We start from the raw sequence: 144,179 nt of genomic DNA, 5'->3' as shown, positions 1-144,179 counted from the left end.
TCTCTCTGTCTCTCTCTGTCTCTGTCTCTCTGTCTCTCTCTGTCTCTCTCTCTCTCTCTCTCTCTCTCTCTCTCTCTCTCTCTCTCTCTCTCTCTCTCTCTCTCTCTCTCTCTCTCTCTCTCTCTCTGTCTCTCTCTCTCCCTGTCTCCCTGTCTGTACCATAGGGTTCTGCAATAAGGCATGTGCCTCTCTCCTCATTACAAAATTTTTCTTTACTTTAATGATGTCACATGTGGCAATCACATCTTTCCAACTGCATTATAAGCTACTTGAGGACAGGTTTCATACCTCATTAGATTTTCTGATAGGAATTTTTTGACTGTCAAAGTTTGCATCCAAATTAGAGGAATATAGCATATGTAAATAACCCTGGCACTGCTGGCTCAGACCTGTAATCCTAGCTACTAAGGAAGCTGAGATCTGAGAATCGTGGTTGAAAGCCAGCCCAGGCAAAAAAGTTTGTGAGATACTTATATCCAATGAACTACCAGAAAACTCAAAGCAGTGCTGTGCTCTTTCCTTGAACAAATCCTAGGCAGTCTGGCCTCTTCTTTACCTTTCTGTGCACCATATTGGTTCTATCACTGATGTCTTTGCTGTTTTCTTCATCCATAGTAATCAAAATACCTCAATCCACAGCACCCCTGTGTCTAAATCCTGCCCCTTAGCCTTTAAATCACGATACATGGAGAATGTAGTTTGTGCTCTCTCTCTGTCTCTCTCTGTCTCTCTCTCTCTCTCTCTCTGTCTCTCTCTCTCTCTCTCTCTCTCTCTCTCTCTCTCTCTCACACACACACACACACACACACACACACACACATTGACCATCAGAATTTTTTTTACCAAGTCTCTCTTCATATTTATTTCCATACCAATGCTCCTATGTACTTATTCTAGCTGTCTCTAGCTTTTCCCGCAGGCCAAATTTTTGTCACTTGGCCAAACATGTGGATGACTTATTGGCAGTGGTTTTGTTTAATCTAACTCTTGCATAGACTTTAGCAGGCAAAGATAGGAAAAGAGACCTACCTCATTGGAGAAGCTGCCAAACTTCTCCCTGAGACATTTGCAAATTGGATCCTGAATTTATTGCAAAATTCATTCTGATAAGCAAACCTGGATAGTCAGTTCAGTTCCAAATCACGAAGTTTGTAAGGTTCTAACTAGAGGGCTTGAGGGACTCAAATACCCAAATCTTGCTTTGATTCTAAGCAGAAAACTATTACTGGAAGTGTTGACAGTTGATAAGTTTGAGACATATGGTCCTATTCTGTTTCTTCAAAATGAGAATAGTAGTTTTTGAAGTAAATTGATAGTGTAAGTAAATCTAGCACTTGAAAGAATTTAATTAAATTTCCCCATCTTCAGTGTAAACACCAGACAGAATCTATTCTTCTGGTAAGGAGAGGTAATAGAATTCCCCTGTGGCAAATGGCTATTGCACTAGACCAGCTCCTGTTGCAAGGACAGGAATGATGTTCATGCAAGATAGCCTGTAGTCAAAAGCAGATAAAGACTCCAATTTTGAGAGGGAAATATATCACAAATGAACACTAACGTGTCAACCTCTTAGGAGCACAGAGCATTCATTCCTATGAGCTTACACATAAAAACCCACAGATTCCAAGGCAAAGGCAAAGAGAAAGGTGTCTTCTCACTAGACTATATTACACACAAAATCATAGAGTTGGCGTGGAGGTTGGAATGGGAATGGCAACATGCAACTTGCATACTTAAGCTGAAAACTGTTCCAGACCAATCCATTTACTGAGTTGGTAATAGCAGCAAAACTACAATTCCTAAATGGCTAACAGTATATTTTGAGTGTTGTTATTTTTTTTTGCCAGTCCTAGGCCATAAACTCAGGGCCTGAGCACTGTCCTTGGACTTTCTCAAGGCTAGAGCTCTATCACTTGAGCCTCACCACCACTTCTGGCTTTTTTCTATGTATGTGGTACTAAGGAATTGAACCCGGGTCCTCGTGCATGGTAGGCAAGCACTCTACCACTAGGCTAAACTCCAGGCCCGAGTGTTGTTATTTTTAATAAGAGACTTTCCCACAGAAAATCTTTAACTATTATACAATAGAATGCAATACACCAACACTAATTCACTTGTGCCCTTCACCACTAGTGTGTGTGTGTGTGTGTGTGTGTGTGTGTGTGTGTGTGTGTGTGTGTGTGTGTGTGTGTGTGAATAGCATTGGATTTGATTTCAGGCCCTTATGCTTGCTAGGCAGGTTCAGTAACACATGAGTCACACCTCTAACCCTTTCTGCTCCAAATCATTTTTTAGATAGGAGCTGTAGTGCTTGCCAGGGCTATCATGGATCATGAATCCTACACCTAATGCCTTTCACGAAGCTGGGTCCATGGTTATACCTCCACTATACTCAGCTCTCACCATAATTTTTACATAGAAAATAATTGTGGGGTTTTTTTTGCCAGTCCTTGGGCTTGAACTCAGGGCCTGAGCACTGTCCTTGGACTTTCTCAAGGCTAGAGCTCTACCACTTGAGCCTCAGCACCATTTCTGGCTTTTTTTCTATGTATGTGGTACCAAGGAATCGAACCGGAGTCTTTGTGCATGCTAGGCAAGCACTCTACCCCTAGACCATCTCTCAGCCCCAGAAAATTATTGTTTTTAAAAATGGAAATACCTAAGTGTTGATGGCTCATGCCTCTAATCCTTGCCACTCAAGAGACTGAGATCTGAGGATTGTTGTTTGAAGCCAGCCATCGCAGTAAAGTCTGTGGGACTCTTATTTCCAGATGTGGTGCAGTGGCTCCAAGAAGTAAAACATTAACCATGAGGATAAGAGCTCAGGGACAGTGCTCAGGCCCTTCGAGTTCAAGCATTTAGGTGTGAGTGCATTAGCACGCGTGAACATGGGCTTGCATGAGGGTTTGGGTGAGTGCATACACCCACACCCACACCCACATCCACACACAATGTAATGTTTACTTCCATTTTGACACTCACAATTTTTTTTCATTTTTGTATTGTAATGTATCAAGGGGTTACAGTTATATTCCCCAGATAGTAGATGCATTACTTCTTATGTTTTTGCCCCCATTTCCCTCCTCCCATCCCACCACTCCCAATCATCTTGTTTTCCCCCCTTCCCTTTCCTATTTCAAATAATCAAATAAATATACATACAATATACCAGGTAGCAAACTCAGATACAGTAACAATATGAGATTAACCAAAGGGCAACAAAAGAGAAGAGAAATAGCATAGTACATTAAGAACAATCACACAAGATAAAGCTCTTGTTTCCATATCCTAGAGATCCTTTCATCTGACACTCCAAATTTTCACCCTCACAATTTCTTAGTTTTGTACATTGTATTGACTAGCAGTTTGTTGTGTGGACGAGAATTTTTATTTTTTGTGCTTTATACCGACTAGACACTGTATAAGCATGTGTTCCCTTAGTTTCTCAGTTGTATACAGCTGCTCACAGTTGACCAAGCTCCTCACAGTCTCTCAGCAGGGTAAGCAAACCAAGTATTATTCGTTCTGTCCCTCCTCTTGTTTTAGTTAAAGAAAGGAAATAATCAGAACGTGGGAGCTCAGCCTATCTGCAAACAATGAGCAAGAATCAGCAATGAATGCTCTGAGGGGCCTGCCTCTCACACTGGGGGTGTTTACTCTTTCACTTTGTTCTCCTTCTTTAGTTTCTTCCTGCAGGGGGTGGGGGTGCCTTTTAGGGAAAAAAAGTCTCCATTCCATCTATTGATATAAACTACCTTATGGAATATTTTAGACAGCTGCCCTGCTTGTCAGAAGAAAATCTTTCAGAGCTTGGACTTCGATAATGGATAACTCCATTCTTTTTTCTGAAGTTAACACACAAAAAAGTAATCTTTCTCTGGAGCCAGCTTGGAGTCGAGATCAAATTACATCCAAATCCACATTGCCTTAGTGGTTAGTCAATCACCTAATCCCTGTGTAAAAAAAAAATATATATATATATATATATATATATATATACTGTGCATTTTGTGTCATATATTATGTTTCTTCAGTGTCTATTCATATGCATTACAGCATTCCCGGCCATCTGTCAATTATCAGAAGGAAAGGAAGATAGATACTTTTATCCCCAGGTGAAAGTCAAGAAAACAGGTTCTGAGTGATTAAACCAATTACCTATTTTCTTGGTCGTTAAGAAAACTTTAGAGGCCTGGAGACTATTTGCCCATAGCCAAGGTGAATATGTACTTTGAAACAAAAAGACTTAAAACTCAATAAAACACGAAATACAACCAGAGAGAAAATCTATAGAGTACTAAAACTATTTTTTTTTCTTGCTCGTCCTGAGGCTTCATCTCAAGGCCTGGGTGCCGTCCCTCAGCTTCTCTGTGCTCAAGCCTAGCACTCTTTTGAGAAGTTCATTGGAATCTCATAGTAACTTTTCTGTCTGGCCTGGCTTCTAACTGCTCTCCTCAGATCTCAGCCTGAGTAGCTAGAATTACAGGTGTGAGCCACCAGTGCTGGGCTAAAATATTTATTTGTAAAATAAATGAAAACTCCCCAGGCACCCATGGATTGCACCTGTATTCATAAGTATTCTGGATGCATCTTGCTCCTGCAAACATGTCCTAGAAATTCTCTTAATTAGCCATCAAAAAAACATGAAGTGGAGGTATGGCTCAAGTGATAGAGTACCAGCTTGTGGGAGAAGCTAAATGACTTGAGAAAGCTCAATACTAACACACAAATTTTTAATAGAAATAAGTGAAAAGTCATTTATCATTAAGAGTGGAAGGAAGGATATACTCTGGTCAATTAACATCATATTGCACCATAAAGAAGGGACTCAATTGGACTAATTCTGTATTATTCACTACGGAATAAGAAATTGGTTTGTTTTATTATGCTTGAAGGAAAATGCCGATTTTTACTGACCCATCATTCATTGTTTCTGGGCCTCTATTTTGCCATCTGTTTTTTTTGTTGTTGTTGTTTCTTTTTTTTTGTCAGTTTCGGGGTTGAACTCAGTGGCTGGGCACTGTCCCTGAGCCTCTTTGTGTTTCTGGCTTTATTGAGAAGTTTATTGGAGATAAGAGTCTCACAAAGATTTTTCTAGCTGGGCTGGCTTCAAACCATGACCCTCAAATCCATGCCTTCTAAGTAGCCTGTATTCTAGGCTTGAGCCACTGACGCCTGACTTATTTTGCCATATGTTAAAAGAGGGGACTTGTTGCTACTTGAAAGAATTACTGTTAACAGCTAATCTTATTGTGCCCATAGTACATAATGGATGGTAAGAAATTGGAACATTCAGTGTTGCTTTCAATACTTTTCATCTAAAATAAAAGTTGCTTCTGTGACCAGAGTGTGCTTGCCTAGCATAAATGAAGCCCTGGGTTCGAATCCTTGGTACCACATACATAGAAAAAAACTGACAGTGGTGCGGTAGCTCAAGTGGTAGAATGCTAGCCTTGAGCAAGCTCAAGGATGGTGCCCAAGCCGTGAATTCAAGCCCCAGAACTGGCAACAAAAAGTTACCCCTGGATATACTATGGAACTCTCTATAAGTGTTATTTCAAACTCACCAAACTGAAATCACAGGAACATCAAAACAGTGCTTTTTTCCTCTAAAAAAATTTGTTTTCGGCCTGGAGTTTGGCCTAGTGGTAGAGTGCTTGCCTAGCATGCACGAAGACCCAGGTTCGATTCCTTGGTACCACATACTTAGACAAAGCCAGAGGTGGTGCTGAGCCTCAAGTGGTAGAGCTCTAGCCTTGAGAAAAATCCAAGGACAGTCCTCTGGCCCTGAGCTTAAGCCCAGGACTGGCAAAAAAAAAATTGTTTTCTGGGCGAGAGAAAGTTTACTTATTCTTGTGATGCTGACAATCTCTAGAAATAAGGGTCACCTTCCAAGACGGCCCTCAAGTAAAATAACAATGTTATTTTTTGTCATGCTCCAGTTTTAATTTAAAATGTATAGACCACCTTTATAAGTCATCTTATTCACTTGACTTTGCTGTAAATGCTGCTTCCAAACATTTATAGTGCTCCAGAAACTATATATATATACACAAGGGGCTTGAACTAGGCCTGGACCTGGACGATGTCCCTGAGCTCTTAAGCTCAAGGCTACTGCCCTACCCTTGAGCCAAGTACCACTTCCTGTTTTCTAGAAGTTAATTGGAGATAATAGTTTCAGGTCCTTTTTGTGCCCAAACTGGCTTTGAACCTTGTGAGCCACGATGCCTGGCCCTCCAATGAATATTTCAATTACTTCAAAAGTACTACAATGTGCCTAAGTGCTTGCATGTTTATTTTATAAATCAGTATGCTATGGTTTGGATATTTGTGTCCCCTCCAAAATATTTACAACAGTGTTAGGAGGTGGTGGCCAGTGGGGGAGGTATGTAGGTACTGAGGGCTCAACCCTCATTCTAGACAGTGCAGTAATATTCGTGAACAAGCAAATGCTTATGAGTAGATTTCTAAAACTGGAATTGCTGTGTCAAATGTATGTAGACTTATAATAATACTAGAAATTGTCAAATTTCTCTAACTAGATTTTCAGCCTACAGTTGTACTATCTGGAAGTGGCAATTTCCCTACATCCTTGCCCCTCTCCCCCAAAAAATGCATATCATGAACTTATTTTATCTCTGGCCAATCTGGTATGTGAAGAATGGTTCCTGGATGTGCTTTTAGTTTATACTTTTCTCACTATGGAGTTATGCTGAATGTCTGTAGGGTTCCTTATATTTTCTGTAGACAGATTTTATGAATAATCTATAAGAGTTGAATGTGGAAAACTAATATAAACTTCCCAAGGAAGTTATTGACAACTCTTGGATGAGGAACAAGGACTACTATATCAGATGACTTCATATTTAACTAGCTAAAGTATATCTTGAGTAGCTCATGCCTGTAATCCCAGCTACTCAGGAGGCTGAGATATGAGGGAGATCTGAGATCGAAGCCAGCCCCAGCACTAAAGACTGTGAGACTCTTACCTCCAATTAACCCGTAAAAAAGCAGGAAATGGAGATGTGCCTCAAGTGGTAGAGCACAAACTTTGAGTGGAAACCCTAAGGCCTATATAGGTCTTGACTTCCAGCCTGAATACAAGCACACACACACACACACACACATACACACACACACACGTACAACAGATGTTGTATTCTTTTGTTCTAAAACCTTTGAAAAATATAGAAAAGTAGGAATTTAGTATTTTTAATTTAATCTTCTGCTGACACCTAGTGCTAGAATTCTGCATTTTCTGCTAGCTCTCCCCATACAAAAATTATAATAAATGAACAAGATTTAAAAGTTAACATACATTTGAAACAGAAATGATGATCTATTTTCTAAAAAATGTCTATCTTCTTATATGAATGTTTGTATATAATTTCTTACACTAAAATATCAGTCTTTTAAATGTCTAGGAATCCAGTCTTGAGGCAATTTCTTTCAATTCTTCGTTTGGGTTACCTGCTAGGAGATATCGCAAAAGGAGAAAGAGGCCCAAGTAAGTAATAATTTCACTTTGATAAGTCTTAAAGCACTGAGCATGAATTCCCACTAGAAGATGCATCAAATGGAATTAGAGTCCATAATGTTTTCATAACTATGTTTTTCAACCACGGAAGGACCCTCAATTTCATAATAATAATTTACTCTAAGCCAGGCACCTGTTATCTTAGCTACTTAGGAGGCTGAGATCTGAGGAATAAGTTTTGAAGCCAGCCTGAGAATGAAAGTCCTGACAGTCTTATCACCAATAAACCACCAAAAAGCAAGAAGTGGATCTATGGCTGAAGTGGAAGAATGTCAGACTTGAATGAAAAACCTGAAAGACAGCACCCACGCCCTGAGTTCAAGCTCTAGAACCAGCACAAAAATAAAGGAATTTACACCAAGCAGGAAAAATGTCTGGCCAAGACTCAAAGGAACATAGGCTCAATGGTTTCCCTCATTTGTCATAATCAGTAGAAACCTTGGCCTCTCCTAGCAGAGATTTTAAAAACCTAGATACATAAGGCTATATAATATGACACTAAATGAAAGGACCTCCAGGATATAGAAACAAAAGCCATATAATGAGTAATTGTCCTTAATGTACTATGTTATCTCTCATCTCTTTTGCTGTTCCTTGATTTTCTCATATTGTTAGAGTTATTTGAAATCGCATAGGGAAGAGGGAAAACAAGATGGGGGCGGGGGTGGGGGAGGGAAAAGGGGACCAAGACATGAGAAAGTGTATCAATTTTGTGAAATAATGCACCTTCTATCTGGTGAATATAATGTAACCCTTCTATTAATTACAATAAAAATATATGAAAAAATGTCTGGCAATTCATACAGTTATTATAAATGATAAAGGATGTACTACAGGAAGTTATTTTTTCTCTTTTATTATTTTTCTTCCACCCTTATGGATTATCCTCTGTTGTTACTGTATCTAACTTTGGTACCTGGTATATTATATATGCATTTATTTGTTTTTTGAATTGGGGAAGGAAAGGGAGAAAACCATGATAATGAGACAAAGATCAATTTAACAACAATATTTATGAGACAATATGTTGGAAATTAACTTTACAACTTGGAGAAGAGGAAAAGTGGAGAAAAATATGGAAAGGAGTAATAATGTTCAAGAAATAATGTACTCACTACCTTATGAATGTAACTGCAATACCACCTGACAATGTTTTTTAAAAATGCAAAAAAAAGTTTCTAGGAAAACCAATAATACCAAATACCAAAATAAATATATGCTATGAAAAATATATCTATTTGTTTTATTTCTCCAAAACACGGGAAAAGAATGGATTTATAAATGGAGGTTTTTTCAGAAGGTCTTGTGGACAACCAGGCATGATTTCCATATAGAACATAGAAAAAAAGGGTTTAAATATTTATGGTAATTTAATCATGTAGACATTAGCAGCTTTCAAGAAGATCACCTTTGTGTTTGGTGGTAAAGAAAAGAACAAAATATATAAGGTTTGCAAAAATGAATAAACCAGTTCTCTACTTGAACCTACATGTGCTCTCTTTTCTTTTCTTTTTGCCAGTCCTGGGCTTGAGCTCTGGGCCTATGCGCTGACCTTGGATTTTCTCAAGGCTAGTGCTCTAACAATAGTAGAGTCACAGCACCACTTCCATCTTTTTTCTATGTATGTGGTACCGAGAAATTGAACCCGGGTTTTCGTGAATTCTAGGCAAGCACTCTACCACTAGGCCAAACCCCCAGCACCCCTACATGTGCTTTCTAAGCAAACCAGCACTTGAAACAAACATGGACCTCAGTTTCGTCATGCCTAATGTAGAGATGACAACAGTGTTTGCATTATGCAGTTGTTGTAAGGATTGAAATGTTCTTCAAAATTCCCAACAGTAGCCCAGTGTCCAATAAACAATAACTGCAAACTGTCATGACAGTGAAGTATAGAGAACCTCTTTTTGCCACTGGGACCACATTTGACTGGGAGTCAAATGTGGTCCCAGTGGCAAAAAGAAGCTATCACAAAATCTCCAGAACACATAGGAAAGTAATAATAGTTGCCTAAGCAACAGATGCCATAGACCCAAGGTCAAGTGGGCTAGGTAGCTAGTGCAGATATGGATTTTCCCTGAAGGGATATAAAACCACTGGCAACAACCCGCCTGCCCAAGGTTAGAGAAACAGGAGAATATGGTTCAAGGTCTTACAATTTGTTGCATTCAGTGTTCACTGGCCTGTGTGTGCTCCAGAGACACTAAATTCTGCCTGTTTGAAACAAGTTGGTTAATGTAGTATAAGCTCTGGAGTCAGAGTGATTTGACTTTGAATTCAAGCTTTACCCATGACAAGCTCTTTGGCTTTGTGCAAGTTACTTATCTGAGCCTTTATTCTTTTATAAAACTGGGAATAGTTATAGTAAAAGTGGGGAGCTGTTAAAGTTACAGCAATGAGTAAATAAAATGATGTGGTTAAATCTTTTGCTTGGTATCTACTCTGAAATGGATAAATTGTTATCATCACCTTTAAATATCCAACTTGTCCACATCAAATATGGCCTTAGTACTTTAAGCAACCTGGCAGTGTCAATGGAATTCTAACAATCCGAAAAGCATTGCTTTACTTTTGTGAAGTTCAAACCTAATCATGATCACTATCCCTTAAATATCTAATATATTCTAGACACACATTCAGTTATTTTTCTTACCTTTCACTATACTTAAGTATAGTAAATGGCATTTTACCATTACAGTACTATTGAAGCTCAGGCAAGTTTTGCAATATCTCAAGCAACGTAGCCAAGATTTAGTTGAATGTGGCTCTGAATGCCACACCCAGGCTCTTTCTCAGCATACTATAAAATACTTCTTCATTGAAATCTACAAAAAAAAGAAAGAAAAAGAAAAAAAAAACTTTTGTGGCCATCAATAGCATCGAGGAAAAAGGCCAAACACCTCAGGCTTAAAAAAAAAAAAAACCAACCAAGGGGTCGGGAGTTTGGCCTAGTGGTTAATGTGCTTGCCTAGCATGCATGAAGACCCAGGTTCGATTCCTCGGTACCATATACATAGGAAAAAGCTGGAAGTGGTGCTGAGGCTCAACTGGTAGAGCTCTAGCCTTGAGAAAGTCCAAGGACAGTGCTCACACCCTGAGCTCAAGCCCAGGACTGGCAAAAAAAACTGTACCTCTCACTATCAGTCCTTCTGGCTACCTCTAGTACAGCTAAATCACCTTTTTCACCTGTATAGCATCCTGGCCATCTTGCTATCATAGTACTAGCCTCTCTGTACTGTAAAATGTTGACTTTCTAGGCTGCATTCCCCCCCCCACACACACCAAAACAACAACAACAACAAAAAACCCAGCAGCCTAACAAATGCTTGGCACAGAGTAGGAATTCAATGAATGTGCAATGAGTAAATGAATAAATGAATTACTGAAGGACCACATCTAAAATCCTGCCACATTCTAGAATAGTAAAGGTTTGTTGTTGCTGTTTGGTTTGGTATTTTAGTTGCTTTCATTTGGGTACAGAATCTAGGGCCATGCATGCTAGGCACCTAGCTACACACCAATCTAAAACATGGTATTTAAAGGACGGTCCTTGGGTCTGTAGCAAAAACATGTCCTGGGAACTTAAAAATGCAAATTATGAGATCCATCGAAGACCTAGTCAACAGAAACTCTGGGGGAGGCACTTGGACATCGGTATTTTCACATGACCTTCAGATGATTCTGTTGAACATAAATTGGTGGTATAGATATGACTAATACTAGTTCTTTCCTGATTCCAAAATGATTAAGGAGTTCAGCCTGCATGAAGGAAACCCCCTATTTAGGAGGCCCCTGAGCTAGGAGGAACTCACTTCCTCAGCCATAACACCTGGAAAGTAAGGTTTATGTCTCCATTAGGAATGTTTGCCTGGCTAGACTAGAGTGGGGATTGGAAACTGTGACTAAGTAGGAGCTCCCATACAATTCCAGTGGTTGCCTGAAGGATTCCAGGTAGGTAAATTTAAATGTGATTAAATCTCAATTAACCTTGGTGCAGATGGCTCAAACCTGTAATCCTAGCTACTCAGGAGGCTGAGAGCTGAGGATTATGGTTCAAAGCCAGCCCAAGCAGGAAAGTCTGTAAGACACTTATTTCCAATTAAGGGTCAGAAAAGTGGAAGCAGAGCTATGACTCAATGTGGCAGAGCACTAGCCTTGAGCAAAAGAGCTTAGGGGACAACACCCAGGCCCGGAGTTCAAATTCCAGGATCAACCAAAAATATCTCAAAGCTGTAGGAAATCTAAGCTATAGGAAAGAAGGGTTACTCAGATAATGAGAGTTACCTAGATTTTTTTTGCCAATCCTGGGCTTGGACTCAGGACCTGAGCACTGTCCTTGGGTTCTTTTTCTCAAGGCTAGAGCTCTACCACTTGAGCCTCAGCACCATTTCTGGTTTTTCCTATGTATATGGTACGGATGAATCAAACACGGGTCTTCATGCATGCTAGGCAGGCACTCTACAACTAGGCCAAACTCCCAGCCCGAGATGTTTTTAGTCCTTTGTACAAACATGATATATTTCAGTTAGTGAAACCTAAAAATTATATGAATTTATTCTTAGTTTAAAAAATTTTAACACAGAAAAAGGTAAATAATGATTAAATGTTATTGATGATTTTCTGTGGGTACTTAGATACATTTTTATGGTTTAAAAAATCAAACAATATTAATTCTTATTATGAGAAACAGACAATAAAATTTTTAAAAATGACTATGAGTGCCTGAGATGAAGAACCAGTATAGCTTGCAGCCGAATTTGAAAGCTAGGTTGAAAATGTAATAGCCCTATGGACCTAAAAAGCACCCAGGCAGTCTAAGGGTTAGCATTAGGGGCTCTTAAACCAGTGAAATTAGAAAAGGAACAACCTTCAGAAGATGATTGTAAACAAAGACTGAAGAGACTCAAGTGTAATGCACTCAAGAGCAATTTAGGGCAAGAAAAATAAGAGAAGGACTTGGGGCCTGGATTGAACAAGGCTTGGCTTTTTTGCTGGGACCTAAAAGGCAATAGTGGAAGTAAGAGCCAATTACTCAGGCTGGTTAATGGCTCTAAGGAGCGCAACTGAAGAAAATACACACTGGAAAGGAGAGAGAAGCTTGCAAAGACAGCAACTGTTGCCTAAAGAAAAATGTCTAGGGTGTGTGTGTGTGTGTGCACGCTGGGACAGCAGCTTGACCTCAGGGCCTGCACATGGTCCTTGAGCTTTTATGCTCAATCAGGTGGTGTAGCCCTTGAACTCCATTTCTCACTTTTTTCTTAGTTAATTGGTGATAAGAGCCTCCTAGACTTTCCTGTCTTGGCTGGCTTTGAAGCACAATCATCATATCTCAGCCTCCTGCGTAGCTAGGACTAAAGGCTGAGATGCCAGTACCCAGCCTGTACGGGACTTTAAAAGTTGTAGCAATCTCAATATTTCATATGTGGTTTATATCCTAAAATTTCTTCATATTGTGGTTAAGATTGATTTTCTTCTTGAAAATGAAGCCGGAACAATCATTATTTGGAGAGATCATTAGTACAGAATGAAAGTAGAAACTCTGAATCTCAACAGCATGGTTTCAGGCCCTCTCCCCTCCATGTTTGAGCCTTGGGAATGAAAACTATGATTGGAGAAATTTCCATACACTGAGCAGTTAGTGTTTCACAGATTAAATTCTGTGAATGAGTTGTCTCACTTATTCTTCTATGAGTTAGACACTATTTTTTTTTTTTGCCAGTCCTGGGCTTGAGCTCAGGGCCTGAGCACTGTCCTTGGTTTTTTTTTTCTCAAGGCTAGAGCTCTACCACTTGCGCCTCAGCACCACTTCTGGCTTTTTTCTATGTATGTGGTACCGAGGAATTGAACCCGGGTCTTCATGCATGCTAAGCAAGCACTTTAACCACTAGGCCAAACTCCCGGCCGAGTTAGACACTATTATTTTGCTTAACTTAATTACTTTATTTATTTATGTACTTTTTTTGGTCCATCATGGGACTTGAACTCTGGACCTGGGTGCTGACCCTGAGTTCTTCAGCTCAAGGCTACCAGGCTGCCCTTTGAGCCACAGTACCACTTCCTGTTTTCTGGTGGTTAATTGGAGATAAAAAGTCTCACAGATTTTAGTGCGTGCCCGGGCTGGCTTTGAACTGAAGTCCTCAGATCTCAGCCTCCTGAGTAACTAGGATTATAGGTGTGAGCCCCCAACTCCTGGCTATTTATTTATTTGCCAGTCCAGGGCCTGGGCACTGTCCTTGAACTTTGTTTTTGCTCAAGGTTAGTGTTCTACCACTTGAGCCACAGCACCACTTTCGTCTTTTTCTGTATATGTGGTATGTAGGCATCAAACCCACTGTTTGCGCATGCTAAGGCAAGCTCTCTACCACTAGGCCACACTCCCGGCCCTGTGCCTAACTTTAGATATGAAGGATAGGAGGTGTCACTGGAAAAGGGTAGTCTGACACTGAGGCCAAAATTCCTTCTAGAACACTACCCTGCATTTTTCAGTTCTACAATTACTCTAAAGCAAGTAAGAATAGCAATAAAATGCTAAAATTAGTAATACCAAGGGTGAGGTTATAAAGAAAGTGATATGGTCATACAGCCATGGTAGGAATGCACATTGGTGTGACTGTGCTGAATGGCAATTTGGCAATGCTTTCTAGAAGAATTTTAAATGCAGTACCATTTGTTTTGGTTATTGAAGAAAAATCCACAGCTAAAGGCTGACAATAATTGAAGAAGAAGAACTATCAAGATATAGTAAGAAAGAAAACAAGTTGTAGAAGAGTGTGGATAGCCTGTTTACTTTGTAATAATTTAAAAATGTATAAATGGATGGCATCTTGATACATTTGTATATAATAATAGTATTTTGAAAGGAAATACCAAAATATCTTATGACAATAGATGATGCATTTTGAAAAGAGTAACTGAATTATTTTTGTGCCATATGGAAATGGTGGGACTTAAAAAAATCTGTCCCCATCCCCATGTTCTCTATTTAAAAAAAACATATAGAATTTCGGGAATTTTAAAAGAGAAACTAAAAAACAGCTAGCATGTGTTGAGAATGCATAATGGGCAAGAGGACTTTGCTATGCACCGTACCTCTAATACCTTATGACATTATCAAGTTAAATTCTTCTTTCCCTTTCAGACATGAGTATTTAGAGGCTTAAACCAGGGACATCAGTTAATTGAGGTTACATATCTACAAGGCTGGCATGCTGCAATGTATCTATCTTGTGCTCCATTTCAGAATTTTACCATTCTCCACTGCCAGACCATCCTCTTCCAATTCATCTTTAGATCTCCTCACAAATACTAGCAAACAACTGGGACCCAATGAGACAATGTATGAGAAATACGTTACTAAGTATAGGGATGGTTGGGAAAGCAGACAGACAGAAGGAGGGACATGTTAAAATTAGGCAGGCCTGTCCCCAGATAGTAGGGAGATTGTTATTTGATGAAATGATGTTCAACAACTTTATTTTGTTCCTGCTTACAAAACATTGGTTGCACATGTCTTATTTGAGAGGGTGGGAGTAAAAGGAAGAGAGAGGATGAGTGGAGAGAGAAATGGGTGAATGCATTCATAATTTTCAAGGTACATATGTGAAAATGGAGGTAAGTAAAAAATGGATTAGATTAGATTGGAATTTAAGTTACTTCGAAGTCTTTGTTTTCTTAAATAATAGCTGTAACAAACATCTGTGTGTGTGTGTGTGTGTGTGTGTGTGTGTGTGTGTGTGTGTGTGTGTGTGTGTACCCTTCTCAGGGCTCTGAGTCACAGTCTTGGTACTGTCCCCCAGCTTTTTGGCTCAAGGCTGGAGCTCTACTACATGGGCCACTGCTCTAGTTTTGGTTGTTTGATGGATAATCGGAAACCCTCATGGATTTACTTGCACAGGCTGGCTTTGAACCTTGATTCTCAGAGCCCCAAAACAGTATTACAGGTATGAACCACTGGCACCCAAGTGTAAATACACTTCTTAAGAAAATTTAGAGAGGACCTTTAGCCTGAGTATGACATTTGTCCACCATGTAGTTAGTGAGATTAAGTGGATAGGACTCTGTACTAAGGGAAGGAGTAATCACTGTGTAGAAAAACAAAGAACTCACTCCAAGAAATGGAGAGATAGTAGCACTGCCTACAAGCACTTAAAAAAAAAAAGAACTCTTTTGACAGCTTAGTAAAAGACCAGAGACTTGTTAGATTGCTCAACCAATGCTAGCTGGATCAGAGAGGAATGTGCAGGCTCGGTTTCAAGCATGGCTGGTGGAGGATTATGGGTTCAACCAGACAGTCTGGAGACAGCCCGATAGGGAGATGAGCAGCAGAGCTCCAAATCAGGCGACAGCAAATGTGGAAAGAGGAATGACCTATGGGGAAAGTCTGCCTTCCAGCAGAGGGCAGTACCTCAGATACCAGGCAGGATTCAGGCTAGCTGGAGCCAAAGGTGGGGACTCCACTGGAGAGATTGCTCCAGCTTGAGGCTAAGCAGAAAGTGAACTAAAGTGGGTTTTGTATACTGCAAGAGGCATTGGGGGAATGTTGAGAAGGGCCATTGGTGTGCACACTCCAGTGATTCACCTTGTTTTTTCAAGTGAGAGAACTTGGATTAGGTAATGAGTTAATTTGCTCATAGTTTGGCTGTTAAAAGTTTGCAAGCAAGGACCCTTGGGAGGCAGTTTAGGCTGGTCACTGAATCAAGTTTCTAGATGTGATTAAGAAAAAAATAGGAGTGAATTGTTTAAAATAGTCAAGGTTTTTTTGGCCTTGGGGCCGTGTGGCTGTGACAACAAATTTACAAATAGAAAGTTACCAGAACTAAAGCTATGTAAGGAATAACAATTTTATCTAGAAATAGAAACTTCAGAGGTTGACTACTAGAGTTAATATTTGCTTTTGGATTTCAATGGCTATGAAAGGTGGGCTTTAAAAGTAAACTTGAAGGTGAGAGAGCCAGCACTGCAAGCAGTTATCCATGAAGATAATGAAAGATTACATGAAATTCCTTCACATGACTGGGAATGAGGCTGAGAGGTTAGAACAGAGTAGCGTCTCTGAATGCAGCCCCCACCCTGCCACCAAAAAAGAGGAAAAGCATTTGCAATGTACTATTCACTGACTATTGGTTATGTTTTCTGGTCTGTAGTAGCTGGAATGAAATTCGGAAACACTGAATAAACTCCAATACCATAAAGCCTCGTTTTGGAGATTTCAGACTTTTTTTTTTAAGGAAATACTTTGGGGTAAGGTGAAGCAGATGTGCTTGGTGATGAAATAGAATGTTTAATTGTGAAGGCATGGTTAAGTAAAATACCTGAGGTCCAAAATCAGAGCCAGAGCCAAATCGAAGTTGTGGAGTTTGAATGCATTCCTTCCCCTTGTGAAAGAAATATGAAGGAAGAGATTAAACGTCTTAAGCTGTGTCATTTTTCCTGCAATTTCTTATCCTGGATGGTTAATATATTTCCGGTTTTTTGATTCTTAGCGGGACAAGATCAAGTGCTGAGACTCGGCTTGCGGACATGGAGAGGAGGAGGGGTTTCAGCGGGTTTAGGGCTGGGACTGTGAGGCACAGCTGCACTGGCGGGAAAGTGGAGATGGTGGAGTGTCCCTCGGAAGGGCTCTTCCCCAAGGCCCCATTGCTGATCCAAATGTAGCTGCGCCGCCAAGCTTGCTCAGCAGGGCGCGGCCCCTAGCGCCACCCGGCTCGCCCCAAAGAGGTGGGACTTTCCCCACCGGAAGTGATCGCGTCCAGTCTCAGGGAACTGGGGCACCTCAGCCAGTGTGTCAGGGAAACCCTTCCGGGTGTATGCTAGGGTGGGGGGGTAGGGGGGTGAGAAAAAAAAAAGAAGTGGCTTAGTGTGGAGTCCCTGCGGCCGCCGCCGCCGGACGCCCCCCCCCACCTCCGCCCCTTTCCTGTAGGCCAACAATCGGATTGGGGCAGCCCTAAAAGACACAGGAACCATCGGGTGGCCATGGCCTTGGCGTGACTGATCCTCCTGGGCAGCCGGGCGGGTGCAGACAGCAGGGTAAGCAGTGGTGGCGATGGTAGCCCAGCTTGAGTGGCAGTTGAGGTTGGCAGGCAAAGGCGCCTGATCGTGGTGGTGGTGGTGGTGGTGGTGGTGGTAATGGTGGGGTCAGGCAACTAATATGCGCCTCTCTCCTCCACAGCCCGCCTTCTCTATCCCTATACAGGCCGATCGACACCCCTCAGGAACCGGGGATCACACAGACCCACCCGGGAGACTGACTGCAGCTGAGCCTGCAGGCCTGGGCAGGCTGGGCGGCGCTCTTGCTCGCTTTCACGAAGCGGGGTCCCTGGGCCCCTTTGTGTGAAAGGGCGGGGGACGGTGCCGAACAGCCAGTGGCCTTGGGATCAGTACACCCTGGGCCCCCTGGCCCCAAGTTCCAGCCACCTCCTTAAACCTCCCTCCCCCATCCCGTCCCTCCTGGGGGCACGCTGCGTGTCTGGTGTCCCCACCCCTCCCTCAATCGTCTTCAGGGCTCGCCCTCCTCCCCACGCCCCCTGCCTGGGCTTCAGTTCCTATAGGAAGGGCATTACCATCCCATCCCCACCCACCCGACACTTGGCTTTCTCCCCTCCCCCTCCCGCAACTTCCTCTTCTCCGCTGCTCGGGGCTGGCTCGCTGCTCGCTGCTGGCTGGCTGGCTGGCTGGGCCTCGCGGCTCTGCACTCCTCCCCAGTTCGCAGATTTCCGCCCACCTTCCGCCTCGCCTAGTCGCACCGCAGCTAGCGGGGTGCTCCTTTTTTTCCCCCCCGATCTGCTAGCAGTTGGTGAACGTGAGACTCATGAGGGAGTACAAGGTAGTGGTGTTAGGAAGCGGAGGGGTTGGCAAATCTGCCCTTACGGTGCAGTTTGTCACTGGGACTTTCATTGAGAAATATGACCCGACCATTGAAGATTTCTACCGCAAAGAGATCGAAGTGGACTCTTCCCCGTCCGTGCTGGAAATTCTGGACACCGCAGGAACCGAGCAGTTTGCCTCTATGAGAGATCTCTACATCAAAAACGGCCAAGGCTTCATCCTGGTTTATAGTCTGGTGAATCAACAGTCTTTTCAGGTAACCAACTCTTGTTAATTTCTTACAAGGGGTGTGTGTGTGTGTGTGTCTGTGTCTGTGTCTGTGTGCGCGCGCTAATATTCCATGTACTTCTCATTTGTCCGCTGCGTGTGTTCAAGATTGTGTTTTGCTTTTTCAAAGTTACACAGAGCACATTTTTGAGGTTAGTCCTGCCATGGAAAACTATTGGGTTGTTTCTATAGAGAGTACTGAAGTAACAAGCGTCAACAAATATCTTAAAGGTTATGGTTTTTTTTTTTCTTTTAAGGAGAAGTGAAAAATGAAGTAAGTCAGTCTGACTGTATTTTAGTCGGGAATATAACCTTCTGAAGTTGTCTGTTCAATTCAAAAAGTATTGATTAACTTGCGGGACAAAACAACATTTAACCCATAATCTCGGGGTAAATAGACCACTTTCAAAGGAAAATTATTTGGAGCCCATTATCTGTTGGATAGATAAGACCACTCTGGGTCTGTTTTCCTTCCCCATCTCTCTGCTCACTTCGAAGTTTCTCAGCTAGAATCATAAATCTTAGTGGAAGATGAAGAACTCAAGACCAGCCTTCTAGGCATTTTTTTCCCCAAGTACGGGAACTTTACTCACTGGCTACTACCTAAGATGAATAACTAACAAAAATAAAGACACCTTTTCTGCCGTTCGATCCGATTAGTATATGGTACTATAAGAGTATCGTGGCTTATATTTATAGAAAATATGTGAATCTGAACAAGTGCAGGTTTCCTACCCCTGCAGGGTAGCCAAACTGGACTTAGTCCAGTTTCTTAGGAAACTCGGTTCTGTCCTTCACTGAGAAATATAAGATTTAATGTTATTTTAAGAGATGCAATAAATGTTGCTATTTATTCCTTGAAAATAAATAACCTCATATTGACCCATTATATTGGCCTCCATTGATTTAGGAAATGGACATTTTTTTCCTACATTTAAAGGTATGCACTTAGTGTTGCTTACTTTCAAAACCTAAGTGCTTTATACTCTGTATAAGATGCTAATTTCATTTTCTTTAGTATTTTGTGTTAAAGTACAATTGTAAATTTTTCCAGGAATCTGGTATGTCCACTTCAAAAATTTCTCAAGTTCAGAATGAATTAAAACTATTGAGACCAAACTATAGCTTTTTTTATATAGCTTTAAATTTCAGACAAAAACATATCTTGGAAATGTTTCTAACGGTGATTTTTTGACTGGTGTTTTCTTTCTAAAGGATCCTCGGAGGATTGTTATTCTACTAGCACATTATTAAGGGTGGGAGTCTTCTGAACGTTGCTTCCATTTATCCACTTCTCATGGACACGTAAATAGGAAGTATAAAACTGTGCCCCTAATTCAGTCAAGATTTCAATTCAAATGCTCAAAGTTTAGATTCTCAGCAGAAGTTCTGTTTCTAGAAGGACAACAGAAAAAAAACAGCTTAACTGAGAAAACTAAATTGATAAGGGCCAAAACAAATGGTTGCAAATATCAAGTTACTGTGTATTTTTTATGAATTTTTATGATTGCTTATTTTTCCTTTGGCATGTTTCCGAATATGCTGTTAACTTTAACAAGTCAAATTCAACGCATATTTTTAATTATACAATCTTTTTAATCATAAAAATCATTAAAAATATTATAAAGCTACTATTAGATCTATAATGTTGTCATGTACTGATACTTTTCCCATCCCCGAATTGATGCTACTGAAGAGTTAAGTTTCTTAACTTCTGTAATTAATTTTAATTATTTTCCTGAATACCTGGTGGGGGGAATTGGTTGGAAAAAGCAAACTTAGTCAAATAAATATGTGACTTCACACCAAGATCTCCCCTCCCCCCTCGCATTGCTCTTCCTTGAAGGTGAGTTCTGTTAAGAGTTTCTAATTTATTTGTGTTTGATTTTACTAGACTAAGGACATAATATTCTATTCAAAATGAAATGTTTGCATGCATTTATTTTTAAAGCAGGCCGTATTGCAAATTATTTTCTCTTCCTACATAAAACACTTTCTCTCAAGCCCTCTTGCTAACTGACTAGGAATGTATAGATGCTGCAATCGTGCTCACTAACAGGTGTCACAGGAGATGATGACAGATACAGGCAGGTTTAAGGAAAGGACCAAACATCCTTATATACAAATGGTAATGATATTTTGGAACTCGATTTTTTAAAATCAGTTCAGACTCCGTTTCAGAAATTTGAAGGTTAGTGTTCAATATGCATTTTGTATTTCTGACATAAAGTTAGAAGACAGAAGCTTTGAACTTTTCTCTTAATTCCTACTTAAGGGAAAGAAAAATGTTTTTTAAAAAATATTTTTGGTGAGTAGTGTTATTTTGGATTTAGCTTTGTATAATCAGTGAGGTATGCCTTTTGGCCTTTTGATGATATTTCAAAACTGCTATAGTTATGCAAACATAATTTTTTTTCTTTTTCTTTGTGATTGTTTGAATAGGATATCAAGCCAATGAGAGATCAGATTGTCAGAGTGAAGAGATATGAAAAAGTCCCACTAATCCTAGTAGGAAACAAAGTGGATCTGGAACCAGAGAGAGAGGTTATGTCTTCAGAAGGCAGAGCTCTGGCTCAAGAATGGGGCTGTCCTTTCATGGAAACATCGGCAAAAAGTAAATCAATGGTGGATGAACTTTTTGCTGAGATCGTCAGACAAATGAACTATTCCTCCCTGCCTGAGAAGCAAGATCAGTGTTGTACAACTTGTGTTGTCCAGTAAAACAAGAAAACATAACCTCAATCATGGCCATACCGAGCAGGTTAGTTGTTTGTGGAAATGCATGAGCCAGAGGTGATGGTCAGTTTTTAACATAACAAAAATCTGGTTAATCCTAATACATAAAATGCTATCTTAAATGTCTTTATATTTAAAATAACATTTTCTTTAGCATGCATCATTAACATTCAGTGCAAATGAAAAAAAAAAGAACAGTGCAGATAAGCCAAAAAGAGGTAAGAGATTGTATACTCATTACCATGATTTAGGTATTTTCAAAAGGACTTATTCTTCCTTCTCTTCTTTATTGAAAACATGTTTTGGGGATACTGAAAGCATAATATGCCTTTCTTGTGTTTTTCTAAATCATAGTATGGAAAATGTGCCCAGTAGGGCAGTTGAAAGTAAATTCAGAAGGTATCGAACTTTATGATACTTTGTATCCTTCTCTGATTTGATATCCTGAGCAAGGGTGTTGCTACAATTGAAAAGAGCAATTGACTAATCACCCAAGTGCTTGATTTAACAGGATGATTATTTAATCAACTTCATCTGGACATTGTGCTTGAGAGACTGAAGTAATCCCTGGTAATAACAAATTATAAAGCCATTAGTGTACCTTGACTTCATTATGAATTTATGGCCCAAATAAGAATCTGCTTAAATCATCTGTGAAATACTAGAAGGAACCAGCCCAGGCACACGAAAGTTTTTTTTTCTTTTCTGCCTGCCTTGGGGCTTGAACTCAGCGCCTGGGGCACTGATGTTTTGCTTGGGGCTACTGCTCTACCACGTGAGCCACAACTCTCCTTAGGGCTTTTTGGTGATTAACTACAGATAAGGATCTTATTCACTTTCTTCCTGCTGCTGCCTTTGAACTGTGATCCTCAGATTTTTCAAACCTTTCATTGAATTCAGTGGTAACTTCAATTTTTCAATGGAAGATGTCTATGAAAAAGCAAGGTGATGTAAAACTTGCTGAGTATTTAAAATGAGATACATTTATTCATATTATAATCTTTTGGGCTTGATTGTAATTGAGTAAATACTCTCACTGAGGCAGTTACACTCAGATCATAAGATAAAACAACCAATATCATGGAAGACTGAGAAACCACAGCATATGCCACACTAATGTGACAATATCGGGGCTGAAATTGATCTTTCTAAGCCAAGGCTGACCTCCAGTCTAGGAAGCTGTTGTTGCAAATGGCAACAGGAATTTCAGATTGCTGAGATAATCCCTAATCAAAGGTCTGGCTTCATATGTGCTCCCTGGAGAAAGGACAAACAGTCCCTAATTTATCTTTTCAGACAAGGTCTCCTGTCAGGTAGTGTCATCTTTGAAAATGAAGGATGACAACACTGCTCTATTCAAAATGCTTTCACTCATCAGCCTTTAGCATAGCAGCATATGATGAAAACTCATCTTGTTTTCTTACAGCTGCATCTGGTACCTTATAAAGTCACTGTTGAGAATGTAGCCAAGCTTATGTAGTTCCTCCTCCTCCTCTTCCTCCTCCTCTTCCTCCTCCTTCTTCTTCTTTTTTGTAGCTTATGTTTCATTGGTAGTGTTTCCCTTACAGTATGTTTGTCTGAAGAAGGGACAGACATATATATAGGTGACTTAAACATGCCACCTCCATAATCTCTTACGAAATTGTCAGCTACAAGCTTAAACAAGTTTGTGTAGTAATTGCATCTTTACCATTGTGCTTTATTTCTCTGCCATGAATCTGTATATTTTTAGTTTTATCACCTTAAAAAAATTAAATTAAGCAAATAATCCAAAATACTCTAAGTCTTCTCCACCAAATGTAGATAACTATAGGAGATAATGCATGGTTAGTCTCATACATACAGAGGAGCAACTTTTAGCCCAAATGACAATACTATGAGTTTATTTCATTTCACAACTTTTTATGATTTGATTTTTTAAGTTCTGTTTACTTATAAGGATGCCTACATAGAATTCAAAGAAAAATCTCCAGGCAGGCACAGTGTCTCATGCCTGTAAGCCTAGCTGCTCAGGAGGCTGAGATCCGAGGCTCAAGGTTCAAAGCCAGCCCAGGCATAAAAGGACCTTATCTTCAATTAACCTCTAGAAAATGGAAGTGGAGCTTGGCTCAAGGGTAGGGTGGTAGCCTTGGGCTGAAGAGTCTGGGACAATGCCTAGCCCTAGGGTAGGGTGGTAGCCTTGAGCTGAAGAACTCAGGAACAGCACTCGGGCTGAGTTCAAGCCTCATGACCCACATACATACATGCATGCATACATACATGCATATTCCTATAAGCAGAATATGAAGTAAAAGATATATAATCATCTGAATTTCTGAAGATATTAAAGGGATCGCCATGAAAATGAGGCTTTTTAGAACAATATAGCTGTTATTGCAGCGTTTTTCTTTTCCTTCTGACATCAAGTGGGATTGAACTGCTATGCATTAAGATCTAATTTGAGGATGGGAAACTGGGTTTGCCCTTGTTTACACTTAATCTAAAAAATAGGTGACGGATATTGAATCCTGTAGATTGTGAGTCATGAAGCTGTGAAGTCTGTCAATCTCTGGTCTAGATTAAGGTCATACTTTCCCAAGTAACCTTATTTTGAGAAATGTTCATCCCTCATGTTTGGAAAAAGACCTTGTGTTGGTTACAAACAACAGTATAGAAGACAGAATGATGGTGATTGTTGACCTTTGTAAGTAGTGATTTGAAAGGGAAAATTTACTAATTCTATAAGAGGCTCTCCTGATACTTCACTTTTTTTCTTAACATCCTTTAATAGGGGTCACCAGCTTGTTGCCTAATATCTGCTTAGCTGTATGGCTCCCAGGAATGTTTCCTCCCCTTTTACCCTTCAGTTGGGAGTCATTTTAGTGGAAATTGGGAAGCATGGTTAGATTCTTTATACACAGGCTTCATTTTGATTTCTTTTTTCTTTTTTTCCTTTTTTCTGTGTGCTGGTTCTGGGGCTTAAACTCAGACCAGGGTTCTTGCTCTCCATTATAGGGTTTTGGTTTTTTGCCTATTTCTGAATTTCATATAATAAAAGAAGTCAATTCCCTTTCTGTAGGGATTCAGAAGAAAAAGACAGCAGAGTTCCTCGGTATTCTGTGTTCTTGGTTGTTTGGTGCTCTCCTGTACCTTGTCAGGTGTTGACCAGTATCTTTGGCTTGTATCTGTTTGATATAGATAGTATTCTCCTTGCTCCCACTCAAGTTGTGACAAGCAAGATTATCTCTAGAAACTGCTCATTGTTCTCTGGGGTCGGGGTAGGGGTGGAATCACCCTTGTTAGGAACCACTAAGGATCTGAGAAGCAGAATGGCTAGGGTTTGAGGAGATGCAAGATCAGACTTATTTGTGAACAGAATAAATTCAGAAAAGAGTCATAACAATGTCCAAAAATATACCATTGATTTACTGAAAGGAAAGGGAAAAAGCAATAAAATTATCCCATAAATGTGATATGATAAGTGTTGTATATACTGTTAGCACGTATAATTTGTGTGTGTGTGTGCGTGTGTGCTTGTATGTGCTTGTGTGTGCTGGCCCTGGGCTTGGACTCAGGACCTGGGCACTGTACCTTAGCTATTTTGCTCAAGGCTACCACCCTACTACTTGACCCACAGCTCCACTTCTGTGGAAAGTCTCACAGAGTTTCCTGCCCTGGCTGACTTTGAACCACAATCTAGAGATCTCTGCCTCTTGAGTAGCTAGGATTATAGCTAGTACCCAGCTGGCAAATAGAATTTTTAAAAGGTAATTTAAAATTTCTATTTATTAGTACAGTATTGGTGAAAGCAGTAAAGGAAAGTAGGGGAGGGGAGAATGTATTCTTCAGGGCATTTTGAAGGTTGCTTGCAAACTTTTAATCCATGTATTCCAGAGTGGGTTCTTCCAACTAAAGAGTAAAGAGTAAGAGTACCAAGCACCAGGAAGCAAACTGAAAAGAACAAAGATCATTATTTATGTCAGCTTCAGTTCATTATATATGTCAGCTTGAAGAAAAGGAGAGATTCTTGATTCTAGATTAACACATAATTTCACATGGCAGTAGAATGCCCAGGATGTTAACAAAGGCTACTGAAAAGCTGAACTATTATGAATGTCATTTTAATATAGCTGGACTTACTGTTTCTAAACACAGTGGAATTGACTAACATTTTAAAGTTTTTTGGTTTTTTTTTGTTTGTTTGTTTGTTTTTTTGCCAGTCCTGGGCTTGAGCTCAGGGCCTGAGCACTGTCCTTGGACTTTCTCAAGGCTAAACCTCTACCACTTGAGGTTCAGCACCACTTCCGGCTTTTTTTCTATGTATGTGGTACTGAGGAATTGAACCTGGGTCTTCGTGCATGCTAGGCAAGCACTCAACCACTAGGCCAAACTCCCAGCCCCATTTTAAAGTTTTTAAGAAAATAAAATATATACTCAGAAGTTACTGGTATTTTTTCCAGTTTTTTAAATTGAATATGACATTCTGGAAGGTCCACAAATGGGAAGGAAAAACCCTAAAGGTGAAATCACAATGTGTACTTTGTTTTGGTATCTGAGTTAAATATTAATCATATCAGTAGAGCACTAGGGCAGAATTCTTTTTTACAGAAGTTACAGTTTTGTTAGATGTTGCCTTTTTTCCTCCTGCCCTATTTATGTGACACTTTTTGGTACTTGAACTTAAGGCTTGAGAACTACCTTTAGATTTTTCAATGAAGGCTAACATTCTGACAGTCAAGCCATAGCTCCATTTCTGGCTTATTGCTGGTTAATTGGGGATAAGAATCTCATAGATTTTTTTCTGATTGGGCTGGCTTTGAACCTTCATCCTCAGAGCTCAGCTTCTTGAGCAGCTAGGATTACAGATGGAAGCCCCTGGCACCCGGCTGTGCACATAGATTTTGAGTGGGGAAAATGCTTATTTAAAATGTTCATCTGTCAGCGAATTCATGAGAGTAAAAGTAAAGCAAATAGTTGAATGGGGAGGGGAGCATGTGTACCATGAAAAGGGACTGTGGACCTGAGCATAGGGATGAGCAGAGCAGATTTTGTCCTCTGTCAACCCTAATTCTCCCAGATCTTCACTGACAGCCACCCACACCCCCCAGCTTTCCAGTTTGAGACTATTGGTAATGCATGAGTGACTAGTTAGACCTGCTCTGAGTATGGAGTTATCCAGTGATTGAATGACTATCTGTTCCCTCTTTAATTACTTCCTTCTAACCTCAAGATTAGGCTTTTATTGCAGATTGAAATGCATATGAGCTATTTAGTTTTACTTCATTACCTCTGGATTAAAGTGAACCATCAGTAAAATTAGCAAAAAATCACATCAAGTATTTGGAGAATTGCTACTGAGGAAGCACTCTAACTATGCTACAAGGAACAATTCTCCTAGTAGGAGAATTGAATTCTCAGTGGAATTCCACAATTAAGTAGATATGTAACTAAAAAAGTTGAAGTCCTGTCAGTTGTTGGAAAAACGTAGCTAACTAAGACTGGACTTCCAAATTCCTTTGATTAGTCACAGTATTGTAAATATTACACTGGAAAAGTGCAGTTTAGAGTTAAGGAGAACAAAGCCCTACCTAGCCTGATTCAAAGTTGGCCACTTGAATTGGATTGTTGAATTCACACCGCTGTTTATCATTACAGAAATCTGTCACACAGTTTGAGATACCAGAATTGAATTCATTGAGTTTATTTTCAACTTTTGGAGATTTTAGGCCCTAGGACTTAAGAAAAATAGCTAATCCCTACCCTTCGATTATGGGTTTACCATGTACAAATAATATATGTGTTTCCCTTCAAGTGTAGTTCCACTTTCATGCAAGGCATTTGTAATGCAGGGTTAGCTTTTGCTTTCTGTTTTTGCTTTCTGATAAGAGTGAGCACTTTAAATGACATAGTCTTTCTCTCCCACCCCCACAAAGCTTCTTGATTGTCATGCAAGTCAAGAAAAAGAAATGAAGTAAAGTATTTAAAAAATACACATAATTCTATCATATAACAACATGCCTGTGTTTTACTAATACAGCTAATAGTTAGCTTGAATATGACAACACTATATAAAAACGCATGGGGAAATTAATTTGTTAAAATTTCTTTAGTTAAATTCTCCAATATATGTGTAAAACCAAAAGGGTGACTGAGTGCACATATAAATACACTATCAAGAAAAATAATACTAATCAACACCATTGTGTTTCGAAATGATAAATCCAGTTAAGCTAAAAAGACATTCACCAACTGCTAAGCATTTCAGGAGTGTTTGTTAATATCTCATATATTCTTCTGCCTCGTGAAATGATGTGTTAGTCTTGAATCAAGAATCTTTTTTGTTAGTCTACATAAATAATGATCTTTGTTATTTCACTTCTGTACCAATTTATTCCACTCTAGGGACTCTGTTCCATGATTTACTGAGAGGAGGTTTGGACTATTATTTGTTTGATTTAATTTTGTACTCATAATTTTCTATTAAAACTATAAAAAAGTGAGAAGCATCCACAGTTAAGATTTGTAGGGTGTCATACACAGAAAAGGCCAGAAATGGTGCTGAGGCTCAAGTGGAAGAGCACTAGCCTTGAGAAAGCCCAAAGACAGTGCCTAGTCCCTAAGTTCAAGCCTCAGGACTGGAAAAAAAAGATTTATAGGGTGTCTTTAAAAGACAAAGACAGAGATAACTATTCTATCTTCCAAGTAGCAAGATAGACCTTTAAAGAGTGTTTGAATGTGATATCTGTGAGTTAAAAAGTACTAATTTGAGTAGCTGCCTTTAAAGCTTCTGGGATTTTTTTAATGAATGAGAATGTTAATACATTGAAAATTGTACTGTCACTGTAGAGCAAGAACATTTAAGTTCTCCATCCTGTGAAACTCTAATCTTAAGAGACATTGTCCTTTTGACTTAACACAAGAATTTGCTTCAGGATTTAGTGCTGCCGAGAATTATTATTTATTACTCTTGAAAGGTGACCACTATTAACATTTTGTTTAAAAAGTATGATTGTTATTATTGTGTGACTCAGGATTTGTCTGTATGTTTTGATTTCAGTGGATAGAATGTTTCTGTGATAGTTTCTAAAGAGGAAGTTTTACCAAAAAATCCTAATGCGTTTAGGTGACAGAATTTAAGGTTGGGGGTGGGACAGCATTTTTTACAAAAGTAGTTGTGGGCCAAGAGTTTGGCCTAGTGGTAGAGTGCTTGCCTACCATGCACGAAGACTAGGGTTTGAATCCTTGGTACCACATACATAGAAAAAGCCAGAAGTGGAGCTATGGCTCAAGTAGTAGAGCTCTAGCCTTGAGAAAGCCCAAGACACCGCTCAGGCCTTGAGGTCAAGGCCTGGGACTGGCCCAAAAAAAAGGATTTTAGGCCAGGAGTTTGGCCTAGTAGTATAGTGCTTGCCTAGCATGCATGAAGACCTGGGTTCAATTCCTTGAGAAAGCCCAACGACAGTGCTCAGGCCCTGAGTTCAAGCCCTGCGACTGGCAAAAAAAAAGTAGTTGTGCTTGTGATATGGCTATTAATAATGTATTCTCTGGCTCTTTGATCACTAATAGAAGGGTAGCTGTCAAATGAAATTAAAATCATTCATTTATAAACATTACTAGGACCTTTAGTGATCTTATATTGGTTTCACTTGGCATTCTTTCATGATGGGGTTTTATGTGTGTTTCTGGCTTTACAATAACTTTTAATTTTATATCTTCCAGGTTCAAAAAACAAATGTAATTCCATTCTTCTAGTAGTTAGGTGGTGATGATTCAGCACGGCCATAGAACATGGTGCTTGAATGTTAGATTCCCCTGCCTGTGTAAATGGGCGGGCACAAATTTTATGATCAGAGACTGAGAAATAGCTATGACAGGAAACGTTCCTATGATTGGGACAATGTGAACTCCTGCTCTCTCCTAGCATCTAGCCCAAACAAGGGCATCTAATACCAATTCACCTTTAGACTGATTGAATCATATAGAATTTCCACAGAATTAACTTCGGGGGAAAAAATGATCTACTTTCAAGTTCGCTCATAAAATTTAGGAACATATCATTCTAATGTCATTTCCAGTTAAAATACCAAGAGATAAAGTTCAAAGTACAAGTATCACTTGACACTTTTATATTGTAAGATTATTGAAACCAAATCATAAAGCAAGCCAGAATGCTTTAAATATTGCATGTGTATAAGTATATAGTGTGATAAGCTTATACAAATTAACTGGGTACTGACACATTCAGACAGTGCATTGCTACTTTGCTGCTTCTTTTTTGGTGCATATTAATTTTACAAAGGTGTTATCTCTGTGTTACCCTTGATAATGTCTAGGCCCTAAGTTCAAGCCCCAGGACCACCACAAGAAAAAGAAAAGAAAAGAAAAGAAAAATGTGAAGACTTTGGGGCCTCAGAATGTTACTTTATTCCTTGTATTGACTGAGAGCAAAGTGAAATTCCACCTGACAAGCCACAATTTTTGTAATCGATTAGGTTTATCGAGATTTGTTATTAGTGTTCCTTCGTAAGGTTATAATGTGCATTCCTATATTTTGATGACATTTCATTTTCATTGCAGATAAAACTCAGTGGAAATTTGCACAGATGCTGCTTTGGAGAACTTTACAACCTGGGTTGCAGAACTGAGCCTTGGTAAACCTGTCTCTATTACAGCATGTTGCCATACATCTAATTAAGTGCATAAGGTCTTTGGCCTTCAAGATCCAATGACCTTCAACAGTAATGCTTATTCGCACGTTTACCATACGTTTAAAATCTGTTCTTTATCAAATCAGTCCTTTTATAGCTTTTTAAGTTCTTCTTAATGGCTAATATGCAAGGGTTAATTTTTAATATTTTAATTGATTTCTTTAATCAATTTCTCAACTTGTATTTATTAAATACTCAAACTCAGTATTACCTACTCAATGCCTTTTAAAAGAAAGTTGTAATGGAGAAAAAAAATGAGCCTTAAACAAATGGTTACTTCTGTATATTACCTCGTACCAGAGCTTCATCCTATTTGTAAAATCTTTCTCCTTTCAATGGTTGGTTAATACTTTGAGACTTTGTTTACGTGTGGCAGTGTTGTAAAAAGAAACTAAAGATCATATTTTACCTGTTTGGATGGAATATCCCTTTTCTTCAAGTGCAGTTTGTGATGTATTTTTATAATTAACATTTTCTGAAGGTGACACCTGCTTATCAGAAATTGACTGTAGCACATCTAGTTGAAGAAGTTAAGCATTTGGTTCCATTAGGTTTTCACATGTGTTAATCTCATTTACAGCATTGAATCGCAGCAGTAACATTTTCCTTTCTGTGAAGTTCTAATTTTAGTTATGACCTACTTAGCAAGGCCTTTGAAAAGGGATATTGTATCCATGGTAAATTAATTGTATACCTAAACAGAGATAGCTCAGCTTTGCCTGTCAGGCTTGTCATTGACATCTAGTAGACTTCTGCACATGTAAAATTGAATTCAAATAAAATCATATACACTTTCTAGTCCTTAAGATTTGTCTTTTTGAATAATAGTTTAAAGCAATATCTGTTCATGTTTTCTTGCACTATCACAATTGCTTTTTAGTTATTTCTCAAGAAGCATGTTCGTAGTTAGAGACAAAAATCTGTGTAACGGGAAGGAGAATAGCACCAATTCTCTGGGCTATTTTTTTTTTATTTTTTATTTGCAAATGTGCTTTCTACTAGCCATTGCCTTCCATGTTGTTTACCTAATCAGCACATTTTGTCTGAATACTTGAACATTTTACCAGTAACACACAGAGAAAAACAGAAAGAAAACTTACAAAGAGTAATCTTTTGGTTGAATTTTCATATGACAACGAGCGCTTTTTCTAGCAGTGATTTTTCACATGTGTAAGTTTGACAGTATTTCGTTGTCGAGTTTTGATTTGGTTTTTTATTTGTGTGCTTTTAATTTGCAGAAGTTCGTAACTGCAGCTCACCTACTGCACCAAAGTTCTCGATTTTTAGGAGCCCAGCTTTAGTCATTTGAACATGCTTCTAAATAAAGCAAAATAAGAAAACCAAAACTCTACTTTTGATCTATAATAATAGCTCAGTAACTTTGTCAAGGAAAGCTCTAATATATGCAGTGATGGTTTATGGAAGGGTGTGGCAATTTAAAATTTATATTGTGTGTGATGTTCAAATAAAGTGATATCTACATTCATGTGATTTATTGGTCTATATGGCCATTAATTATTGAGTAGAATTGAATTGAACTTTGATTTCCTTTTTTTAAATCGTGTTGCATTTGATTCCTGATCAAATTCCCTCAAAAGAAACTCTTGTTCTTAATTTGAAATTTTATGGTGAGCTTGTAAGGATACAGACAATTGAAATATTGTTCCTTTTTTATAAGCTGTTTGAAGTGAATCCTGAATTTAAGTTTGCACTTAAATACCAGACTTTAAAAAAAACACTCATTTCAAAATAGATTAGTTAAGTGGTCATGCTTCATTTTTACTAGCTTTGTAACATTCTAAAGGAATCAGATAACTCATGATGACTTAAATTTTCTGCAAAGTATTGCTTTTTACAGTGTTTCTTTCCTATAGATATTGTTCCTCCTCTCCCTTCCCTCCCCTCCCCTTCCCTTCCTTTTCCTCCCCTCCCCTCCCCTCCCCTCTCTTTTCCTTCCTTCTTTTTTATTATAGTGTTCATCATCATTGACTTCAGCAGCAAATTTATCTTGGATTCATTTAGGATTACAGGAATCAGGGGAAAGTGATTTTAAAGGTGGTTTCTCCAGCACATTTTAAGAAAAGGGACCAAAAGTTATTTTAGCTTCCTCGATAGATTGCATGTTACTTATTAGGATAATAAATTAATATTAAATGCAATATATGTCTTGTCTTTACTCTGGCATCTGTTTAGGAGTTGTTCAAATCACTGCAGTAGGGCTCTGCATATAAAATCATGGATCTAATGTACTGTAACCTTATTCGTGAAAGGTAAAAATCTCAAATAACAAGTACAAATATTGAACAATTACCTATAAAGATTTGTAAAAGTTAAATTTTTCCAATAGATTTCATTCTTGTCATTTTGTAAGACGACCCTGCAGTCCACCTGTTTGTAACTTTTTTAATAAAATAGACATCTGTATTACTGAGGCTTGTTTCTTTAATTATTGGTATATTGCTTCTTGTTCTGGAGTTACTACTGTATTTCTTCTAACTGATAGTCATTTCTTTTTATCAAAATAATAGTGCATACTGCAGCACATATTTAAACAGAAATTAGACATTTATATTCATTCACTTTTTCCTTAGTTACTATTTTGGTACATGCAGGGAAAAACTGAACTATGTTGAAAATGTAATATTCAACTAAACTGAGTAACTCATAAATAAAGCAAAGCATATATATAAATTATGAGTAAAGAAAATAATGTATGTGACTTTGGTCCATATGCAGAAACTGGCTAAAATAAAATTTTCACTACAACTTTCCATGTATAGATAATTATGGACAATATTAAACAGTTAAGTTTTGAAATCCTGAATTAAGAAACTCGACACACTATACCTTGCCTTTTGGATTGTTGTATCTTTGTTTTTTCAGTGCTGGGAATTGACCTCGAGGCCTTGTGCATGCTGAGCAAGCATTGTGCCACTGAGCTACATTGCAGCTCGATTTTCACTATGTTATCTATTATCCATTGAAAGGTCAGGAACCTAGTGGCTTGCATCTGTAATCCTAGCTACTCAGGAGTCTGAGAATTGAGGATTATAGTCTAATTCTGGTCTGAGTAGAGAGAGTCTGTGAGACTCATCTCCAATTAACCACCAAAACACTGCAAGTTGAGCTTTAGTTCAAGTGGTAGAGTGCCAGCCTTGAGCAAAACAAGGTAAACCACAGTGCCCAGCCCCTGAGTTCAAGCCCCAGTATCGGAATGCATACTACAAAACACATTTTGGCCAATTACTTAATTTACTGCCTAATTCAATGTGCAATCTTTAAAATGATTGAAGTGAGTGCATTTTATTAACCTCAAGGGCTTTAAAATTGGACAGATCTATTCAGATGCATGTGGATTACATCTTTTGTACACAATTTAAGGATTTGGCAGCTTCATATACCTTTGTCACCATACATAGCAAATAGCTTGCTTCTTACTGTCAGTTATCTGTCTTCTGTGCTCTTCAGATTACTCTTGCTGCTGCAGGAGGTTTATCTAGTTTCTATACTTCTCCAGCGTAAGCAGCATGGGGTCAAAGCTGTAAGTTTAAAACAGGAATAGTTTTACAAATATAACTTTTACCTGTATTTCTGTGGTTTGAAACATCCTGCTTTCTGGTATTTGGGATTTTATTATCTTTATTATGGAGTTGACAAAACCAAGGCTTAGGAAATTTGAAACTTAAGTTCATAAAGGCAAAGCCAATTGACTAAAATGTTGAGAAAGGATTTTTTTAATTTTAAGTAAATTCATCATTGCATAGAGTCCAATGAGTACCATTAAAATTACAAAGCTCATAGAAACAAGTTTAAAAAAAAAACACACAGCAAAAAGATGCTGTTTAAAGTCAGTGGACAGTCCCTATGTAACTGAATACTAGCGGTCCTATTTAAAGGTAATGTGTGTGTTATATTGCTAACAGTTTGTGGGAGACATAAGCTATTTTCATTATAGCTATTTTTCATTGGAAAAGCAATGTCTTAAATCAGAGATTTGGCAGCTTCTGGCCACTAGGCCGAATCCAGCTTAGCTAGTGCCAAAGAACTGTAGTTAGAGTTAGCAGCTGTATCCTGAATCCATTGCAGAAATCAGCGCACTTTTTTTTTTTTGGTTGTTCGTGAGAATTGAACTCTGGGCCTGAGCCCTATCCCTGAGCTCTTCAGCTCAAGGCTATCTTCCCACCCTTGAGCCACAGCGCCACTTCTGGGTTTCTGGTGATTAATTGGGGATAAGAGTCTCAGGGACTTTAGTGCCCATACTGGCCTTGCTGGCCTTTAACCACGATTCTCAGATCTCAGCCTCCTGAGTAGCTAGGATTACAGGTGTCAGCCACAGATGCATGGCAACTGCACTTATCCCCCCCCCCCCACACCAAACCGACCATTTGAACAGAGGATTAGAAATACAGGTAATTTCACACTCATCTTTTGTCAACAAAGTGCCATGCTCCTGTACTTGTTTGATCTCAGTAGCCCAGGTTACCTAATAGCCAAATGCATACCATGGTATGCTAATTAACTTATCTCTAGTGTATTATCAGTGTTTAATAAACACTACATGAAATGATTCACAGCAACAAGAGTGTCTCCCATTCCTTTTGAACTTTAAAAAAATATATAGCATTCCGGGAGCATGGGAAATGCGATGTGTCCCCTCATCTTGAACCTCTGTAGTGCTGACTTCTTTTTTTTTTTTGCTTTTATTTTTTTCTTGACAGTAGTTGTTGCTAAACTCATTTTCAGGTAAATCTATACCATAGATAGAGAATGACATATACAGTTACCTGGGGATGATTGGATGGGAGAGGTTTGAGTTTCAAATTAAGATTCCAAGAACAAAAATGCAATAAATAAATGGTATTTGCTGCCCATGCCTGGGTTTCCTATCTAGTAAATTCTGGATCTTCCCTAGACTTGACCCCATGCCATTGTTTAGACAAAGCATAGACATATTCATATTGAGAACCCCCAAAACCTGTCACATAGTTCTCTAATGAAGTGACAAATCCCATTTCCCTCTTGAAAGAGGTAGTTTACAGCCCTGTGATCAATCCCCCTGCCTTTCCTTTGTTTCTGTCCCATTCTCTCAACTAGTACTCCATTTGACTGAACTCCTAGCTTGCCCCTCCCTTTTTTTCTGTATGAATCATAGTTTTATGAGTAATGAAGCTACTGGAGTTAAGATTTGTTTTACTCTGCCTTCCCTAACTCCCAACATTGTCTCCAGTGCCACAGAAAGCAATAGTTGGAGGCATTTTCAGGTTACACTTACCTCACTCTAAGGTTATCCCAGCAATTCCAACACTGTGGATGTGCTTCAGTATCAACGATCTGTGCAACTCTCCATGTAACCAGAGACTCTCTGATGCCCCAGAAATCCCTCCAAGAATTGGCTTCTAAGACTGGGTGCTTTCTTACTCATGCTATAATCCCCAGGGAATGAATATCCTGAATATAGAACTAAGAAGCTTCTACTAGCTGCTGTAAAGGTTAACAATTGGGGCTGAGAGTATGTAAATCCATTCTTGAACATTTTTTTTGTCAGTCTTGGGGCTTCCACTCTAGCCCTAGGCTACATCCCTGAGCTCTTCAGCTCAAGGCTACTGCCCTACCCCTTAAAGCCACGGCACCACTTCCAGTTTTCTAGAGGTTTAATTAGAGGTGAGTGTTTTAGTCTTTAGTGCCCAGGCTGGCTTTGAACTGTGATCCTCAGATCTCAGCCTCCTGAGTATCTAGGATTATAGGAGTCAGCCACCGCTCCCTACTTGAACTTTCTTAAAGGTGAACCAGAGAGTCAGGTGCCGATGGCTCAAGCTTGTAATCCCAGGTACTCAGGAGGCTGACATCTGAAGAGTGTGTTTAAAGATGTGGCTTAAAGTGGTAGAGTTAGCCTTGTGCAAAAGAGCTCGAGGACAGCTCCCAGGCCCCAAGTTCAAACCCCAGGACCAAAGCAAAAAAAGAAGGCCAGGCATTAGATGTACAATTGGAGATTACAAAGATCCCTGAGAGTTCTGACAATTCAAAAAGGGGAAGTTCAATGTTCCTCCATTTAAGAAGCTCAGGAAGCCCTGTTACCAGTGCATGGCTTCTCTGGTTCCCTGCAGTCTTTTGAGGGAGCATCTCTCTCTCTCTCTCTCTCTCTCTCTCTCTCTCTCTCTCTCTCTCTCTCTCTCTCTCTCTCTCTCTCTCTCTCTCTCTCTCTCTCTCTTTCTCTATTTTTACCGGTCATGGGGCTTGAACTTGGCCTGGTCACTGTCCCTGAGCTCTTCAGCTCAAGGCTAGTGCTCTACCACTTGAGCCACAGCACCATTTCTGGTTTTCTGGTGGTTCATTGGAGATAACAGTCTCACAGACTTTGGTGGCTGGGCTGGCATCGAACTGTGTCTACACTAGGATTACAGGTGTGAGCCAATGGTGCCCAGTGTATATTTCTGTCCTTAGAAAGCTATCCCAACCAAAAAGTTGTACACTGTTCTAAATTTTAAAAAATACTTTTCACAGGCCCCCCAAATGTACAGAAGTACATTGAAGGGGAGGGAAGGGCATACAAAGGTTCTACCATGCTGCCTATACACAGAGCAGAGTCCAGGCTTGAGTGGCTGAGTCCTTTTGGCAGCTCTGAATGAAGAAGTCTAAGCTTGAACTCTGCCGCTGGCTAAAGAAAATAGTTACAGTGACCTGGGAATGGAAAACTGGCCCATAAGAGTCATTTCCTTTTCACAGATGCTTAGTGAGGAGGATAACTATTCTAGGCCAAAACAGGCCAAGAAACCAATTATACCTATAATCCTAACTACCCAGGAGACTGAGATTTGAGGATCCAAGTTTGAAGCCAGTCCAGGCAGAAAAGCCCATGAGACTTTTATCTCTAATTAACCAGCAAAATGTCAGAAGTGGAGGTAGGTCTCAATGGGTAAAGCAATAGCCTTGAGCAAAAACAAGCCAGCAATGGACCAAGGCTGTTAGTACAAGCCCAATACTAGCATACAAAAACAATGGGCCAACAAGACGAATTCCTTCATTGATCATTCACGGAAGCTTCTACATATGTGTTATCATTCACTGAAGTTTCTCCATATGTGTTATCATTCACTGAAGTTTCTCCATATGTGTTATCATTCACTGAAGCTTCTACATATGTGTTATCATTCACTATAGCTTCTACATATGTGTCAGGCAGGAGCTATGAGCAGACTATGTGATACAGCCTCAGCTTCATCCATCCTCTATGAGAACTTGAATTCTAGCTTGGGAGCCAGACTTGTAAGGCCCAATGATGAGGCAATGTATAGTGTGCTTCCCAATTTCTGGGAGTGTGTTCTCATCTGTAGTTTCAGCCACTTTGGAGGCTTAGGCAGGAAGATTACTTGAGCTCAGGAGATTGAGGCCAGCCATATCTAAAGCAACAGAAACACTCCCCATATCCATACTCAACGAGGGAAATTTGGCCAAGCCATATTTGGCCACTCGCTCCCTGCCTAAAGAGGACAGTGATGAGGGCTGTTTCCACCATTAAGTAGAGATGTAACATCAAATGAACCTAGTATCTGTCTTCCTTATTCCTGAAACCATTACAATGCATATAGATAATTCCTGTCAGTCTTCTCTCACAGAAAATCCGAATGTACATGAATCAGTTACTGAGAAAAGGAGTGCTTTCCCTTTTCTTCTCTACCAGTGTGCATGTGATAGAAGAGTTAAAGGCTTTGCCTTTGAAGGTTTCCATGGAGCATTAGAAACAAACAGATCCATTGCCTTTGGCAGATAATTCAAGGTCTGATACGTTTGTTTATTTATCATTAGAAAAACAATACCTTCCTAACTATGATGAAATCAAAATACAAAATACATTCTACATTCACACTGGAGATGCATTCTATAGGATGTATCTGTATTGGCTAGCTCAAGATTTCACCCAGTTATACATTGTTCTCTAAATGTATCTCATTAGGACATCCAGTGGTATACTTTCTTGAAATATGCCATAATCAAGATAATGGAGCTACAGAATTCTCTTAATAAGTTCCTGTCCAGACCCAGAGCAGCTAATATTTTTGTTTGTTTAATGCATTTTATTTACAAACTTTCTATTATAATGAAACATTTTTGAGTGTTTTTTGTTGCTTTTTTACATTTTTGCTTCCAATAGTACATTTACATGTTTATTATTATTATTATTATTATTATTAGTAGTAGTAGTAGTAGTAGTAGTAGTAGTATTTATTTTGTCAGTCATGGAGTTTGAATTATGGGCCTGGGTGCTGTCCCGGAGCTCTTTAGTTCAAGGCTAGCACTCTACCACCTTAAGGCACAGTGTCACTTCCAGTTTTCTGGTGGTCAATTGGAGATAAGACTCTCATAAACTTTCATGCCCAGGCTGGCATTGAACCATGATCCTCAGAGCTTAGCCCCCTGAATAGTTAGGACTATAGGCGTGAACCACCAGCACCCACCCATCTTGATTATTTTTAATAAATAATTTAAAATTTCTCTTTAAATAGTTGCACAAAAGGATTTCAGTTCAACATGTCAATTACTGGACGGAAGGTATCATGATCAATGCCAACCTTTCCATCATTCTCACCCAATCTATACCAACCTCAGCCAATCTCTCGAGTTTCATTCCATTTTCACAATCGTCTTCCCCTCAGAGAAGACATATTTCATCTTTCCTAGTATTCATTTTGTTCAACTGTCTCTTAATTAGTCATAGAAGTTACACCATCAGAATCCACTCCTATGTATATAACATGTATTAGTTTGGTCATGTATATGTATATATGCTCTTGTATATATTTTCATATGTTTATATTTCAAATCTGACTTCCATATATGATAGAAAATGTGCATCCATCCTTCATATCTTTGAGCCTGGCGTAATTTTTCAGATCCTTCCATTTCTCTGTGAATGCCAATATTATTCCTCCTGATAGTAAGATTCCACTGTATGAATGAATGTATGTGTATCTATATACGCTTGTTCGTGTATTTATACACATGTATATCACAGTGTCTTGATCTATTCATTGTTTGTAGGGTATCTGGGGGCAGCTAGTCTTAAAAGAGCTTTCATTGCAAGAATAAGACTGTTAAATTTCCAGTAGTTAGATACCTTGCGGCCTTCTTCTACACTGAAGGTCAGGATCCTGTTTAGTCTTCATAGTTTGTTTCTGTTATAGATTATTCTGATCCTAAAAGAAAACATGAGGAAGGAAAGGCATTTCTCTCTACCCCAAATCACACTACCTTCTGGCTATTTACAAGCAGATAAATTAGACATTCTTGTATTATTCGGATTTTTTCATATTTCATGAAGATACACAAACTGCTTTGTGTCTTACTTCCTTTATCTAGCACAATTAAGTCAGATAGTCTCAATGTCAACCAGTGTACAGTACTTTTGGAAGCTAATTTATTGTTCATCTTTACTTGCATGTTATTTGGAGAATGAAGAGTAATAAGAAGCATATATGAAAGCATTTATGAAAGGAGACTAAAAAGATACAGTAATGAAGCCAGTGTGGTGCAATGCAAGAATACCAAAATAAAAAAAGATCATCCCCTAAAAAGTCCCTTTTGTTTAACTTCTTATAAGAATAAATTAAAACATGCTGTGAAATTAACAATTGTACAACACTTGGTGCTGCAATAATTAATTGTTTTGGAAGCTCATCCTATAATATGAATCAATATAGAATTCAAAAGGAACTAAAAAAGAAATGTGAGGGCTGAGCCAAAACCTATAGAAAAATAAAAATGAAAGAACTACTCATCACTTTTAAACGTGATGGAAAGGCAAACACCAGTGGCTCACTCTTGTAAATCTTAGCTACTGAAGAATCTGACATAACGAGGATCTTGATTGAGGTCAATTTGGAAAGAAAGAAAGAAAGAAAGAAAGAAAGAAAGAAGAGAGAGAGAGAGAGAGAGAGAGAGAGAGAGAGAGAGAGAGAGAGAGAGAGAGAGAGAGAGAGGGAAAGGAACTGAGAAAGAAAGAAAGAGGAATAAAAGAAGAGAGGAAGAAAAGAAAAGAAAAAAAAAGGAAGAAAGAAGTAGCAATAGATCGAAATTGGGCCTGTTGCCCTGTGGTGAATTATGTCCATGTCATGGAGGAGGCCCCTGGCTTACAACTCCTTCCTTAACCCATCCCAAAAACACAGTGAATGGGACAGACCAATGATTTATAGCGTGTGTGTGTGTGTGTGTGTGTGTGTGTGTGTGTGTGTGTGTGTGTGTATCCTGGAGCTTGAACTCAGGGCCTGGGCTCTATCCCTAAGCTTTGTTGCTCAAGTCTAGTGCTCTACCACTTGAGTCACAGCTCTACTTCTAGCTATTTTTTCTCCTTAATGGGAGATATGAGGCTCTTTGATTTCAACTTTTTGTTGGATAACAAGGGACTGATAAAGACTTGCTACCCAGGCCGGATTTGAGTCACAACTCTCCAAGTGTCACTATCCTAATAGCTAAGAATTATATGAGCCTTTAAGGCTATTTCAAGGGGTGTATAATTTAGGATGGCAGTTTTCTCTCATTGTAGGTAGGGTATTGCCTTCCAGGGAACACTGATTCCATTGCTCCTAAGAAAAGTCAGCTGTCAATCACTCTCTTCTTCAAACCTGTTTTTTGTTTTGTTTTGTTTTGTTTTACTGTCCTTGGACACTTCTTGTTCAAGGCTAGCACTCTACCACTTGAGTCACAGCACCAGTACCGGATTTTTCTGTGTATGTGATACTGAAGGATCGAACCTAGGGCACCATGCTAGGTGAGCACTCTAGTACTAGGCTATGCTCCCAGCCCCAAACATGTTCTTATTTTCTTTTTTGTTGGTCATGGAACTTGAACTCTGGACCTGGGTGTTGTCCTTGAGCTCTTCAGCACAAGGCTACTGCCCTACCCTTGAGCCACAGCACCATTTCTGATTTTTCTGGTGATTAATTGGAATTAAGAGTCTCATGGACTTCTTAGTGCCCCAGCTGGCTTTGACCCGTGATCCTCATTTCTCAGCCTCCTGAGTAGCTAGAATTACAGGCATGAGCCACCATGCCCAGCTCCCAAACATGTTTTTAACTTGTTAAACGTATCTAGTGATTTTTGAAATGCTAGTTGCTAATCTTTTATTTATAAAAATGTGACTTGCTTCTTTTTCATACATGTTTCTGTGGCTCAAGTAGTAGAGCACTAGCCTTGAGAAAAGCCCAAAGACAGTGCTCAGGCCCCGAGTTCACTCCCCAAGACTGGCAAAACAACAACCACAACAAGAATACACACACACACACACACACACACACACACACACACACACACACACGAGCCTTTTATTTCTCTAAACATATTGAACAGGATTATTTTTAATATGTCTGATAACCTGACTACCTGAGAGTTTGTGGGTCTGTTCCTTATGTGTTCTGTCTCATTCATATGTTGGATCTTTGAGTTTGATGATATCGTTTGCTCCTTGTTTTTTGTGTGTGAAATGATTTGTGGTTTTGAATAAAGATGGAGCTCTAAGAAGGAGTTTAAATGGGGGCAGTACTTGCCAGGGACAATGCATGACAATGTGAATTTAGGGCAAGTGCAAGAGGTTAGAACTTTTTGGTAATAATCACACACATAGTCACACACTCTCCACTTAGCTGCAAAAAACAAGGAAATGTTTATTTCACTTACTTAGATGCCTGTTTCTGGCTCATCTTCACATTAAAGATGTAGACCTTTAGAATAGTAGATTATGTGGGTAGGGGAACCTAATTAGTCTATCCATCTTGGTAGAGCCCTGAGCTTTAGGTTCTGTCTCTATGTCTAGTGAAATTATATACACAAAAGAGGAAAATCAAGTCAAACTGGTTTAGCAAATATCCTTAGGGATAAATTAACTTTAGTGTTTAGATTAAGTCTTTGGGTTACTGCCTTCATTTTGGGCTTGGTAATTCCTTACTATACTATGAGCCTTTTCATAAATTTAAAAAGATTCTCTCTCTCTGTTTTTGTCCCCTTTCTTTCCACATGTACACATGCATGCATGTAGATAGATAAATATGTATAGTATACATATATAACATTATATGTGCATGTATATTTTATATAATAGTTTAAATTGTGGTTTGACTGGTGAAACTGAATATTAGAGAGTTATATCATGAAAGCATACCTTTATAGCTAATGAGACTAACAAATATAAAAACATAATACATTAGTAGGTGTATAGTGAAAACAATACTCCTGATAGGAATATACATTGAGTATAAATTAGCTCACCCTGTAATAAAGGACTGTTTTGCAATATAAATCCAAAGTCTTTTGAATGTTAATAAATTAGAATGAATAATTCTACTTCCAGAAATATGTACCCATTGAGCAAAGAAGCTCAAAAACATGTATGTTCCTGGATGTTTATTGAAGTGTTATATCTGTAAAATGACATATAACCATGGGCCAGGAATTTGGCCTAGTGGTAGAGTGCTTGTCTAGAATGCATGAAGCGATCGGTTTGATTCCCTGGCACCACATACATAGAAAAAAACCGGAAGTGGTGCTGAGGCTCGAGTGGTAGAGCTCTACCCTTGAGAAAGTCCAAAGACAGTGCTCAGGGCCTGGGCTCAAGCCCAGGACTGGCGAAAAATGACATATACAATCACTTATTGGTACATGTATTTATAGAATGCATATTTATGTTGGGAAAAGATTATACTGTAAGGTTAAGTGAAGATCACACAATATTATATTTATTAGCACAATCCTGTTGCATATATGTGTATATACACATGGAAATATATCAGAATGTTAATAGATATGGTATTATGGCTAATGCTCCTTTTTGAACTGAAACATATTCTTCAGGCTAGCTAAGCATGTATCTTTTACAGTCTAAGAAAAACGTGTCGATAAGAAAGAAATACATTAGGAACATTTGTGAGTACTGATAGCAATTATTTAAATGATATTCTTATTATAGTTAGTTCTTGAGGATATAAAACAGTAGAATATAAAACTGTAAAGATACCTTTATGTTGATGTCAATAACACTTTATGTCCTATGGTCCTAAATTCAATGATCTAACTAATATTCAGAAAACCATTTCTACCTAGTTGAATAAAAATGAGTTTCCTTTTACTTATGGGGCAAAACTTCTCTTGCTCTTAAGGAAAGTAGGGATTATGGCTACACTTCTCGGGCTCTATCCTTCTATCAAACATGCTGTGCGTTTGTGTGGTAACCTTCCTCACATCATCCTTTTCTATCTATTGCTTTCTCTTTCAGTCACCTAACAGGATTCTATGATCATAATTTTTTTTCTGTATGTTTGTTGAGGGAACCTCATATGTGCTCATGATTAAATATTGCCGGTTTGCGCATGGCATATTTTCCCCCTATTTTATTCCCCTGTTTATATCGTGAGTGCTCTTGTTGTGATGTAAGCATTGTTGTATTCTCTGGATAATACTTGACAATTGGGATGGGTGTGTTGCATCTGGAAAGTTCTGTACGGCATCCACAGTGGTAGAAGTAGTTTCTGCTGGCTTCTGCAATTCACACTAGAGACCATGGCTATTTCTATGGTGGTAGTTTGTCCTCCATACCACCCAAATAAGAGCTGGGCAGCACTCGGTTGTTTGCATACTGAGCAACAGTTGATTCCTTGGAGCCTTGGAGTTGAGGCTGCCATGAACAGTTGTGCAGGATGCACAATGTACTGAGAGATGGCTAGCTGAAAGAACAAGGAAGAATTGGAAACCCAATCTGGGTTGTCCTGCCATGGCAAGTACAGTCCAGAGCTGAATCCAGAAGAGCAAGTGGGTACTTGCCTGTGATCGACCTGCCTAGCAAGGGCATTGCCCTTTCACCAAGCTTTAGAGAGACCTAGAGCAGGTGTCCTTCCCTAATCTGTATAAACATGGAATGTAGACTAACTGTGACTCTGCCTCCGGAGTCAGTGTGTATCAATGTTGAAGAAATTGCCAGTCTCCCTTTCGTCTTACATACCAAGGAAATCTCTGCTCCTTTACTCACTGCAACATCCTGCAAATGCAGTACAGCATCATTTAGAGAAGTGTTTGTTGACTGAAAAGTGTGAAGGAATTACTGTAGTCCCAAAGGGATCCTACATGTGACCTAAGATCACTTATTTTCCTGAAACTGCTCTTTTCTCTTTAATTGGTGACAGTATCTTCCATATCCAAAAGGCTCACACATTGCATGCGTGAAGCTAGGTCTGGAGACAAATTCAAGTGACAACTACTATTCAATTACTCAGAAATGCCTCCCCTCTAGAGGCAACTCGTGCTTTCTTCCTGAGCCAAATTTGTGTAGGTAACTTTCTTCCACAGGACAGCTGATCTCCCAGGAGGCTTCTTAAGTCCTTTAACAGACACGCATTTCTGCTAGGCCTGCTCCACCAGTTTCCTAGCCATGTCCAGACATGCACAAAGCTAGCATTCACTTGGTTTAGGCTCCAGTGAAGACCTGACCTACCCCTAACTATCCATACACACAGAGCCACACTGAATATACATTCTTAGTCATAGTCAAGTTCATACACATCATCGTCTCATGCAGAGCTGCACACTCTCCCCCTTGACCTCACACTTGTATGTCATCACTGTTGTCTGTAAAAATAAGCATACATGTGTACATTTACATATGCATGCACAGAGGGCCATTCATACCTTCGTAATATACTTGTAGTTTTAGTACTTTGTCAAAGAACTTGATTTAAAAAAAATAATAATTCTTGGAACTCCTATTCTTTTGGCTTAAATTCACACAAAGTATGCCCTTAGTAGGGCCATCTCCAACCCATTTCTGATACCTGAAAAACTCATATTTCTGATCTACTCTGATCAGTAACTACACACACACACACACACACACACACACACACACACACACACACACATAGTTATACACACACACACACATGTATAGTCTAGGTCCTCTGCTTTCTTGTTTGAACTTCAATTTGAAATTTGTGGTTAAATTTCAACAATCTCACAGTTGATACGGACATATGTCCCCTAGATGGGATAACAGATTAGATTAGAAGAAGCGGTGATCCCAGGATACTATGTCATGTTATTTCTAAAAGCCACAAAGCATTATTTTTCAGGCATGCTGAAGAGAAACATCACATGAAGTATTACTTAAAGTAGGTCTTAAAGGACATGGGGACTTCGCCATGCAAAGACAGAGCCAAGAAACTGGAGAAGAGAGATTGTTCATTGTTATGTCTAGGCATAAGAAGTAGTTCAGAAGTCTTTAGTGAATATGCATGAAGGGGAAAAGTTATCTGGGTAGAGTCTTGGAAAGATTTGTAGAATTGTTTTCAAGTTTGACCTTAGTGTTTGGAAAACAAGGGCTTTTACCCTGGAGTATCTCCAGCTGCTATGTGGAAGTTGAATTGTAACAGGGTGTGACTAAAGCGGGAGAGACCTGCTAGGAGATTGTGCAAGAACCCAGACAGAAGGTGAGGGTAAATGGGACTAAGTGGGTGGAGCCAAAGAGAAAAGGACAATTTCCAAAGTTGTAGGGGGGGGGCAGGGAGAAGGGAGTGATAAGGGTTAGACAGAGGTTGGACTTGACAAGCTCTCGGAAACCACAGCAAGATCTTTGCACAAGCGGGATGTGGTGGGATTGGCATTTTCCCCAAATGGCTGCAGGGTGGAGAAGGATAGAGAGGGGAAGAGGAGGGGCAGAGGAGCAGGGTGTTGCAATCGTTATGCAAGACTTGCTAGAGGTCTAGCCACAGCCGAGGGCTGTGCCAGTGGAAGTGGATATGAGTGAGTGGGTTTGAGAGAGAAACCATAACGCAACGGTGGAACTTGATGGCAAACATTTGTAAAAAGCAAGGGTACACCAGGGGATCCCGTTGAGGGCTGGTGTATGATTTTCTCTAGGTTTTAATGGAACAAAAGATTCCTATCTCCTTAGTGCACAAGACTGATGAAGACTTACTCATGGGAAGAACGTGGGCTTAGTAATGAGGCCAAAAGTTTGTTGTGAGCACATAGGACATTTATTGAACCTCTCTACTCAGCTAATGCATTTGGCCTGCTCTCCTCTACAACTCACATCCTTTTCTTCCCAGCCAACTCAAGGACAACTGGTGTTCTGAATACTGTGATGACTTCCTTTCATAAGACAGCCTGTTCAGTGTCAGACTCTCCATACACTTTCATCGCTTTCCTACTCTCCATTCTCTTGCCAAGCTAGGGAGACAAAATGATGATCTATATTCTCCACTGGAGGAAAATGTGGTTCACAAATCCTTAGTAGGGTCACTAAATACAAGAACACACATGCTTGATTTCGATCTGTGTAACTTCAAATGTACATGCTCCATCAGCGGTCAGGGCTTCCTGAACCTCAGCTGTATGATAAAAATCGTCTGGGTAATATTTATCCATTTATTTATAGTAATTAATTAATTAATGAATATCTTTGTTTACAGTGGCAGTATCGTGGCTTGAATGCAGGGCCTGGTGTTATCCTTGAGCTTTTTTTGTTCAATGTTAATGATTTATTACTTGAACAACAACTGTACTTCTGGCTATTTGGTGATTAATTGTAGATAAAAGTCTCATGGCTTTTTTCCTGCCCAGGCAGACTTCCAATCATTATGCTCACATCTTAGCCTCCTGAATAACTCAACCTACAAATGTGTAATTGCCTGGATCTCCCTTTCTTTTCAAAACACCTTTATTGAGATAGAATTCATATCACACATTTCTTTCATGTAAAGCATATAAATCAATGGCTTTTGTATATCTACAAATAATTGTGATTATCACCATACTCAATCAGAACATTTCATTTCTTCAAAAAAAAAAAACCAACAACTGCACAACCATTATCTCTCAGTAACTATCCCCACTATTCATATTACCCAAGAACACCTATTAGTTTTCTGTCTATAGGTTTTCTAATCTGGAATTTCCTAGGAATGGAAAAATCACATCTGAACTTTTCTGACTTTTTCCAAACTACATTCAAGTTTTAATATATCTCAGTGCCTCTTTTTTCTTTTATCCAGGCAGAAAAGAGTTTATTTGGGGAGAGCAAACTGCAGGCCCACACACGATGGAGGCGTGCGGAGATAGAGGGGAAGGAGAAAGAGACAAAGAGAAAGAGGATTTCTTTCTTTTTTAATGTGCAAATAACAGTACATTGTAGGTTTATAAACCTTTTTCATCTCTTCAGCAATGGATATCTTTGGGATCGTTTCCATCTTTTGGCTATTATGAATAATGGTATCATGTTGCTAGAAACCCCTCATATACAAGGTTTTGTATAAACATTTATTTTTTTATTCTCTTGGACATATACCTAGGAATAGAATTCCTTGATCATGTGGTCACTCTGTATTTACTTCAGGAACTGTTAGACTATTTAACAAATTCCTTCTGGTTGTATGTATTTAATGAATTGCCCATTGGGGGATGATTTCCAGTTGATATAAGTAGTCCCCCATGTAGGTTCCAGTGTGTACTATGCATTGAGCTCCACTGCATTACACAGTTCACAGTGACATGTGGTACACAAAAGTACTTAATATTATCTCTTGCAGGGGAATCATTAACTCCAGGTACATAACAAGAAGCCAGTGGTGCTTTAGTATTCATTCATTAGCTAAGCCAACTAACCTAATACCATAAGATTTTACTAGAACTTTCAAGATATTTCCCTTTCTTTTCTTTCACCAAGGTTGCTCTTCAGAGTAGAAAGACAATGCAACAGATATCAGGCAGGATTTTCAATGTTTTGAAAAGATAGTGCTTCCACAGGCTTCTCGTCCTACTCCCTACAATGATACCCTGAGAAACTGTGATATTTCCAGAGTTCCTTAAGAAAGGCTGAGCTCCCTGGTAGAAAGGAAGTGGACGTAGGAGAGCCAGGTGAAGGCATGATTGTTTTGGCAAGCAATAAAGGGAGAAAACTGGCAATAGGTTGGTTGCCTTTTCTCATCCCCTTTCTGCCTGCAGGCAGTTCCATATTCTCACATTTCTAGAGTGTGAGATATGTTCGACTCAGCTAGTAGAGGACACTGGGTGTGGGAGATGGAGTATGGGGGTGGAGAGAGGGGGGGTTCAAAAAGACACATCCTGGATTTCATCATTCCACCCAAAGAGAGCCCCTCCCTGTTTGGCACAGTTCAGTGCCTAGAGATTTGCAGCTGAGGATTCTCAAAACATTTCCAAGAGTATGTTTACAGCAGAACACACTGAATCGATTGCTAATTATCCACTTCATATTGCTTCCAGGCCTTTGCCCTTTTGCCCCGTCCTCTTGACTCATTTTTAAAAGAAGAAATGCCACACTGTTGAAATTCCAGCCATTTCTCATTACCAACACACAGTATGTAGTTTATACATGCACAGAATGATTTCAGACATATTAGGTACAATTTTGACCCTTACAAAAGTTTTAAGATATTATCAGCCAAGGGATGGAAACCCAGATGCCCTACTACAGATAAATGGATACAAAAAATGTGGTACATATATACAATGAAATTCTACATAGCCACCAGACAAGATAAAATAAAGGCATTTGCTGGGAACTGAATGAAACTAGAGCAAATCATGTTGAGTGAGATAAGACCAAAAGAACAAAAGGCACATGGTCTCCTTATTATGTGGATATTAGATCCAAACAGCACAAGAGCGATGACTCAATACTCAGGTACTCAAGGTCATTGACATGATCTTGGAGATATAAATATAACTACATACACATAAAAATCTATGATGGGATATATACTCAATAGGCATAATGCTATATTATATATACCGATATGTATCTATGATATGCAAAAATCTCAGTTTAATTTAAATTTTGTTCTTAAATTTAGGTGCCAGTGATTTCATATAGCGATCCCATTCTTGAATACTTATTTGTTAAACTTGACATTTGAAATATTTAAAAAAAATTAATGTTAATAAAATCTTTTTTAAAACAGTAAATTTAAGAAGATATTATCTGGCGCCAGGAGTTTGGCCTAGTGGTAGAGTGCTTGCCTAGTATGCACGAAGACCCGGGTTTGATTCCTCAGTACCACATACTTAGAAAAAGCCGGAAGTGGTGCTAAGGCTCAAGTGGTAGAGCTCTAGCTTTGAGAAAAATCCAAGGACAGTGCTTAGGCCCTGAGCCCAAGCTCAGGACTGGCAAAAAAAAGATATTATCTGTACTTATGTATGAATAAACTGATACTTTGGAATGATCAGATGACTTTTCTGTATATACACTACTAGTTTGAGGCAGTGATGGGACTTGAAGTATGGTGTTTTCTCTCTCTTTTTCTGTGTGTGTGTGTGTGTGTGTGTGTGTGTGTGTGTTGTGTTCAATTGTGTGCCAATTCTGGTGATTGAGCACTGTCCCATAGCTTTTTAAACTCAAGAATGGCACTCTACCATTTGAGCCACACCTCTACTTTTGCTTTTTTTTTGCTAATCTATTGGAAATAGATTGGCTTCAAACTCTTACCTTCAGATCTCAACCTCCTGAGTAGGTAGGATTACAGATATGAGACACTGGCACCTACAAAAATTTAATCTTTTGATGATACCCGATCTGCTCTGCCTTGCTGAGTTTAATATTCCAAATACTTTGGGAAGCATCTGTAAGTTAGAGGTAATTTTGTGGTTATCTTTATTGTCAAATTTCCCTGACTCTTGAACTACTAACATCAGTAAAGAATAATAATTTTTTTTGCCAGTCCTGGGCTTGAGCTCAGGGCCTAAACACTGTCCTTGGATTTTCTCAAGGCTAGAGCTCTACCACTTGAGCCTCAACACCACTTTTGGCTTTTTTCTATGTATGTCGTACCGAGGAATCGAACCCAAGTCTTTGTGCATGCTAGACAAGCACTTTGCCACTAGGCCAAACTCCTGGCCTCAAGAATAGTAATTTTTAAAAGTATCATTAAATAAGATTAATGAACCAGTTGAGCTTGAATAATATAAATTTATAATGGGACTAATTAATATTGTTTCTATTTAATATTTGCTGTTATCATTGAATATAATATTTGTTAAGATTTTTTTGAAGTCTAGAATCCTTTAGGAGATGTGGTAAATGAATAGACTATCTTTTAAATGGTGAATTTATAAATGTTTGAAAGGTCAAGTACCTATCTTTGAACCTCAGGTTAGAAACCAATACAAGGTAAAGAAAAAAAGATGATTGGTGCCTATCTAGGACTAAGGATTAGCAAGACAGTTTGTCAGACTCTTTTTCTTGGAACTAGGGTTTGAATATATTGCTTCATGCTTGCTCAACTTGCTTGCTTAGGTGGCCCTCTAACACTTGAGCAATGTTTCTAGCCTGGATTTTTGCTGATTATGGTGGAGATAGGGTCTTTTTCTACAGTGTTTTCAGTAGCTTGGATTACAGGCATGATCCACTGGCACGCAGTTCAGAAATTTTTTTTAAATATAGAAAATCTCAAATAGTGATCAACCTAATTACAAGTCAAAATTTAGAGTTGTCCATTTCCTTCTGCCACTGAAATCAGTATTTCTCCGATTTTCCCTGTCTCAGTTATTGGTATGACCCAAGTGTTGAAGCCACAACCCGAGACACTCTTGATTCTTGTCTTTGCCTGATCCAGCTCATGAACAGCTCTTACTAAGTTTCCCCCCATCATGTATGATAAAGCCATCAGCTACTCTTCATCTCCCTTCTCACCAGTCTGTCCAAGGGCATGTAGATTTATTGAGAAAATGCTTCCTAAAGTGATGGCATTTAAATTTCTCATAAAAAAATAATGGGTCATTTTGAAGTGAGAGGTAGGGGTGGCTTCAGGCTCTGAAGATAGCAAAATGGGTAGACCTATTCAAACAGGCAGAGTCCTACTTCTTCCTCTTCCTACTGTTTTATTTTCTTTCTAAACAATTTGGTGGTCAAGCTATTAAGTGGCCAGGAGTAAATTATATGAAAAGGCAAGTTGAGACCAAGAGTCAGATTCTGAGCCTAGAGAAGAAGGTCCACATAATGTAGGCAAACTCAGAAGCACGTCCAGCCAAAGTCTGAGCAGCATGGGATATACTGACAAATGGGGTTCCAGAGCTCAAAGGGAATGCCCAGATTTCCTACTCTTGAGTGAGGAAGGCATCCATGGAAGGTCAAGCAGGTGTGGGTACTGAAGTTCAAGTATAGTGAAGAGTCTATGAAAATGAAGACAAATGGCAAAAGATTAAGTTCACATTGGGGAAGGCCTGATGACTTCATGTTGCCCAAAGAATGGAAGAGATCAACCGTAGTAATAGAATGCATTGAAACCATGTGCCCTTCTGGTACAAGGAATACAGAAAAGTATAACTTTTGTGATAATTCTGAACTGGAAATGTGGCTTAGTAGTAGAGTGCTTTCCTAATATGCCTGAAATCCTGGGTTCAATTCCTTAGCATCACATACATAGAAAAAGATGGAAGTGGTACTGTGGCTCAAGTGGTAGAGTCCTAAACTTGAGAAAAAGAAGCTCAGGGACAGTGTTTAAGCCCAGAGTTTAAGCAAAAAAAAAAAAAAAAAAAAAAGCACATGACTTGAACTCCATCCAAAGAAAACAGTACATTCAGATAGTGGGCATTGGTATAATACCTGGCCTACCACCTTCAAATTGTATTTAACTTGTTTCTGAGAAATTGGGAAGCAATTGTAACAAATATAAAAATATAATGAAGAGTTTAATAGTGTTAGTGTATGACGCCTCATAGGGCAAATGAATACTTTTAACTTATGACTTGAGTAGCGGCAGGAGGATCATAACTTTAAGGCTAGCCAGGGTTACATCCCAACCCCTTGTCTCAAAAAAAAATAACAAAGCAAACTCATACAAATAGGGAGGAAACTTCATATTTCAAAAAAGACCGATTGCTTTGTATTCATTTAAGATACTTCATTTGTCCCACAAATCAGGTTCTTCAAGGCCTGTTTCTTCTTAGATTCCTGTCCTTTCCTTTATTACACTTTGTCCTTCATAACTGTCACTAATTAAATATTTGTATGTGTTTCTAGTTAATGTCTGTGTGCTGACAAAAGGGCAGTATTGTTCTTTATCTTTTTGGTCCATTTTTTACATTGCTGTATCCTCAGTGTTTAATAGAGTGCCTGACATACAGTTCTCAGTCAATAAATATCTGCTGATTACATAAATGGAGGGAAGTGGAGAGTTGAGGGGCAAGCAGGGGCCATTCTGTAAGGTACGGGTGGGGGCAGTATTAGGAGCCAATCCGGTTGAGAACAGTGTGGTTCATCCCGCCCCCCTACAACCCCATGCTTTGGAATCCAGTTCTTATGGAGAGAAATGTATAGCTGCTGCGCAACTGCAAGGCTTGAACCCCCATCTCCAACCTTCACAGTGCTGGTGTCTCAGGTATGGAGAAACTGTGAGCCTGCCAGTGGGAGATGGAACCTGAGTAGCTGGAAATCTTGTGGCCTCACTGGGAACAGACACACACTCAACCACTGGGGGAGCCCACCAAACACAGAAGTTGCCTTTGCCCTGAAGTGCCTGGCAGAGAGCCAGGATCTCTGTGCCACATCAGAGCCCAGGTGTGAAGTGGGCAGTGTACTGGGACTAGAAACTTCTCCAGGGGTGAACTCTCATCTAGTCTCATCTCATCTTCAGACAGGAAGTCTGGTCTTTCTTTCTCAGTATTTGGAGGCGGATATGGGGGAACATTCCACATACAGAGGAAGGTTTCAGTGAATGTACACCCATAATGCATGTCGTAGGACTGTAAATGGTTTGCTATGACTAGAAGATTAGGAAGGGGTTGGAACACTCCTGATAATGAGAGACAAGATACAAAAGGTCACATGTTAGTTGTTCCAGTAAGGTACTAAGATAATGAATTCTCCCCAGAGGCAGTGGAAAGCCTTTGGAAAAGCAGCTTCATGTGACCTCTTCATGTTGAATGCCTATAGGAAATGGTTTGGAACAAGTGGCAAACCACACATGATGCTAATAAAAAATCAAGTCTCAGTCTTGGTGAAGGTACAAATAAAAATAAGAGGCTTTACCTTAGAGTAGATGTGAGGTGTGGAAGAGAAAGTATATTTTTCCCTGCCATAAGCAATAAAGCAGTACAGTACATAGGGTTTCTTTGAAATGTTTCAGTTCCACCAGCTCACACACTATACTCATAAAGACGTCTGTCCAATCAGTAATTTGATGCACAGCTCTGGTGCTCAGAAAAATGTCTCCAGGGCTGGAGATATTCTTGGAAATGATATAACAGGAGCCATGATAAGGAATGGGATCACTCCCATGATGTGTAGTATAGAACTAAAGGTCAAAGGGAGAGCCTGGGAAATCTCTATTCCTGAAAGGATAAAAGGATGATGGCCTGAGGAAGGATGCTGGAGAAGGTAACTGAGGTCACTCTCCTAACTCATAGGTTTAATAGTCCTCAATAGTGCTGAATACAATGGCCCTGTGAAGTGCTCAAAGAATCCATTGAATGCACTGATTAGGAGGTTGTTGGAACACCACTAGGATTCAAAAAGAGCATTCTAATACTATGGGTGCATAATCCCTTATTTAAAACATGCTATTCTAAGTGTCATTTATACGAAGGCCATGCTTCAGACTGAAGGCCTAAACTACCATTACTTCACCTCATTATCTCCAGTGTCCCACAGTAAGATACATTGAAGTCCTAATCCTCAAGTACTTGAGAATGTGACCTTCCTTGGAAATAGAGCTGTTGCAGATGAAATCAAGTCTGGATAGGGTCATACCAGAGTAGAGCAAACCCTTAATCCAATATTACTGCTGACCTTAGAAGAAAAGAGGCATGGAAATGCAGAAGCTAAGCTTGAGGTCAGTGCTGTAGCTTTAAGGTAAGAAAGCCAAAGGTTGGCAGCAACCACCAGAAGCTAGGGAGAGTTAAGTTTTCGTCACAAAGATTTTATGTTCTTGTTTAAAGATATTCATGCTGTAGAAGAGTCATCCCTCTGTTTCTAATGCACCACTAAGTGAAAAGCTGAAAAAAAAAACCAACTAATAAACAAGTAGCATCTATAATAAACTCATTCAGAATCCCGCTCCTGCCATCATTGCCTAAACAATATAACATAAAATTATTTCCATGGCATTAACATTGTAATGTATCTTATGAATTATCTAAAGATGATTTGATGTATGTGAATAAACGTAGGTTAGATACAAACTAAATATTATACCATTTTAAATAAAGGATTCAGGCATTCACAGATTTTGGTATTCCACCAGGATCCTTGAACAAATTTCTTTTTTTTTTTTTGCCAGTCCTGGGCTTGGGCTCGGGGTCTGAGCACTGTCCTTGGACTTTCTCAAGGCTAGAGCTCTACCACTTGAGCCTCAGCACTATTTCCGGCTTTTTTCTATGTATGTGGTACTGAGGAATCAAACCCGGGTCTTCATGCATGCTAGGCAAGCACTTTAACCACTAGGCCAAACAAATTTCCCATGAATACTTAAAGACAACTATACTTTCTCATGACAACTCTAATAAATCCCTTTACAGGAAATATAAAACAGTGTCATTGCTCCGGGGACAAGCTCTGGTCATTAAATGAACCCTCACCAAGAGGGCTAAAGGTGTCATGTAAGTAGAAACACCCACCTACTTAACAGAGAGATTTAAACTACTTGAGTTCATACTGAATAAACTTTGAACTGGGAGTCAAAATGTACATCTTTGTTTTGAGTATCGTTTACAACTCAAATCCAGATTTTTTAATCTGCTATGTTTGTATGGATAATAAATAGAAAAAACCCCCACAAAATAGAGAAAATAAAATGTGAAGCATATGGTCATTTTATTGCTTCACTTTTTAAACTTTTTTATTAACAGACTTAATTTTACAGTTTAATTTTAAGTTTACAGGAAAACTGAGTAGAAAGTACAAAGAAATCTCATGTCACCATTGTCCCCACTTCTCTGTCTCACACTGGGAAGTTTCCCCGATTATCACCATCTTGCTTTTGTGTGGTAACTTTGTTGTAAGTACTGAAATGATATTGATATTTCATGACTTACCAGAGTTCTCACACTAGGGTTCACTGTGCTATAGAGCTCTATGGGGTCTGGTAAATACATAATGTTCTATATCCTCAATTATAAATATTATATAAAACAGTTTTATTGCTCCCTCCCAATCCCTTGTACTTTACCTATTTAGCTTCTCCATCCTACCCCCAGAATCCATGGCAACCAGTAGTCCTTTTACTGTCTTCATTGTATTTCCTTTGAAGAATTCTGTATAGCTAGATGCTCCTTTCAATATCATTTTTAGATTGATACCACCCCCCATTTTTTTTTACTGCTTAATAGAATTCCATTGCACGAACAAACTATGGTTCATCTATTTAACTGTTGTAGCGCATTTTGGTTGTTCATGAGTGAGGGAAAATATTGATAAAGTTGCTGTAAACATTTGTGTATGGCTATTTTTTGTGTGACATTACTGAGACTTTGAACTCGGCCTGAACACTGTTTCTTAGCTATTTTTTGCTAAAGGCTAGTTCTTTACTATGTGAGCTATAACTCTACTTCTGCCTTTTTGGTAGTTAACTGGAGATAAGAGTCTCATGGGTTTTCCTAATGACTCTGGTTTCAAATTGCAGTTTCAAATGGATATGTTTCAAATGGCAATGTATAGTTTTTTATGTGAGCATAAATTTTTAACTTATTGAACTAAATACTGGAATGTGACTGCCAGACTGAGGCTGTTTAGCTAAGATTATGGAGATTAATACAAACTAACACATTCCTTCTTAAATATAAAAAGTCATCAGAATACCACAGGTAAATTAAATATTTATTGAAAGTAACTTTCAGCTTGAAAATAAACATACAAATATGTTCACAGTGGAGAAATGATACAGAGCTACTGAGCAATTTCAAAGGTTAAGTGATTACTCTGATGCAATGTCTAGAACTAGTTTTTCCCCATATCTTTAACTGCTTTATCCATAGACCTCCCTCCACCCTCCTGAAGCTACAATATGCAATCCCCTCCCATCTTCTCCTTCCCCATCTCTGTCCATATCTTGTTGCTCTTTACACCTCTCTCCCTCTTTCTTTCCTTCCTTCCTTCTTTCTTTTCCTTCTTTCTTTTCTTTCTTTCTTTTCTTTCCTTCCTTCCTTCCTTCCTTCCTTCCTTCCTTCCTTCCTTCCTTCCTTCCTTCCTTCCTTCCTTCTTCTCTTCTCTTCTCTTCTCTTCTCTTCTCTTCTCTTCTCTTCTCTTCTCTTCTCTTCTCTTCTCTTCTCTTTTCTCTTCTCTTCTCTTTCTTTTTTTTGCCAGTCCCATGGGCTGAACTCAGTGCCTGAGCACTGTCCTTAGGCTTTCTCAAGGTTAGAGCTTTTCCACTTGACCCACAGCACCACTTCCAGCTTTTTCTATGTATGTGGTACCAAGGAATCAAACCCTGGTCTTCGTGCATGCTAGGCAAGCACTCTACCACTAGGCCAAACTCCCGGGGCCCAAACTTTTTTTTTTGTTTTGGCCAGTCATGGGGCTTGAACTCTGGGCCTGGTTACTGTCCCTGAGCTCTTCAGTTCTAGGCTAGTACTCTACCACTTTGAGCCACAGTACCACTCTTTCTCCTTTTCTGAACCTCGAGAATAAGCTAAATGAAAGAAGCCACACATGAAAGACCAGAAATTACATGATGTCATTTTTATGACATATCTACTATAGGCAAATTCCTAGAATCAGAAATTAGATTAGAGGTTAGCAAAGGCTGAGCTGAAGGGAAATGAAGACTTAGTGCTTACTGGTTAGTTTCTCTTTGAGATTATCTGGACTTTGGTTTGGTTGTTGTTCAAAACATTGAGGAGCTGTTTTATTATTCCATTTCTAAAATTAAAGAAATTCAGGAGACAGGAAGAATTTTCAGTGTTTTAAAAATGAGATTACTGGGCGGAAATATTTCTTTTTATTCCATTTCCTTCTTTTATACTACTATACTAAAGCAAGTGAGAGGAATGGGAAAAAATGAAATTCTTGGTGTCTGAGTGGTTGGAGTCATCCATAATGGATCCATACTTTAGCTTGGCTGCTGTCTTTTGTGAAAGGCAAAGTCACCTATGTAATTTCAAAAGGATAAATGTAACCTCAGAAGAGTTGCTTCCTGGGATTACCTGGCTGCTTTTGCCTTACTCACTAAAGAAGATAGAAAGCACAGTTTGGATGATGTCTTTGGATTTTGTTCTTAGGTCCTAGTGAGAATAGAGAAATCCCAAACATTTCCAAAAATGGTTCTCAGAAAAATGTAAAGAAAAAATTACTCACCTGCTTTGGACAGCTCATGATATTGTCCTATTTTCTTCTTCTTCTTCTTCTTTTTTTTTTTTTGGTCTGACGTCTCATTTCTCCAAGGACCTCAACTATGCTTTCCATAATGAAGATTCTTGAATATATATCTGTAGTCCAGCCCTCTTTCCTGGGCTCTGCTCACTTGCATTACTTTTGGATAAAAACTCAGTACACTTCAAACTAAATTTGTCATGTATCCTCTGTGCTACTCCTTTCTTTCATTGTATTTCTTGTTTAGATTATTTCTTCTTACTTATCAAATTTTAAATCTTCAAATCATCTCACCCATTCAAGGTCTTCTCTATAACCAATAGCTCCCTTCAGTGGATTCCATCTTTCCCCTTGTATCTTGTTTTTATCTCCTTCTCCATGCCCCCACTCCACTAGCTGCATTCAGTCCTATGTTTCCATTTTACTTTTACAGTAGCCTGGCTGTGTCCAGGCTTTCTAAATTCACACATTTTGTTAGAAAAAAGTCTCGTTTCATGCCTTTCTTGCTCAAAAGTTGTAACATTGCTGTAGCAATAGTTATAATATGGTACTGTTCTGCACCAAAATCCTTAGGTATTTTTCTTTGACCAGCAAATTAAATAGACTCTTTACTGTGACACCATGCATTATGAGTTCGCATTCTACTATACCCCAACATGTACCTGAAGCTCCAGTCAAATAAGACAGTACATGGTGCTCATTTCAATCTCTATGCACTTCCTCTTGCTTTTCCCTCTAAAAATGATCTTTTTACAATGTACCTGCCTCAGTGAAATTATTCCCATGCTTCAAAGTCCATTTTGAACATCCATTCCCGTGTGGAATTTTTTCTTTATTTCTTTAAGGTCTTTGGGGTGGTCCTTTTAAATCTACTATACTTATGGCTGAGATCATGGGTTGTTATGCAGTATTGTAGCTCACTTAATTCCTTAGTTGAAAACGTAACATTTTAGGCTAGGCATATACATATTTAATTTAATTTCTATTTTTTGGTTGTTTGTGGGATTTGAAATCTGGGATTGGGCATTGCCCTTGAGCTCTTCAGCTCAAGGCTACCACCATATCCCTTGAGCCACAGCACCACTTCCAGTTTTCTGGTGTTTAATTGGAGATAAGACTCTCATGGTCTTTAGTGCCCAGGCTGGCTTTAAACCATGATCCGCAGATCTCAGCTTCCTGAGTAGCTAGGATTACAGGCATGAGCCACAGCACCTGGCTTATACACATGTTTTAAGTAAAGACAATTCTCAGCATTCTTTGTTGGTAGATTTGGCTCTGTAATTAAGTTTTGACCAATGAGCTATGAGTAAAATGGCACATTATAATTTATAGAAAGTGAAGGTAAAAGGACATGCCATTTTTCCTCATTCCTGATGTCCAGAATAAGAAAAAAAATGTCTACAGTTTTAAATGCTATCTCAGACTAAAAGCTGCACGTGACAAAACAGCCATAAGAGAAAGAACTTGGTCTCTAATGCCCAAGGATTTGGTGATCACTATAATGTCTTCCTACTATGTATTTCACTCTAGACCTCTGCTATGAGCTTCTTTTTCTTCCCTACTGATTTCCCTTTGCATACAGAGCCCCTGTCACTATAAATCACCATACCCCAGTCCTGGCCTGAAGGTCTTCAGAATTATTGAACATGAAAGAGAAAAAGCTTCTACTATCCAGAGATTTTCTGTTGTGGTGAGCCTAATCCCAAATAATCCAGTATAGCTCAGCCTTTGCTACCTTGTCTTAAAGATGAGGTCATGCCTTAATCCTTGTTTGACTTTTGTTAAGGTTAATGTGTTATACAAAGGAAGGTGAGCAAAGGTCTTCTCTCATGAGGCTGGCAGAGGGCAATACTATTTCTTATACCCCTTTAAATTAAGACTGCTTAACTCTACACTGATACCAGTTTTTGAACATAAAGACCTTTTCTTTTTTGCTGGTCATAGGGTGGGGTTGAACTCAGGGCCTAATTCTTTAGTTCAAATCTCATTTCTGTCACATTCTAGTTATTTGATTTTAGGCAATCTACCTACTATAGTAGGTACTATAGTACTATAGTATAATACTATAGTATTATAGTATTCTTGTTTTTCAAGGGATTAACAATTCCAGCCTCATAGGGCTTTGCAAAGATGACATGAATTAATATACAACAACACAGAAACAGTGCCTAACATGTATAAGTTCTCTGTATTACTGCAGCCTATAATTATTTACTCAGTTACTTCCTGTGATTTCGGTGGAGAGCAAAGAGGACACCCCCACTGTTCTGGTGGATCTTACAGTCTAGGACTAAGAACAGACATTAAGCTATATTTAAACACCTTTCCATTTAGACTTGTGATTCGTGCTACAAAACGGCTCATGAGCATGCGTAAGAAAGAAATCTAACCTAGTCCAGAGGAGCAGGTTAGATATCTACGCAGCAGTGATATTTAAGCAGTGGCATGGAGAATGAGTCAATTCGCCTGGGGAGGAGGAGTAGACAGAAAAGGAACGTGACATAACCCAGGAGCTTCAGTGATCTCTGGAGAGACAGAAGAGTCAGTCGGCTTGATGGACAACATTCCAAGCAGACACTGACCCTGCTTACAGTGAAGGACTTTATGTGCTTCACCATGAATAAAGAAGGGCCTGGAGGGCCAGGGAAAAGAGAATCCCAGAGGCTTAGCCTTTGGAAACAAATCCTCTAATCCCCTGGGAAATTGCAGGGCAGAATTGTCCAGGCCAGGAACAAGGTGAAAGCTGGGGGCTACATTCGTCAAGGCATGTTAAGTACCCATGAGGCTATTTTGGCAAGACAAGTCAAGGCAGGGAGGACCCAAAGCAGGCCAAAGTTGTCTTTGTGGTTATGTTTGAGCAGAAAGTCCTTGAAGACTCTAAGAATTTGTATTTGCTGGATGTATGTAAAGGGTTGAGTCAAAGAACCTCAACTGCTCCAATGTATTCCTGGCATATCCAACCCTAAATTAGAGGGGCTAAATAAAGCTGTGGCCTGCCCTTACTGAAAGTTTGCCAACCACTGATACAGATCGTGTAGAGCACGGGGCCTCATCCATGCTGGTCCCAGGACAGATGCTGGAACTGGTCTTCTGGCTCATATCTCTGACATCAGCCCTAATTTTTAGACATGTATCTTGTTTTCGAAGACATAAAATACTGAAGGGGGAGGCCCTGAGGGACTGTGTACTTAAGTCTTCATCAGGCCAAAGGGTTCCTTTGTCTAGAAAATGAATGATTGATGCCTGACTCCAAGCTGTCTGCCCCAAACTGTTGTTTCCCTCTGTGTAGACCCATCTTTTTCTGGCATTCAGAGGTGCCCTTTGACTTGGGAGCAACATCTCAAACATTCTTTTACTTTAGCATCAGCAAACAGCTCTGACCGCCCAGGCAGCTCCAAAGTCATGCTCCACATCACCTTGTTTGGAAACATCACCATCTGGTGGGTTTCACAGCGTGTACTCTCAAACACGTGGCTATATTCTGCCAATGGAGGGTATCCACGAGTTGCTAACTCTTTCAACTATACACTGATTTTGAGATTGGACTTGGAGAAAAACCAAAGTGGCTAGGGCGTGGGGGCTGGCTACAAATAAGACCCAATACACTATATTTCAGGCTTCTAAGCTGAAATCATGACCCGTAGTCAGCTGGATACTTTTACTCTTTGGTTAACTGAACTCAGCAGTACACAATGTATTCCACATTGAATCCTTTCACCTAAAAAGTCTCATTGTATTTCTAAGGAGCCCAACTGCCTTTCCAAGGACTACAGGAAATTTTCAAAAGATGGAAAGGAATTCATAAATTGCTGTCCTTTTCCTTCATAGGTGATTGAAATACAATCTCTGGAATCTGACTGGAGCCTGAAGGGCCTTCTCTAAATGTAGGCCCTTTCTGCTATGCTGTGACCCAGAGCCTCAGGTCCAGTGATCTCCCTCAAAACCCTAGGCAAGACACATGTTATGGATCCATACTGAACTTGTTCCTTCCTTAGCTAAAGTGGTTTTATTTGGTTCACTCCTGGGGCTGAACTCAAGGCCTGAGCACTGTCCTTGGGCTTTTTTTCCCTCAAGACTAGAGCTCTGCCACTTGAGCCACAGCACCACTTCTGGCTTTTCTACGTATGGGGTACCAAGGAATTGAACCCAGGTCTTTGTGCATGCTAGGCCAGCACTCTACCACTAGGCCAAACTCCAGGCCCAAAAGTGATTTTTTTTAAAAAAAATCTTCTAAATACTATCTTTTATTAGTAGCAGAAACATAGGAGCAGAGATATAGGCATATTTAGACTAGAAAGAAAGTGTCTGCTCATGAGGAAAAAAATATACCTGGGCCCTAGAATTAAGCTGGCTGAAGTTGAAATCTCTTTTCCCCTCTTTTCATTTCTGACTTTCCATGTCCTAGGAACAGAGTAAGATGGTTATAACACCCACTTTCTGCCCTTGCAATGAAAGTTAAGTGAGAAAGCAATTTTGCTGCAATTAATACTTACTTGATAATTTAAAAATACAATAGTTTAATTTATTTAGGGATTTGTTCTAGTTTTCATAATAAAACAAGTTCCAGTGTTCAGCAAAAATCCTTATTCAAAATTGATTCAAACTTAGAATGATGCTCTCATAGCAGGTTGGAACATTTATTTTGTGTTCAACAAAATGAGATATTTAAGAATCTAAATGAGGGCCGGGAGTTTAGCCTAGTGGTAGAGTGCTTGCCTAGCATGCACGAAGACACAGGTTCAATTCCTTGGTACCACAGACGTAGACAAAAAGCCAGAAGTAGTGCTGAGGCTCAAGTGGTAGAGCTCTAGCCTTGAGAAAGTCCAAGGACAGTGCTCAGGCCCTGAATTCAAGCCCAGGACTGGCAAAAAATTCTAAATGAGTATTTCAAATTATTGATGTGTTTTAGATCTAATAGTCTCATTTATTTACTGTCGTCTTTCTCAAACGTCATTATCTTGTAGGTGGCAGTGTCTTTTCTCATATGTGTATACTCTCTTGGAAACCCAGTATCTTCTAGGAAGAAAACCAAAGATACAAAAGTAAGAGTTAAGCTGGAGCTGTGGAAAGAAAAGCAGAATTCCATGAGGTTCTCACTAGACTATGAGCTCCACAGCATCATGTACTCTGCTTTTCTATTCAAGGCAACACCTCTAGCATCCACACCAGTGCAACAGATCAATAGGCCTGAAAGATACTTTGAAACAAATGCTGTATGCATAGTACAGAAGGAAGGCTGGTGCATAACACACACCTGAGAAAACCTTCAGTACTAAGACTAAGAATTCCATGACCTTCTGTTTCTTCATACTTGTCATCCTTCTGGCGCCCTAGAATCCTTCCAAAGAGGATCACAAATATAGTGGGGGTTGATTATAGAGCAGACACAAAAGGAAGAGTGACTGATTTCACAGTTGTTTTCTCAACTTCTCAAACATCTCTGGTGAAATAAGTTTGAAAACTCAGAATGAGAACCTGATGCCAAACAAATATGAAAGCACATTCTTCAGTGACAGTGAGTCAGAAATGACAAAGATCACACATTTGCTCTGTTGCCAACAAGTCATATCAGAGATTTATTTATTTGTATATATAATTTTGTACATATCAGAGATTTAGAGAATTGAAATGAACAAGCAACTTGCTGGAGAAGAATACAGACAAATTTGGGGTTTCTGGGGCCCAGGTTCTAGGCTTGCTGGTTGGATGACCCTTGGGGGTAAGACTTCCTTGAACTTCAATTTTTACATCTGCAAAGCTGCCCTTATTCCTTATCAGATTACAGATAAATTACCCTTACAGTACTCGTATCATAGGTTTATGTCAAAATGAAGTAAATGGATTAATTAGCTGGTCAGCAAAATACCTAGTGCGCAGGGAATGCTCAGCAAAATTTTATCTTCTCTTTTTGCTCCTAACTCACAGAAGAACCATGAAAAGATAAATTCTTCTCAAAAAACTAAAAAAGGAACTACTATATGATCTTGCTATTCCACTCTTGGACTTATAGAGCTGAAGGAATATAAACTACCCTATATTACAAATACTTCTCCATCCATGTTTATAGCAGCACTGTTTACAATAACCTAGGTGACCAACAATGGAATAAAATGTAGTATATACATATACATGTATATATAATTTTGATATTAAGAAAGATATAGTCATGCAAGAAAATGGATAGAATTGGATAACATGTTAAGTGAAATAAGCAAAATTTAATAAGACAAGTACGACATGTATTCTCCCATATTTGGAATCTTAAAAAGGAAAAAAAAAATGTGGGCTGCGAGTTTGGCCTAGTGGTAGAGTGCTTGCCTAGCATGCATGAAGACCTGAGTTTGAGTTCTTGGTAACACATACATAGAAAAAAAAGCCAGAAGTGGTGCTGAGGCTCAATTGGTAGAACTCTAGCCTTGAGAAAGTCCAAGGACAGTGCTTAGGCCCTGAGCTCAAGCCCAGGTCCGGCAAAAAAATTTGAAAGTAGGGGAGAACTTGTGAGAAATAGGAAGGAGACCAGTGGGAGGGGGAAGGAAGCTAAGGGAGGGTAATACAATCATAGTATCTATGTACATGTATGAAAATGTTATAATGAAACACATTCTGTACACTTAACATATGCTATTTTAAAAGAGACCATCTTCTATATAGAAATCCCAAAGTAAAGACCTAGGATGATCTTTTATTTTTAATAAAAAACTATTTATTGACCACTGTTCCCCATTATTTACAATAAAGTAAACAATATACAGTTGGGTAACATTCTGATTACTGCAAAGTTGGTTTTCTGGCTTTTGTGGAACCAGTAACTCAATACTGAAAAAAATTGAGCCTACATGTTAGGAGTGAGTTAGGGTTAAGAAAAAGCAAGCAGGTCAACAATTATAAAATTTTGTCCACTCATTTAGGCCAGCAGGTCCTAAATAGTCGAAATCTCTAACCAGTTGATTTTACATTTCCATGAGCAGAGTCTTAGATAACTCATGATCTATGAACTTTTAGTATACAGATTCTAATATTCTGTAAAGGAACCCTCATTACAGAAACTTTTAATGAAAGGAAATCAAAATTTATCTTAGTTGTCTCATCTGGGTGAGGGAAGCTGTTGATAGAGATACTGTTCCTTTCAAGACATTTTGCAAACATATTGCATTTGCTGTCTATGGCAGAGGCAGGAGGACCTGAAGTTGAGGCTAGCCTGGCTACCTGGTAAGTTCAAGGCCAGCCTGAGCTGCCTAGCGACCCTGTCTTAAACAACAAGAAAATAAAACAAGCACGAGGGATGTAACACAGTGATACATCATTTGCCCACATATGCAAGGCTCTGGGTCTGATGCTCAACACCTCTAAACAAGCAAAATCTCCGAAACAAAAAACTACCCATGTAAGTACTTTGTTTACACACACACAAACACACAAAAAAATTCAGGATGGTCCTTCAACTTAGCAGTTAAAGACAAGTTGTTCTGATTAAGTAATGACCAAAAAAGTTGCCTTATAAAAAAAACAATCTGTTCCTGAATACAGGAACCTAATACCATGATATTATATTCTTTTCTGATAAAGGAAGCAACTACAGAAAGCCTAATTATATTTGTTCAAAATAGCCAGTGCTATTGAGGGGAAAAAAACCCAAACAACTCAACAACTCCCAATACTACTTTCAAAGCCAACATATCAAACTTGATTTTCACTAGAATGTAGATGTTTCACACCATTAATTCAAAAACCAAGACTCAGATTTATATATTTATATATATATATGTATAAATATATATAAAAACAATGCAAACAATAATTGAGCTTAATCTTCTGGACAAGAATGCCAAGTTAGTCTCTCTTCATAAAAAGCAATTACATTCTGAGGACACTTCATATTTGCCTCTTTTGCTAGCACCAAGTCAGCTTCCTCTGAATCTTTCCATTTCATGAGAAACATCAACTCTCCACTGCTGTCTGTGGCACCAATGATTCATTCAGGATCTAGACTTGCAGCAAAGCCCCTTGGTTTGTCAGCAGTATCTCTTTTTTTCTTTGATTTGCTGTCATCAGATTCACTGTCTGATAAAGATTTTCTTTTTGTACCATCCTTTTCTTTACCAGCTTTTTGAGAATTAAGAAATGCTTCAATTAATTCTGGACAATCTAAATTTTCTTCAGGTTCCCAGGTATCATCAGCATCTGTAAACCCCTTCCACGTCAGGAGATATTCCACCTTCCCATTGACTACACGTCAGTCCACAACCAATTCTTCAGGCTCTGCTTCTTCAACTTTTTTACTCTTTCCATTCTGTTTCTTTCTCATTTTTTGCAATGTAGTTTTGTTAGAGGCCATTTTTAATTGTAGACTTGATGAGCTATTATTTACCACCTCAGATGCTCCCAGTTGCGATCGTACAGCAGCAGCATCTAGGATGATCTTTGAGTGTCTGAAGATACTCAGAGGCGTTAGGATCTAATAAAAACACATTTTTTATTGATGAACTTCTGATTCACACCTGATCGGAAAGAGAAGAAAACCAAGACTGCTGAATTCTGAGAGATGCAGATAAAAAATAGAGGTAAGAAACTGTAGCAGTCAGGGAACACATGCTCAGTGGTTTCCCTCATTTGTAATAGTTAGTACACATCTAGGACTCTCCTAGTAGAGGATCACAATAGCTCAAAACCTAGGTACATAAGGTCATATAGGATGAGACTAAATGAAATGACCTATATGATATGGAAACAAGAACTTTATCTTGTGTGATTATTGTTCTTAATATACTATTTATTTCTCTTCTCTTTTTTGTCCTTTGGTTAATCTCATATTGTTACTGTATCTGACTTTGTTACCCGGTATATTGTATATATGTTTATTTGTTTATTTGAAATAGGAAAGGGAAAGGGGGAAAACAAAATGATTGGAAAGGGGTAGGGGGAAAATGGGGACAAAAACATGAGGAGTATCAATGTATGAGAAGTAATACACCTACTACCTGGAGAACGTAACTGTAACCCCTCTATACATTACCTCAGCAATAAAAAAAAATTTAAAATAAAAAAACTGTGGCAGTCAAGCTGGGCATACTGCTTCATGCCTATAATCCTAGCTACTCAGGAGGCTGAGATCTGAGAATCAAGTTTCAAAGCCAGCCCAAGCACAAAAGGACCCTAGACTCTTATCTCCAATTAACCTCTAGAAAATGGGAAGTGGGGCTTGGCTCAAGGATAGGGCAATAGTCTTGAGCTGAAGAGCTCAGGGACAACTCCCAAGCCCAGGGTTAGGGCAATAGACGAGCTGAAGAGCTCAGGGACAGTACCCAGGCTGAGTTCAAGCCCCATGACTCACACAAAAAAAGTGTAGCAGTAAAAGCTGAACATTGAAGTGTGTGTGTGTGTGTGTGTGTGTGTGTGTGTGTGTGTGTGAACAGATTTAAAATTCTAGTCCTGCCATTTATTGATACTTACTTTCACTGGGCCTGTATGTCCTTACCTATACAATAATAACGATTCCCGCATTAGAAGATTATTGCAAAGATTAAGTGTAATAGCACATTCAAAACTCTTGAAGATGGTAAGAGTTCAATAGATGGTAATAGTTATACTTCTTAGTATTCCTGGTATGAAAGAGGGGCAGTGTTTTTCAATTCTAAATAGGAATAGACATTCACTTCTAGCTAAGTGGTTCCACATGTGTCCTGAAGGTCAAGTGCTCTTTAAGAGGGAAACAGGAGAGATCAATAGAGGAGGGCCTGAGATTTAGTAAGGGATACAACTTCACTTGTTTTGAGTTATAGTGATAATAGCTTGGGAAGCGAGTGACCAACATATCTGAGGTAGAGTTCCCACAGCAAGCAGACCTGAACCCAAGATTTCTGTGCATGTGATTTACTTAGCAATTGCTTCTGGAAAAACTAGGTAAAGCAGCACACAGAAGGCAAGGAAGCCAAAACAAGGGTGGAATCTCAGCCTCTCCCTTATCCTTCAGGGAAGCTGTGGTATGAAAATTACACATCAGAACTGGACTTTGATATTTCGGCACCACTCAGTCATTGGCCAAGGCCTGCCCTGAAGGAAAGTAAACTCTCAGGCTCTTCTGGTTTCCTGTGCTTTTAAGAAAACGCATTCTAATCACTCAAGGGGAGATTTCCTAAAAGGATGGTGAGTACTGGCCATTAAAAACAAACCACATTGAGACGGACAGTTTTTCAGTTTCTTATAAAACTAAACATACTCCTACCATAGGATCCAGAAGTCACACTCCTGGGAATTTGTTGATAAGAATTGAAAATGTATGTATACAGGAAGCAGAGGCGTAGCTTCAGTGATAGATTGCCAGCTTTGTGAATGGGTGGGGAATCTAAGAAAGAGCACAAAGCCCTGAGTTCAAAGACTAATACCAACACACACACACACAGAAAATGTATGCACACAGATAAACCTACACACCCATGTTAGCAGTAGTTTCCTTCTTTAATTTTTTTTCTGCCAGTCCTGGGGCTTGAATTCAGGGCCTGGGCACTATCCTCGAGCTTTCTCTACCACTTGAGCCACGGCACCACTTCTGGGTTTTTCTGTGTATGTGGTACTGAGGAATAAAACCTAGGCCTTCATGTATGCTACGCAAGCATTCTTCTAGTACACCACACTCCCAACCCAGCAGTTTCATTCTTTTTTTCATATATTTTTATTGTAATTAATAGAAGGGTTACATGATATTTGCCAGATAGAAGGTGCATTACTTCACCAACATTGATACCCTTTCTCATGTCTTGATCCCCATTTCCCTCCCCCCCACCAGCAGTTTCATTCTTAATGGCCAGAAGTTGGAAGCAAATAGTCCTCAGTAGATAAATGGATGCTAACTTCATCCAGATAATACAATATTGTTCAGGGCTCAAAAGAAATGCTCCATCAAACCATGATGACATGGAGAAAACTTAAGTAGGTTTTATTATGTGCAGAAAGTCAATATGGCATGGAGAAAATAAGAACATCAGTTGGTTGCCAGGGGTTAAAACAGATGAGTATAGCACAGTAGCTATTAAAGGCAATGAAAATACTAGGTGATGTTATAGCAATGGATATGTGTCATTATACATCTGTGCAAATCCATAGAATTGTACCAAGAGTCACCAAGAGGAAACTGTATCATAATCTAAGGATTGGGGGAGGGTAATTATGATGTGTCAGTGCAGGTTAACTTTGGCAAATATTGAAAATAGGATACATAATGCATGTGGGAGAGGACTAGAGAGCATATGAAAAATCACTATGCCTTCCTTTCAGTTTTTCTATAAATTTGAAAGTTCTGTAAAAATCTCCCAAATATCCACAGCAATTAGCCAGAGGTTTGTGGTTCATGCCTGTAATCAGTAGGCTGAGATCTCAGTTCAAAGCCAGCCTGAGAAGAAAAGTCCATGAGACTCTTATTTCCAATTAACTACCTCCAAAATTCAAGAACTGACATTATGCCTCAATGGTAGAATACTAGCCTTGAGCACAAGATCTCAAGGACCATACCTAGGCCTTGAGTTCAAGCCCCAGCACTGGTACACACAAGCAGACAGACAGACAGACAGACAGACACACACACACACACACACACACACATACACACACACACACACACGAATGGTGATGTACACCTGCAATTCCAGCATTCAAGTGGCCATAGCAAGAAAACCACAAGTTGAAGGCCAGATTCCAGCATAGGAAGACCCTGCTACACACACACACACACACACACACACACACACACACACACACACACGCACGCATGTGCATGCATGTATACACACATTCACACATTAAAATACACAGAAAGCTGGGAATGTAGACACAACCTCATCTGGAACTGTATCTTCCTTGATATGAAATACCTTGTTAGGTTGCAGGAATTAGAATATGGATATTTAGAGAGAGTATTACATTGCTAACTACAGCATGACCTTCGGCTGTAAAGACCTTTTGTATCTTACATAAAATGCATTCATGCCATTCCAACTTCTCTAATGTTTTACCTGAATAATACCAGCAATTCGAATATATCATCTCAATATTATCAGCCAAAACCTCAACTCTCCTCATCATTTACATGTAATATGGTTGAGACTCTGAGGATAGTCCACCAGAGAGAACACTCTCCAATCTAGGAAGCTCTGACAGTCAACAGATATGTAACTGGCTCCTAAATGTGACAATGATATGATCTGATGGTTATACACACTTATATTCACAGCAAGAGAAAATGGAGGTTCATGAAGGAATCACTTCTCCCAAGCACCTCTAAAAGCCAGGAAGGCAAATGCAGTTTGTTTCCATGACAGGGGAATGGTGAACGTTGTGACTCACTCTCTGGATTAACAAATTCCTCTGGTTCATGCTCTTAGCACTGAGCAATCCTTTCTTTCTGTGAAAGAATGCACCTGTTTTCAGGTTATTATTTAATAAAGCTGCTTTTTATGCATACAGACATTAGGAGTCCAGGAGTCTTCATTCATACAATACTTGCTGTCTACTTAGTCTAATATGACACTGTTTCTGCTTGTATAAAATTCTCAGGAACAAAAAAAAAATTCTCAGGAACATTATGGACCTCCCATATTTTTACAGAGATTCCTTCCTAATGCTTAATAGCAGTAGCATCATGAAGCCTCAAAATTTTAAAATTAGGAGGAGGTGTGATGAGGGTTAAAAAGAGTAAGAGTGGGGCCGGGAGTTTGGCCTAGTGGTAGAGTGCTTGCCTAGCATGCACGAAGACCTGGGTTCGATTCCTCGGTACCACATACATAGGAAAAAGCCAGAAATGGTGCTGAGGCTCAAGTGGTAGAGCTCTAGCCTTGAGAAAGTCCAAGGACAGTGCTCAGGCCCTGAGCTCAAGCCCACGACTGGCAAAAAAAAAAAGAGTAAGAGTAATTAAAAGGGTAATTTTAATTGAAATATAATATGGAAATACTACCATAAATCCCTTTGGATAATGAAATGTATTAATTTTTTTAAAACAAAAAGCTCATTGAAAGATCTTTCCAAGATAATCCTATTGCCATTTTGACACCTGCAGAAAGGAATGATAAGATCAGAGTCATACCTAAAATCTCTTCAAAATGGTGAATAAGGGTTACCTGTCAGGGCTCCCAAGGGCTCCCTGAAACAGTGAATGGTAGCAAGGCCTCTGCATATAGGTTCAATGTGTCTTACCTGAAAGGCTTGAGACCACACATGGTACAGACGTTGAAATGTGGAGTTTGGAACATCTGCATATACACAATGAGATATCTGGGGATGGAGATACAAGTCTAAGCAAGAGATTCACTTATGCTTCATATACACTTTATTATTATATATGTATATATGTATATATATAGCCTAAAATTATTTAAACATTTTTATTGTTATTATAAATGACAGGTTACCATTATATAAATCAGGTAAAGAGTACATTTCTTTTTGGGCAATGTCACCTCTTGCCTCAATCTATCCCATGGAGGCAATTTTATACAATATTTTAAATGATGGTGTACATGGAATACAGCTTTGTGGCTTGCTAATTTTGTTGGTCAATATTGGACAATTTAGCATTTCTGGATTTTAACACTTTCCAGAGTATTACATACACTATTTTTTTGGTTAGTTAGCCTGTTCCTTGGCCAGTAACTTGATTAGAGTCCTTTAAACTAAATCTATCATTCTATTTTTCTCTTTTCTTTTAAGAGCTATGTTGTTCAGACTTACTTCAATCTTCTGGGTCAAAATCATCCTCCTGTTCCATCACCAGAGTAGATGGGACCATAGATTCGTGCCACTGTAATCAGCTTTTGACGAAATGTTTATATTTGATCACCTCCACGGGGTGAGGCCATGATATCTTAGTTCTTTTGCTTCTTGCTTTGATTTTAAAACCCTGCTTCCTGAAACATCATTACTGGGTCTTTATAGCTTATTGAAGAGCCAAATATTGGTCAGATGTTATGCTTAAACATGTTACACCAGGAAGCCTTCTTCTCTCTGATGATGGATCTGTGTGTGGGTAGAGGAAAACATTCAAAACTTCAGTCTGTTTTCAAGACTTTTCTGGTTTTGCTTTTGCCAGGCTTCCTTATGACTCCTCTGTGTGTGCATGTGTTGTCTCTGTCAGCCAAGAGTCTGTGGGCGGCTTAAGCCTATTCTCATCTCTGCTGCACATGTGCACATCCTCCCATTAAATCACAATATGTGGGAAGCATATCAGCACCCTACAGTCTGTCACCTCTCCAAACACCTTACTACATTCTTGCCTAGTCTGAAACAAGCACAAGACCTCACACTGATGGATCCACTAACTATTCTTGTTTGGTTGCTACTGAATTTGCTTCTTCCACTGCGAATATTGTCATCCATTGAAGCAGCAAAATTTCTAATTTGAACCGCCTTCTCCACCTTGATCTAGTATCCCAACAATTGAACTCATGTATGCAAGTTCAAGTATAGCCAGGCAAACCAACAGACATAGGCTGTTCTTTAAATAGTTCTGTTCTTTTTGTTGTTGTTGTTGCCAGTCCTATGGCTGGAACTCAAGGCCTGAGCACTGTCCTTGGGTTTTCTCAAGGCTATAGCTCTACTAATTCAGCCATAGCACCACTTCTGGCTTTTTTTATGTGTATGTGGTACCAAGGAATCGAACTCAGGGCTTCATGCATGCTAGGCAAGCACTCTATCACTAGGCCAAGCTCCTGGCCTCAACATTTAATGGTTCTTATAAGTAAATACTTCTGTATGTATCATGCTCTTGTTTGAATTCCAAAATGTTAAAATGGTGGGTTTAAAAGATATCTTGCACAGCTTGCTTTATTTATTTATTTATTTATTTATTTATTTATTTATTTATTTATTTATTTATTGAGTTAATTAGTTCATCCCAGTACTAGGGCTTGAGGTAAGTTGAGCCATGGTGCTATTTCTGCCTTTTTTTGGAGTAATTTATTAGAGATAAGAGTCTCATGGACTCTCTTGTCCAGGATGACTTCAAACCACAATCCTTAGATGTTATCCTCCTGAGTAGCTAGGATTACAGGTGTGAGCCACCAGCACCCAACTCTTTTTGGCCCTTTTTGCTTAAGGTTGGTGGCCTATCACTTGAGATACACCTCTGCTTCTGGCTTTTTGCTGTTTAATTGGATATAAGAATATCACAATTTTCTGCCTGGCTTCAAACTGTGATCCTCAGATCTCAGTCTCCTCGGTAGCTAGGATCACAGGCTTGAGCCACCAGAGCCTGGGAGTATAGCTATATAGATTTTTTTGTCAGTCATGGGACTTGAGTTCTGGGCCTTGAGTGCTGTCCCTGAGCTCTTCAGCTCAAGGATAAAGCCCTACCCATTGAGCCACAGCTCCACTTCTTGTTTTCTGGTGCTTCATTGGCGATAAGTGTCTCAGACTTCTTAAGTGCCTGGGCTGACTTTGAACTGCCATCCTCAGATCTCAGCCTCCTGAGATTACAGGTGTGAGCCACAACGCCCTGCTATAGATGGTTTTTGAGGAGATTTTTCAACTTTCTACCATACTAGAAATTCCATCCTTTCATATTTTTATAACTAATTTTATTCTTTGTTGAATTCATTTATTATTTCTCTTAGATTGTTGTATTTTCTTTGGTATGTTATACACACAATTCTGTTACCTGCAGTGCACATAATTTTACTTCTTTCTTTTCAATTGTTATGCTTTTCCCTTCAACTTGCCTTATTGTGCAAATCAAATTCTGTGTAAATTTGAATAGGGAAGGTAAGATGAGATAACTCTTAATTATTTTTCTGCAGCGAGGTAAAGGACTGCTGTGTTATGTATTACGTTCTCTATTTTTTTTCATAGCCAAACAGCATTAAAAAAAACCACACACACACAATTTATAGCCAATTTATAGCTATGTAGGAGATTGTATTAGAAGATTATAGACAGTTCTGGTAAAAAGTTAAATGATTGCCCTTTTAAAAATAGCTCTCCTGCTAATGAGCAAAATGACCTTGAAGAAGTCCATTCCCTTAGGCTCTTTATCTCTAAAATGAGGAATGTTGGACTGACAACATATAATTGGTAGTTCTCAAAATATGGAAATCATGTATTTTCTTTTTTTTTTGCCAGTCCTGTGGCTTGAGCTCAGGGCCTGAGCGCTGTCCTTGGGCTTTCTCAAGGCTAGGACTCTACCACTTGAGCCACAGTACCACTTCTGGCTTTTTCTATGTATGTGGAGTGCTGAGGAATTGAACCCTGGTCTTCGTGCATGCTAGGCAAGTACTCTACCACTAGGCCAAACTCCCAGCCCCGGAAATCATCTATTTTCTTAAAATGTTTTGCAAAATACAAAAATAAAAATCGAAAATATAAATGAGATTATATCACACAAGAAAGGAAAAAATAAAGAGATACACTGAGAGAGAATATTTGCCAACTATTCATTTGGCAAAAGGTCAACATCTCTAATGTATAAACAGTTCGGGAACTTCAACAACAAAAAATCCAAATGATCCATTTCTCTTTTTAAATTGTATTTTATTGTTGGGATGACATATAGAGGGGTTACAGTTACATTTATCAGGTAATGGGAATATTATTTCTCTAACCTTGATACCCCTTCTCATGTTTTTATTTCCTTTTCCCTTCCCCCCCAAACGATCCATTTCTTAAGTGGGCAAATGATGCAATTAGATATTTTTCTAAAGAAGAAATAGAAATTGCCAGCCAAGTGCAGTGACTCACGCCTGTAATCCTAGCTACTCAGGAGGCTGGGATTTGAGGATCGTGGTTCAAAGCCAGCCAGGGCACAAAAGAACCTGAGACTCTTATCTCCAATTAATCTATAGAAAACAAGAAGTGGTGCTGTGGCTCAAGGGGTAGGGCAGTAGCCTTGAGCTGAAGAGCTCAGGGACAATGTCCAGGCCCAGAGTTCAAGTGTCATGATAAAAAAAATACAAATTGCCAATGAGTATTTGCTATAAATCTCTTTTTTGGGGGGGGATTGAACTCTGGGCCTGGGCACTGTCCCTGAAGTCTTCAGCTCAAGGATACCATCCACTCCTTGCCACCTCCCCACTTCCAGTTTTCTAGTGGTTGATTAGAGATGAGTCTCACATTCTTTAGTGTCCAGTCTAGCTTTGAACCTCAATCCTCAGATCTCAGCCTTCTGCGTAGCTAAGGTTACAGGCGTAAGCCACTGTGACTGGCTATGTACTATAAATCTCATCAGTAACTATTAAAGAAAAATATACCAAAATCACACTGAGATGTCATTTTTACCCCGATTTGAAAAGGTCTTATGAGAAAAATAGCAAAGTATAGTGATATGGAAATATAGTGAAAGGAGCAGTCATGCACTTTTGTGGTGGTCGTATAAATTAGTGTAGACATTATGGGAAACAGTGTAAAGGTTCTTCAGAAAATCAAAATTAGATTTACCTTATGATTTATCTATCTAATTTCTAGGTATACTATACAGGGGAAATGAAGTCAGCATATCAAGTGAGGCCTGTGTACCTACATCTATTGTGACACTATCCACAAGATCTAGGATTGTGGTGTCCATCCAAAAAGTATGGATAAAGATGATGTCATAAACATATACAATGGAATATTGTTCAGCCCTAAAAATTCTGTCATTTGTGACAAAATATTGTCAATAAAATAAGTAAACAGAGAAAGATGAATGCACCCTGATCCCTTTCCTTTTTGGAAGACATAAAAGGTTGATATGTAGAAGAAAAGAGAAGAATTGTAATAGGGAGAGCTACAGAGGGTGGGAAGAAGGAGGACAGTTGGTAATTGGATAACAAGTAGCAGAGAACAGTTAGGTAGGAAGCCTATGTTGGATTGATTTGTAAAGTGTAGTCACTTTGGCACATGTATACATGTATGTATGTATTTACATACATCACTAAGATACTAATAGTGGTTATACCAAGGCTGACTGATTTAATTTCAGATAGCCTTAATTTTTTTTTGTTGGTGTCAATGCTGGGACTTGAACTTGGGGCTTGGGCCCTGTCCCTAAGCTTCTTTTGCTCAAGACTAGTGCTTTACCACTTGAGCCACAGTTTCATTTCTGCCTTTTTGTCATTAATTAAATACAAGAGTGTCATGGGCTTTCCTGCCTGGGCTGCTTTTGAACCATAATCCTCAGATCCCTACCTCTTCAGTAGCCAGGGCTACGGGTATGAACCACTGGTACAGATCTAGAATTTTGAAGACAAGCTTTTACTAGAATTTTTTTATGTAGCCTAGGCTGGCCTTAAACTCACAATTCTTTTCCCCTAACCTCCCCCACTTCTTTTACAGATCTAGAATTATAGGAATGTACCAATATTCCTGGCTCAAACTGGACACTTTATATAATCAGAAGGAAAAAAAACAAAGTTGTTTGGATGAAGTACATGTAGTGGGAAAAAATACATGTAAGAAAGTTCTTTTAAACCTGGATATTCTATTAATCCATTGTTAAATAATAAGATTGACAAAATCCAAGTATATTGACATCTAAACAGGGGATCCTGAAGTTAATAGACTTTAATCCCAAAGAAGTAAGACACTCATGACAAGTTGCCAAGAAGTGAGGCCAGAACTTTGTACAGAATTTTTAATGTTGATCGTTAAACTTACACCGCAAATTACTCTTGGGATCTTAGGTTAAAAGCAGTTGCATGGCTCTTTTTAGTCATTGTTGAAGTTTATTTTATTTATTTTAAAATAATAATAGTAAAATCCATGAGGACAAACTCTTCCAGTTCTCCCCAGCTCATCAAGTCTGGAATCCATCGCCTCTCTCCTGCTCTTCTTTGGGCTGTCTTCCCAGCTCTCTCTACTTCCCTGTGTGCAGAGACTAAGTGAGGACAGACTGGCTGGGCTCATATTTCCAAGAGTGAGTTCAACTTTGGATTTCCACTCTAAAGTAGAATATGAAAGATTCCTTCAGAACCATTTCCTGTTTTGAATCACAGTGTTTGTAGAAATTTGCCAGTAAAAACTAAAGGAATAAAGTCTAAGTGGAAAAAAAGGCAGATGAAAAGGGATCATTCATTCTTTATGTACCATTTTTTTTTACTTCAGCAAAAAGGGATATGTACATAATTTCTTGAATAATTAGCCAAATGGATTCAATATTCATCTATTGAGTGCCTACTATGTACTCTGGACCCTTGAATTTCTGATTTTACCAATGTGGATCTTTTTCATTTTCTCCACAATGCTAGGGTCTGGGATTGCCATCTTACTTTAGAGCTCAGGAACTGAGGCATAGAAAGCTAAAAAGGCCTTCCCCAGGTCATATTGCTGGGGAGATTGAAAATAGACTCTTGGGTCACTAGAGCTAATACTTTCTCTCCCAGCCTTGCAGCTGCCTCTCCAGTTGAAGTTGTGGAGACTGCAGTGAGCTGCTAAAATATGAGCAAAGGCATGCACTCTCGTCCATCATATGACAGCGTTGCATTAGTCTAATTTTACCAGACTATTTATTCAGAGACATGGTATAAGTTGGTTCAATATAGACAAAGGGTGGTTGCTTTGGCTTCTTGCCTAATCTGGTTTAAATGTACTTTTAAAGAAGTCTCCTTCACAAGCCATTGTTTTACTTAATGAGGAAACACTGGACGCTATCCCAGTTAAGCAGGGAGAAGAAAGCATACCTTTTTTTTGTGCCATTCCTGGACTTGAACTTATGTTCTGGGTACTGTCTCTGAGCTTTTGTGCTCATAGCTAATGCTCTACCCCTTGAGTCACAGCTTCACTTCTAGCCTTTTGTTGATTAATTGGAGATAAGAGTTTTATGGACTTTTCCATCAGGGCTGGCTTTGAATCATGATTCTCAGATCTCAATTTCCTGAGTACATACTGAATTACAGGCATGAGCCACCAGTGTCTGGGGGGAAAAATGCCATCTTATTGTTGCTCTTAGTTGTCATTTCATCAAGTGTGTTGGCTGATTCAATAAAATCCAAGAAAGAAATTAGTGTTGTGGGAATTGGAAAGGAAAAGCTAAAACTATTTCTATCTTGAAATTGTGAAATTATATTATACCTGAAATTCCCAAGAACCTAATGAGGTACTACAAATATTCATGAAAATTCAGTATACAGGATAAACTTAGTATATAAAAATAAAGTGCTGCTGGGTTTAGCAGCTCACACCTGCTAATCATAGCTATTCAGGAAGTTGAGATCTGAAGATTGAGGTTCAAAGCCAGCTCCAACAGGAAAGTTGGTGAGACTCTTTATATTCCAACTAATCATTCAAAACCAGAAGTGGTGCTGTGGCTCAAAGTGGTAGAGCACTAGCTTTGACCTGAAGGGACAGCACCCAGGCCCACAGTTCAAGCCCTATAACAACAACAACAAAAAGCTTGCTTTCACATAAGCCACAGCTATCCATTGAAAATATGATGAAGAACTTTATCTTACTAAAAATATTATATGCCCAGCAGTGCATATGTATGAAATGTCTAACACTTAAACACTTTTTACTATTATTATTTTTATTGTTGGGATAATGTATAGAGAGGTTACAGTTACATTGATGAGGTAGTAGGTGCAGGACTTCTCACACATTGATACCCTTTCTCATGATTAAACACTTTTTTATATCACGTAACATCATTGATAATCCTAGCATCACTAAAAATAAAATAAGCAGTTATAGTCCTAAAGTAATATGATATGAAATATACATCATCAATTATGGAAAAGAATAACATGATTCTTATCAGGCATTTGTAAGAAAATGGAGAGTAGAAGAGTAAATTCCACCAGAGAAATCCAGAACATGTGGCATTGCACAGGACAGTTGATTTTTTCTTCAATAAATTAAAGGTATAAAAGAGGGCAAGAATGCTTCTATAAATTAAATGAATACATTTGACAACCAAATGTGGCTTTGATCTTTGTTTTGATCTTGATTTGCATCATTCAATTGTACAACAGGCTTTTAAGCAATTGGGAGACTTTGACTATGAGCTTCATATTATGTGAGAACAAGAGTGAAAGTTTTGGCAGGTGTGATTATAGTATTTGAGTGACACAATTTTTTTTTTGCCAGTCCTGGGCTTGAGCTCAGCGCCTGAGCACTGTCCTTGGACTTTCTCAAGGATAGAGCTCTACCACTTGAGCCTCAGCACCACTTCTGGCTTTTTTCTATGTATGTGGTACCGAGGAATCGAACCCGGGTCTTCATGCATGCTAGGCAAGCACTTTAACCACTAGGCCAAACTCCCGGCCCCGAGTGACACAATTTTTTTTGTCGGTCATGGGGCTTGAACTCAGCCTGGGTGTTGTCCCTAAGTTCTTTAGCTCAAGGCTACAGCCCTACTCCTGGGCCTGGGCGTTGACCCTGAGGTCTTCAGCTAAAAGCTACGGCCCTACCCCTTGAGCCACAGCACCACTTCCAGTTTTCTAGTGGTTAATTGTAGATAAGAGACTCATGGACTTTAGTGCCCAGACTGGCTTTGAACTGTGATCCTCAGATCTCAGCCTCTTTGAGTATCTAGGATTCCAGGCAAGAGCCACCATGCCCAGCTGACACATACATTTTAAAGAAAGGCATACTAAATAAATTTAGAGGTCAAAATGCCATTTAGGTTTTCTTTATAGTAATTCATAAGAGGGAAAGAGAAAAAGAAGCGGGAGTTATGGCAAAAAATCTTATTATTTTATGTATTAGTTTGTTAAGGCTGCTATAACAAAATATCATATACTCCATGGCTTAAAAAAATTCTCATTGATTAGAGGCTATGCGCTTAAGATTAAGGTGTCAGCAGGGCAGACTTCTTAGGGCCCTCTCTTTGGTGTGTAGAAGGTTGCTTCCTCAGTGTGTCCCCCATGGTCTTGCTCTATGTATACACATCACTCATACTTCTTTCTCACAATTACTTCCTAAGAACACCAGTCAGAAGAAGGCATGATGGTCAAGACCGGTAGGCCTAGCACTTAGGAAGCTGAAAAAGGAAGTCCTCAAGTTTGAAGCCACCTTGGGCTATTTAGTGGGACCTAGTTTCAAAAATAAAAGCAAAATACAACAAAAAATACCAGTCATCTTCCATTAGGGCCAAACGGCTTCATATTAATTTCTGTATTTCCAGTGCTTCTTCCATAGTCACATTCTAAGGCACTGAGGGTGAAACTTTCATTTATGAATTTTTGCATATGACTATATGAAGGGTGTATTATATACAGCATTCTAGAAGAATGCATTCTAGTAGAAAAGAACAGATTGAAAAAATTGGCCTTGTGCCAGGAGTTTGGCCTAGTGGCAGAGTGCTTGCCTAGCAAGCACAAAGATCTGGGTTCGATTCCTTGGTACCATATACATAGAGAAAAAAAAAACGAAAGTGGTTCTGAGGCTCAAGTGGTAGAGCTCTAGCCTTGAGAAATTCCAAGGACAGTGCTCAGGCTCTGAGCTCAAGCCCAGGCCTGGCAAAACAAAGCAAAAACAAAAACAAAACTGGTCTGTGTATTGGATAAGAAAATGATACAACAGAAAGATATCAATTACCCCTAAGAAAATTTATATAATTTTTGGAAGTGGCACTGTGGCTCAAGTGGTAGAGTGCTAGCCTTGAGCTGAACAGCTCAGGAACAGTATCCAGGCCCAGAATTCAAGCACCATGACGCAGGAAAATATATAATTTTTGACTTATCTCTATAAATACACTGACATTCATTCCCTGGAAATAAACAAGGTTATAGTATATAGAAACATAAGCAAATAAGAATAACTAAGCTGGGTACTAGAGCCCATGTCTCTAATTCTATAACTCAGGATATTGAGATGAGGATCATGGTTTGAAGCCAACCTGTGCAGAAAAGTCCATGAGACTCTCATTTCCAATTAACCATCAGAAAATCAGAATTGATGCCGTGGCTCAAAGTGGTAGTGTTAACCTTGAGAGAAAAAGCTCAGGGATCGTTCCCTGGCCTTGAGTTCAAGCCCCACATTGGACAAAAATGAAAATAGAAAATAAAGAATAAGGCCAGGAATTCGGCCTAGTGTTAGAGTGTTTGCCTAGCATGCACGAAGATCCAGGTTCGATTCCTCAGTACCACATACATAGAAAAAAGCCGGAAGTGGTGCTGAGGCTCAAGTGGTAGAGCTCTAGCCTTGAGAAAGCCCAAGGACAGTGCTCAGGCCTGAGCTCAAACCCAGGACTGGGAAAAAAATAAATAAAAAATAAGGAATAAACAGGTAACTGTATAAAAGAAAAGCAATGGGGGTGTGAAGTAGCCTAACTAGATATTAAGACAGATTTTAAAGAGTTGAATTAAAATAATGTTATATTTATATATGTGCATTGATGGAAGAGAAGAAAAATCCTAAAATAGACTTCAGCGTATCTTCATTTGAATATGTGATAAAGTCAGTTTCTTTAATGACTAGGAGTAGAAATGAATTTTCTCATCAATGATGTGTGGATAATTGAGAAGTCATTTGGGAAGAGCTTAAATTGAATTTCTACTTCATACCATACATCAGGAAAAATTAAACTAGATCAAAGATTGAAGTTGTTTTTGAAGAAATAAAACCATTTAATCAGTAAATGAAAACCTTGAAGTAAAGAAAACTTTTCTATCACTCAAAATTCAAAGACCAGTTTTTCTTTGAGCCTCTGTGTAGTCCAAGCTGGCCTTGAACTCATTATTCTCCTGCCAAAGCCTCTGCTGGGATGACACACATGCACCATCAACCTGCCCACGGGCTATTTTAAAAAAAGATTAGCAATTTTTACTACACACAAAATTTTTTAAAAAACTTCTTAACATACACACACATACACACACATACACACACACACACATGAACACATACACATACCATAAGCATGATCAAAAGACAAATGAGCAAAAGTATGTGTAAGTCATGTCATGAGGGACTCCTTTCTTCTTCTTTCTTGTTTTCTTTCTTCCTTCTTCCTTTGATATTAATTTGTGATGCTAGGAATCAAACCAAGAACTTTAAATTTGCTAGGCAGAAACTCTGTACATGAGTTCTACTCCAATACTTTCCTCATTTTTAGGAACCAAAACCTTAAAAGGCAAATATGGAAGTACAGGAATAGTTTGTTCACAGTGAAAGAAATCTACATGATACTTAAACATAAAAAAAGATTCGACTTCTCTCATAATATAAAAGTTTTATCTTCTGGTGCTGGTGGCTCACACTTGTAATCCTAGTGACTAAGGAGGCAGATATTTGAGGATCAAGGTTTGAAGCCAGCCAGAGAAGAAAAGTCTATGAGACTCTTGTCTCCAATAAATCATACAGAAAAAGCCCACAGTGGCACTGTGGCTCAAGCCCCATGACTGACAAAAAATTTCATAAGTTAGCTGAGTAGTGCTGATGCATGACTATAGTTGATGTTACTTGGGAATCAGATTAGGAGTTTCATGATTCTAGGGAAACCCAGGCAAAAAGTCCGAGTGATCCCATCTCAACCAATAGCTGAACATGATGGGCATGTGCCTATTAAATCAGCTATGTGGGACAATGGGAGGATCACAGTTCCCCACCAAACCAGACCAAAAACAATGTTTTTCAAGAAAACCTGGGAGTGGTGGCACATGCATCATCTCACCTGCAGCAGAAAGCATTTATGAAGATCAATATCCAAGTCAGTACAGACCAAAAGCCAAACCTGGTTTCAAAAATAATCAGAGAAAAGAAGATATAGACCAAGTGGTAGTGTGCTTGCCACCAAAGAATATTGGGATTTTGGCCTAGTGGTAGAGTGCTTGCCTAGCATGCACGAAGACCTGGGTTCAATTCCTTGGTACCACATACATAGAAAAAGCCAGGAGTGGGTGCTGTGCCTCAAGTGGTAGAGCCCTAGCCTTGAGAAAGCCCAAGGACAGTGTGCAGGCCCTGAGTTTAATCCAAGGACTGGCCAACAAAAAAGATTACTAAATTTAAATAATGCTGCACTTAGATGACTTTTTTCTCATCAATTAGTTTGTTCAAAACTATCCACTTTCTTGTTAAGACTGTGGAGAAAATAGATACTTTCATATATTAGTGTCTATTAGTTTGCTTGGGCTTCCATAAAAATACTACGCAATAGGTGGCATAAAACACAAAATTATTTGCTTCAGATTTCTAGAGGTTAGATATCTAAATTAAAGTTGCTGACAAGAACTGGTTTCTGAGGGTTTCTTTAATGGATCATATATGGCCATTTTCTCCCAGCCCCTTCGCATGGGTGTTATTTTTATGTGACTCTATACAAGTTTCCTTTTTTTCCAGTAGTCAGTTTTTATTTTAATCTCTTATAAGAAGTCATCTATAGCAAAGGCCAAAAGTCACAAGTTAAACAATAGTCACAAGTACTACAAAAGATATTGATTTTGTGCATGTCACTATGACAAAGTCATGTATTTTCAGATGTACAGGTAAAAGCTTATCAATTAGTTTCATGAAATATGAGAGAAAAAACGGTATTTCAACTAATTTCCTTTTCATAGAAGGACATCACTCAGCTTGGACTAGAACTCACCCTATAAGCTCATTTCAGTTTGATTGATTCCCAATTATCTCTTTCAAGACTGAATTGTTCTCCAAATGCATTCATATAGCCAGTGAGGGCTAGGGTTTCAACCTGAATGTTATGGGATATAATTCAATCCACAACAACCCTTATGAAGGGAAATCTAGAAATGGCAATGATACATACAAATACATCACCCTTGGCCAGCAATTCCATTTGTGGAAATCTGTGCTGCATGTCACTATACCTACACACATGTGAAATGGCATAATCACATGTCTAAAGGTATTCATTCAATTCAGATTGAATGAGTCTGAAATTAATTTCCTAATGGTTGACTAAACTAGTTCATATATGCAATGCAAAAAATGTCACTATAAAAAGAAACAAAAAGTTCTTTGTGGGCTGTGAGGAAAGATAAATGCATTCATATTTGCACTGTATTTGCATAAAGAAACAACTATAACACAAAAATGAACCCAATTGGTTACTAACAGAGCTGTAATGGAACGAATAGGAGAGGAAACAAGGCCTTCTGTGTATTCCTTGTAATACAGTTTTTATTCAAATAAATTGAATTTCAGTTCAAAATAAATGTATATGTATGCTCAAAGGATATACAAAGATAAAAGATAGTTTCATTCCTAAATGATGTCAATTCAAAATAGAATTATATGTATATGTATATATATATATATGTAGCGTGTATGTGTGTCGATAGGTGTGTGTGTGTGTGTGTGTGTGTGTGTGTGTGTGTGTGTGTATGTGTCAGTTCCATGAAACCATCAGTACACGAAGACTCATTTTTTGCACTTTCCAGAATGGCTATTCTCAATTTTTCTGAGTTGCAATGTAGGATTTCCACATTGTGCTCTCCTGAAATAAAAAAGCCCTCAGGAGTCATAAATGTTTTCTCTGTTTTTCTTCACAGAAAGGCACTGAGTTTGAAGTTCAGTTGCATTTGATATTGACCAAAGTAGACGCTGCCCAAAAGCTATGGAGTCTTAGTACTGACTGGGCAGTGCAAATGCCTTTGCGTGTGCTTGGTTTCAAGTAAATACAGGGGCCCTGCTGAAAGTAGGGATGCCTGGCTGGGGGTGGGTGCTCCCTCTGCATCGAGCTGTGAGTGAGATTCCTGAAGAAAGCCCCTTCGTGTCATAGCACCCACAGCACTCTAAGCCGGCTTGCAGCCCTACGGCCTCTCCGAAGATGCTTCATTTAAAAGTGCAGTTTTTGGATGATTCCCAGAAGATTTTTGTGGTTGATGTAAGTGGAAATCACATTGCTATTATTCCTTTATTATTCATTCAGTAAGGGTCATTTGTGGACAGCTCATTAGCTGGTAATATTCTGTGTTCTTTACGACCAAATGAAGGAGGATGGTGTTTTGGGGTTTGGGGGTTGTTTTAAATTGGAAAAGAAATCTGTAGTTAATATCACATTGTAGTTTATTTTTTTCCTATTAACCTTTCTTGCAGAACATGTTCTCTGTTCTCAAGGGACAAGGAAAGAGGATTTTTAAGATACGCTAAATATTTGTCAAAAAACCCCCCAACAAAGTAGCAATAACTTTGTTTCTTACCAATAAGGTATTATTGTTCATTGAAATGATTTGTCTGAGAGTTTCACCCCTTGAGGTTCTGAGGGAAAAGAGAGAAAAAAACCTGTCCTTTTTATAAGAAAACCTATGGGCTTCAGGGTGGAGAATTATGCATTTCTAACAAGACCTTCATGAAGTAATGACAAGTATGAAAGAGAAAAATAGGATAAGAGACGATTTAGTTTGATTTAGTACTTATAGTTCAGAGTTCTTAATATAATTCCAAGCTCAGAGATGATTGCATACAATTATATCTCATCTCTTCAAGAAAGAACAAATATATTAAGTACATCATTTGGTGTTCATGTTCCAGCATCTTAAGATACGTAAAATTTGATGTCAGAATTTATGTATGAGCATTTTGAAATGTTCCACATTTTTTAAAATCAGAACCCAAACTGCTTTTTATCCCCCTCTGATACTTATATTAGCTACTAACAAGGAACAAACAGTTCGTTTTCCTGGAAATCTGTACAAAATGTTGGTTGTTTTCATTTCTACATAAACTGACAAGTATCGTAGCTCAGCCATGATATTAGGTTCTGTGGGTAGCCAATTTTTTTCAAATGAGTATTGCATTATTATTTGAATCATGGGCTTTGGAAGGGATGACTTGCTGGCTTCAGATGCTGTTTGCTGTCTTTTCCTCTCAGTTTTATGTGCAAAAGGCATTTCTAGTCCATGGAACTGAATGATTTGTTTTTGTAGCAAATAGCTTCCATTAGATGTAGGAGGCATTTCCTATTCTGTCTTGGAACTATAGTTACGGGATGGCAAATGTCTTTTGAATAGTTTATCCATTTGCAGGCGTATGGGGGACGCTCTCGGGGCTCCAATACCTGAATTAGTGAGCTGGAGCATTCAAAAGACACTGCTTTAGGCGAGGTTTTGAATAGAGATTTCAACCCACTCAAAGACAAATCTTTGACGAAAGGTGACAGGAGACTTTTCTGAATATGCAGTCCTAATTCAGCTCAGTTAGGTGGGGAGTGGGCAGTCCACACAGCCCCATAGCTGCACAAAATTCACCTAATGAAGGGACTATTTCAGCGACATGAATCAAGCATAACTTGGCTGCAAATCAGATGGTCTCTTGCCAGCTGCAAGGCATTGTGTTCCTTGGGAAGATAATGGGAGGGATTTGATACCTAGCAATTCTGGTGTCAAAGTATCAGATCCCGTTTGCCGTGTAGAAGGCTGCTCCCTAAGTAACAATCATGGCGTTACCAAGAGTAGCAAGAGTGCTAGCTGCAGTGCTCCGAATCTTCCATCTTAAACACTCGTGGATGTGCTGGTGAGGACAATGATGATATGGGTGGTGAGCGACTACTGTAGAACATTTATAAGATTTACAAAGCAATCCTGATATTGGCTCATTGGATCCTCTATTCCGTGCTGTGAGTGAAGATGGGAAAAAAAGTCTTTTTCCACCTTGGTTTGTTTTGTGCTGGCACTGGGGCTTGAACTCAGTGCCTCACACCCTTGCTTGACTTTTTCCAGTCAAAACTGGTGCTCTACTCCTTGAGACACACTTCCATTTGTAGCTTTTTGCTGGTTAATTGGAAATAAGAGCCTTGTGGATTTGTCTCAACCTCCTGAGTAGCAAGGATTATAAGCGTGAGCCACGAGCCTCTAGCTATTTTTCCACCTTGTAAAGTTAAAAAAAAAAATGGGGCCCAGGAAGCTTAAGTGGCTTGTGCAGGTCACACAGAGTACAAATACAGAGCTGGGATTTCTAATCCAGAACCACTGCCCCCACATACCTCCATATACAACTACATCCAAATGACTCATCCATCAGTAGCTGTCTAGGCCTGAAATATTGCCTATGTACATTGTTTATTTTCTGATGCTCTCGAAAGGAATTTTATGTGGCATGCAGTGAGCTTTGGTAACTCTTCTGACCAACTTAGTAGATTCTTTTTCCTTACTATTGAGGACAAGCTTATGCAGAGAATTAGTCCTAGAAGTTAGGCAGATTGTGGCATGGAACTTTTTACAGATTCAAACACTTAAAAGGCAACCTGAGAAAACTTCCTCTTTTATCAGTACAAGTGTACTAAATAGGATGAAGAAATGCTTGGAATCATAACAAGAACTCATTAGTGGCTGAGCAAAACCATATGGAGGGGCTTCTGATATCAAACTGAAATGAAGTCTCAAGAAACATGGGTCATCCCCAGGGAGATTAGTCCTTCAAAATAAGATTACAGGAGAAAAAAAATTGCCTCAGGAACAGTATAGGACTCAGAGTTTCCTGGTGATTTTTTTAAAATAAAAGCACAATGGTCGACATAATAAAAGGATAAATGATCAGACAGAATAATGATTGGGAAAGGCTAATTGGAATCCAAAATTCTTCATTCTATCTCCAGTGGCATTACCTTAGTTAATTTGCCAATGTTTAAGATCTGGCTCAGACCTGAAAATGAAGAAGCCAGATTTGTCAGCACTCCATGTGAACTGAAGTCAGATACTGATTGTGAAATCAGAACTCCAGGACCAACAGTTACAGTATGATCAGGAAAACTGGATTCCTCTTATTGATTACATAGGAGACCGATGATGTCAGCTGTGAGGAATTCATTACATCATGGCTTGCTAATGCACCCATCTTCACAAAAAGAAATCTCTGTCACGGAAACATGAGTAAATCATTTATTAATTTAGTCATTTAGTTCAATTATTATCCAAGTCCTACTGGGTACTGGTGGCTATTGCCTGTAATCCTGCTCAGGAGGCTGAAATTTGAGAATTGCAGTTTAAACCAGCCAAGGCAGAAAAGTCCATGAAATGCTTATGTCCATTTAACAACCAAAAAAACAGAAGTGGAGTTGTGGCTCAAGTGGCAGAGTACTAGCCTTGAACAAAACAAAGCTCAGGGATAGAACTAAGGACCTAAATTCAGGCCTGAGGACTGGCACACAAAAAATTATTATCACATCCTATGTCTCTGACCTTGTTCTGGGCACAGTTGACTCTACCATAAAGAAGAAGTGACATTTTTGAGCAAGTACATACTTTTGGCTTAGGCAGTGCTAGCTGGCCACTAACCATTTGATCTTAGTAATAACATTTTTTTCTCATTACATGGTTGATATTTTATGTATACAGGTGTGTGTATTATGTGTGTATGTATGTGTGTGTGTGTGTGTGTAGGTTTATGTGGTGGGGAAAGGGTAATTGTCCTATTCTTTTTAACATGTTAATGCTATCAGAAAAATGGCTCCACAGGCATCCTGTTTGTTTGAACTTTCTTTACTCTGGGGTTGTGTGCATTGAATTTTTTTTGAGATGAACTCCCTAATATTAGTCAACCTTTTCCTTTACACATTTTCAAGGGTGTTTAGGGCTGTGGGGTAAAAATGAGACTTCATGATTCTGGAATGTGTTTACTAAAGTGTATGCCAATGAAGAAAATGAATTTAGGAACAACCTTATCTTAACATTTCAAGGTCTCTCATTTATGTAGTTATTGTCAAATATGGACATGGTGCTTAGTGCTGTTATTGGCATAGACCACCGGCACATGGACCACATATACTTAGGTACTCAAAGGGGAGTTTCTAGAATGATGCTGAGAAGAAATGAACAGGAGGGAAAGTGACTGACTAATGTAGCAATATAACAGTAATCACAAATTTTAGTGTACATTCCATTTTGCTTTTTTCCAACAAAAGACCAACGGATGTTCTAGATAGTAAAAGAGAAGATAGACCAAAGCTAAGGTTTTTTAGAATCTTGGAGTCTAAAAGATCAGGATTTTAGCTTGACTATGAATCCCCACTCTCACCCCGGAATTTTAAGGCAGAGCTATTTGCTCATTTCAAGTTTAGATGAGAATTTTATAGAAAAGCAATCCCATCACAACAGTACACACAGTTTAGTGCAAAGGTGCCCTAACCTTTCCTGCCTGCTACATTTTTGTCTTTGGAGGAAATATTGTTTTCAAATTTCTCAAACCATGTTTTGCTTTGATAGTTTATGGAAAGGGGAGTCACACCAAGAGGTGGAAGCATCTCTATGTATCTAATGGCTAAATGATTGTATTGGCCATTCAGTGATTGCCCAGTGAGATAACACAGTGACTCAGCTGCTTCCCTTGGGACCCCATCATCAAGGCCACTAGGTGTCATTTGCTGACAGAGACAGAGATGAGGCAGTGAGTGTCCAGGATGGACAGTATTCTAGTCAAACAGGAAAGCAAAAACTTGCCCAGTGATTGGTTTCTTTTATCACTGGTGATATTTACCTTAGGAATGTTGGCCTATGAGTTTGTTTTTCAGTTGGTAATAATAGGGAAATCTTGTGCAGTTTGGTTAATAGTGAATGAGATCATCTTTTCCCTTTCCTCATAAGGCTACGTTTTTCTGACTCAAAAAGTAGAGAAAATATACTCATGTAATAAAATGCACCTATAAATGAGACTACAAAAACAGCACCATCTTTCATTGTATAATGTTGAGAGGCACATGTTTATTGAATTGTTGTGAGGAGAAACATAAATGAGATTATGTAAAATATATATGTATATCACCAGGATCCTGGCTAGTGGTAGAGTGCTCACCTAGCATGCACAAAGCCCTGGGTTCAATTCCTTAGTACCACATACACGGAAAAAGCTGGAAGTTGTGCTGTGGCTCATGTGGTAGAGAGAGGTAGCCTTGAGAAAGTCCAAGGACAGTGTTTAGGCCCTGAGATCAAGCCCCAGGACTGGCAAAACACACACACACACACACACACACACACACACACACACACACACACAGTTTATCTGGGCTCTGGGCCTGTAATCCTGGCTTCTCAGGAGGCTGAGATCTGAGGATCACGGTTTGAAGCCAGCCCAGCCCAAGTAACAGAGAATATGACACTCTGCTCTCCAATTAATCACCAAAAAACTGGAAGTGAATCTGTGGTCTCAACTGGTGGAGTGCCACCTTGAACAAAAAAGCTATAGGACCTGAGTTCAAGCCTCAGGACTGACACAACAGAACTAACTAGATTGTCAAGGTAAGGTATTCAATGTTCTCTGGTGTATATAGCACTCCATACAAAGTCTTTCCTGTGCCTTGAAGGTGGGGGAGAAGCATTAAGAGGTTTACAAAGCTCATTCATTTGTGCAACCCATATTTAATGAAATATATGGTTGCAACAGATGTTGTCTAGAACCTGGACAATGGCACTAAGTTTAGTAGTTCCAATATTAGATGTAAGTGTATGCCAAACTCGTCTACTGGTTATTTCAAACAGAAATCACTTGTGCAAGTGTAGCTTCCTAAAGGGTCATTTGGCCTGTGTTTTTCTCCGTGCTGCAAGCTGCAAAGTTTCTTTCAGGAGGGATGTCCTTCACATACCAAGGCAGGAAAACAACCTTGGTCACTAGAGATTGCTCATTAGGCCTGCAGTGAACCTGAGTAAACAGACTCTTCCACTGTAACCCTTGTATTCCACCAGTGTCTACCTCCCCACCCCCACCATCTTTTAATAACATCCTTAGGATTTACTACCCAAAGCAGATAACCATTTGTTCTGTCAATCTTCCACAAATCCATTATTCTTAAAAAAATAATAAAATAAAAGCATCATGCTCTGGTCATTTCTTCAGATCTCCATATATGTACAAAATTAATAAAACTTGGATACTTTTCTCTTGTTAATCAGCTCACATATTTAACATGATTCCTATATCCAGTCTAAGAGCCCACAAAAGCAAGAAGGAAGATGGAGGGGCTTTCTCTCCCTTTCAGACTATCAATTTAGTCACTGATGCATACCAATAGGAAGGATGCATAAAAGAGTTGCTGCTGGAGCCATTCTTTTTATTGCCACTCCTGGGCTAGAACTCAGGACTTGGGCACTATTCCCAGGCTTCTTTTGCTCAAGGCTAGCACTCTACCACTTGAGCCACTGTACCACTTTCGGTCTTTTCTGTGTATGTGGTACTGAGGAATCGAACCCAGGGCTTCATGGATGCTGGGCAAGTAGTTTACCACTAAATCACATTCCCAGCCCTGCTAGAACTATTTTATAAGCCCTCTTTGGTGCATGAGAGAAAAGCCAGAAGGAATGTAGATGATCTTCAGGTCTGTAGTTGAAGTAACTGACCATCAAGACATAAAGTAGACTAGGAGAAAGGATCATGAATGAGACAACGAGAAGCTTCATTTACAGTTTATGGGTGGGAGTATGCAAAGAAACACATCTGCCTGGATCCAGACAGACTTTAATTCTAGTCCCTGCTCTAATGAGATGAAGGTATGGGACTTCATGGGGATTATTTCTCTCAGAGCCTGTGTTGTTATTGGTAAAATGGGGATCATTGTGAAATTTGCCTCAGGAAACCATTGCAGTGAAAAAGGGGTTGCAGGGCTATGGTTGCAGGTTTCAATAGGTGTCCAAGCTTTCTAACTCCCCTCTCCCTTATTGGCAAACATCTTTATGTGTTAGAATTTATTCTGGTATTACTTGATTTTGTAACTCACCCTCAGTCCCCTTTCCTCTGGAGCCTCATGGGGTTGATTTATCCTACTTTCCTTGGGGTTTGGCTTGTGCTTAGTCACCAGCCCCAGAGAATTTGCTCTTCCCCCCACCTCCAGAGCCATTAATCATGAGAGGCTCCAGAATAACTGTCTAGAGTTACCAAAAATAATGTTAGGGCTTCCTTTAAGGAAGTAGGTGGGAATAGCCAAGCCTTTTGCATTTGGGCTATATTGTCAATTATTCTATGGTTACTACTCATGGAAACAGTAACAGAGTTAACAACGACAATAACATTACTGAAATAGTGATCAGAAATACTGTGTATTGACAGACCAGGGTCTTTTGGATGCCCTATGTTATGCAATTCTCACCCATCAAATAAATGTCATGAGCTAAGGCAATTACACAACTCTTTCTGTGACTCAGGTTTCTTATCTGTAAAATGGGGATCATTTTAATGCCCGTTCCCCAGACGCATTCGAAATTAACACATTTAAAAGGACAGTGCCAGTAGGTGTGACATTAATGTTTGCTATCCTGATGCCGCATGCAATCAGCTACCATTTGTTGTTGTTGCTGTTATTGTTATCATGGTTATTATTATCAGTCCTGTTCTCGAAGTCAGGGTTAGGATGCTCTCTCTGTGCTCCTTTTGCTTAAGCCTAGCACTCTACCACTTTGAGCCGCAGTGCCAGTTCTAGCTTTTTCTGAATAGTTTATTGGTGATGAGTCTCATGGCCTTTCCTGACTGGGCTGACTTTGAACCATGATTCTCAGATGTCAGCCTCTAGAATAGCTAGGTTTATAGGTATGAGCCACTGGCACATGACTCAGACACCATTTTAGACACTGAGCACACATACTAAAATGTATGTTCAAGCACAAATATTCCAGGCTAGTGAAGCCTCAAATATTGTTCATCTCTATTTGTAAACGCCTATAAACTGAGGAATAGAGCAGTTGGCTTATCAAAGATCTTATCACTATTCTATTTTATTTTTTGTTTATTTTTTTTGGTAGATCTTGGGGCTTGAACTAGGCCTGGGCGCTGTCCCTGAGCTCTTCAGCTCAAGGCTACCACCTCACCCTTGAGCTAAGCCCCACTTCCTGTTTTCTTGAGATTAATTGGAGATAAGAGTCTCAGGTCCTTTTGTGCCTGGGCTGGCTTTGAACTGTCATCCTCAGATTTCAGCCTCCTGAGTAGCTATGATTACAGGCGTGAGCACTGTGCTCAGCTCCTATCACTATTTTAATAGGTGAGCTAGTGTTAAAGCCATCTTTATATAAGCAGGAGGCTTGTCACTCTACTGTGATTGCTTTTTGTATAGCAAATCTTCCTGGATTTCCAGGATTTCATGACTTATTTTGTTTCAAGCAGCCCGTCCCATCCTAGGTACTCAATATGTGTTTGCTCATGAACCTACAGACCACTATATTAACACACCACCAGCCACTTTCTGAAGTATAAAGAACACCAAGAAAGCCAGGCACTGGTGGCTCACACCTGTAATCCTAATCCTAGCTACTCCGGAGATTGAGATTTGAGGATTGTAATTCCAAACCAGCGATTCAAAGCCAGCTAGGACAGGAAAGTCAATAGGACTCTTTTTTTTTTGCCAGTTTTGGGATTGAAGTCAGGGCCTGAGCACTGTCCTTGGGCTTTCTCAAGGGTAGGAACTCTACCACCTGAGCCACAGCACCACTTCTGGATTTTTTTTCCCTAAGTATGTGGTACTGAGGAATTGAAGCCAGGTCTTCGTGCATACTAGGCGAGCACTCTTACTAGGCCAAACTCCCGGCCCTCAATGGGACTCCTATCTCCAATGAATCACCAGAAAACTGGACGTGAACCTGTGGGTCAAAATGGTAAAGTACTAGCCTTGAGTGAAAAAGCTCAAGGACAGTGTCTAGGCCCTGAATTCGAGTCCCATGACTGACAAAAAAATGGCCACATAAAGGAATTATAAAATCAGCTCCGAAAAATCAAGTTGGTATTATGATGTGTCAACTTAGTCAACTGCCTGTCTCTTCACTGAGGATTTATTTGTCATTAGAGGGAGACCACGATTTTGCTGAAACTGAGTTTCTTCTGTTCTTTACATTCTAAGGTATGTTGACTTGGGGAATAAACTTGAAGGAAAAATAAAGAACGTAACTGAGTTTTGTCTGGCCCCATAGGCCAAGTGTGGTTTGGGGTATTAGGCTTATCCCTCTTGGAGGGCCCTTCCTCTTCTGCTGTCACCTCGCTGCGAGTTGCTTTGGTGCTGCAGCTCAGAGGAGATAGTTTGTTTACAGCTTTCCCACTCATGCCCATACTGCCTCTTCTTTCCCCATCCCCAGCAGTGGAAGGCAAGGACACTTGAAGTGCTGGGGGAGGAGCCTGGAGAAGTGACTTTGGAGCCAGGTGGGTGTGGGCTTAAGTCTACACTCATGGGAATCTCTGTGGTGAAGAGTCACAGTTAGTTGGGGCCTTGCCACCCTTCATCTTTCATCATAGTTGCCGTCCAGCCTGCAGTGCCTGTTGTCTGGATGCTTGCTCAGGACGCCTGGCTCCTTAATCTGCAACCAGAGTTCTTTTGTTATGGAGCAAGATTCCTCTGAATTCAATAGGCATATCTCCCTTTCTTTGCAGTAGACAGTTACCCTGGATTTGCATCATTGTTGGACCTGTCACAAACACAAATGCATTGCATTCTTAAGATCTTAGCTTTAAGTTGTGCTTTAATACAATGAAGTTGTCAATTGCAATGTAAGCCAAGGAGGGAATTTTCCAATATCCAATGTCTAATGTCTTTAGGTCATAAGGCTATGGCCTTGGGGACAAAACCATCTGGGAGGTGGCAGAATTGACCCAGTCATTTCCTAAAAGGGCCTAAAGCTTGCCAGCCTAGCATCACAGAGCAGTGCTAGCCCTAACTTCTTGATATTTGGTGCCACTCAGCAGCTTTGTGCCAGACTGTCAGGGCTGGAAAAGCATTCAGTTAAACCAGTTCTCCAGTGCAGAGATCCACCCTTCAAATCTGCTCTCCTGGAAGCCAGTGCAGATTTGTCCAATGAGGTACTAGGGCCAAGCACCCCTGGGAAGATCTGCTGAAGGCTGCAAGGCTTGGGAACAATGAAAGGTGACGAGTGTTGGGGGGGGCATTTCTTCGTGGGTTGTGGGAACTCCCTGATGTGTATAGCTTGTCTGTTTCTAAACACAGCTGTTAAGCACAAGCTACAATTATTCCCCCTTCCCCCCACCACAGAATCTTATTGAAATCCCTATTACTTTATTCCCTGTCTTCCTCTTTCCCCACTTCCTACTTGTCCTCTTGGCCCAAGGTGTGGGGCCAGAAAGGGGAGTCTGTCTGGGTGAGCTGACCCCAGGCCCTGGAAGTATTTAGGCATGGCGCCTTACCACTAATCGCAGGGCTTAGCTGTCTTAAACAAGAGGTCCTTTGTCCTCTGAGATTCTTCTTGTGATGACGAAATTCACCTTTCAACAGCCTCAAACAAAGACAAAAGTTCTCCAGAACTTCACATTCAGAACATTTTAAGTGATTGAAAGAGCTCTGCTACCAAGTTACCATCAATGATTGCTTTTAAAACTATGACTTATGTGCCAGGAATTTCCACTCATCTTATTTCACACGGTCATTACTTAATAGGTTTGTAAGATGATATGATGAGGCTCCTTCATTCATTCTTCACTCATTTTAACAAGTTCTTAGGGGACCTCACAGCTTTCCTGCACTACGTTTGTTCCGAGAGATACAAGGAGAAACTGGAAGTTGTACCCATCCTCCAAGAGTTCATAGTCTAGTGGAAGAGTCGCAAATATAGACAGGTACTTACATTATGGAGTATGTAAGTGTAGGGTATGTAAGTATACATTATGAAGGATCCAACAACAGTGGCCAGGTTACCTCTTCCTGCAATAATAAAAAAGGGGACCGTGCTTATGCCAAACTGAAGTGTGTGTGTGTGTGTGTGTGTGTGTGTGTGTGTGTGTGTGTGTGTGTGTGAGAGAGAGAGAGAGAGAGAGAGAGAGAGTGTAAGGGAAGGGGATGGTCACATCTAGTGTTCTAAAGGAGAGTATGTCTGATCAGAGTCCTACATGACCACTGCTAATTACTTTGGCATGTGTTGGGGGTCTGGGAGATGAAGGTGGAGTTGGGGTTTAGTCCAGACAAAGGGAGAAGTAGGAACAGATCTGCGAATACTTCAGACTGATTGGATCTTAAAATTGACATATATCAATTTTATTTCATTTAAAAATAATAAATTATGAGGCCAGGAATATGGCTTAGGGGTAGAGTGCCTGCCTAGCATTCATGAAGCCCTGGGTTTGATTTCTTAGTACTCCATACACAGAAAAAGCCAGAAGTGGTGCTGTGGCTCAAGTAGTAGAGCACTAACCTTGAGCAAAAATTGTCCAAGGACAGTGCTCAGGCCCTGAGTTCAAGACCCAGGACTGGCAGAAAGAAGACAAAAAAAGAAAATAAATTACAAGATGATCATTAATGACTCATGCCTATAATCATAGCTACTCAGGGGGTTGAGATTTGAGAATCAAAGCTTAAAGATAGCTAGGACAGGTGCATTTCCAGTTCTGGAACTACAAGAACAAGTACTACTACTAATGATAATAATTACCAGTAAATTAAAACCACTTTTGTGTTTCCTACATAAACAATGAAAATACAAACTTCCATTCAATATGGCAGAGCCATGTGGGTGGCTCATGCTTGTAATCCTAGCTACTAGGAAACCTGAGATCTGAGGGTCGTAGTTTGAAGCCAGTGTAGACAAGAAAGTCCACAAGACTCTTTTTTAAATTTAATTTTATTGTCATTGTGATGTACAGAGCGATTACAGTTACATTCGTAAGGTAGTGAGAGCATTTCTTCTCAAAAATAGCCGCCCCTGGGCTATTAGTTTGGCCTAGGGGTAGGGTCTTGCCTAGCATGCACAAAGACCCGGGTTCAATTCCTCAGTGCCATATACATAGAAAAAAGCCAGAAGTGGTGCTGTGGCTCAAGTGGTAGAGCTCTACCCTTGAGGAAATCTCAAGGACAGTGCTCAGGCTCTGAGTTCAGTCCCCAGGACTGGCAAAAAGAAATTACTACCCCCTCCCATGTTTTTCTCCCATTTTACCTACCCCAACTCTCCACCCTGAAGTTGTAAAGTTCATTTCCAACATTTTGTCTTGTATCACTCTTGTATAGGTTCACCCTTAGTCCTTTGTCTCAACATCAAAAATAAAACAAACAAACAAACAAAAAAAAAACACCAGGATTAGAATGGAGTATTTGATCACTTCAGCTACCCTTTATTTTTTTTTTGCCAGTCCTGGGCTTGAGCTCAGGGCCTGAGCACTGTCCTTGGACTTTCTCAAGGCTAGAGCTTTACCACTTGAGCCTCAGCACCACTTCCGGCTTTTTTCTGTGTATGTGGTACCGCGGAATCGAACCCAGGTCTTCATGCATGCTAGGCAAGCACTTTAACCACTAGGCCAAACTCCCGGCCCCTTCAGCTACCCTTTAATGGTCAACAAAGTTGGGGAAGCAGGACCTTTATAACCAGTTGGGAAGCATGTATAAGAAAGATGAATAATGAGAATACTTCACAGAAATGGATAGTGTTAAAAAGATTGGTGGTATGTGAGCATTAGACAAGACCATAAAGAAAGGTATTTTGTTGCTGTTAGATCGATGAGTGAGATTGAGTCAAAAGGAAACAGTGCATTCTGTTAATTCTACCAAGAAAGTTATGTCTGTTAAATAGTTACTATCATCTCATCTGAAGCATAATAGATACTCAATAAATATCTGTTGAATCATTGAGAGAATGGTTATTATTCTTGTTCTCAGTTCCTCAAATGAGAGACTTGACAAGGTATTAGTTTTCTAATAAAATGAGGAAGTAAGATCTTAAATCAGGAGGGATGTGACTTAAGCATTTCATGTATTAGAGTTACCATTTCTGCTCTGAATCAGCCAATGCACACATGTGTGCTCACAATAAGCCTTCACTGACTTCTCAAAATGGGGTTGCCTGAAATGAGAAATGTCCTGCCTTGGGGTCTCTAAGAGAATCACAGAGGAGAAGTCATCTCTACTCCTAACAAACTACAAAAGCCCTTGCAGGTATTCTGTAGATGGGTTTTCTCCTTTCTATGTTTACAGGACAGTGGATTAGAGCCTCCTAAATTGGGAAGAGCAAATGTCAAACCTGACATTCAGAAAGAGAGGAATATCTTGAGTTTGGGTTTATAAATAGCAGTGAGTCAGCTTAACCAGATGCTCTGCACAAATAATTCCACCTAAGCAATTAAAGGAGAAAGGTATTAGAAAAGCTTTCATTGGGAAGATACAACTAATTTTAAGACACAAATAGGAACATTCCATGTTTGCCACCAAAGATTGCTAATCAATTACAAATCCCATCCTTATCTGCTTCATAGGTTCCCACAATTCTATACTTTGAAAATTAAAGTACATTTTCTTTTCTTTCTAGTACATCAGCTTTTAGATGTATAATAGTCAAAGGAAATAACTAGATTAAACATGTTATGACTTGGCTGTGATTGAACCCCAATAACAAGGCTACCATATTGACATAGTGTGAAGGATGGAAGATAGCACAGGTTCTGAGATCTGGGGTCAGTCTTAGCTGAGCCAGAGAGAGAAGAATACATAAACTTTAGTAAAGGTTCGGTTGTAAATCCAGATTTTTCCATGTGTGAGTTAGTACTCAGGACTTTGATGCTGTGGGCTAGAAGATAAAGGGCAGGAGTCGGTATGTCTGAGTCACAGGTTCCAATCTTTATGAAGCATCTACAGTGTAGACAACATATATGGCAATCACTCAAGAAGAAAGACAATTAAAATGGACTCCATTCGACTGCCATTGTAGGCCTCCATGTGTATGTATTCAGCTGCTGGAATCCAAGGAAGAAGCCACGTGAATCAAGGTCAGGAACTTAGGTAAATGTGTGGGTGAGGAGAGAGGAATGAAATGGCAGGCCCTAAGCGATACTTGCAAATGTGGAGTTTGGCAAGAAGCCAGGACGACACTGAGGCAAGGGCCTCTTACAGCCTTCCTGCTGCAGGGCAGAACTGGTCCCTTAGTGTAGTCCACAGGTGTCGACAAGCAAACACACCTGGCTCACATGACGGTGTTGAAAGGGAGAGGGGATGGTCTCGTTCCCTTCATGGCAAGGAGATTAACATGAATGATAGTTCAGCTGACCTTTCAGTGTGCTAAACTAAAGCCCCTAGAGGCTGTGATGGTTTTTTTTTCTTTTAAATCTCATATCCACCTTCAGTAATTGATAGAACCTAAGCTATATAAATTAGAAACTTGTGATAAGCAAAAAGAGATGGGAAAAATGAAATTCAAGTGCAATTCCCTCACCCAGAGGTTAACATTGTGGTGTATGCTTCAGACATTGAAGTATGACTTTCTTATGGCTCCCCAAACTCCATGTGAATCCCCCATTGCACTTAATCTGGAATGGTTTCCTGAATATAGTCAGAAAAGATTTTTCTGTTCAGTCAACACTGATTCTTCACAGTAACCCTCAGAGGCCGGGTTTCACACGCTCTTTTTTAAAGTAGATGTTTGAGAAGGCATTATTCCTTACAGACTTCTTTGTGGAGTGTCTGTGAAATTCATAACCCATCAGAACAGAATAGCTTCTGACCTGCTGGAATCCAGTCTGGACAAGCGAGTCAACCCTGTCTACTTTGGGCAGAGTTAATCTGGGGAATGAAGAGACTGGAACTAGGAACAAGGTGTTTGAGTTAGAATAGCTCACTGGTAAGGCATTGATAGAATGTAGCATGTACAAAGGCCCTGGATTCATCCCCAAGGGCCCATAAAGTAATTAGGTATGTGTTTCTTTCTTATCTTCCATATACCTAAACATTAGCTGTCTCCTTATATTAAAGGACAGCTTGGTGTAATGAAGTGAACCCATTGCCAGAGGCCAGAAGACTTGAGTTCCATTCCCAGGTTTGCTATTTACCTCCTACAAGACCCCAGGCAAGTGTCTTTTCTGTTCTGGATGGTGATGCCCACACTTGCAAAATGAGGAGACTGGAGCATGTATTAGTCCCTATTGTACCCTGTTAATCTCCTTGCTACATATATACCAAATTGATTTCAAGTTTAGAAGAAAATCCCAGCTACCATTTCAAATCTGGTTGAACAGCATGCACACTGTGTGGATTTAGTGCTAAAGCATTACAGGGCAACAAACAATTATAATTGTTTTAATTACCCAGAGTAGCTAGTAATTTCAACAAGACTTGGGAGCTATGTCTTAAGAATACTATTATTATACTGTCACTTTGCAACTGTCTTTCTAGGATAGGCATGATAATTTCAATGTCCCACGAGTGGGGGCAAGACTGCTGTTATGTGGTAATCTTATGTGCCTGTGGGGGGGCCCTCCTTTTTCTCTTAGTAAAAAGGGTAGCTGAGCTGTGAGAATCTCTTTGACTCCTCCTTCCAACTAATCTAGTGAAGAGCAAGAATCAAATAGAGGTTGTTCAGGTCACAGCTTCTCCTCATAAGGCCCCAGGCAATGGTGTATTATTATTATTATTGTCCCTATGTAGCTTTTGAAAAAAGGTGTCTGTCAGAAAGTATCACCTATCAGAGCTTAGACTAGCTAAGGAATTCCACATTTCTCTTTGTAATTTTGTTTCTTTGTTATCAATATAACCAAGGGTAAAGGGCTGGTGTGCGGACAGACACTCAGTTTGATTCTGCAGGAGTCTCCTCCCCCCACCCCAAGGACAGTCACAGTCACACAGACCGGAAATCCTTCTCAGCAGTTAATTCCAAGCAACTTTAAGGCTCCAATCTTTCACACATACAACACTTTGAACTGTTTTATGTTTTCAGAAATCAAATAAAACCCAGTTGCAATGTGGTGTGAATTTCACACATGGACAAGCAACTGGGGAGGTTCCCTTTGGTTATCCCACCAGGAAAGTCCTCAATGAAACCATGCTTCTCTAGGGTTTATGGCCGAGTCCTCTAACTGGAAGAAAAGGGGCATGATTTCCTACTTAGTCTTTGTAGTTTTATGTGTAACTGTGTGTTGCTCTACTCTCCCTCATATTCTAAAAGACTAGTGGTGCTGAGGCTCAAGTGGTAGAGCTGTAGCCTTGAGAAAAATCCAAGGACAGTGCTCAGGCCCTGAGCTTAATCCCAGGACTGGCAAAAAAAAAAAAAAAATAAGCCACTAGCCAAGTGCTGCTAGCTACTCAAGAGGTTGAGATCTGAGAAATGCAGTTCAAAGGCAGAAAAGTCCATGAGACACTTAGCTCCAATTAACTAAGAAAATGCTGGATATGATGCTGTGTCTCAAAGTGGTACAAAAAGTTAACTCAGTTCAAGACTCAGGATTGGCACACACACACACACACACACACACACACACACACACACACACACACACAAATGTTATTCTGAGATTTAACCCTTAAGGGAATCCTGGAATTCTGGAAATTACCTGGGAATTAAGGAGAAAGTTTTGCATTTAGGAGACTTCAGATCTCTGAATGTTCTTTTAGAATCGATAAATAAACCACACAGACATGAATAAAACATCCATCACTATTGTAAAAGATTTTGGTATAAAAACTTCTTTGTGGGGCCAGGAGTATGGCCTAATGGTAGAGTGTTTGCCTAGCATGCACAAAGCCCTGGAATCAATTCTTCAGTACCACATACACCAAAAAAGTTAGTAGTGCTGTGGCTCAAGTGTTAGAGCATTAGCCTTGAGAAAGCCCAAGGACAGGGCCCAGGCACTGAGTTCAAGCCCCAGAAGTGGCAAAAAATTCCCCTAACTTATATGTGTTGAAGAGTCTTCAACTATAAAACAATGTTAACACAATCCTTTTCCAAACAAATTTATAAGGTCTTCTTTTAGAGATTACATTGATAAAATAGGTATAAGTGGACAGTGAACAGACATCAGGCACTACAAGATTGTATCACTACTTTTCTTTCTTCTATGATTATGTTTTAAAAAAGACAGCATTCCATTTTGATTTAAACTTATTTTTAAAAAAAGATGTCTGTTGGCCAATTTCACTTTAGACACTAAAGGCCAAAGTTCAATGTATGTTATTAAAAACATGCTCAGGGGGCCGGGAGTTTGGCCTAGTGGTTAAAGTGCTTGCCTAGCATGCATGAAGACCCGGGTTCGATTCCTCGGCACCACATACATAGAAAAAAGCCGGAAGTGGTGCTGAGGCTCAAGTGGTAGAGCTCTAGCCTTGAGAAAGTCCAAGGACAGTGCTCAGGCCTTGAGCTCAAGCCCAGGACTGGCAAAAAAATAAAAAATAAAAAAAAAATAAAAACATGCTCAGACAAAAAAAATGCAGAAATAACTTCAGACTTTTTGAGCAACTTAGCTCAAATCCTAGGATGATCTGCTTGGTTTAGGGCTCCCAAATGTTACTTGGAATTCAAAATGTGAAGAGGCAAAGGAGAAATGGCAATTGTGCAGAAGTATAGCCACATAAACTAGTACACATTGGTCTCTACCAAAATATGGAATGACATTGTGTTTAATACCATTATGGAGAAAATAGATCCTGGGCCAGTTCCAGTGTGGGGGGCATTGGGGCCAGTGGCAAGACAGACAATACATAAAGCAACTCTTGAGATTCACCACCAAGGACTAGAAAGAAAATTTTAGGCAGATGACATTTGGAAATATGAATATTTTGGAGGTCCAGTGTTAAATGGTTGTTTTTATCAGTTCATGCTAGTTGACAAGCTATAGTTTTCTTTTCAGACTTGTGAAGAGTAGCCCCAGTCTGTATGCCTCTCATCTGTTTGTTCCCCTTTCTTCACTCACCCTATATATCCTGTTCTTCAATGCAGATTCCCGGGTTTCATCCTGCACCTATTTAATCGGAATCTACAGCTTGCTTATTTATTTATTTGTTTGTTTGTTTATTTATTTATTTATTATTTTTGTCTGTGGTCGGACTTGAAATCTGGGCCTGGGTGTTGTCTTTGAGCTCTTCAGTTGAAGGCTACCATCCTACCCCTTGAGCCACAGCGCCACTTCCAGTTTTTCTAGTGGTTAATTAGTGAGATAAGAGTCTCATGGACTTTTTAGTACCTGGGCTGGCTTTGAACCTTGATCCTCAGATCTCAACTTTCTGAGTAACTAAAATTACAGGCATGAGCCACTGCGCCTAGCTTTTTTTTTTTGCTAGTCCTGGGCTTGGGCTCAGTGCTTGAGCACTGTCCTGGGACTTTCTCAAGGCTAGAACTCTACCACTTTAGCCTCAGCACCACTTCTGGCTTTTTTCTATGTATGTGGTACCGAGGAATTGAACTCGGGTCTTTGTGCATGCTAGGCAAGCACTCTACCACTAGGCCAAACTCCAGGCCCTAAGCTTATTTTTGTCCCTGAGCCATAGTCCCATTTCTAGCTTTATGGTAGATGGATATCAGAGTCTCATGGATTTTCTTCCTGGCTCATTTTGAACTGTGATCTTCAGATTTCAGCCTCCTGAGGTTCCAGGATTACAGGCATGAACCACTAGTTCCTGGCTGAATCAGCGTTTTTAACATGATCCCCTTATAGTATGAGAAGCTGTCTTATCGCCTAGCCTATGGTTTCTAAAACACAGTCTGTGATAATGTCTACTCCTTGCTTAAAATCAGTCAGCTACCTCAACCCCAATCCACCTGCCAACGTTGAGCATATGCTACAAAATGCCCTCTTTGGTAAGTATGCCCCCTGCCCACCTTTCCAGCTACTGTATCTCCTTCAGCAACACACTTTCAGGTTCTTTATCCATATCGCATTTTCTAATCTTTCCTGCCTCTGATCCCCTTCTTTCCTTCACTTTACCTGGCTGACTCTAAACTCCTTTTTCATCCCTGAGCACAAGAAATCCCTTGTGCTAGAACCTTTCTCATCTTTTGGGTTTAGGTGCTCTTTAGATGACATCGCCTATGTTCACCAAAGGGCAATGGTGTTAACAGAAATACAAAGGCAAATGTAGCAACATGAAACCTAAAGGATGAAGATCACATCAGGAAAAGAAAAAGAGTCTAGAAAACGGAAGAGAAAATTGAGGAAAAACATCCTGAGAGAGGCAAAGTTAAACTTTAAAGAGTTTGTTAAGAAGATTCAGCTGAGGAGCCAGGCGTGGTGACTCACATTGTAATCCTAGCTACTCAGGAGGCTGAGATGTGAGGATTGTAGTTCAAAGCCAGCCTGGGCACTAAGAGTCTGCAAGACTCTTACCTCCAATTAACAACCAGAAAACCAAACATGGCACTGTGACACAAGGAGTAGGGTGGTAGCCTTAAGTTAAAGAGCTCAGGGACAATGCCTAGGCTCAGAGTTCAAATCCCAGGACCAACAACAACAACAAAAAAGAAGAAGATTCACTTAAGTGCCTCTGGCTCACGCCTGTAATCCTAGCAACTTAGGAACCTGAGACCTCAGGATTGAAGTTCAAAGCCAGCCTGAGGAGGAAAGTATCTTTGAGATACTTATCTCCAGTTAAGTACCAGAAAAAGCAGAAGTAAATCTGTGGCTCAAAGTGGTAGAGCACTAGCCTTGAGCTGAAAAGCTCAATCATGGAGCCCAGGCCCTGAGTTCAAGTTCCATGATTGCCATACAAACAAACAAACAAAACAAAACAAACAAAAAACACTCCACAAGATGCAAACTGAGGTTTTTCTCTCTTCCTCCCTTTTTGTGGGGGTGATTATGGGTCTAACCTAAGGAAGTAGAATCAAGATGGTTAAAAATGACCCAAAGTTCAATTACCATTGGAAATATGATCAGCAGGCACTGAAGTGACGCTAATCATCATATACATACATAATTCCCAATATCCCAGAGCTTGATCAGTCAAAGACACACTCCCCTTGTGAAAACAGACCATGTAGGGGGCCCATACACTGATAAGCTAGGTGACCATACACCAGGATTTGTTCTAAGTATCCCTGGAGTGTATCTACAGTGACAATATAATTATTAAGGTCACATGTCACCACCAAGGGTTTGGTTGATAAAGTATCTGATTAACGTACAACTGGTCAACAACTATGTTCTTCCTTTGGGGCCAGATGCCATGTAACATGCTTTCGATCATTATTCTCATTAGATTCTCTTAGTGATTCTGACCTTGATCTATAATTTGCATATTTAAAATTTCATCCTTTTACATATGCAACTCAATTGTTGGTATTATTTCATTGCCCAGTGTAATAATCACAGCTATCTAATTTCCAGAATATTTTTGTCAACTCTAGACTCCTCCTCCCTGCTCCCAGCTCTTAGAAAGGATTATTTTGCTTTCTGTTTATATGGTTATAATCTATTGAGGACGTTTCATAGAATTTTTATTATATAATATGTGGACAGTTATGACTGGCTTCTGGCAATTCCATTTTTCAATTGAAGAAACTGCAACTCATAGATAAAGTGGCTTGCTCAAGATCCCCCCACTCTAGATTCAGGTGAGTCTGGCAGCAGAGCCCACATTCTCAGCCACCCCGAGGTACTGCTTCTTATGTTTGCAGGTGTTCAGCACATTCTTAGGACTCCTCTTTGATCTTCTGTAGCTGGATGGACTCTTCAAAATGCCTCATAAGTCTTCATTATTTCAGAGTGGATTTGATTTGGGAAAAGGTAAAAAAAAGGAAACTGGGAATGATGGCATTTATCTGTAATCATAACACTTGGGAGTCTGAGGCATGAGGACTGCCAAATTTGAGGCAAATCTGAGCTACCCAGAGAGATTTGTTTTTGTGGGTCATGGGGCTTGAACTCTGGGCCTGGGTGCTGTCCCTGGGCAATTCAGCTCAAGGCTACCACCTTACCCTGGAACTAAGCCCCACTTTCCATTTTCTAGAGGTTAATTGGAGATAAGAGTCACAGGTCCTTTTGTGCCCAGGCTGGCTTTGAACCTAGACCCTCAGATCTAAGCCTTCTGAGTAGCTAGGATTATAGGCGTGAGCCACTGTGCCTGGCATTACCCAGAGAGTTTCTGTCTCAAAGAAAAAGCAAACAAAATAAAAAATTATGAGCAAATATAATGACGAAAGTAGATGACCAAGCTATGGACTGACTTGTATCCTTTTAAATTTCATAAGGAAACTCTCACCCTCCATGTGACTATAGAGATAAAACTTTTAGAAGGTACTTAAGGTGGCTGTCTGTAAGCCAAGAGTAGTACTTTTACTAAAACTTGACCATGCTGACACCATGTTGACATCATGTCATATCTCTTGTCACTAGAACTGTGGGAAAATTGATTTCTTTCTTTTTTTCTTTTCCTTTTGCCATTCCTGGGGCTTGAATTCAGGTCCTGGTTACTGCCCGTGGACACTTGTGCTAAAGTCTAGCACTCTACCACTCGAGCCACAGCACCACTTCTGGCTATTTCTGTGTATGTATTACCAAGGAATTGAACCCAGGGCTTTGTGTATGCTAGGCGAGCACTGTACCACTAGGCCACACTCCCAGCTGAGAGAAAATCTATTTCTATTGTTTAACCTTCTCAGTCTGTGGCACTTTGTTATGACAACCTGAGTTGACTGAGAGTTATATTTTGAGATTAAAAAAGGAAACATACTGTAAGGTAAGAGAATGAGTGATTATTTTTTGTGACATCAAGAACAATCTACTAAGGAGAACATAATATTTTGAGTGCTAAAATCAACTATGGAAGTAGGAGAAACTTTGTATGGCATTGTTTTGACTTTTGTGATACCTAGTGAGTTTTTCTGGAAAATATAACTAGCATAGGAAGAAGAGAATAGTGTCTTTTTCTGCTGTTAACATGCTATATTTTATTTGTCCATCCCTTTCTGAACCATTAACTATATATTCTATATTTAAAAGTATTTGCTGAAAATGTAGATATAGTAGAACTGCTTTCCTATTGTTTACTACAGTGTTTATTGACGAGTAAACTGATAAAACTTGCAGAAGCATGTATTCACAATAAATCATATATAAATATAGACATGTAAATACTTCAAATCATTTAACATAAATATATACATTAACATTTATATACCTGAGCCCATAAAACAGTGCTTATCAAAATGAACTACAAGAAATGGAAATAAGTTTTATGTTATTTTGCTTTTTGGTTTTTTTTTCCCCACCCTATGACTCTGTTTTGGATTTCTGGTACCTTTTGTCTTGTATGCAAGTTTACACATTTGGGGGAGGGTCTGGGACACATAGTGGATATGGAAATGATGAGACAAAGGGTAAACAAATGCAGCTGTGATACTCACTAGACACTATTTTGAAAATTAACTATACAGTGTGGGGGGAGGTGGTTCCGGAGGGAAAGACAGAGGGAAGAGATAATAGTGTTCAAAAAGAAGTAGACTCATTACCTGACTTATATAACTGTAACCCCTCTGTATATCATCTATACAATAAAATAAAATACAACAAAAAACTAAACCAGCAAACAAATACCTAAATCAAAGGATTATGAAAAATGTGGGAGTAAAATGCAACTAGGAAATGAAAGATCATGCTTTTACTTTTGTTTCTGCAAGTTTATATGGCTTGAATATTGTGGCAAAGAATACAAATTTACATTTTCCAAAGACAAATTTATATGTCAATGTGATTATGCAAGACCAGGATTATTTTTTAAAGTATGGACTTGTGGTTATACCCCCTTTGCCTTTTTTTCATAGATCACTTCCATAATGCAGCATGTATTATTTCTAATATTTGTTTATTTAACATGGAAAAATATGGATGCTTGGGAAGTGATCGTTCTTGGTTTTGATGTTTACTTCCCGAGTATTTTGGGGCTGTTATATTGAAAATCCATCAGCACATTTGGGAGATATTCCCATACTGAGACTTTATAAAGAGTTCAAATAAGTCTTAGAAACATCTCTGGATTTTACTGTTCGTAATAATGCTTGATGTGCATTTAATTTAATTAATTTGTGTAATTATAATGGCCATTAGAACTATCAAAAGTATATTCAAGAGCTGAGCACCAGTGTATCATGCCTGTAATCCTAGTGACACAGAGGGCAGAAACCTAGAGCATCATGGGTTAAATACATGCATCTGGCAGAGAAATCTGCAAGACTCCCATCAAGAAAGCTGAGGAAGAACATGAAGCCCTAGAACCAATACACACACACACAAACACACTAGTTATCAGTAAACATGAGATTCAATTGTTTGGGATGCCAAAGTACACAATCATATTAGAGTGTTGTACACAATAAGAACAGACATGATCCAATGTTTTAAAGAGGGAATAAAAATATTGCTCATCTCACTGAGTAGAATTCCATTAATAGAGTTCCACTATTCTTATTTACCTAAAAAGATCCAGAGTGTATACAATGATCTTCCCTGCCTTTCCATTTCTTTTTGTTTTAGTGTGTCGGTATTGAGGTTGAAATTTAGAGCCTCACATTCTCGCTCCAATTTTTTCAACCAAGGTTGGCACTCTACCAGTTGAGTCCTAACTCCACTTACAGCTTTTTGCTCATTAACTAGAAATAAGTATCTTTCAGACTTTTCTTTTTTCTTTCAATTTTTTTTTTGCCAGTCCTGGGGCTTGAACTCAGGGCTGGAGCACTGTCCTTGGACACTTTTTGTTCAAGGCTAGCACTCTGGCACTTGAGCTACAGTGCCACTTCCGGCTTTTTCCTATGTGTACGTTTCTGGGGAGTTGAACCCAGGGCTTTGTGCATGTTATGTGAGCACGCTACCACTAGGCCACATTCCTGGCCTCTCAAGGCTGGCTTTAAACTACAATCTTCAGATCTCCCACTCTTGAGTAGATAGGATTACAGGTGTGAGCCACCAGCGCCCAGCCCCTATCTCCTTTTTAAGAATGATACTATGAAGCAGCACCTGCTGAGGCACACCCAGCTGCTGGAGCAGCAGGAGCAGGACCTGACCTTGATCCAGTGTCTGGAAGCCAGTAAGCAAGAGAAGGAGCCAGTCCAGGCCCAGCTGAGCTTCCTGGCTTTCCCCAGAGAAGACAGAGAAGGGGACAAGGAAGAAGCAATGGCTGAGGCGGCAACTCCAGCGGCCGTGACCATCCCAGAGGCTGTGGACAACCCACGAGTCACACTGGCCCTTTACGTTAAGGCCCAATCAGTTGCTGAGGTAACCAAAGTGAAACTCAGCAGCCAGCAGCTGCAGGAGCAGCAGGCCCGCTGCCAGTGCCTGGACAACCTGGCAGCCCAGTGCCAGACAAAGCAGGAGCAGCAGGCCCTGTTCCCAGAGAGCAGGAACCATGGTCCATCAGGGGACAGCAAGCAGGACACGCAGGGGTCTGAGAAGAAGGTGAAAACCTGCTTCCTGTGGGCCGTGCCTGACCAGGTGGAGCACCAGAGTCCAGTGGGGGAGTTCCAGAGCCTGTGTGCCCAGCTGTCCAAACCCATCAGCGCCCTGGACAACCCCATAGTGCTGTGCAAAAAACACATGGAAGTCCTGGACCAGCCGTGTAAGGAGAAAGATGAGTGTGTCAAGCAGCTGACCCAGGAGAAGGTGCAGAAGAAGAAGGAGCTGCAGGAACTCCTGGAACTGCTTGTGGGGGAAGGCAAAAGGTGCCAGGGCCAGATGCCAGCACTCCCCGAGACCCCTGCTGCTGAGGCCACTTCACACCTGCCAGGCCCTTCCACCACTGAAGAGAGCAAGGAGCAGAAATTCTTTGCAGATGCCCAACTCCAAGAGAGTGTGCAGCCTGCCCAGGGAGAGGCTGGGGGGCCTTGTCGCCTAAAGGCCTCCACCACAGAGCCCACTGTGATGCGGATGCCTGATACCCAGCCCCCTGAAGAGCTTTCTGGCCTGGGTAACCAGCGATCCCAGTTGGCTCCTTTTTTCTCCAGGCTGAGGAAAATGATGTGCTGCCGATAACGACTCTCGAAAGAATTGTCAGCCACCATGACAATCTCTTAATCCTGGACCTGAGGAGTCATGACTGGACTTCAACCACATAGGACAGACACTGTGGGAGCTGGCCCTAACTCGAAGTCATCTAAATGGCCACTGCTTGCCGGGGAAGGGGGACCTTGATAGAGTTTTCACAAACAATACATTTTTACAAGCGAAAAAAAAAAAAGAATGATACTATGAATAGTTTGGTGTGAATCATTCTAGATTCATTTCCTCGTAGTTATCTATATGCATGCACTGCCTATATCTTCTGATGTTCCAGACTAAAATCTTAATGTGAAATATCTTGTTTATTCCAACAATATGATGAGATAATAGCATTATTATCTCCACTTCATACTTGAATTAAGTGAGGCTCAGAAAGAGGGTGTAATACAATGATTGTATTCCTCCTGAGAAATCTATTATCTATTATACTAATGTTCATGAATCAAGCAAAATGTTTGAGTCAGTTCATCCATTTGTTCAGTAAACATTTACTGAATGTCTACTGTTTTCCAGGCACTATGCATAATGCCAGGTATTGAAACACATGGGTTGTGTCTTCAGGTAACTGACACAAGCTAGATAATTTGTGAGCTACATAATGTGTCCCAATTCATTCCATTAGAAACTCAGTAGAGAAAGACTAAATTCCAGGTCTATTCTCACAAATTCGTATGTGACAGCTGTAGGTGCATAAAACGTGAGAGAGAGAGAGAGAGAGAGAGAGAGAGAGAGAGAGAGAGAGAGAGAGAGAGAGAGAGAGAGAGAGAGAGAGAGAGAGGGAGGGAGAGAGAGAGAGCACATGCTGAGAGAGAGGGTTGATCCTGGGATTTGAACTCAGGGGCCTGTGTGTAGTCCTGAGATTTTTTTTTTTTGCTCTACCTCTTTAGCCATAACTCCACTTCTGGCTTTTGTGTACTTATTTGGAGATAAGAGTCACAGACTTTCCTGTCCAGATAAACTTTGAACCATGATCTTGAGGTCTCATCTTCCACAGTAGGTAGGATTACAAACATCGGCCATCAGTGCTTGGAAGATTGGTTTCTAAAGCTAGCTATTTTGAATATTATTGTTTTCAGAAGATCTAACAAATGAGATATTATAAACATACAAGTTCTGATAGACTTAAGATAACACAAAGGCTAAGGATGTAGCCCAGTGGTAAAGTGCTCATGTAATATGCATAAAACCCTAATTTGGAGTCTAAGCACCATAAAATTACAACTATAGCCAGCATCAGTGGCTTACACTATAATTCTAGCTACTCTGGAGGCTAATATCTGAGCATCACAGTTTGAAGCCAGTTCAAGCAAGACAGTGACACTATTATCTGTAATTAATTATCAAAAAGTCAAAGGTTGGGCCAGGAGTGCAATCTGGTTGTAGAGTACTTGTCTAGTATGCATGAAGCACTGGGTTCAATTCCACATACACAGAAAAGGCCAGAAGTGGTGTTGTGACTCAAGTGATAGAGCTCTAGTCTTGAGAAAGCCCAAGGAGAGTGCCCAGGCTCTGAGTTCAAGCCCCAGGACTGGAAAAAAAACAATAATTGGCAAAGTGCTTGCCTTTAGCAAAAGAATCTCAGATCCTAGCTACTCAGAAGGCTGAGATCTAAGGATTATGGTCCAAAGCCAGTCCAAAAAAACAGAAGTGGTAGAGCACAAGCCTTGAGCTGAAGAGGGCCCAAAGTTCAAAGGCCTGCAACAGTGGGTGTAATCCTAGGTATTCTGGAAGGTTGAGATCTGAGGACCAAGATTCAAAGACAGCACAAAAGGACCTGAGACTCTTATCTCCAATTAACCTCTAGAAATCAGGAACTGGGACTTGGCTTTAGGGTAGGGCCGGTAGCCTTGAGCTGAAGAGCTCAGGGACAATGCCCAGGCCCAAGGGCAGGGCAGTAGCCTTGAGCTGAAGAGCTCAGGGACAGTGCCCAGGCCAAGTTCAAGCCCCATGACCCACAAAGAAAGACAGAGTCCAGACACACACACACACACACACACACACACACACACACACACACACACACACACACACGGAGCAGATACTGCTCTACTGTAATGCAAGGGGAACAGAGTAGGGAAGAATTTGGGATTGCAGTTTCAATTTCATGAGTAGAAGATTGGTTGTTACAGACTTTAGAGCCATCAGAGAGCTTGATTAGTGTTCACAGATGCCAGTTTTAAGAAGAGCAAGCAATTGTAATAAGAATCACAAGTTGAGAAAAGAAAAAAATCAAGAAAGTTGTGGAGAAAGAAAGATCCCAACGAAGATAGTTACAACATTAAAAATGAAAGAATCAGAGCATAATGGTAGAAAAAAATGAAGGCTGCATGTTGAGACACAACCAAGACAGTACCTATTATGCAACACATTCCACAAGACTCGCCAATTCCAATGTACATATGGAGAACTGAAAGGAAATGCCTGCCAGGGAGACAGGGGTGGAAAGCTTGAACCACGTGAGTGCCTGACCTCCAAACTGCACAAATGCTAGAGATCTTCAGAGCCATTTGGCAACATTTACAGAGATGGAAGAATCAGGGGATTATTCCTAAATAAACATGCTATGAGACTTCATGGAAAGGAACAAAAAGAGAGTCAATGTAAAACCTTCCAAGATTGGCTAAATAAATACTCTCTGTGACTACAGAAACTTTTACTTATATGCACAAAACACATGGAACGTGGCCACCTTAATAGGAAGGATTAAGTACCTTTATGGAAAGTAAGAAAAAAATGAAGAAGAAAAGAGAAATCTTGAATTTCTTCGATTGTTTGTAAAGAAACTGGACTCTGTGATGGAATGTAGACCTCGTGACTGAAATGTTTCTTTGGTGTTGGAGAAAAGTATTGCTGCCATCCCTCTCTTTTTAAACTTTTTTTTTAATAATAAAAATCCCGTGGCAGCTCCTTGTCTGGAGGACTTTAAAAATAGGAGCGATTTCATCTGTCTGGAATGGTCTGTGTCAGCACTTGCCCTAGGCAAGGTTGCCACATAGGCACACACACAAAAAAACACCCCCCTCTCTTTCCCCCTCCCCCTCCCAGCCCGGGCGCCCCCTCCTCCTGGCCCCACCTCCTCTTGCAGGGCTCACTCCCTTTTCCTGGACTGCGGCTCCAATGCGATCTCCTATATCAAACTAAATCTCTGGTCCCTCAGTGTAGCAGCTCGCTCTCCAGATGCTGGGGTGCAATAGATTTCACCCTTTGTGGGCTATTTGTGTTTAAAAATAGAACAATGGTTAACCCAAATGGATCTCTGGGCAGTGTAACCAAGTAGAGGGAAGTCCAGAAGGGAGGGGAGGGAAGGGAGAAGGGGCGTATTTTTGGCCTGTGAGGGAAGTGGGGAGGTGGGCCGCCTTCCTGGAAGCTATTAACTCCCAGATGTGGGCTCTGCTCAGTGTGGTGCTGCCTTGGTGGGGGAGGGGGGGCGGATGGACTCTGTGACCTCTCAAGGTTGCTGTTAATTCTAAGGGTCGGTGATTTCCAGCTCCCTTTCCCTGCGCCAGGCTCCCTTTGCAGCACTCTGAGGACCTCGTGACTCTTTAACTAGGGGTTTTCAGCAGCATGTCTTTATGCCTATCAGCCAGGGCCCAATTTTCCCATCAACCCCCCCAACATCTCTTAGGGTTGGGCTATAGTAGTGGCTGAAGATCTGTCCCAGCCACCCTGAGCTCAAAGAGAGTTTGCACGGAGTGTTCACCAAAGCTCTTGTTCTCAGAGAATCCTAAGAAAAGCATTGCTTTGTGCTCACAGTGTGTGTTGCGGGGGGGGGGGGGGGGGGGGGGGGGGGGGGGGGGGGGGAGGGGGGGAGGGCTATAAGAAGAAGAAAGAAAATATGTGGCTTATGTCAACAGAGTACGCTTCATGTAGATTTGTTGAGCCAAGCTACCAAATGAAATCTGTGTGAGAAACTCATGGGATTCATTTGGTCTGTTTCCTGTGGGATCAACACACATTGGAAAGTCCTTATTACACCAGGCTCTCAGTTAGACCTGGATAATAACAAGAAACAAACAAGGCCTGTCCTAGCTAGGGAAGAATTCCCTGTGAAGAAGGGAGATAGACAGTGCAATGTAACAAGTGACATGTTTGAGGTAAGCCAGGGTATTCAAGAGCTCCAGGCCTGCCCTTGGCTCAACCTGGGGCTGATAACATCAAGGAAAGCTCTCCTGGGAAGCTGACATGTGAGAAGAGCTGGAGAAAAGACAAGCCAGAGGAAGGTGGCAAGGGCACGCTGTGGCAAAGAAATGACAGGAATAGAGGCACAGAGGCATGAAGTGACTTGATTTGAGGCCCACAGAGAACTGGGAGCTGGCTGTGATTGTTAGAGGGGAAGTGTCAGGAAGAGATGGTAGGCTGGAGGGAGAGAGGGGGGTGGGGAGAGCCATTGAAGGATTTGAAGCAAGGGAGTAAAGGGTTAGATTTATATCTTGATTAAACTATTTGTCAATTTGGAGAAAATTATTCAAATCGCCTGGGATATGAATGCATGAAAGATTTCCATTGAAATGGTAAATTTGCACATGTAGCCGTAGTTAAATGTACAGCTCTTGTTTTTCTGAGAAGTCTGTCGTTATTCTGAATATGTTTTTGAGATATTGCAAAGGCCACACATAGAGAAACACATTTGTATTTGTAAAGGTCTTCACGGCATGTAGGAGATGGGAGGCCCTTTAAACTGTACTTAAGGGATGTGGACTTTGTGTTTCCTTGTGAGTTTAGTCCACACTGCAATGACAATAACAGGTTGCCTCTGCTATAATCTGTTTTATTTAGCAAAAGTCCTCCGGAAAAGCACTGTTTAACCTAAGTTGCAACCACCTCAATCTTGCTGAAAAAGAATATTTTGGATTGGAATTCTGCAGCCATTCTGGAAATAATGTAAGTTGGTTTTATTTCAAGGTTTTTGGTGTCCTTTCTTTTTGTGCCAGTACTGGGGCTTGAATTCAGGGTCTTAAGCTCTCACTTGGCTTTTTCACTCAAAGCATCTGGTCTGCTACTTGAGGCACACCTCCACTTCTGGGATTTTTTTTGCTGGTTAATTGGAGATGTCTTTTAGACTTTTACTGCTCAAGCTGGATTTGAACCACAATCTGCACACATCAACCTCCTGAGTAGCAAGGATTACAGGCATGAACCACTAGCACTTAGCTAGATTTCGGTGTCTTGAATTGCTTCTAAATATAGTTTGCATGCAGGTATGTAGAGTTTTACTCCCTGATTGAAGATTTAGAAGAAATTTATCTTTTTACCAAACCATTATGTCTTCCCTTTTCCCTCCTTATTTACTTCAGTTTCCTCAATGCGCCAAACCAAACTTCTCTGCCTCGAGCTTCCATTTTGTCACTCTGAACAGCTAGGCACACGTGGAGTTCACTGGAGCACATGCATGTGACATTTACCTCTGTTTCTCAGGCTTCTGTATTCACAGTGTTCTGCTATGATCTGCCTTGGCATATGTGTAATCTGGCACCTTTCCATAAAGGTTCATTAGGTCTATTAAGCTGGCATTTGGGGACTGCAGGATTCAAATGTGGAGCCAAATGCCTTCATTATTAGTCTTTGTAGGCACTAATGAGCCTCGTCTGTGACACCTCTGTCACACTGAGGCAGAGGAGCAATAATTCAAGTGTCAACAACAAAGAGTTTATAGAGCAACCATGTTCACTGTTATTGGCAGAAAACATGAGGGGGACAATTGAGTGTGGAGAAGGTATGTCATCTTTATGACGGCCCTGTTTATTTCTGACTATCATTAGAAGTCTAAATAATCCTGGTATTTGCTCATTTCATACCGACCTTTATCTGGTACCAAAAAGAAAAATCAAGCCACAGTCAGTGCCAGGTTCTAAGCAATTCTTTTCATTAATGTTATTGCAGGTTTGGTTGGAACTTCTGAAGCCCATCACAAAACAAGTAAAAAGTAAGTATAGAAAAAAAAATTCTTTAAAGAATATTGGTCTCATTTTCTACTTGAACAAGATTTCAGCTCTTCTTCATATTAAGGGCAGAAGGGGCCTGGATAATATGATTTCAATTCTTCACACATCCAGGAGATTTAGCAATTGAGAAAAATTGTCTTAATTTTGCCTGAGATGAAGCAGCGCACAGCCACTGAATCTTCGAGCATATCTGAAGGAGGGTAATTATGTCAGAGGATTGGCCTGAGCAAGACACAGCTCACTGACACGTCACATCCTCAAGCATCCATAATGTCAACGTGTGGTGCCCTTTGCCTCCTGCCTGAACATTCCTTATTTTTACCCATTACACACATTGCTCGTTTATTTAAGTCCATGTTGCAAAATGCCTACTGTGGATGAAAGATTGTCCCTATAGTTCACTATTTAGTATATCTGGTTTTCAACTTGCAGTCTACATTACCATCACATGCACTTCTGGATAAACAGGGATTTCTGGACCACCTTTCTAGGTGGAATGTTTCATAGATTCCACAGGTGTTTCTGACACAAGTGGATTTCAGTGAACACTTTTGTTTGATTGACAGACTTTTACTATGTCGCCCAAGCTGGTTTTAAAGTTACTGGGATCACAGGCATGTATCCTCAGGCTCACTCAATGTATAGTTTGAGATAACACTCTCAGGGTCTCTTCTTGGATCTTTTGTCCTTCTGTTCCTTACATGTGGATATTTCCCATAGTTCTTTGTTCCCACTGGGTAATGACAATCTGTCACATTATCCCATCATCTTCTGAACTACATTACTGTCAGAGGGATCTATTGAAAATACATGCCTGACCACATCTCCTTCTTGCTTAAAATATCTCTATGACTCTTTATTACCTGGAAGTCTAATCTTTTGTTCTCATGATGTGCAAAGCACTGAGTCCAGCTACTTTTCAGCTTTCTCCTTTCCACTAACCAATTGTATTCTTTCATTTCTACTTTGACAAAATGAATCTCAAGGGTAGATGCATTAGAGAAGAGCCTAGCAAACTGGAATTTCAGATAAACAGAGAATACTCTTTATATAAGTACATCTCAGGCAACTGTTAGCTAAAATTCAAATTGAACTGAGAATCCTGCATTTTCCTTACTACATCTGGCAGCCTACTCAGACATCGACTCCTCTAGGAAGACTGCCTTGAATGTCTCCAAATTCCTTTGTGAATCTTGTGCTCCCCACAATGCTATTTTTTTTCCTCAGGAAGTGGGAACAGGGTGACTGTCTTTCCTACCAGTCTGGTCTGAGATTATTATTAGTTTTTTTTTGTATTCTCCAGTATCTCCCTCTTACAATACTTGAGATAGCTAGCAAATATTTATTAGTGAATGGTGCTAATGTTGAGTGTGTTTGGTGATTTTGGATGTTAACAATTTTCTTCTTATTCATTTCTGCCATATTGGGCAAGGAACTCAGAGCCTTATACATGCCTGGGCAAGTGATCTATCATTCATTTTCATCTAGAACCCCAAATTTCTTGGTTTTAAATTCAAGTAGGTATGAAAATCAGCAGCTGTGATTTGTCAGCTGTATGTTTTAAGATAGAAAGAAACATCCCACTCTGTGTCTAGTTCCATTTATGAGTTCCTTAGGCCAGGGGATAGTGATCTGCTCAGGCTGAGGTTGGCCTTCTCTCAGGCAGAAAGGCAGGATCCCAAGTAGCAAGTGCTTTGTTTTCCTGGATAGGGTATTTCTTAGGAGAGGACACGGGAGGCCCCAAAGGGAAACATCTTTACTCAGAAAGAATCAGGGTGAAGAGAGTGCTGGTAGAACTTTCCCAAGTGCTCTGTCCATACTCAAGACAATCCTGAACTAGAAACATTGGACATGTGAAAAATGGAAGACTGTATGAAGCTGTGGGAAGGAGTAATGGAGAGGGAAGGGAAGTGGAGGGGTTCTATGTGAATATGTGTGTGACTGTAAATACTTGTAACTGTTGTGATGGAAATGTAAATAAAACTTATGGAGATATTGTGTTTTAAGATCCTAAGGAAGTTGTTTCAAATTTATGGTGAAATTTTTCCCAGTGGACCCTGGACATCTCCGAGAAGAACTTACAAGGTATAGTGCTTACCTGTACCATGTGTATCTCCCGCATGATAATCCTCTTGTGTGTGTGTGTGTGTGTGTGTCTGTCTGTCTGTCTGTCTGTGGGCTTAAACTCTGGGCCTGGGTGCCGTCCCTGAGCTCTTCAGCTCAAGGCTAGCACTCTACCACATTGAGCCACAGCACCACTTCCGAGAACCTTCTTTCTGTAACAAGGAAGAGACTCTCTCTATTGAGAAAGCCCTTAAGTCATTGTAGGGAGGATAGTATGTGACTCAAAAGAAGGAGAACCTGACTGGTTCCCAAGATGTTAAATCTTCCAACAGTTTAGACATTCAGGAGAAGAAGAGGTGGTATTCTAGAAGTGATAGCAAATCTGGGTGGCTCCTTGGTCATTCAGTATTGCCACAATAAGCATATAAGCATGTTCTGCATGGGCTATTTCAATCAGCATAGGAAAGACCGTGTGAGATTTCAATGGCCACTGAAAAATGGTGTGTGTGTGTGTGTGTGTATGTGTGTGTGTGTGTGTGTGTGTGTGAGAGAGAGAGAGAGAGAGAGAGAGAGAGAGAGAGAGAGAGAAAGAAAGAATATTTTACAATGCTGATATGTACTTAGGAAAATTGCTCCTTACAACTACAACAGAAGCCTACATGCACAGCAATGCCTTGTGAATAACACTTCCCCCAGACCTTACTCTATATGTAGATTCTTATACAGACAGGATCTAGTAGATAATCTAGCCCAGCCCTTTCAGTTAACAAATGAAGAAATATCCCTTGGGAGGTAAGTGACTTGGTCAAGATCACAGGACGTGGGCAATTATTCTTCCTGACATATCCCCTCCTACAAGGTTCAGGGCCAGTTCAACCTCACCTCCTTTGGTATGAGGGGAGATTTGCTGAGAGGGTCTTGCAAAACTAACATTTCAGAGCATTTCCCCAACTCCCTCTTGGTTTTCTCTACATTTGTGAGTTGTAGGCCACTTTCTCAGATCCCTTGGTATCTGATGTACATCCATATCTGTCTGCAGTACTAACTCATTTGATTGAGCTTTAAATTGGGACCAATTTTGATAAAAGTAAAACTTCTCAAAAATATGAAAAAAAATCAATGCAAATGATAAATGATTCATCAGTTGTTCAGAGCGAGGGTTTGGTATTTGTAGCAAGCAGCCAGCAGCTTTCTTAACAGCGAGGAATGTGTCAAATGATAAGAAGTTTCCTTTTATTTTTCTAAAAGCAGATGAAATGCACGTTCCATTTGCAACTGAACTGATGATTCACATTTACATCTATAATGAAAAACAAGCAATGGGAAAGGTTAGGCTTTACAAGGTTGCTTTATCTGAGGCTGATTTGTGGACATCTGAGAATATCTGTGTATATACAAATTTCAATTAAGTCATTTCTGATGGATTAAGAATACTTACAATTTGAAGAGTTATAGTGATAAATATTTCTGTAAGCTGAAAAGCCACCTGATAATTTTTTTCAATCTAGATTTTTCTTCTATTACCTGCAATTAATGTTGATCTACCATGTTGCCTTCAAGGTAGTAGTTACTCAAACATTCCACATAGAACTTTAGAAAATGCCCACAGTAGGTACTTAATTGTTGTGTGTATGTGTGGGAGTTTGGGTGTGTGGATAGGTGTCTCTGTCTGTGGATGCAGGTGCTGGTGTTTGAACTCAGGCCCTGGATACTGTCCTCTTTCTCTTTCTCCTTCCTTCCTACCTTCCCTCCTTCTTTATTCTCTCCCTCTCCCTCCCTCTCTTTTTCTTCTTCTTTCTTTCTTTTCTTTCTTTCTTTCTTTCTTTCTTTCTTTCTTTCTTTTTTTCCTTCCTTCCTTCCTTCCTTTCTGAACTCAGGGCCTAGACACTGTCCAGTCTCTCTCTCTCTCTCTCTCTCTCTCTCTCTCTCTCTCTCTCTCTCTCTCTCTCTCTCTCTCTCTCTTTCTCTCTCTCTCTCTCTCTCTCTCTCTCTCTCTCTTTCTCCTCTCTCTCTCTCTCTCTCTCTCTCTCTCTCTCTCTCTTCTCTCTCTCTCTCTCTCTCTCTCTTCTCTCTCTCTCTCTCTCTCTCTCTCTCTCTCTCCCTCCCTCCCTCCCCCCCCTCCCTTCCCCCTCCCTTCCCCCTCCCTCCCTTCCTTCCTTTTTTTTTTCTGTGGAGCTTGAACTCTGGGACTGCGCACTGTCTCTGAGCTCTTTAGCTCAAGGCCAGTGCTCTACCACTTTGAGCCTCAGTGCCACTTCCAGTTTTCTGGTGGTTAATTGTAGGTAAAAGCCTCATGGACTTTCATGCCCAGGCTGGCTATGATCCATGATCCTCAGAGCTCAGCCTTCTGAGTAGCTAGGTCTGAGAGTCTTTTGCCAAGTAGCTAAGATTACAGAAGAGACCCACCTGCACCCAACCTTATTTTTTGGTGACAGTTCTAGGGCTTGTACTCAGGGCCTGGGCACTGTCCTTCAAGTGTTTTGCTAAAGACTAGTGCTCTGCCAGTTGTGACACTGCTCCACTTCCAGCTTTGTGTTTTGGTGTCAGTCTTGGGCTTGAACTCAAGATCTGGGCACTGTCTTTGAGCTGCTTTTTTCCTCAAGGCTATCACTCTACCACTTGAGCAACAGCTACACTTCTGGAGTAATTTAGTGGAGATAGTAGTCTCATGGACTTTCCTTCCCAGGCTAGCTTTGTACTGCAATCCTCAGATTTCAGCCTCCTGAGTAGCTAGAATTACAAGCACAAATCATTGGTAACTGGCTGGTAGTGAATATTTTGACGTATAAAATAAAAATAGCATAACCAGTTTTTTACTTCATGGAAGAAGGTAGTCAGCAGTAGAATCTTCGTTTTATGCATTTTCCCTAAAAATAACTTCTCTTTTTCTGTGTCCTTAAAATGTGGTACAAATGCTATGGGTCTGGCAGAGCGTTAGTACCAATCTGCATTTTGTGGCTTACTGATAAGGTTTCCATGGGAAAAATTGCATTGTGGCTGCATTCGAATGGTTAGGTCCATACCTACTGTGTATAAAACACTGGGCTGGACCTTGATCACAAAGACTCGAAGGCCTTGATTTCGGAAACATGCTCACAGTGACCTGGAGTCAGTCTGGGAAAGCCTGAGTTGTGGTCACAGTTTCAACATGTTTGAGTGATAGGACTTTGCCCAAAACACCCAACCCCTGGCTGCATAAATGTAAAATGAGGTGAGTTCTGCTCTAGCAACCTCTGTGGTTGTTTTGTGATGCATACACAACCATACTTAGTGAACAGTGCAGTGCTAGCCTCCATGTGCACTCATGCTTTATGGGGATTCCATTGTCTTTAGTTAGAGATATGGTTTGGTCCACGGCAGAAACCACCAGAGAATGATTAGCCAAGTCCCTTAGTTGGTTGCTTGAGCTCCAAACCAGCCCCAGCCCCCAACTCAGCTGATCCAAATGCCTGTCTTACTCATCATGCCCCAAAGACATCTGACTGACTAGGGCACTGTTGTTCCTTTTTTCTTTCTTTCTTCTTTTTTTTTTAAATAATCGTGTGTCTGGGAGAAGTGAAATGCTTCTTATTCCTATTTCTTTCTCAAGAGATTCTTCCCCCCACCTCACTTCTTTGAAGGTATCTTTTTACTCTTCAACTAAAGAAGGATTTGGCTCTGGGAAGGCTTCCATGCAGTGACAACTGCATAGCGTTGATGGTGTCTCATATCTTACAAGGTAAGTAACATATTCTATTTGGGGGCCTATTAGCCAGATGGAAAATGGAGCTGAGCATCTCCCATGTGCCTGGCTCTATGCTGTGGTTAAGAATTGAGAAATCTAGGCTGAGGTGTAGATGAATGGCATGATGTAGTAGGACAAGCTTGCTTCAATTCAGCCATTTGAGATATAAATCATACCTTACCTCTTCTGTTTTCTAATTGTACAAGTCTCTCCTTACTTCTCTGGATGTCCATGTGATTAAAATAGTGATAATAAGGGGTGACACTGTCCAAAAAGAAATGTAGCCATTACCTGATATATAGGACTGTATATTATAATAGGACTCTGACTATTGCCTTTAGAATAACAATGAAAGGTTAAAAAAATAAAATAATGACCAGGAGCGTGGCCTAGTGGTAGAGTGCTTGCTTAGCATGCATGAAGCCCTGGGTTTGATTCCTAGGTAGCACATATACAGAAAAAGCCAGAAGTGGTGCTGTGGCTCAAATGGTAGCCTTGAGAACACCCAAGGACAGGGCCTAGGTCCTGAGTTCAAGCCCCAGGACTGGCAAAATAAAATAAAATAGTGACAAATGTTCTCATGGGATAGTTCTGAAGTTTAAAAGTAAATGCTGATTTCTTCTACCTCAGTCTACTTGCATACCACTGCTCCTGGACTTTCCTGGCCAGGAACTGATCTGGACAAATCTAGGCATGGACTTGGCCCAGTTCCCCGCCCCCCCTGCTTGCCCCAGGAGATATGTCTTCAACATGCTTTCTGCAGCCCAGTGTCTCATTCAATATGATTTCTTAGTTGCTCTTTATCATTGCTGTAGAGAGTGGTAGAGAGAGGCTAAAAGGGAAAAAGGCCTCAGGCCTCTATTAGTGTTCCTCATATTCCAAAAGTCAAGTAGTTAGAATAGAAAAAAATCAGGAAGGATGGCAGCAATAGCCCTGGGGAATAGAGGAGCCTGCATGGGAGGAAAGGACCCACTGAGAAGACCAGCCTGCTCCAGTAGCTCCAAGGGTAGGGTCTAGGCAGCTAGAGATAGCATCTCTTCTTCTAAGGCCAGCTGGACTTGCTCTGATGTTAGAGAGGCCTCCCCAAGAATACAGTGTTCCTTGGTAACCCAGCAGGATCACGACTTCAGTTTTTTGTTTGTTTCATAAGTTCATTTTTGACCTCTGTCCCTTACCTTCCCACCAGTCCATAAATGGTAAATTTCAGATTTCATAAGGAGTTTCAGAATGAAGTGCTTGGAGAGACACAGTGTCTGAATCTGTGTTTGTCAAGTAACTCCCTGGTGGGATAGAGGAAAGAAAACCTAACAGTGTCCGAAATGTAGTGGACAGTAAGAGCAATAGTAATCAAAGGGAGCTCTGATGGAGAAGCTGCCTTTTGTACTTAGCCTTAAAGGGACATATAGGAATTGAGTGACAGATAAAGAAATCAGCATGAAGGAAGTTGTGCGCATATACAAAGTTCCAAACGATGCATTGCACAAATAAAAATGTTTGTTTAGGAGATAGCTGAAAATGAAGCATTATTTTGAATGCCAGAATCACTAACCATATGTCCAGTATTATATTTGTGGGATGTGGGGGTGAAGCAAATAGAGAAAATGTCCGCCAATACCAGTTGCCTGTTAAGGCAACCATCAAGGCAGTAGGGCTTACAGGCAGCGTCTTTTGGGGGATCCCAATTTCATTGTTAACAGTTCTGCCATATGGGGTTGGGCATTCCCTAGTGGCCATTTCAGGCATAACAAGGAGCTCTTCCCAAGTTCAATCACTTTTTCCATAGAAAAGCAGCTAGAGTTTCCATGGCTGAGCTTTTCACACTGAAGCGCATTCAGATTCAGGCTCTAAGATCGTGTGCAGAAAAGATGGTTTGTTTATCCACTTATTTACTCATTTCTCTAGTATTTCTTGAATTGCTGCTATATTCTGGCTGTTAACAAAGCTCCACATTGTGTGACTTCATTTTCTTATGTGGTTTTTACACACTCGACTGTTAGAGGCAGAAGGAGGCCTACATGGGCCGGGAGTTTGGCCTAGTGGTTAAAGTGCTTGCCTAGCATGCATTAAGACCCAGGTTCAATTTCTCGGTACCACATACATAGAAAAAAGCCGGAAGTGATGCTGAGACTCAAGTGGTAGAGCTCTAGCCTTGAGAAAGTCCAAGGACAGTGCTCAGGCCCTGAGCTCAAGCCCAGGACTGGCAAAAAAAAAAAAAAGAAGGAGGCCTACTTAAGCCAGACACTCGCAACTAAACCCAAATTGTACATTTTTTTTTACCAGTCCTGGGGCTTGTACTCAGGGCCTGAACACTGTCCTTGGGCTTTCTCAAGGCTAGAGCTCTGCCACTTGAGCCACAGCACCATTTCTGGCTTTTTTTTATTACGTATGTGGTACCAAGGAATTGAATCTGGGTCTTTGCGCATGCTAGGCAAGCACTTCTACCACTAGGCCAAACTCCCAGCCCCTCAAATTGTACATTTCAAGTGAAGTCTCCTCCTTTATAATATTTTTTATTCATTTGTTACAAATTTATGAGTAGCTATCACATGTTGGGTACTATGATAGGCATTGGGGGTACACCAATGCACTAAGTAAAAAATCCTTCCTTTGGACTTGGCGCTGATGGCTCACATCTGTAATCCTAGCTACTCAGGAGACTGAGATGTGAAAATCACAGTTCAAAGCCAGCGCAGGCAGAAAAATCCAAGTCCACAAGACTCTTATTTCCAACTAACCATCCCCCCAAAAACACAGAAGTAGAGCATTAGTCTTGAACATAAAAGTTCAGGGACAGATCCCAGACCCTGAGTTCAAGCCCTTAGACCAGCAAAAAATATCCTTTCTTTAGAGGCAGTGACATTATCCAAGAAGCATTATACTCATAACTTGACTTACACAATTGTAACCCTTCTGTATAAGTACTTAATATTAACAAGAAAAATAAATACAAAGGCTGAGAGTGTGGCCTACTGGTAGAGTTCTTGCCTAGCATGCACGAAGCCCTGGGTTCAATTCCTTGATATCACATACACAGAAAAGCCCAGAAGCGATGCTGTGGCTCAAGTAGGAGAGCTCTTCTTTTGTTTGCTTTATTTTTTATTATTGAGGTAATGTTTAGAGGGGTTAGAGTTACAATCAACAGCTGGTAGGTGCATTACTTCATTACTTCTCACACATCGATATCCCTTCTTATGTTTTTGTCCCCATTTCCCTCCCCCCCACCCCCTAATAGAGCTATTCTTAAGAAAGCTCAGGACAGTGCCCAGGCCCTGAGTTCAAGCCTGATGACTGGCTAAAATAAATAAATAAATAAATAAACACAAATTCTTGCTTTTGCAAAATTTAAAAGATGAATGATGAGATGAATTTTAGGAGGGGTTAAAAGGAACTAGAGAAAAAGAAAGCATGGGAGGAGGTACTAAATATTTTGAAAAATATTTCTATTGTCTTTAAGTTGTTGTACAAAGGAGCTATCATTCACCAAAGCAGGTTATGAATATAGTGTGTCTTGATCAATGTCTCCTCTTTGAACATTCTCATCCATCCTCCCAGCCAACACATTCCCCCAGGTTTCTTAGTTTTGTAGGTGATGTATTGAATTGTTTGGTAATTTAACAAAGGAGTTTATGTACACAATGCAATCTGTGTTATCCCTTCAGAATTTTCTAGGTTTTAGAACATTTCCATAACTTCTTTTATTTATTTTTATTGTAATTCATAGAAAGGTTACAATTATATTCGCCAGATAGAAGGTGTATTACTTCACACACATTGATACTCCTTCTCATGTTTTTGTCCCCATTTTCCTCCCCCTACCCCTCCCCTCATCTTGTTTTCCCCCTTCCCTTTCCTATTTCAAATAAACAAATAAACATATATACAATGTACCAGAAAACAAGGTAAGATACTGTAACAATATGAGAATAACCAACGGACAACAAAAGAGATGAGAAATAACTTAGTACATTAAGGACAACAATCACTCAAGATAAAGCTCTTTTTTCCATATCCTGGAGATCCTTTCATTTAGCCTCATCCTATATGGCCTTATGTATCTAGGTTTTGAGCTATTGTAATCCTCTGCTAGGAGAGTCCAAGGTATGTACTAATTATTACAAATGAGGGAAACCATTGAGCCTGTGTTCCTTTGGGTCTGGCTTACTTCACTTAATATAAATTTTTTCTAAGTCTTTTCATTTCCTTACAAATTATTAATTTTTTTGGTGGGTCATGGGACTTAAACTCGGCCTAGACACTATTTCTGAACTTCTTTGGCTCAAGGCTAGTTCTTTACCACTTGAGCCACAGTGCTACTTCTGGCCCCTTCTTTTTTGTTTTGTTTTTTTGTTTGTTTGTTTGTTTGTTTTTGCCAGTCCTGGGCTTCAGCTCAGGGCCTGAGCACTGTCCTTGGATTTTTCTCATGGCTAGAACTCTAACACTTGAGCCTCAGCACCACTTCTGGCTTTTTTTCTATGTATGTGGTACCAAGGAATCGAACCTGGGTCTTCGTGCATGCTAGGCAAGCACTCTACCACTAGACCAAACTCCCGGTCCCACTTCTGGTCTTTTCTGAGTAGTTTATTGGACGTAAGAGTCTCTCATAGACTTTCTTGCCCAGGCTGGCTTTGAACCATAATCTTCAGATCTCAACTTCCAGAGTAAGTAGGATTATAGGCGTGTAACACATTTAGAATCACTGTGGGTATTACTTGCCTTTTTATTATGACCATCCTGGTACAGGTAGAGGAATATATCACTGCAATTATAGTTAGTACTTCCCTAGTAGACACATCATAATGAATATATTTTCATATGTTTATTTCTATATTTTCAGTGGAAAATTAAACACTTAAAACTTTGGTCCATTTCAAAATGAGCTATTTTAGGATTGTGTTTTAAAACATTTTCAAACAGATTCTGAGTTATAAGATATGTGATTTCCAAATTTCTCTCCCAAACTATGCCTTTTTCACTTTTAGTGATATCTTTCAGATCTAGATTGTCTTTTGAAATACAATTTTTGCTATTTTCAGGTAAATTCTCCTTTATTTTTAGGGGGTCATGTTTTTGGTACTGTAGGAAATCTTTTATTTGGCCAGTCTTGGGTTTGAGCTCAGGGCTTGAGCATTGTCCTTGGACTTTCTCAAGGCTAGAGCTCTACCACTTGAGCCTCAGCACTACTTCTGGCTTTTTTCCATATATTTTTATTGTAATTAATAGAAGGGTTACATTATATTCATCAGATAGAAGATGCATTACTTTACAAACATTGATACCCTTTCTCATGTCTTGGTCCCCATTTCCCTCAACCCCCCCCCCCCCCGCCCCTCATCTTGTTTACCCCTGCCCTATCCCATTTCAAATAAACAAATAAACATACATGCAATATATCAGATAACAACGTAAAATACTGTAACAATATGAGATTACCAAGGAATAGCAAAAGAGATGAGAGATAACATTGTACATTAAAGACAACAATCACTCATTATATGGCTTTCGTTTCTATATCCTGGAGGTCCTTTCTTTTAGTGTCATTCTATATGGCCTTATATATCTAGGTTTTTTTCTATTGTAAATCTCTGTTAGGAGAGCCCAAGGTTTCTACTGATTATGACAAATGAGGGAAACCATTGAGCCTAAGTTCCTTTGAGTCTGGCTTACTTCACTTAATATGATTTTTTCTAAGTCTTTCCATTTCCTTACAAATGGGGCAATGTCATTCTTTCTGACAGCAGCATAGAATTCCATTGTGTGCAAATACCACAACTTGTTGATCCACTCATCAACTGAGGGACATCTGGGTTGGTTCCATATCTTTGCTATGGTAAATAGTGCTGCAATGAACATTGTTGTGCTAGTGGATTTAGTATGCCCTTGTTTCTGGACGATTGGGTAAATGCCAAGTAGTGGATTTGCTGGGTCATAGGGGAGTTCTCTATTTAGTCTTTTGAGGAACTGCCATACTGCTTCCCATAGTGATTGAATGAGTTTGCACTCCCACCAACAGTGTAGTAGTGATCCCTCCTGGCCACATCCCCCCAGCATCTGTTGTTATTAGATTTCTTGATCATGGCCATTCTAACTGGAGTGAGGTGGAATCTTAGAGTTGTTTTGATTTGCATTTCTTTTATGACCAGAGATGTCAAGCATTTCTTACATGTGTCTGTAGACCATTCTTATTTCTTCTTCAGAGAAGACTCTCTTTAAGTCTTTGGCCCATCTTTTTATGGGATGGCTGTTTCTTTTGAGATTAGTTTTGGAGTGATTCATTTTTTTGAGCTGTTGAAATATTTTAGATATGAGGCCGTTGTTCGTTGTATGGTTGGTGAAGATCTTCTCCCACTCTGTAGGCTTTCTATTTAATTTGCTAGCTATGTCCTTTGCCATACAGAAGCTCTGCAGTTTAATGCAATCCCACTTATCTAGACTTTCTCTGATTTGTTGTGTTTCTTGGTCCTTATTGAGAAAGTTTTGACCTGTGCCAAGGAGGCCTAGTGTATCTCCTATTTTTTATTGTAAAGTGTTCAGTATATCTGCTTTTACCTCGAGGTCTTTGATCCATTTGGAGTTCATCCTGATGCAGGGTGACAAAAAGAATCCAAATTTAGCTTTCTGCAGATGCTTAACCAGTTCTGCCAGCACCACTTGTTGAAGAGGCTATCTTTCTTCTATTCTATTTTTTTGGCTCCTGTATCAAAGATTAGGTAGCCATAGGTCTGTGGGCTAATATCTGGGTCCTCAGTTCTATTCCATTGGTCTTCAAGCCTGGTCCTGTCCCAGTACCAAACTGTTTTGGTCATTAGAGCTCTGTAATTGAGTTTAAAGTTTTATATTGAAATTCCCCCTGCGCTGTTCTTTCTGCTAAGAATTGTTTTTGCTATACGGGGTCTTTTATTATTCCATATGAAATTTTGGATTGCCTCTTTTATTTCTTTAAAGAATGACATTGGGATACTGATGGGTATTGCGTTGAATTTGTAGATAGCCCTTGGCAAGATTGCCATTTTCATGATGTTAATTCTTCCAATCCAGGAGTATGAGAGGTTTTTCCATTTCCTCAGTTCTGCTTTAATTTCCTTTTTCAGGGTTTTAAAGTTTTCATCAAAAAGGTCCCTTACATTCTTAGTTAAGTTAATTCCTAGGTACTTTATTTTCTTTGAGGCTATTGCAAAAGAAGTTGCTTTCCTGATTGTTGTCTCCTTCCTCTCATTGTTGGAATAGAGGAAGGCAGTTGATTTTTGAAATTAATTTGATACCCTGCTACCGTGCCAAAATTTTGAATCAGCTCAAGCAGCTGGAGAGTGGAGTCTATAGGATTCTTTAAATACAGAATCATGTCATCTGCAAAGAGGGAAAGTTTTACTTCCTCTTTCCCTATTTGGATCCCCTTTATGCTTGCTTCTTCATCCCCTTTATGCTTCTTGCCTTATTGCTCTGGCTAGGAATTCTAATCCTATGTTAAAGAGGACTGGAGAGAGTGGGCATCCTTGTCTTGTTCCTGATTTTAGAGGGAATGGCTTTAGCTTTTCCCTATTAAGTATAATGCTAGCTGTGGGTTTGTCATACATAGCCTTTATTATATTGAGGAATGTTCCATGGATTCCTAGTTTCTCCAGAGCTTTTAGCATAAAGGGATGTTGGATCTTGTCAAATGCCTTTTTCTGCATCTATTGAGACAATTGTGTGTTTCTTGTCCTTTCTCCTGTTGATGTGTTGAATTATATTAATTGATTTGCGTGTGTTGAACCAGCTTTGCATCCTGGGGATGAATTGGCTTTTTTTTTCTATGTATGTGGTACTGAGGAATTGAAACCCGGTCTTCGTGATTGCTAGGCAAGCACTCTACCAGTAGGCCACGTCCCCAGCCCCATGTTTACTTTTTGTATATTAACCTTTTACCTTGCTAAGTTCCTGATTGAATTTATTCATTCATTTGTGTGTGTGGGAGAGGTTCATAGGATTTTTCATATGTGGGATCATGTTGACTCTAAGCAAAGACATTTTTACCTCTTTTTAGTGCAAATTCTTTACATATCTTCTTGTTGCTTGATTATTCTTAGAATGTTGAGTAAAGTGAAAAGAGAAGATAACTTTTTTGCTTTCTAGTTTTAAGGGAAAGCATTTAGTCTCTGACATAGTTGCTGACTATGAAAAATTAGAAAATGTTCAGCATGTTGGAAAAGTTTCCTCCAATTCTTTGTTTGGTGAATGTTGTTACCATTGTCTACATGTTTTACTCAATAGGAGAGCACTCCGGGATTGTATGGAGAATTTATATACTCCTACAGAATATATACTGCTTACAGGGGTGGTGATCTCTGTTCTGATTTTATCTTTGATTAAAAGTCACCATTGAGAACAAAGTATTCTAAACTTTGACTTCAGAGGAAAGTCAATGACCAGGAAGTAACTCATATAAATCTAAAAGAGAAATATAACAATTACAAAGAACACAAATGAATTAAAAAGTCAAAGCAATCTAAGGTCATAGAAACCAAGAGGCAGATAATCCTAAATGCCTCAGTTACCCATATAGGCTCAATACTGCAATAGATATTTACAGCAATATACTGGAAGCATCCAGAAAGGAGTAAATTATGATCTTGGATATACTGCCAGCTGTTTAGAAAGAGAAACATTATTTTCAGAATGATTCATATACTGGGGATTTCAGATAGCAGGGGATTTACTAGACTCTCAATGTATAAAGACTTAGCTGTGCCTGGCTTGCATTATACTTTGTATTTTATCTTCCCCCATTTTTGATAATGGATAATTTTGATAATGGATAATCATTGTGGAAGGAGATTGGGGACACAGTTTACAAGGGTTGTCATAAAAGAGCACCACAAACTATGTCGCTTAAATGACAGTTTATTTTTCCATTGTGGTGGCTGGAAATTCAAGAGTTCAAAGTGTTGGCAGGTTCCGTTTGTTCTTAGGCCTCTCTCCTTGGTTTGTACCTGACTGTCTTGTTATATTGTGTGTGTGTGTGTGTGTTTACTACATTTGTAACATCTCTCTGTGCATATAAATTCCCTCCTTTTCATGTGGACACTAGTCAGAGTGGGCTAATGTTGTTTTTCCCCTGATCCTAGGGCTTGAAATGAGGGCCTGCGCACTGTCCCTGAGCTTTTCTGCTTAAGGCTTGTACTCTGCCACGTTGAGCCACAGCACCACTTCCAGTTTTCTCGGGATTAAATGGAGATAAAAGTCTCACAGTCTTTCTTAGCTGGGAAGGCTTTGAACTGTGATCCTCAGATCTGAGCCTCTTGAATAGCTAGGATTACAGGCGTGAGACATCAGGGGCTGGCTAGTATTTTTAATCATAGTTTAATACTTTTTCAATGTTCTCTGTCCAAATACAGTCACTTTTAAAGGTGGGGTATTCCAGGTTGGGACTTCCTTAATATAAACATTTTTGGAAAACAAAATTCAACTTGTAACGTGTTGGTTGGAAGAAGGAGAGATTCTTTTAATAAAAAAAAGGGAGGAGTCGGGGGAGGGAAATGGGGACCAAGACATGAGAAAGGGTATCAATGTTTGTGAAGTAATGCAACTTCTATCTGGTGAATATAATGTAACCCCTGTATTAATTACAATAAAAATATATATGGAAAAAGGGTGGGGGCTGGGAGTTTGGCCTAGTGGTTGAGTGCGTGAAGACCCAGGTTCTATTCCTGGTACCACATACATAGACAAAAGCCAGAAGTGGTGCTGAGGCTCAAGTGGTAGAGCTCTAGCCGTGAGAAAGTCCAAGGACAGTGCTCAGGCCTTGAGCTCAAGCCCAGGACTGGGCAAAAAAAGAAAAGGAGCAGAGAAGAAAAAATTCTAACAAAATAGTTAACTTTAATCCTGGTCCTTTAAGTATGTAGTTAATGAGTCTTGAACTTACCATACTGAAACTTTATAGCAACTCACTGCTTCTGATGTGAAAACCAGCCTGTTGTTTTGCTCCCATAGCAGTATGAATATATGGAAAGTTTGCGATGGGAGAAAATGGGGCTATAATGGCTGTAGAGAAGGGTCTGCTTGGGGGAGAACAGAAAGTTTGCCAAATACTCCATTGCTCAACTTCTTAGTGTAAATGTGAAAAAAAATGTCACTTTTTTGTCATGCAGCAGAACTGGGAGACTTTCGTGAAGAAATCATTAGGAAGCATCTGGCACAAACTCGGTACTTACCAAACCAAGACTGTTTAGAGAGCAAGATCATTCACTTTCATCAGCAACACTTGTAAGTACTTTCAGTGGCACCTGTTTCTTCAACGCAGAACACGAAAGCTGCGGGGGGGGGGGGTGGCTCTTAACAGCAAGCCCCTAATCCTAAAGAACCAGCAGGCTCAGGGAAATGCTGACTCCTCATGGTATTCCCAGGCAGGAAACCTCATTCTTATTGCATTCATTAGGCTCCTAAATACTCTCCCCTTGCAGTGGCAGGAGCCCAGCCGAGTCGGACATTTTGCTACTGGATATAGCGAGAAAGCAGGATATGTATGGCATCCGACCTCAGCCAGCCAGTGATGGTGAAGGCATGCAGATTCACCTTGCTGTTGCTCACATGGGAGTACTGGTGTTACGGGTAACAAATCTTTCTAGTCCTTCCACTGGCTTCAAGGTGGTGATGTGCATTGAAATTTGAGTATCAGTTTCCAGTGCATGGTCTTTCCACCAGCTAGGAGGAGTGAGGCTTGGAAATGTTTTGGGTCGGCTCTCTCTCCATCCAGTATGTTTTGCTTTTATACCCCACTCACAGTTGACCAATGTTGATTAGATTAGATATCAGGATTGTAGGGAGACAGTCAAGGGCTGTTTGGTAATTAAAGATCAGTGGGTTTAATATCTAAGAAATTGAGGCTGTGACACTGTATCCGATCCTCCAGAGATACACTGAAGTGGTCCCAAATATGGTGAACTATTTTTCATTAGTAGATTTGTGAGTGTGTGTGTGTGTGTGTGTGTGTGTGTGTGTGTGTATACAACTATACAACTATACTTGTAGTTGAACTCAGGGCCTGGGCTCTGTTCCTCAGCTATTTTTGCTCAAGGCCGATGCTCTCTCCCTTGAGCCACAGCTCCATTTTTGGCTTTTTGGTGGTTAATTGGAGTTGAATCTCACGTACTTTCCTGTATAGGCTGCTTTTGAACAAGGATCCTCAGATCTCTGCTCCCTGAGTAGCTAGTCCTAAAGACATACGCTATATATCATTTGTGGGAAAGCAGGAATTGACCTCAGTCAGGTACATTGACCACAAGTCAAGTTAAAAGACCAAAGGTACAGGGCCGGGAGTTTGGCCTAGTGGTTAAAGTGCTTGCCTATCATGCACAAAGGCCCGGGTTCCATTCCTTGGTACCACATACATAGAAAAAAGCCGGAAGTGGTGCTGAGGCTCAAGTGGTAGAGCTCTAACCTTGAGAAAGTCCAAGGACAGTGTTCAGGCCCTGAGCTCAAGCCCAGGACTGGCAAAAAAAAAAAAAAAGACTGAAGGTACAAAGCAAGATGAGTAAGGACTCATCTAAGGGAATCTTGGCCTTTCCATTTGGTTGGTTGTAAACTTTTCATCATGAAAGTTACACTGATGTGCAGGAGAGAATAATTACCCGTTCTGCTTTACTTCTTGGCCTTGCTATTTCATCCTACATAGGAGAGGATAGGGAGAGAAGAGAGCCAGGCCATCATGTTATATCCTTTTCTGGTTAGTTAATAGCAATGTAGAAGATGTTAATTTGATCAGGTTTCTGTAGCATACATTCAACAAAAGACATTTATGTATTAAGTAACTTTTCTATGATATTTTTGGTTCTTTTTTGGTATTAGAAATTCCTTTTTTGTTAAACTAAAATCATTAGCTAGAAAAACATTATTTGGCCTAGATATAGTCATACATATACATGTTTTCTATTGTCAGGGTGATGTACAGAGGGGTTACAGTTACATTTGTAAAGTAGTGAAAAAAAAAGAACCGATCTCTGGAGATATAATTTGCATATAATAAAATTCACCTATTTTAGATTGCCCAGTAATTCAATGATTCTTCATGTATTCTCACAGTTAGGCAACTATTAGTTCATCCCTTTTTTCCCCATGTATTAATGGTACCTCTGTACTATGCCAGGCAATAGAGCTATAGAGGTAAATAAGGATAACCCTGACTTCCTGGACCTTATATTTTAATAGGGAGAAGACAAACAAGAGGTAATTACATGTAAATGGGACATGATCTGTGATGAAAATATGGTGTGCTAAGGTAACACAGATGAAAGGGGTTTAACCTTTAAGCTATGACATGTGGCAGATATCCAGGCCAACTAGATAGGTTGGGAAATGAGGAAAGGTGTCCTAAAGAAACAGCAAACATATAAAGGCACTGAAAAGAATAATACATGGCACAATCAAGAAATTTAACTTATGGGCCAGGAGTTTGGCCTAGTGGTAGAGTGCTTACCTAGCATGCACAAAGACCCAGGTTTGATTCCTCAGTACCACTACATAGAAAAAGCTCATGTGGTAGAGCTCTAGGCTTGAGAAAGTCCAAGGACAGTGCTCAGGCTGTGAGTTCAAGCCAGGAACTGGCCAAAGAAACCCCAGAACTAAACATGTTATACACATGTATTTGTCAATGGTTGAGGGACAATGGATGAATGATGAGGAGGTACACCCAGATTCCTAATTTCTATGCTGAATCACAGCAATGTGAGAAAATAGTTCCAAGCAGTCTCTTAGAAAGAAGAATCATACATGGCAAGGATGTATTTTGGTACCATGGGGTAAAGTAGGGAGGGATGGACAAATGGAGAAACATCTTCAGTTCCTCGTTCAAGAAATGGCAGTAAAGACTCAAAATGGCAGCTCTTATCTGAGGCCTTGATACTTCTTGAGGAGGATTCATCTAGGCTAGTATCCCTTAAACATTAGATGGACAGTGGATTTAGATGGTCCATATGAGTGCTATTTTTCTTCAACGTGGAGAGATGGTATAGGCCTATCTAAAATGTAGAAACAATAGGTGAGTTTCAAAGCTTTCCTTTGCTGGATATACATCAGAGTTTTCTATTTCTACCCTAATTCATGAAGTTTGAAGCTTCTTAGCTCCTCCTTCTCCTCCTTCTTTTATTTTTCATCTATCATTGTAGGGCTTGAACTCAGGGCCTAGGTGTTGTCTATGAGCTCTTTAGTTTAAGGCTACTGGTCTACCATTTCCAGTTTTTGAGGGGATTAATTGGACGTAAAAGTCTAAAGGGGACTTTTCTGTCCAGATTGGCTTTGAACTGTGATATTCAGATCTCAGCCTCCTGAGTAGCTCGGATTATAGGTGTGAATGACTGTCTCCCAGCAGTTTACCTTCTCAAAAGGGAAGTCAGATACAGACAGCCCCTTTATCTCTTTCTATTCTTATAATTTAGCATCTAAAATATGGTGGTGAGAGGGTAGCTTGCTACCTTGGTTTCACACTTTAGTTTATGGTTCTAACTTCTGGGTTTAATGTGTTTTGTATCTATTATCTTTAATTTCCCCCATCTTCTCATCTATCTATCCTGCCTCATATGGTAATATCCCAAGGAAGCTCCTTTGTACTAACAAATACACTAATAAACCCCAGAAACTCGGGGCCGGGAGGTTGACCTAGTGGTAGAGTGCTTGCCTAGCATGCATGAAGATCCGGGTTTGATTCCTCGGTACCACATACGTAGCAAAAAGCCAGAAATGGTGCTGTGGCTCAAGTGGTAGAGCTCTAGCCTTGAGAAAATCCAGGGACAGCACTCAGGCCCTGAGCCCAAGCCCAGGACTGGCAAAAAAATAAGCCCAGAAACTCACATTAAACATGAAAGAGACATGATTCTTGCTAAAAAGGTACTTATAACTTACTGATAGGATCTAGAGAAATAGTACTCAATACCAGACTTATAAGTAGCAGTAGCTAATCTATTACAGTTAGTTTTACTTGTATAATGGGTATACATGACAAACTAGTAGATGTGGTTATTTGTATGGAATGAGTAGATGATGACAAAAGTAGAGGTAATGGGAGTGTTGTGTCTTTGTGCATATTTTGATTTTTGGACTATGTGAATAGATTACCTGATGAACAAGAAAGCAAAACAAGCCCAAACAAATGAACAAACACACTCAACTATTAAGAAATACCAGGGAAGCCAAGACACCTAGATAGACTGAAGGAATTAGAATATCCTAGGGAAGGGTCTATCAGAGTGGAGAAGAAGGCTTTAGTGGGATTGGAGGTGTGGCTCAATTGGTAAAGTGCCAGCCAATGAGTGAAAACATCAGGTACCTAGTTTGAGTCCCAGTCTCAGATGAAAAAAATAAGAGGGGGGAGGGAGGGAGCTTTTTACTTTGCAGAAAGCAATCTGGGTAAGGATAATGGAGTGACTACAGGAGAGAATGCCAAAGGGTATTTGGTGTGTGTGGGGGAAACAATGTGAGAGAGAGATGAGTGTGTATTTAACACAGAAGAAACAGTGCCCAGATTTCATGATGTAGGAAGTGAGGAGCAATTGGAGGTATTTGAGAAAATGTATGGATACTACAATTAGCTTTTCATTTAGCAGTTGAACTTGGAAACATAGGGAAGAAATGAAAATCACAATATTTCTTATTGTAATCTCAGGGTTTTGGCTTCAGCTTTCCCCAGGCATTTCCTCTCTTGCTTACATTCCAGAACAGCTTGTGTCCTACCTGGAATGCTTAGCTGTAGCTTCTTAGTTCAACAAGATCAATATTTGCAAGAGATAGGTCAAAATAGTCCTGTTTAGAAAGTCCAATTTTTATCATTTTTGTGCTAGATTATCAACTCATTCATGCTCACACATTCTGAAATTGACCATGTGTTTCCTTATAGGGAAATACAAAGATTAATACTTTCAACTGGGCTAAAATCCGTAAGTTGAGTTTTAAGCGAAAGCATTTCCTCATCAAACTTCATGCCAATATTTTGGTAAGTAAGTTTCTAATAAATCTTCTTTATTTCCTATTCACTTAGAAATCTTTGATTGCTTCTGCAAGTAGTTGGAGTATGAATAATGACAGTTGACTGGCCCTGGGGGGTGAATTGCCTCTTCTCTTGATTGTACACACCAACCAGAGCTTTACTCACACTTTAGCTTAATACAGAACACTAGGAAATCTGATTTGCAGTTCAGAATGAAGTACTAGAAACATGGGGCAGGACTGAAAGGTAAGTCTCTGGAGACCACTTTGCAGGGGTTTTGAGTCAAAAGGGATGTAAATCTATGGAAATAACCATTTGTTGTTCTCTCCATTTTACAAAATATTGTGACCGAATTCCCTTAAAAATTACTTAACTACTGGTCCAAGAGTGTGACCTAGTGGTAGAGTACTTGCCTTAGCATGCATGAAGCCCTGGGTTCGATTCCTTAGTAACACATATACAGGAAAAGCTAGAGGTGTGCTGTGACTCAAGTGGTAGAGTATCAGCTTTGAGTGGAAAAAGAAAGAGCATAAGTCTTTGGGTTCAAGTTTCTGTGGCTACAGGAAAAAACAGGAATTCTTGGGCATTGGTGTTGTCTAAGCAGGATAAACATGCCAGAAAGGATGCGATTTTATGCTCATGCACACCAACCCAAATTTCGTCCTCCAGAAGGTCAGGATGGTCTTCATTGTCTGGATCTTGGTGTTATATGAAAGTATTTATTTGCAGTTGAGGGGACAGTTGCAGTGGGAAACTAATAGAACAAGTGCCAGGGGCTACAGGAAGGACCTTGGACATGAATGGGTGGGGTCAGGTTGGTGGGACTACTGAAAACAGGACTTTGAGAATGGCATGTAGCCTTGGGCTGTTAGGATGGGAAAAACTTGAACAGAAGGTCTGGAAAGCCACACTCTGCAGGACAGAATCAAATATGCTAAAAAATATAAAAAGGAAAATGAAAACAGTACACACATCACAGAATAACAGAGCATATAGAAGTGTGTTTCTAGCTGGTGTATTCAAAAGGCTACTGTAAATAACCCTATAAAAACCCTTCCATCTATAAGGAAATCTCCTCCTCCTTCCTCTTTCCTGTTGGTCATTTATAACTTCTTGTTACTGCTAAAGCATACTTTTTGATGGTTCATTTTAACTTAATTTACAACTTCATAAAAACGTTCCTTGCAGAAAAGAGACCGGGCAAAACAAACAAACAAAAAACAATTTAAGGCAAGGGGAGTATGCAGAAACCATACAGAAGGTTCTATTGGTGAGCAGTGGCCCTGTCTGCTTCTCATAAGGTTGTCAATCATTTGGTTTCAGTAGCTGTGAAGTCTATGGGGAGCCAAGTGGAAAACCAGAAGCTGTCTGAGCCATTGGTCCAGTGGTTGAAAGGCATTGAGATTTGAATTTCTTTGATATTCTTGAAGGAGGTTTTGCTTGATGAAAATTGGTTTACACAGGTGTTGTGCAAGGATACTTTGGAGTTTACCATGGCCAGCCGAGATGCCTGTAAGGCTTTCTGGAAGACTTGTGTGGAATATCATGCTTTCTTCAGACTTTCGGAAGAGCCCAAATCTAAGCCCAAGACTCTCCTCTGCAGCAAGGGCTCTAGTTTCCGCTATAGGTAATGAATAACATGTTATACACAGGAAAGCTATGCATACTACTGATTTCAGTAACATGGACAGCAATAAGAGGAGTCTGAATTCCACAAGCAATAAGGAATTCATTTCAGACACTTGAAAGATTATACCCTATATTGCTCATTTGGGGTAGGCCATAGTATTTCCTAACTAGGAGGGGGAGGGGCATTACAACCATGATCAAGGGATATAAAGCAGTTAGAAAAAATAAAAGATGTGTGTGTCAGGCTGGGAATGTGGCTTAGTGGGAGAGTGCATGCCTAGCAAACATGAATCCCTGGGTTCAATTCCTCAGTACCACATAAACAGGAAAGTCCAGAATTGGTGCTGTGGCTCATGTGGTAGAGCACTACACTTGAGCAAAAAAGCTCAAAGACAGTGCCCAGGGCCTGAGTTCAAGCCCCAGTACTGGCAAAAAATATATATATATAGAAGGAGATGTGTTTAATAGACCAATTGTTTCATTTATATGCAGTTTTAACTCAGGCTATGGAAAGGAAAGCTCAACAAAATCCTTTTCGTGGTGGGTAGAGTGAGAAAGCACTGGAAGAGGATAAGGGATTAAAATGATTGAGCAATATTGCATTGGAAATTCCTAGCCATAGGTCACACCTCAGAGGGATGGGAGGGGAATTAAGATCTTGTTTTTACTTGAACACATGAGCCTAGGAATTCATTGGAAGAAGCTTTCAAAAGTCTTAGCTAAGATCAAAACATTCTAATCAAATACTTCCACATAAGGGATTTTTCAAAGCAAGGAAGCCTGTCCCAGAAAGAATTGAGATTTTTTTTAAAAAAGAAGCCATATACACACACAAAACTAAAAACATTATTTTTGATGGAACCTTTCCAAAGTGTATGCTACAAATCTCTGCCTTCTTAAACACATGATACAGAACATATTTTTTCCTTTTCTTAATGACCTGAGTTATTATAAACACTTATTACCCTCAGCAGGCAGCTCTAGTGCAGAAATGGCCTCAGGGCGGGGGAGGCATGCCAGTCCTTGCACTTCAGTGATAAATGGCTCAGACTTTGGGGGTTTTATTATTCTTGTGATTTCTTTTTTGGCTCTTGTATTTCTCCAAGCAGTCAGCTGGATTTCTTTGCTAGCGTATGCCCGACTGAGGCAATCTCCTTCCACAGTTTTGTTAGCTGCTTTTTTTTTCCACTATAGATTGGAAATCCAGATAAATATCTTAATAAAAAGTAGTGTGGAACATAAGAGTCAGTTGGGTTTTGTTTAATTAAAAAAATTCATTTGGGGTTGTTTAGTTGAAATTATGCTATTTTTGGTTGTTGAGTAAGTAGGTGTTACTACTTGTGGGATGGTCAGAGATTTTCTTGTTATGTCACAATCCAGATGCTTTTGATTTCCATAACAAATGAACCAGGCTTAGACATTTTATTAGTAAGCCTATTAGCTTATGATAGCATTCATGATTTTTTTTTCATTGTTATAACAGTGGAAGAACCCAGAGACAACTTCTCGAATATGGGAAAAAAGGGAGGTTGAAGAGCTTGCCATTTGAAAGGTACCATGTTTTTACTTCTGTGTGGTCGATTTTAAGTTGATTCTTAAGATGAACATGTATCCTGGTATTCCCTGGATGGCCATTTCAATGACTTCTCTGTTTGGGTGACTTAGGAAACATTACCCATCTCACTACCATGAACGCCAGTGCAGATCGTCGCCAGATATTCTCTCTGATGTGTCAAAACAAGTAAGTTTTTGGACAATTCCTACCTTCTTTTGATAGATGTCATTTGTCCCAATTGCAAATGGTTTAAAGAATTGACTGCCACACTCTCCGCGTGTGTATAGAGGTTACTCTGTTGGCATATGTTACCCTCCCAGGAAGGTCTGCCCGCTTAATGTTTCTTCCAGTAGTCTATTTAGTAAACTACCACGGGTGTGTAGAGGGAGCTTCCAGACTACAAGGCTCAAATAACTTCCAATTGCAATCTGTGTTGTTACCATCTTGCAGAAAGAAGATACAAAGACTTCTCTATGGCCTTATATTTTTAACTGAGATGTTTGGAGCAAGAAAGGAGACTAATCTAATCAATGTGCAATGTGTGCATTAGGAAATACTATGGTGAACTCTTTTGTATAATTAATAGTCAATGGAAAGGGGAAAGTATAAAGACTGCTATTTTATCTGTAGAAAACATAGGGCTCTGAGGAGGGTATTTGGTTATGTATTAAGGTTTTAACTTTGGGTGGCTATTTTGCTGCTTCATTGTATAACTTAATTTCAAGAGGAAGAGTTTTTTTTTTTTTTGCATAGAACTGAGACTTGGCTTCATTTGAGTTTCATACTATGAACTTGGTTAATTGTGTTTCCTTTGTTGACATACTTGGATTTGAACTCCTGGCTTGAGTTCTGTCCAATAGATTTCTGCCTTCTAAGCTATCGTTCTACTACTTGAACCACAGCTCCACTTCTAGCTTTTTGGTAGTAAACTGGAGATGGAGTCACACAGACTATACTGTCTGGGCTAGCTTTCATCTGCAATCCATAGATCTCAGCTTCTTGAGTAGGTAGGATTATAGGCAAGAGGCACTGGCTAATTTTTCTACAGAAACAAATTATGATCTCATAAACTCACATGCCTTCATTCAAGTCCTAATTTTTATCCGAAAGGTATCAGGTGTGATGAATGGTACATCTAAGTATATGACTCTCTCATGCCCTCTTCCCCTCCAACTGCAGAAAATAGGAAAGAGGCTGGAACAATAAGTGCAGAAGGTTTGCCTAATGTCACATAGCAAGGAAATGCCAGATGATTCAGGATTCATGGTACATGGATTTAGCTACTGAAACCTTTTGATAGTCAATGAAACCTTTAGTATATGTAAAAGTTGGAGGTGGGAAATGAAATGTTACAGAAGAAGAATAGTATTAGAAATTCTTTTTAATAAATGATAGGCTACAGTATGAATTATTATCCTTTCATCAATAGCTGTGGACTAGGGCATAGATTAAAATGAGTTGCTGACATCTCTTTACAGTTTTTAAAAGCTGGGTGCCAGTGTCTCATGACTGTAATCCTAACTACCCAGGAGACAGAGATCTGAGGATAGAGGTTCAAAACCAGCATAGTGAGGAAAGTATGTGAGACTCTTATTTCTGATTAATCAGCAAAAAGCCTGAAGTAGAACTGTGACTTATGTGGCCAGCCTTGAGTAAAAAATCCAAGGGACAGTGCCTAGGCCATGAGTTCAAGCCCTACTAGCATCAGCATATCAAAAAAAAGATTTTTAATTTATATATTAGCTGTACAAGGAGGGGAAGGTTTTGTTGTGGCATTTCCATATATGCATAAAGTACTCTTCCAACTATTCTCCTTTAGCCTCCCTTACTTATTTTTAAAGTCTCCCTTTCGAAGCTTATGTCTAACTTAAGACCCTGTCTCCATACTGATGTTTTTTTCCCCTCTTTCATCCTGTCTTTTCTTTCAAGGTGGACGATTTGAGACTAGCCTATGGCAGCGGGTACTACCATAATGTGAATGGTGTGCATGCGTCTGAGCCCCTGTTAGATAGCAGGAGGAGGAACTCTGCCGTGGAGGTGACGTTTGCAATGGAGCTGGAATGTTCCAAACCAGAGTCAGACCCCACGTCATTACACCAATCCCAAAGCAATTCCTCCTTCTCCTTTATTTATTCAGATTCTGTCTTTAGCACTGACCCTGAACCTGATCCCAGAGACTTCTGTGAGGAGAGGACTCCTCTCAGCTCCTTCCAAACAAGCTCCAAGTTTGCTGACAATCACATAAGCCTAGCTTCAGGTCTCACAAGCAAAGTGAGTCCAGCAAGGCAGCTAATGTACACAGACGTGCCCTATGTTCCTTATACTACGCAGCAGGTTGATATTATGCCCCCCCAAGTCTTTTTTTATGTGGACAAACCACCCCAGGTACCCAGGCGGTCTCCAATCATGGCAGATAACAGGGTAAGGCCAGATAGCTATAGAGAAGCCACTGCAATAAAGCCAGACAAGAGAAGCCCAAGGAATATCAGAAGGAAGAACTTCCAGCAAGAACTCCAAGAAGCTATGGCCAGGACTAGTGGTAGGGGGAACATCAATGTAGATCTAGAAGATGAAGACCCCAATTTAGAAGACGTGTTTGCGTGTAATATTCAAGAGCAAACTCCTAAACGGTCCCAGAGTCAATCTGACATGAAAATGATTCGTTTTCCTTTTGGATCAGAATTTAGACCATTAGGGCCATGTCCTGCTCTGAGTCGTAAAGCAGACCTGTTCCCATGTATGTTTGTAGAACAGGAGTTCCCAACAGTTGTGGTGGATCAGAGTACAGCAGGGAGGTGCGTAGCGAGTGAATCCAGTGATTCAGAATCAGACAGTCTTAAACCAGACTACTACTCTTTGTACAGTAAAGGAATAAAGTCGCCCATAGCCAGAATCCGCTTATCTTCTGGTAGTCTACAACTAGATGAGGAAGATGAAGATGTTCCTTTCAACACCTCAGCTACTGAAGACAGGACTTTGCTAAAACCATGCAATTATTTCTTAGCTTAAAAAATGTCAAATCAATGACCATAAGAAACTTTTTTTCTTTCTTTTTTGTGAGTCATGGGGCTTGAACTAGGCCTGGATGCTGTCCCTGAGCTCTTCAGCTCAAGGCTACCACCCTGCCCTTGAGCCAAGCCCTACTTCCCATTTTGTAGAGGTTAATTGGAGATAAGAGTCTCCGATCCTTTTTTGCTCAGGCTAGATTTGAACTTTGATCCTCAGATCTCAGCCTCCTCAGTAGTTAGGATTACAGGCATGAGCCACCTTGGCTGGCTAGGAAATAAGAAACTTTTTAATCAGCTGTTTTCTTAGTCACACATAATTTGACACTAAGGGAATCTTCTAATGGTGATCTCTTAATGTATGGAAGATCCAGCTGTTACCTCCCTCCTGGAGCTTTTCTCTTTATTTCCTCTCAACATCTGGAACAAGACTTCTCTCTGGGAATTGTGGTAGGCAGAGGGAATATTATGCACTTTTTCATACAAACATCAATGAAAGACATACTCCTCAGTACTGAAGAATATGGATAATGTGGGTGGGCATATGCAATTGCCTTTTAATGTTGTTTTGTGATTTAGTAGACTGTGACTCAATTGGTCATTTTGTACTTAAATAATACCAAACAAAAGTTTCAGCCCTCAATGTTTGGGTGGGACCAAGTAAAAATATGTTGTCATATATTAAACACTTCTGTATTGTGTACTTGTATGTGGGGGCAAAGCCCGCCTACTGGATTAGGAATAAGGAAGTAGCATGGCTTCTCTCAACAGAACACATTCTTAAGAGTTAATATAGTTCTTGGCAGAATTGTAAACCTATGAATTTAAGCAATTATGCTACTTTCTAAAGCAAGATATATGCCTGATGAGGACACTATGATGTTTGACTTTTACTTTCTCAATTCTTAACTATTTATTATATGTAATGAGATAAAAGTTAATAGATTAGTTTGTTTGTTGGGTATGTCCTGGCAGAAATGTATTTTTTGGCCATGTCTTTGTTGCATGTACATAGGTAAGGAAATGAGACACTACTTCAATAAAGAGTGATGGAAATGCATTCAATTAAAAAACAGAAGCTGTAAGTATGGTCTTCCTTTTGTGGTGATCAATTTGAGAAGTGATTGGTTATGGCCTACTACTAAGAAAATTTAGAGGATAGGGAAAAGAAGGAAGGCAAGTGAACATAGTAAGATGTGCAGAAGTAGAACTGAGGTATAGTTGAAAAGAAAATGATAGTACTGACAGCAGACTTTATTAATGATCCAAAATACTATTCTCAATCCATTCAGAAATTTCCCCAGTTTCCTAGTCCTAACATGTGGAAATTGCCTCTCATAGACCTCATTATACTCTTTTCATCTCCTGGACACATCAGCAGTAACTCACAAGTCTGTAGAGTAATTACTTAATACTAAGAACCTAGTGAATCCAGGTCACATATTCATTCTCTAGAACCTATCTCTAGGAAAAACTCAAAATTCCTTTAAGCTCTGTGGTTTTCTTTTCTTCCTTGTCTCAGTTTCTGAAAAGTCTTAGTTAAATGTAGCCTTTCCTATATGAACTATAGGGTTCAAATCTATATGCAGTTATTTTTTTGAAAAATAACATGGTAATTTGGGAGACTATATAATGCTTGTGGATATTTTTGAAAGGAAGAGCACATTAATTGTTTTGTTAAGATAGGAAGCAGACCAATATAGTCACTATAAATACATCAATTTTAACGTGCGTGATATCTTCTAGTTTAAAACAGAAACTTTGGTTATAGTGTTCCAATGGTAAAAGACAAAGGAGAAAGTATTTTAAAACAATTAAAATAACATACCAGAGCCTCTCCACCCTACCCCATATCACCCCCAGCTCAAGAAAACAAACATTGAGGATCACAAAATTTAAATATTTATTCTTAAAACCTGAAAACAGTAGGATATGCTTCACCTAAAAGCAGCTTACAGGATTAATAACTATAATGAATAAGCATTACAGTTTGTATTTGTGATGCAGTTATATTGTAAAGTTTCATGTAATCAATGTATAAACTTGTTCTTACTTCTACAAAAATAGCCATATAATCCATGATATGAGCTACAAAATTATTTCCAGAGCTCTACAGATAACTGCCATTGAGATTCAACTACCCAGATGAAAAATTTTAACTGAACCATTGAGTCAAAATAGAATGCATTACAAGTAATTGTTACAGTATAGGCACCAATGAAAAAAATCTTAGCATATGACACTACCACTTTCTCAAGTGTTTGTATTTGAAAGAAGAAGATGCAATGTCTACTTGGACTAAAAGCTATAGGCTTGTAGAACATCTTCTAATATTTGGCAACTACTTAGATCTCTTAAAAATAACTTGTGCAAAAACCAAATGTGCAGATCCAAATGATAAAACATCAGCTATCAAAACTAATTCATATCAATAATTCTACATCTACTAAAGTATAAACCCCACTGAGTACTTAGGCA

The 144,179-nt window shown here is 39.8% G+C and overlaps 2 protein-coding genes and 1 pseudogene across 3 annotated transcripts; 2 read left to right on the top strand and 1 right to left on the bottom strand.

Annotated features, from left to right (window-relative positions):
* The first annotated feature begins 17,360 nt into the window (after positions 1-17,360).
* Rap2c (RAP2C, member of RAS oncogene family) lies at positions 17,361-32,483 on the top strand. 2 transcript variants are annotated; one of them, XM_090325820.1, is made up of 4 exons: positions 17,361-17,563; positions 17,730-18,617; positions 21,071-21,389; positions 29,921-32,483. In XM_090325820.1, the coding sequence occupies exons 2-3, from the start codon at positions 18,345-18,347 to the stop codon at positions 21,347-21,349; spliced, it is 552 nt and encodes a 183-aa protein (XP_090181946.1). In that variant the 5' UTR covers positions 17,361-17,563; positions 17,730-18,344; the 3' UTR covers positions 21,350-21,389; positions 29,921-32,483. The 2 variants fall into 2 exon arrangements, with proteins under 2 accessions (XP_090181946.1, XP_090181945.1); XM_090325819.1 differs by having other exon boundaries at positions 17,706-18,617.
* Positions 32,484-65,147: 32,664 nt separating this feature from the next.
* LOC150041542 (chromobox protein homolog 3 pseudogene) lies at positions 65,148-65,678 on the bottom strand (annotated as a pseudogene).
* An 18,219-nt stretch (positions 65,679-83,897) lies between these two features.
* Positions 83,898-141,705, top strand: Frmd7 (FERM domain containing 7). The gene is given in 13 exon segments (XM_090326305.1): positions 83,898-84,080; positions 113,609-113,713; positions 114,713-114,755; positions 116,782-116,793; positions 116,796-116,859; positions 120,459-120,556; positions 130,687-130,801; positions 130,999-131,146; positions 135,423-135,518; positions 136,976-137,139; positions 138,625-138,693; positions 138,807-138,882; positions 140,626-141,705. Coding segments are annotated over 13 exon segments (2,253 nt in total).
* The last annotated feature ends 2,474 nt before the right edge of the window (positions 141,706-144,179 follow it).

Source organism: Megascapheus bottae, chromosome X, assembly GCF_031878675.1.
Source record: "Megascapheus bottae isolate mThoBot1 chromosome X, mThoBot2.hap1, whole genome shotgun sequence".
Taxonomy (NCBI): domain Eukaryota; kingdom Metazoa; phylum Chordata; class Mammalia; order Rodentia; family Geomyidae; genus Megascapheus; species Megascapheus bottae.
This window is presented reverse-complemented; position numbering and strand designations above follow the sequence as displayed.

Coding starts and splice junctions, on each gene's coding strand:
- Rap2c (XM_090325820.1), top strand. CDS start 18,345: ATGAGGGAGTACAAGGTAGTGGTGTTAGGAAGCGGAGGGGTTGGCAAA. Junction 18,618..21,070: donor TGAATCAACAGTCTTTTCAG/GTAACCAACTCT, acceptor TTGTTTGAATAG/GATATCAAGCCAATGAGAGA.